We start from the raw sequence: 109,624 nt of genomic DNA, 5'->3' as shown, positions 1-109,624 counted from the left end.
CCATAAGAAAAGGTTGTAGATTTAGGGCAAGAGATCGCTGCTTGATTGTGTAGCCCCTACACCAATGCAAGAGGCTAATAAAAGAACACACATTAGCATCAACACGGATGGGATTTTTTATTTCAAGAGGGGCTGGGTGATAATTTTGCGTGCTGCTATTTCTGAGCGTAGGATCCATGTGACCAATTAAGTGAAAATTTCCTTCCTTAGATTTATTGTATTTAGGCACAAGGTTTTATGCACGGTGTAGCTTGGTGTCCGGTCACGCACACACCATTGGATGGGGATAAAATTCCCATCTAAATACCAAAACCACCTCCTCTTTTACGAATCATCGATGGGAACAAATCTCCCGTGCATGAATCTCTTCCCCTTATGTTTATTAATGTTTTGAATGCATACTTCGTCCCAAGAAGTTCTATTTTAATCATGGGCAAGTGATCGTTGCATGGGCATATAGCACTTGCACCAGGGCAAGGGCCAATGAGAGCGCACGTAGGGAGATCAGTTGGAATGGGATATTTGAGTTCACTAGGGCTAAACAGTAAATATACACGATCCTACGTCTGGGCATAGGAACTACGCGACCAATTAGCATTCTTTTTTCCCTTTAATCGTTTTGTTTCTTTGACATTTTCTAGACAACGATCTCTTGCCCATGATTAAAATAGAGCTAACTTTGGTTACAACAAGATTGTCTATATAAAATGACAAGATTATTCCTGCATTAAATAACTTTTGAGAATAAGACAAAAGACAAAAAAATAAAATTAAAATTCCTTAGTTAACTTATTTGGTGACAACAAGATGCACCCTATTTTTTGTTTTTTTGGTAAAAGATGCACACTATATACAATTACTTTTTACTTTTTCTTATTACAATCGTTTTCTTGCCTCAAAGAAAGTTTATGCACTTATGCTTTCATTTTTCTATGTTTTTTGTTCTTTCTCTGTGATGGTCTGAAGTTTAGTTTTAATTTGTATTTTTTAAAATATCAACACATATAATGTATATTAAAATTTAACAAATATCCCGGGTTGTTTTTGACTCAGTGAGTTAAGCCATGAGTCACATGGGCCCTAGTTTTATTACTAGTATTACTAGTATCAAGTTTTCCTTTACCCTGGATGAAGAGAATCTCTCCACCAATGGTAAAGTGATGCTATGATTGGATTTTAGATTTATTATTAATTCTCACCCCCACTATTCATGAGTCTGGCCACGCTACATGTACGAGCACTTCTCGACACCTGTCCCTTTCACTAGCAGTTAAACTGTATAAAGAAGCATTTCTAGGAAGAAAAAGGATAGGTGTTGAGTGTTCTCGACACCTGTCCCTTCCACTACCCTTTAAAATGTATAGAGAGGCATTTCTAGGAATAAAAAAGATAGGTGTTGAGTGTTTTCCGTACGTGAAACAAAGCTTGACTCATTGTTTATGATCCGAAACACCCTTATCCAATCCATGGATGGAGTGATTCTCTCTTCACCATGTGTGTGTGGAGAGAAACTGGATCCTTATTACAGGCAATCACTATCAACTGATGCACTTGTTGATCAAATGCTGCTTTCAGTGCTGACCAATCCTTTGACTTATTCCTACTTGCAATTATAATTTTGAGAAAATCAGAATGGACATATTATGACTAAGTTGGATTATCACAATTGAAAGAGGAAAGATACCTAGAGAACCTTCTTGAAATTTCCTCTTCATAGTCACCTTTTGAAGCTCCCAAGTGCAAGTATATGCTAAGTTACTATGAAACAATCCTTTCCCTTGACAAATTTAACATATCTAAGCAACTAATAGAAGATTCTTTACTATCTTGAATAAGAAGTTGCAGAGAAGGCTCTCATTGCTTTGTCTCATCTTGACAAGTCATGTCTCATTGCCTAGTAATCCAAAAGCTTTATATTCCCTATGGATGGCACTTCAAGTTCATGTGGGTTATTTTTCTCATCTTGTTTTATAGACTTGTCCCTTGCTTGAAAGGTCAGTCTCTGGTCACAAATAAGGAAAACAAAACTTCTTCAGGGCTAGACAAATTAAGGAGTCTTTTGGTTTTGAATTATATAAACTGAGTAGTTTGGGAGTCAATATTTGGATGGAGAAGAGAGATGCTGGATTTGTAACCTCTCAATTCCTTATATCCTTTGGTCATATGATGTGAAGGGTCTCTAACATGTAGCCAATGACTATTTCTTTCTCTACGCGCTTTGTGAGGAGCAAAGTTTCGAGACAAAGATAGTGAAAGGCCTCGACACTTGACATGTATCATGGATTAGTCCTTGTCCAAAATAAGTAAGAAAAATTGTTCAAACTCCAATTCAAAGTTTCAATAAAATTACAAAAATGCAATCAAATGGAGATAAATGTAAAATGTCATCTTTTGTAATTTTGGTTACTTCCTCGACTCATTTTAAGCTGAAATTATACCAATGAGATGTTTTTCCTAGTTCTCTATCACATGGACCAACCTACTTCACTATGGTTAGTAGCGGGGTTGAAAACATTTAAATGTAGTAATGAAATTATATTTTACATTCAATATGTTTATAGAGCTATAATCCCATATTAATTTGTTTTGATCATTGGTGTTTTTGTATACTTGAAGAACTCTTTCCACCCAAATTTCGTGATAAACTCTCCAATATAGTATCAGAGCCCATGGTTCATTGATTGTTTCCCTCCATAATGATCCTTGTTAGATAATGTCTCATTCCACCCACACGTGAGGATATGGGTGTTGATCAAAAGGTTGTGCGCGCGCATACATTGAGGTGGGTGCACTGCACCCTAAACCCACTTCCTCATCCAATGGTTTTGTGCATGATCATGGACAAAACGCTTCCCCTTAAATTTTTTTAAATCTTTGAAAGGACAAAAACTAAACACTTTCTTCGACTCTCTTCCAAGCAAGTCTTTCTAATATATATCTCATCCAATCTCTTTTCTTTGTTTTAACATTTTTGAGTTAAAAGTTTGGAAATCCTCAAGAGACTAGAAAACATTGAATGGGACCCATCTTAATTTGTATCTTTCATTTACAGCACAAGCCATTAAATGGGTAAGTCATCAATTAAGGGTTTAGTAGTTGGATTATGTGACCAGGAAGACATACGCATGCATGCCACATGCGATGCGAACCAATCCATTAATTAATTAATCAAGTTGAGCAAATGGGCCGGTGTTGCTAACTATCTTTGGTTGGTGTGGGGGCCCATCTCATCAATTGGGATCACAATCAAGTGGGCCCACATCTTTGAATTCTTACTTGTTAACGTTTTCTTTCTTTCTTCTTCCCTTGACCACACAGTATCCAGACAATGAGATGGTTAATTGCTTTGGTCACGGCAAGTCTTCCCCACCCACTCTACGGTCCAGACCTTTCCCTCCTTTAAGACTCAATTTAAGCTTGAGTTGGTGGCCTCTTGGCATCAGTGGTCCACTTGTGACTGTGAGAGAGAGAGAGAGAGAGGAGAGAGGTATTCTAGCTCTTTTTTGTAGAGACTAGATGATTCTAGAGAGAGCTGTGGTTTCACATGTTTCACGCAACGCAAGTTCTCTCAGAATTAGGGAACAAGGGCGGTGAAGATAAACATCAAGATTGCCTGTGCTTTGCTGTGTTGGTGGCTTTTGGGTAGGGTAGGGTTGTGACTTAAAATAAACATATCCTTGTCTTGCTGATGACTCTCAAGACGCCTTGGTTACGTGTACGCCTTTGGAACACTTCGTCTCGACTCTCGCCTAGTTAGTTTTGACACACTCGCATACCTCACACTCACACAACTCTCAACAATCTCATGTGGGCTGCTTGTAACTTATTTGTAAATGGAAGAAGCTTCTTTATCCGGCAGTGTGCCCTGCGTCAGTGCAGGTTAATCACAGCACACCCGTGTATTTTCGGAGTGGGATTTTTTACATTCATGGGGGTGAGATGGTCATTTCTCTTTTCTTTATTTGTAGACATAGTTGTCACACCGTCACGGCAAGACATGAAAGATCACCTTTGAATCACTGATATCAATAAGTATCGATCATATCAGGCCATATCGACTGGATTCTGATTTTATAGGTTCATCTTTCGATTAGGTGTTTAGGGCTGATTTTTTTTTTGTTTTTGGGATGAATAATATTTAGGGCTGATTTTAAATTGATTAGAAACTAATAAAATCAAACTGCCTTATGTTCAAGTCAAAGCTGATTTTGTGTTTTTAAGGGACTGTATTTTCTAAGATAACTTTTTATGATGTTATAATGTACAGTAAAAAAAATTCATAATATATATTAAGATATAGTAAGCTTTAGATATTTTAAACATACTCGTTTGTGCTCTCAAATTTGATGTAAAATGAATCAAATTAAAGGGTACAAAAGTGAAACTAAATGTAAACCAACATTACAAGCTGCATGACAAATCAGAATTTAAATGATTTTTTTTTTTTTTTTTTTGGTAAAAGAATTGCAAACCGTTTTTTAAAATCAACATTACAAATCGAATGTGAACTGCATAACTAAAAATCAAATAGAAATCAATAAAACCTGATATTTCTCTCTTCTATTTTTATCATGTAAGCCTCATATGAAGGATATATACCATGTTCGATTACTAGGAAAAAATATTGTCATTTAAAATGAAACAATTAATCTTTCCTGTAGCTCATACATCGTTTATCTTATAATAAAGGTATGGGACATATGAGGCTATGAGCTTCACTAGGGATATGTCAAATTTCAGCCCGAATCAGTTAGACTGATCGAAATCAATTGATTCATTTTGAAATGCTTATTGGTTCACCTTAAGTTTGGATTATTTGAAAACCGATAGAGGTTGAAACCGATCGAATTAAATGAACCGGATAAAATCGAAAACTGGATAAGAACCCAATAAAAATCCAAAAGAGAAAAAAATCAGATTTTTTAAATATTTTTTTAGCCATATACATGGAAATTGAAAACAAACCAGACCAAAAACCAATATGGGATTAATAATAAGTAGTTAAAGAAAAATCAATAAAAAATAAAAACCAAACTATAACAAAACCAAAGTTTACCTTATCGGTTCAGCTCGAAATCAATTCGGCCCAACCAAAACCTGGACCAAACTGATTTATTGAAAGGCTTTCCTCCACCTTCTCTCCCTCCTCTAGAGGTGTCAAAAATAAAACCAAATTGATTGAACCAATCGAAGTTGCTTGATTTAATTCCAAACTAATCGATCGAACTTCTTATCAGTTTGGAATGGTTTTGATTTTTAGAAACCAATAAGAAACTGAAATTGACGGGATCAACCAATAAGACTAATCGATTGGACTTATATCATAAAAAATAAAAAAACTGAAAAATTCAATAAAATTGATAAATTTCAATATTCATCCTTTTTTTTTTTTTTAAATACATGAAAAGCCAAGAACAATTCATAAAAAAATCAACAAGGACCCTACCCCAAAAAAATTTTCAATAAGGGACAAGAAACCGATAACAAGGTGAAATCGAACAAATTAATGACTATTGATTTTGGTTTGGCTTTTCTAGACCAAACGTACCTTATCAGATTCATACACAATAAATAAATAATCCTTTTTTTGGTAAACACAATAAATAAATAATCGATTGACACCCCTACCCTCCTATCATCGGGATCTCAAGTCCTTTCCCACCTTTTTCTTCCAAGTTCAACTCTTAAATTAGCAAAATCTCCTGGGAAACCGGTGGTTGCATATGGGGTGACGAATTGACTATATAAGCATACATAATTTTAATACTAATAACTCCATAAGTCAATTCCTAACTTGTGGAGCCAAATATAAAACTTGGGAAAAAGTTTTCCTTCATCATCCGGGAAAGGGTTTAGCCACCACCTCTAGGGTTTTAAAATATTTACCTACTTATGAATGGTTCAACATATCCTCCATTGTTGAACAAGAATACGATATCTTTTTCTATCAATCTTAAAGCCGTGGTCAAGGGATTCCTCTTCACCGTGACTTAAGGAAAATTCGGTCCATTTTTTATTTTTCTATAGCGATTAGAGAAAAGAAAAGACAGGATAATACAATGTTCTAGTGTTAAAATCAATTGAATGTCGAGAATGATCGGATTGATTACTAAACTTGTTGGACTCAAGCATTAACTGATTAATAATTGGATGTTTTCAATGTAAGGTAGTGGTTTGATAGTTGCCTGATTGTATATTGTGACCAATTGATAAGTGACTATTAGTAACCCAATTAATCTGTTTAAACCCCATTCAACTCGATTATAGCCTGTTTAAAGACTCTTTATAGTACAAATAGTTAATTAATCCATTTAAAACCAACTATAGCTTGACTATAGACTAATAACCCATTCACCAAATAGAAATGTGTCTATGAGACCCGATTACCTAAACTTGAAAAAAAGGTGTAGGGCTTAAATTAGTGAGGAATGATTAAGCTCAACCAAAACCGACCGGGTCTGAACGATTGACACCCTTGGTCCATAATTCCATATTAGGCTGTGGTACCGCACTACCACCATTGAAGGATCACATTGAACCAGACCCACAAACAGTTGCTTCTATTGGATCATGTATCAGACTTTAGTTTAGTAACACCGAATTCAACCCAGACCATATAAAAACCGATAAGACACTGAATTGAACTCAAAAAATCAGACCGAAAACAAGATAACCCGGTAAGTAACTGATACCAACCCAAAAAATCTTTAAAATATATTTTTTCTCTACATTTTTGAATATATTTACATGACAAACCGAAACCAAACCGATAAGAGAAACCTGACCTGAACTGATACCGCTACACCCTTATTGGATTATGTTTTGGACTCATTCCACACTAAAACTGTTGAGACCAAATCAAAACCGGTCTAAACCGACTGATTAACACCCATATTGGATGGACCGACGACAAATCCAATTCGCAGTTTTACTCCTAATTGTGGAAAAGGCGAGTGAAAATAGGGGAGATAGAGATTCCTGGAAAAAAAAGGAGTAAGCAGTCGTATCATCTAAGTCGGTTCGGTCGTGTTTGATGGGTTTGAAAGTTGAGAGAAATGGGTTTGAAAATTCTGAAAAGGGCAGTTGGCCCACTCTGTTTGTTTATTTGATTTTCTTGGACAGTAAAATCAATGGTGTTGAGAACGATATGATATCTATATATATATTATTATTCCAAGAAAGGAAAAGGGAAAAATAAAACATAAAAATGGTAAAATCAAAGGTGTTGAAAACGATGTATTATCTTACTCGAAGAAAGAGAAAGAAATGTTACCAAAAAAATAGAAAGGGAAAGAAAGAAAAGAAAATTTAAAGGAAGAAGAGAAGACTTATTCGAAGACCAAATCTCTCTTTCTTTCTCTCTCTAACTAATGTCCCTCCATTCAAGCGAGAAACATGTGAAAAGTATCTTTTTTCGTCCTCCCTAGCTGTTCGCAAACTGTCTCTCTGCCATTATTCCGTGATTGCGTTGTTGATTGATCGAAAAATTCATTTCCTTTATTGTAGAAATTTTGGATTTTTTATTTTAATTTAATACGATATTGGAAATGTATAACAAGTCATACAAAACATGATACACCCGTTCGATCATTCACACACCCTAGGATCAGGATCATCTCTAGGGAGGCATCGCCCAGGGTATTGTCAGGGGGCATCCAACGATTGAGTTGTGCTGCACACATCTTGATGCACGTTTAGAAATATATGCGATACAACTCAACGACTGACAGCACCTTGAGCGTACTGGACTCCTTAAAGATGAGCTAAATTCCTCACTCTCACCTTCATGTCATGGACATCTCCAAAGTCTTAAATCAATTTTTTTTTTTTTAAATTATATTTAATCTTGACCGTCCAAACGAACTCTTTGAAAATTAAATATTAAAGGGGCCCATGCATCAGGCTTTGGATCAATTTTTTCCACGTTGCAAGGTTGGCATACATGATACACCACGTGGACGTACTTCGTCGACATAAATTTATCAACTTCTTTTTTATATTGTAATCCTATTTTCATAGAATTTTTATACTTCAAATTATGAAAAAAAGAAAGTCTAAACCGCGTAGGCTATATGTCAATGCTTTCTATCTTTATTTCTCTTTTTTTGACATTCTCTCTCCTCTCCACCTTGTCGAATTAAAAAATCTTATTTTATTTTCAAGACAATATTTTTCTTCCTAAGACTTCTATGTTTATCTCTCTTTCCCCTGTGTAATGACCTCCCTACCTCTCTTTTGATTATATCAAAGAAAGGGTTGTGAGTGGGTGTTTTCTGTTGGCGTTCTCCAGACCGGAAACATTCTCCTTTTATTTATTTATGATTTTGAATAAATTTTATTTGAAAATTTTATATGTTACAAATAAAATTAAGTCGGTAGTAGCAGGTATTCTCAACCAATCTCTCAATATTTAATTAAGAATACAAAATTTTATGGGGAAAATTTGTCAATTACTTGATGATTCATCAAGGGCCGTAATTAAAGGTTATTGTTTAGATAATGAGAAAATAAAAATTGGAATTTTTTTTTTCCTTTAACTACAAGAGAAAAAGGGTAAGAGCTAATAAGAGTGCCTTCATGGCAAAAGGTGAAGATAGGAGAGCTTGCACTCTATTAGGACCCGGCTCTTGTCCAACCGTGGTGGGAGCTAGACGGTCCCACCTAGACCCACCTGTGAAATGACCACCCCACTCCTAATTTTACTATCGTTTAGTGGGGTTGGTAACTTCAGCTCCCGCGACGGTTGGATGAAATCCTTACAAACCAATTGCGCATTCTCATTGATATAGCTTTAACTAGTTAATAGTTGGAATTTAAGGCTATCTTTAGATGCCAAGAAAAAGAAAAGACAACATATTGAGACCTAGCATAGGCCCCCTTAAGTCTCGATTGCATTGTTGATTTTGTGGTTTTAGGTTATGTTTGGATATCAAGAAAAAAAATATATATATAAACTGTCCTCCTCTTACATTACTTTTGAGTATGTAATTCCTTTTCTTCCCCCTTGAAAAGGTAAGATTGACGGGGCATAAATTCTTCTAAGAAGTAAAGTACAAATTTGAAACTATTAATATAAGGATAATTGGAATATCCTGTATTTTTGGTTTTGCACTTGTTTTCATTTTCAAACCAATGACGACTGACCTTAATTTACTTTTCTTACCAGAAAAATTAAGCAAAACTCCCTTTCCGTGTGGTTATGGAGTGTTTATTCTGTGCTTAACCAAAGTCTAAAGAGTCCCCCGACAGAAGAGAAAGGTAAAACACACAAAACAGCCGCAGATTAAAAAAGTGGCAGAAAGGTCACTAAATGTGAGAAAGTCAATCCAATTGGTCGGCCATTTACGGTAACTGAGGTGGACCGGACATGAACCTCGAAGAATATGGTGCCCAACTCATTCTAATTCCGGATCGTCAATGCCAAATCCAATCAATCCAGATAAGCTTGTCAATTGGGTATTCAGTTTGACTTGGGTTCGATCCAATAAATTCTAGTGTGAACCGAATATAGATTCGATCGAACTTAGATACTAAAACTGAACCTGTTCAATTTGGTTTAGTTTTCGTCTATATTTGGTCTTACTGTTCGATTTTGTTTGAGCCGACGGTTCCAAGCTAGAACCGAATTTGGATCGAATTTATTCAATCATAACCGAATTTATTTGTTTTGGTCTGGCTTATGTAGTCTGCTTCGATTCAAATTCAACACCTTTAAATCCGGAGGAGTTTGATCTAGGTTTAGGGCAGAATTTTGTCGACTTTGGCTGATACCTGATTAGTTCTGGTTGATCTGAATTGTGGTCGGTCAGGATTGGTCCCGATCACGACCCCATTCATTAAAATCCTGTTCTAATTTAATCGGTTTCGACAAGGTTATAGATATCAGTATTGGTATCGATGAATGTATCGGTTCAATATAATACTAATACAGATCAAGGAGTATCAGTTAGTATTGGGTCCGAATCAAAAATTCAAAAACCAGTCACTTCTTGGTCGATTCTCCCGATTTATATTAATATTATTGATATGTTGATTTGAACTAGTGAGGAGTGCTAATCACAATTCAAGGTATTGGGATTAGTTGTATCGATTGTATCGGTATCACTGGTACTTGATATCGATACATGGGAGGATAAAATGATAAAAATAATCAAGGAATCAGTATTTTAGGAAGCACAATGTTCAGATTCAATCAAATACGATCAATCCATAACAGTATCAATATCAACCAAAATTGATACAAATATGAATATCGATATCAATGCCGATATCCTTAGAAAATTAAAATATTTTATAGTATCGACGGAGCCGCGATGCACATCCCATGACATAGCAGAGGCCAAGTGAACTCTGACCTTAGAGGCTTGGACAGTTGGACTGCAAATAGAAATCCTAATAAAGCAAAAGAAATTAGATTAATAATAGGCGTAGCAAAACAATTTAGCGAATGGAACACGTAGTCAATGTTTGTCCATGGAAAGTTTCTGATAGACCCGACCAAGGAAATAAAGAAAGTTGATTTTTAGTTGAGAATTGAGACACCCTATTGAAATTTGAACTCGGTGAACATGAAATGAACCACGTTTTAAACCTGTAAAAGTGCATGAGAACCCATCCGTACCCTGGCAACCCATGAAGAAAAAAGTGGACCTAATTAAATTTGCCCCTTTTTTGGACTACTTTTGAGTCTTATCTATTGGTATGGGGTCAGGAAAAGCCCAATTTTGAAATTTTGCTGATATCAAACCAGTATAGTATTCCACGTTGCACCATTACATTGGTAGACAATTCAAACGTGGGAGTTAGCCGACATGGAGAAAGAGATGACTTGGCAATGGCAATGGGAATAGTAATGATCTTAATTTAACCCTCCGACATAAGACCCAAAACTGTTCACTGGGGACAGTCAAAGACGGGCTAAGGGTGGCGGTAGCCCAAAACGTTGAATTAGAAATGTCCCAATTTGATAGAGAAAGAGACCAAGGTCACGTTTGGTAATAGTATTCAAATGGAAAAATTCAAGACCTGGCCCCAAGGCCTAATTAGTAACTGACAAGATTAAAATTGTGGGAAAAGACTGTATGAGACGTCTATTTAATAACACCGCGGCCTGCACGTGGGGGAGCATGAGAACGTAGAAAATAAGTGAGAGAAAAGAAGGAACGTGAGTGGAAGAAACTGGATATCAAATTTGGAATTGGACCAACACACATTTTGTCAAACAAGGGAGGTAGGGTAGGGAAGAGACACGCATCTTATACTTTCTCCTCTAGTTTGACTTAATTGTCTTTCCAATAATGCGGCCCACCACCAAACACATCCTTCGTCATGTCCCTCTCAGGGTTTTTAAAATGGTTTCAGATTCCCGTTGATTCGGATTGAAAATTTCCACCGATCAAGGTGATTGGATCAGTCTAGTACAAGATTTGGAGCTTGAGATCAAATTTTGAGAATTTTTGATCAAACGGAAATTTCTACGTTTCAATTCTGATACCACTTTATTAGGGACCTGAGTCTCGTTCTCAAAAGCTAGCCGTTAAGGAGAGGATGCCTAAATACCTATTTACTCACCCACATCCCCTTTCATATTCAATATAAGATTATTCTTTTTGCCTTATGCATGGATATCCTAACACTCCTCCTCAATACCCTCTTGTTTAAAAATCTTTAAATTTCTAGCACTCCATCACCCCACCACCACTCCTCCTCCTCCCCCTTCCGTAGACTATATAGCAAACATTGATTAATGGATTCGACGACTCTTGATAAAGACTCCTCATCCATAGAATTCCAATGTATCATATGCTTGTAGGGACTATTACACTATTAAACAAATTAAGAGATTTAATAACACATTGAATTATAACATATAAAAATCATAAATAAGGCTTTCTTCTTGATTTGGTGGATCCGTGTTTACTTTTGAAGTTAAAATAAATAGTTTGTTGGTTCATAAGTAAGGGCGTGTCCAGAGTCTCAAGCATAGATACTTCAATTTCAGCAGCTATCTTCCTCGATGATATCGATTTATGATTTTGAACAACGATTTTAAGTTACAACTGATCAATCAATTTTAGGTTAATTGTGTGGGTGTGCTAGCTAGGTTACCTATTTATGAGGCCTAGGCAGGTAGGATAAGGGTTTCTCACCGGTTTGGACCCATATAGAACTGAGTTCTTTCTCCGGCTGCATAGCATGTACTAGCACCTTTCTCTGTGTGTGTGTCTCTCTTCTACTATAGAGTGCAGATATGTCATATAATATAAGGGAGGAGAGAGATAGACACAAGGGAAAAAAAAACGATGTTTAATCACATAGCCCCTGCATACATAGAGCTCCCATTGAAATGATTGCCCCCCCCCCCCCCCTACAAAAAGAAAAATCCCCCTTGGTTGATGCCCATTCACGTCCCCTCATTGGTCCCCGCGATATTGCAATTGCCACACGATCGAACAACTTTCTTCTTCTCTAATACTAATTAATATTTTATGGGTAAGAGAATGCTAACCGGTCGGGTAGCCCCTACACCAATGCGGGGGCAAATGAGAGTGCGCACAAAGGAATTGGTTTGGATGTGATTTTCAATTTTATTGGAGATTAAACGGTCTTTTACACGCTCCTATGTCTAGGTGCATGAACCACATGACTGATTAGCGTTCTTTTCCTCATATTTTATAATTGAATTTGAGGAAGAAACTAAACATGTATTCAAGTTAGACAATTGCTTAGATATCCAAATGCCATGTTTTAATGTTATATTTTTGTTTGTAATAATGTAAGACGATGTTTCCAAAAGTCACAAGATAAATATGATCTATCAATTCTTACATTATTTTTTAATCTAAATTGTTAGTTCCCATTCAAAGTTCAGAGAATGCATAATATTGTTGAGAGTACTGGTGATGTGTGCCAATACAAAAGGGTGTACTTGGTTGAATTAGACTTTGAAATTTGACATATTGAATAATCTAAACCATATCCTCTATATCCAACGGTTGGAATGGACATACCTCACATACCATTACATACCATCTGTCCATGTGGCAAAATAGATGCCTCATGCGACATTTGAAAAAATAATAGAACTTTATGATAATAATAATTCATCTTTTAATAATACATGAATATTCATAATCCCAATTTCTTTCTTCGGAGCAATTTCTTTTCCCGTCCCCCCCACCCCGCCCCAACATAGCGCTTCGCTTCCGGTTATTCGGAAGAATCAACTGACTTCTCCCTTCTTCATTGATCTGGAGGAAAAGGAACCATCTACCAGTTGGGAAGCTAGACATCAAGTAAGTGGCTTGATGAGGATAACTAAGTTGACACGCTAGAGTTGGCTGCTGGCACAATAGGGTGGTGTCTTACCGCACCGTAGGCGGATGTGCGGTTTTCTATATCGATAATTATTCATATGGAAGTTTTTGGATAGTGAATTAGATTCCTTATTAGGTTGTAAGAAAAAAGGTTCTATGAGCCACTAAGTATAGGATGCTAGCATCTCTGTGTCTTTCACTTTTTTCCTCACATGAAATGACCTTGTTGCACTCCAATGGGTGATACCCTTTTGTTGGTGCACTACTCTATGTTGCTTTCTCACTTAAAGGGTTTATTAGGGTTTCTTCATTGTACCTTTTAGAGTAATAGTAAAAGAGCAAGAGATCAATGCTTGGTCGAGTAATCCAGACATCAATGCGGAGGGCAAATAAAGCACACATAGGGATATCAACATGTATGCGTTTTTTGTTTTTTTATAATTTGAAGAGGGATTAGGCGATAATTTCACACACTTATATGTCTTGAGTATTGGGACAAGGCAACTAAACAGCATTTTCTTTTCCCAAAAATAAATTAGTCTATACCACCTAATAAGGGTACAGATGAAGCCTAAACCCACCCGTAAGCTACCAGTGTATACCCTAATAGATGCTTTTCCAAGGCATTGAATTTGACAATAGCGGTCAATCTATGTTATCAACGGACTTCGCCATTCCTTCAGATAATCAGATTGATCAGTTTGTGCCTTCATCAATTTAATCTAGTAGTACGAGGACACACCAAATCAGGAAATGGAGAAACACAGAGAGAGAGAGAGAGAGAGAGAGAGAGAAAGAGAGTATCTCGTGTAACGTGTAACAGTTATAAGCTGAGAGAAGCAAGAGACTCGGTCCCACCGGTGAAGCGAGGGAGTCAACTATGTTGCCGGGGCAGATCTGATCTGAGATAGTAGAGGAGAGAAAGAAAAAAAATTGTGAAATGTTGCAATCCTACCTACGTGGCACCGGTCAAAGAGGATCAAGAGAAGTAGGACCCACCTAAGTCGTCACAGAGCCATGCCGTCAAATTCGTTGACTCGGCTCTCTACTCTCCTTACGTGGAAGACGCCGCACCAATCGGGGAACGGTGAATGTGTGGAACAAGTCGAACCCAGTTTTGACGAAAAGTAGACGGAAGAAGCTGAGATCGATCCAAGTATCCAACTGCCGACCAAGAGTAACTACATACTTTACACGTACTGTAGTGGCTTCCAACTCTAACCCCAACCGGTTCAACCCGAAACCGTATCCATCGACTTAGTAATTGTCCGGTTCATGGTGCCGTAATAATAGTATGGGACCTTAAATTGATGGAGACTGATTAGACCAATCGAAACTGACTTAGACCGACCCGGTTGACACCCTCAATATTATACATGAATTATATAAATAGCCCAAAAAAAAAAAAGTAATGGGTACCAGTGAACAGCTGTCTCTCTCTCACCTGACGCACCGTCTGAGGTCACTCCCTTCCCCTCGGGTCTCTTCTGTCTGTCTCTCTCTCTCTCTATTTCTCTCACAATCTCAAACCAAAAAGTCTCCAAGTCAGTTCATATGGGTCTTACTCCGAATCCCTTTATAATGCCGAGCCAATTGCACCGGTAAAAGACTTCAAACTTCATACCCTCTCGCTTCTCATCTCTGACCTTCTCTCTCTTTCCTCTCAGAACCTGACTACACATAGATCGTTTTAGATCTTTTCTCTGTCTCTCTCTGTCGTCTTCTTCGCTTCCCATTCTTTTGATTTATGGACATAAGAGGAGGACTCTCCAGTGATTCTGATCCGCCAATTGGTTTTTTCATCACCAAACCCACCGCCATCAACCCTTTCCTCAAGCCCAAGTGGAGCAACAAGTCCGACTACTCCATGGACACTCCCAATAACAACCGTTTCTCCGGTATTGAATTCCCCGTCAACCTTAATTCTAGGGATGATCAGGTGTCTCCGGCCAATAACCGTGTTGCCGTCGACGAGATGGACTTCTTTTCCGATAAGGCATCCACCGTCGATGTCAAGAAGGAAAATTCTCATTCTCATGGTGGCGCCGCCCCACGCTTCGATTTAGGTGTAAATGTAAGCATTCTAGCAAGCAAACAACACCTTCAAATATTATCTCTTGTTTTCATTTTTTTTATAATTTTTTTCATGTTATAATTATAGACTGGTCTACACCTTCTCACTGCAAACACCGGCAGTGATCAATCCACGGTCGATGACGGCGTTTCTCCTAATGCAGAAGATAAACGAGCAAAGAGCGAGGTAAGAAGATTGGATTATTAATTTGATTCAATCTGAAAATAAGAATAATTGTGATTTCACGTTCGATTGTGATGTTACCCAACTTAAAGATTATTACTTCGTTTCAGATGGCCGCCTTACAAGCTGAGCTTGATCGGATGAACGAAGAGAACCAACGTCTGCGAGGGATGCTCAATCAAGTCAGCAATAACTACAATTCCCTTCAGATGCATCTTGTCACACTTATGCAACAACAGCAGAATCGCAAACCAGAAACCACTCAAGAACACGAGGTGAGTAAAGATTTTCTTTAATTTTAGCTCTGATACCAGTTGTTGGGGACTTGGTTATAACTCATCTTCAGAACTTACATCAATATAATAATTAGTAATGAAATTGGTTGGTGGGTTTGTTGCTTTCAGATGTTAGATGGAAAACTGGAAGAGAAGAAACATGAGAGCGGCACTGGAGGAGGATTTATGGTGCCAAGACAATTCATGGATTTGGGGCCAGCGGCCGCGGCAGAGACCGATGAGCCTTCTCAGTCTTCGTCTGAAGGTCACAGCGGAGACCGTTCTGGGTCTCCTCACCACAGTTTTGATGTGAAGAATAGCAGTAACAGTGATATCGTTCCATTTGAACAACAAGACAAGAGTGAGGGAAGGAGGAGTATCGGTAGGGAAGAGAGCCCAGATGAGGCATCGCAGGGATGGGTACCCAACAAGGTACCCAAACTGAATCCGGCTTCCAAGAACGTCGATCAGTCTGCAGAAGCTGCCACCATGAGGAAAGTCCGAGTCTCAGTTCGTGCACGATCTGAAGCACCGATGGTAAGCATATTAAGTAGTTGTATTAATGTCCAAACCAATTTCCATTAATACTTTTTTGAATGAAAGTTATTTATTGATTGGACTTCGATCGTTTTTCCAGATCACCGATGGATGTCAATGGCGAAAGTATGGACAGAAGATGGCGAAAGGGAACCCATGCCCTCGTGCTTATTATCGCTGTACCATGGCTGCCGGTTGTCCTGTTCGCAAGCAGGTATTGCCTCACTACTTCCTCTTTAAGTTGTTGGACAGAACTCAGCCAATTAGAATTCGAGATATTAATTTGAATTACGATATTGTTAACAGGTTCAGAGATGTGCAGAAGATCGAACGATTCTCATAACAACTTATGAGGGAACCCACAACCACCCACTCCCTCCAGCAGCGATGGCAATGGCATCGACCACATCGGCAGCAGCTTCTATGCTGCTGTCAGGTTCGATGTCGAGCACCGATGGGCTAATGAACTCGAATTTCCTTTCGAGGACACTTCTGCCAAGCACTTCTAGCATGGCCACCATCTCAGCCTCAGCACCTTTCCCAACTGTGACATTGGACCTAACCCACTCTCCCAATCCATTACAGTTCCAAAGGCCACCGACACAGTTCCATGTTCCCTTCCCTGGTGGCCCTGCAGCAGCGGCTCAGAATTTTGGTGCTGCACCGCCACCTCAACTAGCTCAAGTCTTTGGCCAAAACCTCTACACCAACCAGTCAAAATTCTCTGGTCTTCAAATCTCTCAGAATGGAGACCATCCCCAATTCACCCAACAGCATCACACTCCACAACCACCCCAGCAAGCGGCGCCACCCTCATTGGCTGACACGGTGAGTGCTGCCACTGCCGCCATCACCGCCGATCCCAGTTTCACGGCAGCTCTAGCAGCAGCCATCAGTTCTATTATCGGCGGTGCACATCAGCACAATAACATCAACAACAATGACAACAGTAACAGTAATAACACCGCCAGCAACAACAATGGAAACACCGCTACCGCCAATGGCAACAGCAATAGCAATAAAATCACCAATTCGAATTTTGCAGCGAATTAGTGTTTTTTGTTTTTTTAATTTTATTTTTCTTAACCCGTTGGTTCATATGGGTTCCTTCATTTTTATTCATTTGAAAGAGGGGGGAGAAAAAAATTATACAGGTTCATTGGTTTTTTTCTTTTTTTGGGGGGGAAAAGGTTCAAACACGATTACATTCTTTCTTTGCTATTTCAAATTGAATAATTTTGATCCAAATTAATTCTGTGAATACAGAGAACTTGCACATTAGCTTGTTTCATGAGCTTCTTGTGACATAAATTTGACTTTGTTGCTTAGCTTCATTTCATCTGGCAATTTCCCAAATTTGAGTTTTAAAAAGAATAGAAGAATACGAAAGAGGCTTTGGAGTCATTCTTGAATTGATTTGAACAGATTCTTTTCCTTCTTCTTCTTCGTCATCTTTTTCCCTCGGTCAAGAAAACTGTGTCTCGGAGTCTTATTAAGAAATTGAGAGGAATAGTTTGACACGGAAATGATGGGTGGTTGGATGAGATCGATGAGTCTGCCACGTTTTTTAACAAGTAACAAAGGGCCACGTTTTTTGAACAATTTCTTGTTTTCTTCCCCCTTACGTCCACACCTTCTCTTGCTAGTTTCCAAGCAAGTGCAGATATTAGTAAGCCAAAAAAAAAAAAGAAAAAGTTTATATAGTTGAACTGTAGCTTGGGATAAGAGTGTTTCTTTCTTTAATTAATGATGATGAGAAGAATTGAATATATCAAAGGGTTCCGGCTTGGTCGTGCTGCCCTCTTATATATAATATAAGATTGCAATTTTAATATTAATTATAGGGCTCTAATTATTGATCTGTGCATGCATGGCATGGACACCAAAGTCATGGTTTCTCTTATTAATTTAATTGCAAAAGGAAGTTTCCCAATGTAGGTTAGACTTAGACCTAGACCTACCGTACCTCATCCTGATATTCGCCGTACAAATATTCTCTTCGTTTGTTTTATAGGGAGAAAGTTTTCCTTCATGTGATCTATTATTTATGAATAATCGATAATATCCTCATTATTGGACAATACCCTATAGATATCATCTGATCGAACCCTAAGAATTTCTTGATCGCAGGTGTAAAAAAAAACTCACTCAATACTTAAACAAGAAAGTATGGAGGCAGTTTTCCTTCACCCAATCTCCCTTTACTCCGAGGTTAGTGTGGTGTGCAAAGGGTATTAAGTAACAATAGAAGATGTTACCGAATTCATACTATAAAGGACAAAGCATTTATAGCCCTACATGGTTGTACTTTTCCCTCCCTCATCATGGTGTAGAAAACCTTTCTCCCATTATGAACATGGAAAAGCATTGGGCAATACCCTATAGCTTTGTGTCTATCTCCTATTTATGAATGGTCGCTAATACCTTCATTGTTGGGCAATACCCTATAGACATCATCTGAATCCTAAGAATCCATTGACCATGGGTGTTGAAAAACTCACTCGATACATAAACCAGAAAGATAAGCAGGTATTAGCCATTGGAATTGAATAATCTAAGAGATAGAGAGGCACTCGTGAAAAATATACCATGGAAGTTACATGGCTCGAGAGTTATCGGAGGATATTTAAGTTCACAAATCCTTGAACTTCTTATGATTAGGATTCAATGTAGTATGACCTTTTTAAATGTTGCTACTTATTATGGAGGCAGTTTTCCTTCACCCAATCTCCCTTTACTCAAAGGTTAGTATGGTGTGCAGAGGGTATTAAGTAACAGTAGAGAATATTATCAAATTTGTACTAAAAGGGACAGCATTTATAACCCTAGATGGTTGTACTTTCCCCTCATCATGGTGTATGGAAAACTTTCTCCCATTATGAACATGGAAAAGCGTTTTGCTAATCTCACAAAAACAATCTCATAGGTTTGCCTAAAACCTAGCCACGATGGGTTTCTTATCTTATTGCAAATTCCTAGCATTTATTTTTTGGCGTCGAAATTACTCCTCTTAGGCATTGAATTGTATTGATACTCATGGTGAAAAAATTCTTCCGTTGCCATGGATGAAAGGAAATTTGGTCCATTGTTGTATATTATTCTAGTTGAAAAAATTAGTGGGATCTTGGGCATTGGGCATTAAGAATCATGCATTTTTTTAGGGGTGGGGAGAGACCGGAGAGTACAATGTCATAAAAATATTTAAAATGTTAAATATAGTGGTTGAATAGTATCCTTCAAAATTTATGACAGGTTTGAGACTCTTGACTTTAGATTAGGTTGCAGCATTGAATTTGTCATGATTTAAAATGTCAATTGAATGGTTACTATGCAAATCAAACATTTACAAACATTAAAACAATATGGTTGAATCATACCCTTTCAATCAGAAGAGTATTGAAGTTATTGATGGTATGATTCTTATTATTTAAAATGTCAAAATATAGTGGGTTCAATTTTTACCAAAAATATATATATATAGTGGTTGAATAATATCCTTTAAAATTAATGAACAGTCTGACTTTAGATTAGGTCGTACCATTGTATTTGTCATGATTTCAAATGTCAATTGAATGGTTACAATGCAAATCAAACATTTAAAAATTTTAAAACAATATTATTGAATCATACCCTTTCAATTAGAAGAATTTTGAAATTAGGATGGTATGATCTTAAATCAAAGTGTAACATGATTTAAAATGAGATAAGATCACAATCTAGATAGTCTATTGAGTAATACGGATTGCACTCCTGCTGTCTGCCATAAAGGGAGCAGCTAGCAAAGGATAAGAATTGGGCCAAACAATCCTATCCGTAATGGATTGGACCCTCCTGGAAAAGGTATCTGCGACAACATTTGCCACCCTTGAAATAGGACCTGAAAATCATCTGAATAAGAGGCAAGACACAATATATCTACTACAATTGGTCTAATGGAAAGGTTTGAGTCCTTTGCTGGATTTTGAAGAAAAGAGATGGCGTCTTGATTGTCACTCTCCATCCTTAAACTATAAGCCCCTTCTTTCCAAACCACAGCTGACATGCAAAAGGACATGACAACAGAATGTGAGCATTTGTTTCAGCCTGCAATCCACACCTTTGGCAAGTCTCATCAAATGGAATCTGTCGTTGATGTAGAGTTGTTGTTGATGCCAATCCTTTGGCGCAAGCTCTCCACATGAACCTTTTAATCTTGGATAAAGTATCGCACTTCCAAATCAACTTCCACACCACATTCGGTATGTCCACCCACGCATGATTATGTGAAGTAGATGGTTTCGCCCTCTCAGATAACTACCACTGATTACATAAGAGGTGGTACGCACTCTTGACAGAGAAGAAGCCTTGGCTTGAAACACCCCAAACTTGTCGATCCTTAGGTTGGAAGAGGTTGAGTTGAATCTGGGTGATAGTTGCACAATCGGTTGGATGGAAATAATGGTCCAACAACTTGTTCCTCCAGCATCTATTCTCTTGGTCAATTAAGTCCCATACCATAGTGAAAGGAAAGTCTTTCTTTGGTGGGAATTGGGGCTTAAAATCAACCATTGCAGGAATCCAATTATCATCCCAAATACGAATACTTGCACCAATTCCAACCCACCAAATAAGCCCTGATTTAAGCACCTGACGACCAACTAGAATACTCCTCCATGCCCAAGAGGGGTTGGATCCCAACTTAGCCTCCATAAAATCACGACTTGGAAAGTATATACTCTTAAGTAATTTTGCCCAAGGTGTGTCTGGCTCCTTCCATAACCTCCAAGCCACTTTATCTAGTAATGCCTTATTATGTAAAGCTGAATCCCTAAACCCCAAGCCTCCTTTCTCCTTAGACAAGCATAATCGAAACTAGGATATCTAGTGGATCTTCTTGTCAGATCCATCACCCCAAGAAAAGTTAGTTGTTGCTCTCTTAAGATGTGAATGATTCGACACGAGTAACTTGAAATGTGACGAAGCATAATTAGAAAGAGAGAAAACAACTGAATTCAACATTAAAAGTTAGTTGTTGCTCTCTTAAGATGTGAATGATTCGACACAAGTAACTTGAAATGTGACGAAGCATAATTAGAAAGAGAGAAAGCAACTGAATTCAACATTATTTCCATCCTCGCATGTGATAGCAACCTATTCTTCTAGCCATCCAAACGTTTCCCAATTTTATCTGATAGCTCCTGAAAAAGCTATCTTTGAAGTATCAAAGCCCGTAGGCAACCCCAAGTATTTGTTATGTCCCTTACCATACTTAATCTTTAGTAAGCAAGAAAACCAACGACGGAACTTAGAGTGCACATTAGGGCTGAAAGAAAGAGAAGATTTCTGCAAATTTATTGCCTGACCACTTGATCTATAGTAAATATCCAGGCACTCCTGCACATGACACATCTCTTTAAGCTTCATTTGAGAGAACATCAAGTAGTTATCAGCGAAGAGGAGATGAGTGATGGGTTCCAATCAGTTTCGTACTCGGATCCCTTTAAGGAGGCCTTCAATTTCTGCTTTAACTATGAAACTACTTAATGCCTGTGAACATAGTATAAACAAAGCTGGGGAGAGAGGGTCACCTTGCTTTATTCCTCTAGAAAGGATCACAATCTAAATTAAAGGTTAAAAAAACATGGACAAGAGATTGTTGCGTAGTGTAGCCCCTGCACCAACGTGGTGGCAGCCAATGAAAGTGCACATAAAGGCATCAATATAGATGAATTTTTTTATTTCATGATGGATTGGACGATAATTTTGCACGATCTTATGTCTGAGCACAAGATCCACATGGCCAGGCAATATTCTTTTTCTTAAAATATATATATATATATATATATATATATATATATATAATGTTGAACTATATCATACCAATTGGAATATTTTTTAAAAATAACATCGTTCTTAAATGTCGTATACTTCAAGTGTAATTTACCCTAAAATAAATAAAGAAAAAAGAACTTTATTCGGGAGTGTGACCTGATCTGCACTCCCTTGAGTCTATCTCTCTCTTCCCCATATGAAAAGACACCTCTGCCCCCTTATTTTGAAGAGAGATAAACACATGAAAGTGTTAGCATAAACCTCACCTCTTGACTAGAAAACTACTTCCCAATAAAGAAATAAGGGAAATTTACACATACCACCCCTGAGGTTTGACGAAAGGATATTTTCACCCCCTCCAGTTTAGGAAAATTCTGCGTACCCCCTGAGGTTTGCAAACGGTAACAAATAAGCCCATTCCGTCAGTACATGACTAACACTGTTAAAAATTAGACTTGAACTGATGGAATTGCCCTTCAAAAAACAAAACAAAAAACCAAAAAAAAAAACAAAACCTGCAACTCATCTTCCCCACTCAATCAAAATCATCGGCAAGGAGAGGGCATTGGCGAAGGCTGTAGAGGCTCTTCTCCTTCTCGAACGTACGATTGCAGAGGCTCTTCTCCTTCTCGCCACCTCTGAATCGAAATCACCTTCTCTTTCTTCAAATTCTTCAATTCCAAGGAGATAATCTGTTTCAAATCCAACACATAAATTCAAATTCCAAATTCACGCTCTGTTCTTCTTTTAAAATGCTTGATCCGTTTAACTGTTTTATTTCCTCTCTCGTAGCTGCTTCCACTATAGAGCTTTAGTATCTCTCTAGCATTGTATGCCACAATCAAGCACTTGCAGAGGCCACTATGAGAGTTTCCAAAACTCTCTGCTCCACCCTCAAACCTAACCCTAAAACTTATAAGAGACGATTGGGTTTAGATAGCACCAGAGATTCAGAAGGGCTTTGTGGATACTTGTCATGATTTCCAAGCTTCTTCTACCTTGATCCGGGCCCACATAAGAAGGTACATTCACACCCATATGAGCTACCAAAGCACGAGAACAATCCTCCCCCAATTTCGCCATCGGTGTGCTGCGAGTATGCCGGCGAGGTGTCCGGTAAGTCCCGTACCCACGATCGTAAATTGGTGGAAGCTCCGTTCGCCACCTATCCAGTTTTGGTCTAAGCCCCTCAATGCTACCTTCTTCCACGCTCCAACCCTCCAGTATTGAACTCCCTATCTCGTTCGCCTGAAAGAAGTCCTCCACCGCCAATCCCGCCGCCGCCACTACGGACTACACTGGTCCGATCTCCGAATCCGCGTACGTGGAACCATTTGGGGTGGCCGTCGTGATAAATTTTAGCGGTGGTATTCCTCCCCCAACGCTACTACCTCGGCCTATTCCGATATCCGAACCGTTAACAATGGAGCCAATTTTCTGGGACACTGTGTCGTTGTAGGCCTCGGAGCATTCGCTCTTGGTGCGGCGAAGCTGGATCTTGGGTGGTGGATGGTGGGTGTGGTGAGGGGTATGGGCTTCTTCACCCATGAGATTTCGGTATCCGACGGCAAAGGCAAAGACATGGGTGTAGAGTGGCATACTACGCATGGAGCTATCAAAAACGACAACTCCGATGTTGAGGATTCCTTGTGGAGCAAAGAGTGATGGTGAAGATGGTGATGATTCAATTCAGGTAAAGAGGTTGAAGAGGAGTGATTGAGTGGCAAACGTTTTAACGAATCAATGGAGCGCTGGGATGGTTGCAACTCATCTTCCCCAATCGATTTTGGGGAAGATGAGTTGCAGGTTTTGTTTTTTTTTTTTTGGGTTCTTCTTAGAAGGGCAATTCCGTTAATCATAAACTGATGGAATGGGCTTATTTGTTACCGTTTGCAAACCTCAGGGTATATGCAAAATTTTTCAAAACTGGGAGGGAGTGAAAATATCCTTTCGTCAAACCTCAGGGGTGGTATGTGTAAATTTCCCAAGAAATAAAGACAAAAGGGTAAAACGATTCTCTAGGCGCACGGTTTTAAAAACCAGAATAGAATTGATGGAATTGGCCAACTTGGAATTGACTAGCGCTCATTCCAGTCAATTATGACCATATCTGACCGATTCCTGATCAATTTCAAATCTAGGATGATTCGAATAGAAAATCACTAGAGACCAATTATTACCCATACCTAGTACCAAGTTTTTAGACTTAGAACACTCCTTGGTGGGCAACTATGTATTTTGCACATTTTCCATTATTATCAATAACATTTGTCTTTAACGACTTGATCAGTCATTTGAGTGGGATAATTCTGCCTGATGTCTATATCTTTGGCTTCACCTGCCCCTTCCAAAGAGAACCATTGCTTACCAGGATTTAGATGAGATGGAAGGAATGGGAAGCAAAAAAATTGTGGATCACTTACACAAGCACGTAAAAAATGTGTGTTCACGTTATGAGATTGACCTCCATCAAAATATGCTGGCTTCTACAGAAGCGTTTTTGTTGGGCCACTTCTGACTTCATTTTGCCAAATCTTTATATCACCGGCAATGTCCTGGGATTGTATAATAGCAACCATAAGTAAAGGTTAAAGGTCCAACTTCACTGCAGTTCCTCAATCAGATGAGTCATAGCCTAAAAAGAAGCATATTCTAGGGTTTTACTCTTTTAGTTTACTAGTTTACTTCTACCATAAAAACAGTGGCTGTTTTTTGTTTCCCAGGAGATATGTGGTCAGGAAATTTTCAGCTAATACTCTGGTGAAAGGTCTCGGATAAAAAAATATTAACATCAAAGTTGAACAAAACCATATTAATAAGGCTTGGCTGAATTCAGAGGAAAAAAATAACTTACAAGAATAACAGAGACTACTGATCACATAGTTGCCAGCAACATGGCCCGAACTTTTGCTCTCAGCTCATCAGATACTTCGGTAGTGTCAGAAGACAGTTTGCCAGTAGCCAATGGGATTGATACCTCTTGAGGATCTTTTGATGAATCCAGCGTAGCTGCCCAACTCACACTGTCATTAACCCTCGGGGTGTTGGTTTGAGCCGGGACTTCTGAATCGATGTCATTTTCAGGTTCCACTTCTCTTTTTGAGTGACTTCTATGCTTCTCAGATCTGCGTCGATGCTTACGCTCATCCTCAGATGAGCTATGATGCTTGTGCCGACGACGAGATTCCTTGTAATCTGGAGATGAATGTCTTTTCCTGTGCTTGGAATCATCTTTGCGGTGGGAAGAAGAATGATGGGAACGGTGCTTCTTATGTTTGTGCTTATGATCCTTTCCATCACTCTCATTATCACTTTCTTCAAACCTTCTGGACCTCAAACGGTACTTCCTCCTTGATTTTTTTTCCTTGACATCATTATCAGAGTCATGTCTTTCAGACTTCGATCTGACAGAGGTATTGGCATCTACTGGTACAGAGCTACCTTCTCGTTCTCTGGCCAGATGATCCACTTCCTCACCTGAAAGATTTGAGGTATCAGGAGCCAGTGTTTCATTGTTCAGTTTTGAAGCATTACAACCAGAATCCTGCAAGCCAGAATACACAGAATCAGGGGGTTCAGTAGATAAACGGTGCAGCAGATCATTTGCACAAGGTGCCGTGCCACCCTTTATCATGGCTGCGAACATCTTTGCCCTCTTCAACCTCTCCACCTTCTGCTTCTGCTCCTTTGTCAAGCTTGCTTCGGAAGAGTCGGCTTCACTGGCAGCTGCAAGGGCCGCCGTCTTTGCAATCGCCTTAGCCACTGATACACCACTGGTTCTGCTACCCTCTTTTTCTGACTGGCCAGCGGTTCTAGACAACTCAATGGGCAGGGAAGCACTGGGATCCCCATTAGGAATAGGTTTCTGCGTAGAGCTTCTACCTCGAGAAGAGGAGAGACTGCCAAAGCTTGAGGTTGGCCCAACCTCACCACTGAGGCCAAGACTGGAGTCATCCACTGATGTCTTGGGGAGAATATCTAACTTGGGATTCTTCAGGCCTCTTGTTGCTGCCAGAAGAATAGCTGCAGCAGCATCCACACTCACTCCACACTGCTGTTTAGGTTTAGGTGGCAGATCTTGTGCATCCTTTTTTGACCCACCAATTACCATTTTGAACTTTTCTTTCCTCTGAGAATCAAAAGGTATGTCAGAAACTGAAGATCCTTTGGATAATGCATCATTTTTGTCTTTGGACAGACCACCTTTTTTACCCCCCACATTTCCCATTGTATCATTGTTTGGAGCCGAAAAACACTTCCCAGGAAATTTAGACTGTAATGGAAAGGAAAATGCATCAGCAACACATCCAACAAATTGCCCCAGGTTGGCATCCATTCTAATGTAATAACCCAAGGATCAATGATACCTCCGGATAACTACATCTGACAGATTGAACAAAGTTCCCAAGAAAAGGGTGTCCAAGAAAGGACCACTACTAATTTTATTAAAGTATCACCAAGAATCACAAAAAAGCAAATGAGACACTAACTCCTGGATAGTGGTCCAGAAAGCATCCAACTTATTGAACACTTGCTCATTTTATCAAAGGAACCGGATACAACTATGAGACTTACTGGAGAGGAGCATTAAGGTTGCATTTGCATTCCAAGACGATTTTGCATTCTTGGAGAAAAAAATAGTTGTTTCTATTGTCCAAGAATGCGAAATCGACCTAGAAGATTCAAAGAATTCATACCAAACACAACCTAAGATACGAAAAAGGGATTCTTCATGTATTTTTTCCACATCAAAGAGTGATTTAGGTCGACCACGTGTTAAATTGCATACCCTCCCGTGTATATCCATGCACTCCTCATGAATCCTGTGCACTCCTTTGGTAGTCCCTGGATTTTTAATTTCTGATTTTGCCACTTGGCATAGTCAGATTGGTCCAAAATTTGAAATGTGAGCAGGCGGCCTTGGGCTCCACCAGTCCACAAATTTTCAATCCCATCTGAACTGCCATGTGGCAGTTATAAAAAAGGCGTTCTGATTGGAAATCAGTACCAGTCATGGTGATTCTACACTCCCTATTAAGATAACTCTAAAACTTCTCCAATGGTTTCTTAATTTTTAAAATAATCAATAAATTCCCATGCTCACCAACTCAAAGGTGTGAAGCTAGCGTTTAACTTAGCCAAATATGAGGCTTACACATCACAAGCACATGATTTTTCAACAAACAATATGAATTTGAGTCTCCGTACGTGCATGCGTCCGTATGTATATGTGCACGTGTGCGTGAAGACATTAGAATCTAGAGAAAACATACAGCAACAAAATCAAATTCAGGAAAGTTCTAAAAAAATTCTTTTAACCCAGAATATTAACCAACAGAATTTATATCTTTAGGCAATCATATATTGATCACAAAAGCTCATCACCAACACAGATTCTCACTCCCCTGCATGAGGGGGCTCAACAAAGGACAACTACAACTAAATTAATCATACTGCACCCAAGGAATCACACAGAAGCAAATGAGACTCTAATGCCAGTATAGAAGTTCAGAAAGCCCCAACTTATTAAACAATTACTCATTTATCAAAGAAAGCTGATAGAACTTAAAGACTGATTGGAGAGGAATATTAAGATAACTCTAACTTCTCCCAAGGATTCTTAACTTTTGAAAAAAAAAAAAAAAATCGATAAATTACCTCACATGCTCACCCACTCATAGGTGTAAAGCAAGGGTTTTAACCTGCTGAAATCTGAGGCTTACATCTCAAAAGAAAGAAATATTAGAAATAAGTTGAATATACAGACAGACAGATGATTATGTCAAATCAAGTCTTTGAACTCAACTACCTTTTCTCTTTATTAATTCAATGCAGAAGAATCTCGCACAAGGGTGTTTGCACCACAAGGGTTATATCCAAAACTAGTTAAAAGAAAGTCGGCACCAAGTTAGGGGTGAAAATCGATAGTCAAAAATCTGAAAATCAATAGCCAAAAAACTGATCCCAATCCAAGTATATGTCTATTTATTAAGGTATTCCCATTCATACATCAGATACAAATCCCAAATTTGGATATATCTGCTTCAAATTACAAATTACAAATTTAAATTAGATAAATGATATGTGAAACAATATTTGTAATTATGGAAGACAAAAATAGATAGAACTTTGAGTTAATTTCATATAGGATACATTTCATATACTACAAAAAAACATTCATTAAATGTATTGGATATCAAACACTGGGTTCAAATTTAAATATCAGATACACCATTTGGATTCGGCTATTGGTGTAACTGATTACAATTTGATATGATCAACTTTAAGGGCCAGCCCCTTGATCTAAGGGAAGGGAAAAGGAACAAATTTGTAGGCCTTTTCACCATTTCATAATGGGCATAGATATTCACCAAAAAAGGAAAAATTTAAGGGGGTCAAAGAATCAATATTATTACTAATTTACTACAATATGGCTGTGGCAGCTTAGCAGATGACCTAATTAATTGTATAAATGCTTATATATATTTATTATAATCATAATAATAATGAAAGTTTGAGCAACGAAACAATAAGAAGAATAAGACAGTAAAGTTTAGAAATAAAATCAAATTTATGGAAACACATCTTCCCCCCAGTATGAAGGGTTTGAGAATTAAGCAACCAGTATTTGAATTCTAATGATCAACCCAACGAACCAAACCATTTATGATTTAACATATTTAAACACACAGAACTGTTGATATTGATCGACTACAAAGACTAAGATATTCACGATGAAGGTTACCGAGAAGCGCACCTCCTGAGCTTTTTGAAGAACTTTCAGATAATAAGGATGATATTGATCTGATGGTAGAAGGAATGGAAATCTCCCATTTTTTCTATCTTGCTCTACAAGCACTGCTTCAAATTCTTTCCCATTTTTCAGAATAAACTCCACTATTTTATCAACCATCCTCTTTAAATGCGACGGAGGCTCCATAATCAAATGTTCAACCTTAGATGTGTTTGGCAAAGTTGACGTCTGAAGCTTCTCCATGGACACAGCAGATGAACTCTGGACATCACCTTCTCTTTTCTTGCATGTAACATCAGAATTATTAGCAGTCACAGATCGATTTCTTTTTGACAAGAGAGACTTTTCTTTAGCAGCATGAAGCGGGGGCTTGAGAGCCTTCCCAATTATTCCAGATAAACCAACAGAAGATTCTGCACATTCTGATCCATGAGAAATTGTTGCATTATCAGCATCTAAGGATTCACCAGGCTCCTTCTCTTTAGAATCTGAGACACACTGGAGTGTACCATCCTCGTCTTCTCCAGACCCATATACAGAACCAAGCAAGGATAATGCCCCACCAGCAACATCACTTGTGGGATTCTTCACACTATCTTCTTTCTTCTCATCTACAGGTTTAGCATCTGCACCAGAATTCAGAAGTTCCACATGATCAACAAGGAACCTGTAGTATGCATGAAGATGATGGTCGGGCATTAGAAACCCAAATGTTGGATTGTCCCCCTGTTTGACCTTCAAGACAATTTCTGATTGACCCCCATGTTTGCTGACAAATATTGCAGTTCTTGCGATGATCTGATGAACTTTCTCTGAAGGGGGCTGCAGCAATAAAGGGGGGGAAAAAAGAAAAATTATCTTATTGAAGGAACCATATAAGAGTAAATAGAAGTTTTCTTACTAGATAATTCAAGCTATACTCAGACCAATGGAATCTCACACATATTCTGATAACCATAAAGATCAAACAGAACTTTATAATGAATTTCAGCCCACTGCCCAATGTGGTGATGATGATATTTCCCTCAGAAAATAACAGAATCTATCTTCCTAATCCCACCTGCACGGTCCCTTGGTCATGACACATCAAAAGGAAACAAGGTGCCTATGAGTGGCAACCTTAGATCAGAAGAACTCCTTCCCTGCTCCGAGTATCTGAAACTTAGACATGGTAAGCCTTAGAATGATATTTGCACTTCAGACAATTATCACTGGCCAGTTTGGATAAGAATCAATTATATACAAACAACAACATCCAGATTTCTATGAAAGGGTAAAAAGAAAGGAAGTTCAGAAAAGAGAAAATATGCAATTAAGTACTTACTAGGCTTTGAAGTAGGCTTTCAGGTACTGGGAAAGATGGAAGAAAACTGGAATCTCCCAACCCAGCAGCAGAGTTTTTTTTATCAGCAGAAATATCTGGGTTTCCATAAGAAAAGGCAACTGAATGATAACCACCACCAACTGCAGGTTCTGCTCCATTATCTGATTCTGGATATTGGAAGAGAAACAATTTTAAATCAAATTTACAAGCACAAGATTGAATAGTAGAGATATGTTGGGGCTATAACAACAAATCCAGTGCAGACACAAGGGAAAAGAAAAACGGTGGAGTCAGGTGAAATGATTCTTACTTGTCCGAGATCAGGTGAAAATGTTGGAAAACAGACATCCTTCCTGCAATCTTGGAAATATATTGCAAATAATGTAATACACCAATTAAATTTTATGGATAACAATTGATGCAGTGGTGTTGGAATGGCTGGTGCATGAGCTTTTCTTCTTCTCCTCACCATCTCCCTATTCTGTCTCAAATCTGTATTATTAGTTAAGTATTCTTTAATCCTGGGTTCTGTTATAAAACCAGTATATCAGATCTGTCTTCTCTGATAGTTATCTTCATAGCCACTATTCTGGTTGCTGGGTTTTGGTTCGATTGTCATATTCTGTTAAGCCTTCTATATAGCTATCACATAGATCCCTTGGGCCTGTTCTGCAATTTGGAATTCACATACGATCTAACTGAGAACTGTGGACACCAGACTGCATTACCTATGCTCTCTATAAAACCCCAAGTTAAACTGAGATAGCATGCAAAATTGTTTCTACGTGTTGGAACATTTAATAGTATTCTCATAAGAAATTTCCTATTGTACCCAAATGTAGTTACCCACACGATATCTAAGATGGAATTTATGCTTCTAAGCTTTGTTGTACACTTACCAAATTAAAAGGATAAAAGGTCCATTGCAAACCATCTCTTTTTTTTTTTAGTGGGATTTTTTGCGAACCAATTTCATACAGTGTACTCTCAATACTGGAGTTCGCTGCCTTTCAAATTATGTAACCTTTATTGGAAGGCTAAATGACAGACTTGGTCTGGTGGTAAGGTCTCCAACTGTTGATAGCAGAGACCCAGGAAAAAATCCCACCTCATGTGTTGGTGGGTATGGGGTGGGGGAATTATCATTGTACCGAAAAATTTATAATTGGAAGGCAAAGAACTTAAGGACATCTGATAGCAAATTACAACAACAACATAGCCTTATCCCAACTAAATGGGGTTCTCCAATCAGTTCTATTCGACATACATGGTGTGAGACCTACATCTGATACCAAATTAAAAATAAATAAAAAAAAAAAATTCCATCCATCGTTTCTTCTATTCTCCTTGATGGAAATTCTATTTGGTATCAATGAAGGTGTTGGATTATTAGAAAAGAATATCACTGTGTCTTATTTATTTAACCGAGGGTCTAAATTTTATGGTCAGAAAAACACTCACCACAAGTCAATTCCGAAAGTTGTGTTTTAAGAATAAACGTCCTTGTTTATTCATCAGATGGGTTTTAGTCTTTATACTTGCGAACAGCTTCTCTCCATCATATTTCTAGTAATACATTCTAACAACCATCAGAATTTACATAACAGGAGAAAGGAAGGATAAGGTGACAAAGAAGCAAGAGTTCAGAAATTAGACTGATGGCCTATGGGATTACCTCAACTAAGATGAGTTAAATAAATGAAGCATAATCACAATTCATCTTTCAGTTTCCCTTTATGGTTGATAATTCACAGTAACCAAGATAGAATTGAATGAAAAAAAAACAAGACGAAAGAATCCATGTAGTCCACCATAATTAGTTGAGGGAAAGGCTTAGACGAGTTGAGTTGAGTATTCATAATAACCATAACAAGTATCAGAGAGGATAAAATTTTATCCAACTAGTGGATATGAATGTCCAAAAATGGTCGAAAGGAGCTCTTCAGATCCCACACTCCTGTTATGGATCAAGTTCTTTGGTACTTCAATAAATTATCACCGATGAATGCGGTAAGCCACTTAAAATTAGAATCCTGAAATCCCGACAAGCGAATAAACTCTCTCTCCCCCCTCCCTCCGAACACGCAGCCACCAAGACGAGAAATAATTCAGTACCGCCAATACATAAAGTGAAAAATCGCTATATGCCAGCTACTTATGAGTTATGAATGCAGATAATGAGAAGGAAAGAGAAAACATTAGGAATAAACGATAAGATCATAAACAAGTGACGAACCTAAAAGAGATGATGAATCATGGTCATCAGAAGGTGGAGGTAGATCGAGGTATCTCTCCTGATCGAGCTCGGTTTGCGAAGTAGTAGGAGAAGAAGGATGGTGGCGACGCCTCTTGAGGGGAGGAGGAGGATGTTGAAGGAGGTGGCGGACATCGTATCGATCGATGAGAAGCGAGTTCCATTCAACGAGAGCGTCACCTGAGTTCACGAAAGCAGCGGTCGCGTCGTCGTCGAATAGAAGAGCATGGCGTCCCAAGACCTCCAGATCCATATCTCTCTCTCTCTCTCTCTCAAAACCCTAGAAATTTTTATTGGAACAGGGGTAGAGAATAAACAGATTTTGAGAACAGTAGCTTATAGCAAGTGGGAAGAGAAGCTAACGTATTTCTTATTCCCAATACCCTTTCTAGCTTTCTCTATCAAATATGAAAGATTAAATTCATTAACCTCATATCCAGAGGTGAGCAACTGAGCATGCGTGCAGAAGGCGGTAAACGTTGTGACTTGCACCTTCTGTTCCTGGGAAGGGTAGGGTGGTCATTTTAATGGAGGGTGGGAGAGACCCAGACAGAGGGTCGGCACCCCGGTATGCGTGTCCAGTCTTTTCCTAATTTTATAATATGTTTAGTAATTAAAATTTTCAAACATAATTTTTGTTTTATTTTTTGAAGGGTAATTATTTGTAGGGCAAAGGTTGGGCACGTCGATCGCGGGGCGGCCTTGACCAAATGGGCAGGGTAAGATGGAAGGGGTAGCGTTGTCCTTTCCATAAGGGGTGGGATTAGGGGTGTCAATAAAGCCCGGCTGACCCGAACCCGTCCTGAGCCCGGCCCGACCCCAACCCTGATTTTTCAACCCTGAGGGTGGGTTTGGGTTTAGTTATAGTCTGGCCCTGGCAGGGTCGGGTCGAGTCGGGGTTTAGATCCCAGGCTTAGCCTGGCCCGGCCCAACCCAACCCGACCTTGTATTAATTATAAGTATGTAATATTGCATATATATATATATATATATATTTTTATTTTTTTGGGTCTAATATTTATTTATATATATAGCCTAACAAAAAAATTAAAAAGCAAAAGACAAAAAAAGCCCTAAAGGCACATGGGATTATAGACAAAATAAGGGTCAGGGTCAAGATAGGGTCAATCAGGGCCGGGTCGGGTCAGGAAAAACCCTGGCAGGGTCGGGACTGGGTTGAGGGTTTCTTGGCCCTGGCAGGGTCGGGTTGGGTCGGATCGGATCGGGGTTTAGGTTAAGACCTCTAGGGTTGGGTTAGGGTTTAGGGCAGGCCCTGCCCAACCCGACCCATTGACACCCCTAGGTGGGATAGAGGTAGACATACAGTGGGCACCCCAATGGCATGCTCACCCTTTTCCCCTTAATTATAAAATACAAATGTAATTTAATAATTAAATTAAAACAGGGAACAAGAAAGTTGCTTGGTCGCATGACTCACCCAGACACGAGCATATGAAATTACCATCCTTTATGAAATAAAAGATCCCATCCATATATAATGCCTTGTGTGCCCTCTCATTGGTCCTCGTGCTAGTGCAGAGGGTACATCAACATGCAGCGATATCTTGCCCTTTAAAATAAGGGAGAAAAAATGTTACTTGATTGCGCCCCCTACGCCTTCTCACATGGGCACATGAAAAGACCATTCAACTCTTGTTGGTTGATACTCATGCACGCATTGCCATTGGCCCAACTGCTAGCACAATGGCTATGCCATCAAGCAACATATTTTTATCCTTGAAATAATCAAGAATTAAATACACAATCATTTCAGAAAATGATAACAAAATTTTCTTTTTACGTTTAATTAAAAAAAATACATGTTTTGTTTTTATGAAAAGAAAATTACATTAAAAACTTAAGAAAGACAAACATCATAACTGCTTTCAATCTGAGTGGCCGAATGCTTGGAATCCTACTGAAATAGCAAAGTAATGTGATAAAGCCATCTGTTGTTGTCTGCTCACCTTAGATATTACAATTGTTTTACAACTAGTAAATAAACATTCTCATAATAAAAAAAAAAAGGTAAATTACACATCATCTTCTGGTTTTCAAAGAAAACTCAGATCACCTCCTAGTTTTTGAAAAAACTCAAATCAACCACTGATTTAGACCCAATATAACAAATTAGTCCCTACCGTTAGGTTTATGCTGTTAAGCGATGATGTCAGCCAGTTAAATAAATTTAAATCCCTAACCTACCCTTGACCAATGTTGAAGATGAAGGAATGGTAGTATTATAAATTTAATTCTAATATTTTAGTATAAGGATAAAATAGTCTTTTCACATCAATACCTAATAGCAGATTAACACCGTTACTATAGAGGGGGTGATTTGAGTTTTTCAAATATCAAGGGGTGATCTAAGTTTCGTTTGAAAATCAGGGGAAAGTGTAATTTACCTAAAAAAAAAACTACTAAATAAACATCTAATAGCATAAAGCAAAACAAAAATAATCCAAGGCCAATCCTCTGTCTGATGAGAAGATAACAAGAAAGCCAATTCGGCCCTTTGAAATTACAACTTTGACACCTTGTTCAATGGCTTTCGCTTCGGCTTCAATGGCAAAACCTACGTTGCCAAATCATAAGAAACATAGCAAAAATCAGAGTTAACAAAACATAGTAAAAAATACATGTTGTCAGTGTGTACTTTCCTCTCATAGTCTTGCAACCAAACAGAAGCCTGGGGTGGAGCTAAGGGTGTCAAACAATCTGATTTCGAATTTTGGGTTTATTTTCAGATTTTATTTTGTTTCATTATTTAAGGGGAATTATGTTTTATTCAGTTCGGATTTGGTTTATTTGGTTTGAATTTGTGAATTCGGTTTACTCTCTCTACTTCACTTCGGTTCAAATTGTTGGCTTTAACTCAATAACTGAAACCAAACCAAACCAAATTCCATTTTCCAAAACCAAAACTGAAACTGACCCTTTTTTTAGATTCGATTTTAAGGTTTCAATTTCAGTTTTTTGTTCCAATTCTAATTGACACTCACAGGGCCGGAGGGGGGAAACCATGGCTCACCCATTGGGTTGGTTGAATAAAATTGGGGGCCTACATTAGATCTCGCAAACCACATGAACTAGAAAAAATTAGGGGCCCATTGGATCTATGGTCTATGAAACCTCATGCAAATGGTTCTAAAGTGCGAAAGAAAAATAGGTGAGTTTTGGCTCCCCTCTTGGAGAAAGTTTTCTTCCACTAGTGGAGTAAGGTTCATCCACCCATTTAAGATCATTATTACTCACCCAAATCCATATGCAAGGGATTCTCCATACACCGTTGGTGAAATAAAATTGTGTCCTCCACTCTTTATTGGATTTTATCCATCACCATTCGCACTTGAGCTTGTAATGGATCATAGTTGTGCGCTGAGCCCAACCCTGCCTTGGTATGATTCCACGGAACCCTGGATTTTAAAACCAAAACGAGCATGAATCAAAAGGAGAGCGATTCTAGATTAACCATTTTGGACCGATCAGGATTTTTACAAAATAATTCAAGGGAAAATATCATGTACCTCCCCTGAGGTATGACTTATGTACACTTTCACCCGTGAGGTTTGGGAAATTCCAGGTACCTCCCCTGCTTTCCAAACTAAGTAACAAAAACACCCACTCCGTTAATTGTAGAGGTTAAATGTTAGAATTTTTACTTAAGTGATCAAATTGTCCTCATCTTCTTCCCCAAATCGTTTAGGGTTTCAAACCCTTCAATCCTAAACATGAAACCAGGAGCTAATTCCAGCAATGAAGGAATCCGGCGAAGGATCTGAATGAGGCAGAGAACCGTGACAGTGGCTGTGCCTGGTTCTTCCATCCTCGGCCAAGCTAGAGCTCCCGACTTAGCTCGAGCTGACGTCCATTCAAACTCCTCCAACTACAGCGACAAACTCAACAAATCAGCAACGTTTCAGAAACCCTAATCTCGGAGAAGAAACTATGGAATGTGAAAGCCACTTGCCATTTGGCAATGCCAAGGACTATGTGTAGGTCCCTGCGAAGCTCATCGAAATCGCAGATGCTCAATGTGTCTTTGATTTCGTGTATCCAAGTTCTATACACTGATTCCATCCTTCAATAAATTGGTAAAATCATTTGGGAATGGGAGAACGTTTGAGTTAGAATATTAGAGAAAGACCCTTAAATGAAAAAGAGATATAATCAAAACCTTAGATAATTTAACAAAATCCCAATTGTGAAGTACTTGTCGGCAGAAGAAGCCCCAATATCTTATTTATGGAAAATAATGCAACTTTCTACAAAATTAAGCCAAGACATTGCGATCTATATTATAAGGATTGAAAATCCAGAGTTCTCCGTAATTAGCTTTCATCTCTCTTTTATGGTTCTTCAAAGCAGATCAGTCTGGGCATTTTCAACTAATCTGAATGAAACTGCAGAAAGCAAGCACGGTTGTGGCAACCTGGTCCCCATTAGCGGCCTTGAGAGAATAAAACTGTCCATTTGGGAAGCAAGGCGGAAAACGGCGAAAGATGTCCCTCTCCGACATCCTTACCCAGGTACGAATCTTCTTCTCTGATATTCAAAATTTGATGATGAACGACGCCACCATCACCGCCGTTCAGTCCCATCCCTTTGCAGTCGCCGGAGCACGGCAATCCTTCGCCAGTAACATCTAGGCTATCGGTCCTCTGGTTTGGCCGCCGCTAAAGGCGGCAATGGGGTTTTGAAACCCTAAAATGGGTTTAAGGTTTTATGTTTTGGGGAAACGAATTGGGGAAGAAGATGAGGACAATTTGACCATTTAAATCAAAATTCTGACGTTTAACGTCTACAATTAACGAAGTAGGTGTTTTTGTTACTTAGTTTGGAAAGCAGGGGAGGTACGTGGAATTTCCCGAACTTCATGGGTGATGGGTGAAAGTGTACATAAGTCATACCTCAGGGGAGGTACATGATATTTTCCCATAATTCAAATCTGAAATGATTGGGGGAGAAGGAGACCGGTCAAACAGACTTGGCTGTTTTTATCGAAAACCTACCAGTTTGTCTCGATTTTAACCTTAGGCAATTTCATGGGCTATCCAAACCAAAAGGGACCCAGTTCTGGTTGAAACATCACTCTTGAAGCTATAAACTTTTTTAGGTGTCACTATACCTAGTGAAGTATAATGATTCACTATATGCCAATTGACAGTATAATCCATGTGATAGAAGACCCCACATACATCTCATATGTAGCAAAAACTCTTTCGCTATAACAAAATCTGAGAGAGGTGTTAAAACGATTGGCAATAACCTTATTTTCCGTTAACAATGAAACAGATCTCATCTCACCATCGACGTTGGTACTCTTGCCAAACAAGTTCGTTTTCTACACCCAGTTCACTCCATGGTATTTTCAAATGGAAATGCAACTCCCAAATTTACAAATTTGGGTTTTATGTGTTAATATGGTAAACCTACTAAAGATAACTTAATTCCTCTCAAATAACATAACTACAAACTAATACCATCCATTAAGAAAACCTATTAATTAATTATTAGTGCAGGATTAACAGTAACTAGCAAGGTTCTCCAATCATGGAGACAAGAAGCGGCTCATCCAATTCTGGAAGCGAGACCATGCCAGCTCCACTGCAGCTTCGTCTTCATCAGGCAATCCCATTCCCTTCCTCCTCTCTATAGCATCAGGAGACCTGTTCATAAAAGCATGTCTATTGCCTGGATATATGTGCACCTCGTATGGAACCCCGGATGCCTTGAGTTTTTCCCCCAAAGATTTTGCAGCCTGAAATAATTTACAGACGTCATTAATTATATCACTGAACAGTTTTCCCTCGAGTTGTTTGAAGTCATTAAGTACATTTTCCATTGTTACAGTAACAAAAATTCACATTAATCTTCAATTCTAAAGCAAGCACAGGAAAACAGAAGAAAGACAGGAAGAGAATTGGGCTTTTAATGACAGAGGCGCTAATGATGATAGCTATGGTTTCAATGTGACTTCACTTCTGTTAACTAGCATTGAGTTAGCCTGAAGAATCAGGAAAATACTGATAGAATTTCAAGAAGACTGGGTATGGGCAGTTGGCACATCCTCCAAACCAGTCAAAACTCAGGAATAAATATAATGTGTTGCAGAGTTATAACCAAAACTCTGAACATATTTTGGTTTGGAAAACAAAGTTAATACGAAAAATTATTCAAGAATAAGTGAGCTTTGCAAGTTTTAAACAGATAGTAAAATGAGCATTGATGGGTTGAAGAGATTATCATACTGTAACATCTGAAAAGCCAACAAAGTTATCAAGCTCCCCAAAATGAGCCTGCACTGGTGCCTTGGCTTGGGCAGGGTCTGCCAGTTGTGGTGAAGGAACTCCATAGAAAGCAACAACAGCATCAACTTCAGGAACCAGAACAGCACTAGCAATGGAAAGAGCACCACCCATGCAAAATCCAGTTACACCGACCTGTTTCAATGGAGGCGTGATGGTTAAATGCAGGATCTTGCTTCAAATAAAAACATAAATAAATTAAACACAAACTTTGTCTATTCAACTGAACATGAGAAGTTTACATCGGAGATTTCAGATGGAAGCCAAAATATGGACTGGATGTTTCTTTGAGGGACATACGGAAGATAAGAATGCATTAGATCCAATAGTCATTGAAAACCTATATGGGCTGCTTTTCTTATACAGAGAAGCAGAGGCCAAAAAGAACCCACATATATTGCCATGTCAGGCCTGTGCAAGAAATTGCATGTCCAATCTCATGAAATCCACATATACACTACTGCTCTGATGTACTGATGGTAATGCACCATTCAAGTCTACATCAATGGTACATAAATGCTCTTCAAGCTTCAATATCAATATGATTATTTGAGTTTTATGGCTCACCCTGGTTAGCAAGCGAAAAAGGTTAATCAGTCAAAAAAGCCATGAATCACATATTTCAATATTAAAGAGGGCATATGCATTCATGTCGCATATTGTTAGAAATGTTAACAGTCACCATCTTGAAACTCAAACTTTGACTCAAGAGGAAGGTAGAAATGTATTAGATAGCATTGAAGGTACTCGGCTTTTTAGGAGGTTTCATGCAAAGTGGAGCAAGGACAAGTAGTCAAAGGAGGAAACAGAGATGATCCAAAGCTTCATAATGGAAGCTGGCTAAGTGGTTAGGCTTGCTAAATAAATGATTCCAAAGAGAATCTTTGCAGTCAGTAACAAGGACACTACTATGATTCTCAGCGTCTAACAAGGAAATGGGGTGTCCTACATTACCCTGAAAAGTGTAGAGACTTATAAAAAAATATATAAATTGTCAAGTCTATTTTGCATATGAAACCAATTTACAAGCTTATACAAAGACAACAAATGTCTGTATTGGTGTCCAAACCAAACACAAGATGTATGTCATAATATGATCTAGCTATATAGATTACTCAGCGGGTTTTTTTCTTTTCAACAATGACTAACAGTTTATCATATAACATCAGTTAGTTATGCTGCCAGACCAAGGAGTCTACTTCTATTTTTTTTTGGTGGGCAGGGGAGGGAGAGGAGGGGATTGGGGCTGCTAAGGATCTTGTCCACGAAGAAGTAGTGGACATTTGAGATCGCAGTTAGTATGGTTCACACTTCCAGCCAAGCCAGTTGTTGAGGGTTTCTATAGGGTCTGCAGTCTCTCTCTCTTTTTTTTTTAGGGGTGGGGGGGGGGGGGAGGGAGGGAGGAAACTGGGCTGCAGTCTTTTGCTAGACATTTTTTGTTGACATGGTTTTCTGGTGTCATGGGGAGGAGGGTGGTAATTTATCAGGTGTTCGGCTTTCTAAAAGATGTAGGAGATGCTAGATCCAGCTTCTAAACTTGCTCATGCTAGGAACTGTAAACCCCTTCTTTCTGCTAACTGCCCTCTAGATTGTTCTTTGTGTCTATGTTTTCAAACATGAACCATGTGTAAGATCGTTTGGATCCAGTTGTTGGCAATCCAAATGATCCAACTGTCTGACCTGACAGTTAGATTGGATTCTTTTGCCAAAATCTGTTGGCTGTTGAGTACTCCAGTAACAAAGTAACCTGGCCGTCCATTCAAATGATCTTTTAGAACATACTTTTTATGTTAGAATAGATTTTATTGTTTGTAACTGGCAAAAAGGAATATTTACAATTCCCCACAGAACACAAAAATTGATGGCACACCTTTTGTGAACCATTTGCTTTGAGCCAGCCAACAGAGGCACGAATATCCTTAACAGCACCTTGCCAATCAAGACCATCCATTAGGTGTTGTGCTTCTGCAACATCTAAACCGACCTTTCCACGATACAAGCTGACACAAGAAAGAGAGGATCAAAATTAGCCGTTATTAGGAGAACTATCGAAGGCTAGAAGTAAATAAAGTGCAATTTTAGAAGCTTTATCCATTGGAGAAAATAACAATAAGACAAATTATTTTATTAGCAAAGAGAAGTCCATGTTCTAAAGTTATCATAAACTTCTTGTTCTCTGTTTAGCTTCCAACTGGAATGAAACCATTTCTTCATGAGTTTCCATGGCTTCTTAGGGCATAGGATCCCCACCAAAATGGACTCATCTCAAGTCTTACACCAGAGTGAGAATAATAGTATAAATGAATTCATGATGATGACATTTTTTATCCTAACAGTCAAGATGAATCCATATTGAAGCATCAATTTATGCATTATTTATATGCAACAGTATTCCAGAGTAATGATTTTAGTCCAGCTGGCAACCAGACATCCTAAATTTTACGAATGAGGATGGTAAATATCTGCAGAATCACATAGATCTTACTCTGGGATGAGTGCTTTATAACCAGGAGACAGTTGGGAAATTTTCAATGCATGGTTCTTAATCTCAAAGTCAACTCCCCACCACTCTTGCAACACCACTATCCCAGGAGCATCTTCTTTGCCCACCACATATGCATCAAATGTCTGTGGGAAAATTTACAAAGAAAAAAAAAGGTTAGAAAGCAATTCACTACTATGAGGAAGTTGATAGCATCCTCTAGTGCCTGTAATACACATATTGCATGCTAACAAGCAAAGAAGACTAAACCCAGCCCCCTGTACAACTAGCTGAGTCGACTGGGTGTCTTGAATGGCATCCTATGTACCACATAAATTAAATTTCTCACTAATGGCCAAACCTGTGAGTTTCAAATTTAAAGGGAAACATGGTTTCATCAAGAACATATTGCATAAAGGCAACATTTTCCCACTTCCCGTCCCAGTACATGAGATTGGAAAGAAAAAAAAGGTCTATATTTTGGCCTCTTGAGTGTGATCAAGTGTTAGCAATATGAACAAAGGTAGCCAACCTTTCCATCTATCTATCATTTAAGCAATGATAAGAAGGATTCACTCCCCAACTACAACTTTACAAGCCTGCAGAGCTAACATCATACACACAAACAAATATGGTTTTAAGGGTTAAAAGAACTACATTTTGTACATTTCCCTTTTGTTTTTTGGGGTGGGGGGATGGGAATATCAGTGATTCTTCGCTCTAAAATGCTAGAAATCAGTCCAGCATGAAAGGATGCATCACCAAAATAACCAGAGTCAATCCACGAAATAAAATTGCCTCTTTTACGTAGAACTAGAAGCATCCGTCTCCCACCCCAAACACACCAACAATTAGGGATTCAGAAGGAAAATCACTGGTTCGAAACATCCCAGAATACAAAATCCATAGAAGTTGAAGAGAAAAGAGTCCAACAAACACAATATTTTGATAATATAAAATGCAAATATAAGGGGTAGGAACGAAGAGAAAAAGAGTCCAACAAACCTATGTTACTTACAGTGTCGTCCCTCTGAATCTGGATTTTCTTAAATTGGGAAGCCGCAGAGTCAGCCATTGAGCGGATTTGAAACGAAGAAGCAGAAGGAGGAGGAGCGATCGTCCGTGCGAGAGCGAGGATTCTGCAAGTGAGGGTTTTAGCAGCAACTGGTGATGCTGATGCCATCTTTATAATGTCTTATTTAACCTTATATTTGCCCATAAGTGTCTTATAAAACTTGCCATAGAAAGAGGGAAGGAGCAACGAAATGATCGTCCTCCTGTCAGTACACGTGGCAGATATAGAAGAGTTGCTAATTTGCTATCCTTCGTAAGGAAAATTATCTCTTCCTGCCCGTCAATATCCTCAATTCCGTCTAATAGGAGGAGGTGGATCCTGTCAGGGTAGTGTGTTCGTGCAGGGGGTAGGATGGTCATTTTTACCCCCTCATTAGATGGAATTGAGGAAATTGACAGGTAGGTAAATTGAGGGGACAAAGATTCCATTCGTAACATCCCAATATGTATTTTTATCTGCTCCATTTTCTGTCCGCTCCATTTTCCCAAGTTCCTGTAATAGAGGGGGACCCCACTCGGGCAATATGTTGAGGCAAAGGTAGGGTGGTCATTTCCACTCTCTCTATTAGAGGAACTTGGGGAAATGGACCTGTCCAAGAAATGGAGCAGATAAAGGTCCGTCCCAATACTAAATGGGAAAATGATGGTAATGGTGAGTGTAAGGGTGTCACAAGCTGGCTTGCACCGGTAGGTCCGATTAGAATCGATCAGTTAAAACTCAAAATTGAACCAACTGACTAGTAAATGGTCCAGTATTGGGACTAGATCGATTGTTATTCAAACTCTCATGGTGCTTGGTAATAGCCTGATGCCCTGATGGGTGTTCGACCGAGACCAACCATTTATAGCTTATTTATAACTTGATAAATTCATTTATGCAATCTGGTTGTAGCCCAATTAGTTCAATTAGTCCAATTAAAACGTTTAAAGATCGATTATAGCCAAATTAGCTTGATTAAATTGACCTTGATTACGGATTAGTAATCGACCTATTAATATAAATGTGTCCATGATTAATTAAACAATGTGTTAATGTTGTGGGGCCTTATATTGGTGGGGATCAACTAGGTCCGATTGAAACGAATTCGGATCAGCTATCCACATCACCACATGAGAATGGGTGGGGACAGATCTGATCCCTCCATGGGATGTGGATCCCACACCCTAGAGGCGGGTCCCACACCCCCATGGAAGGTTCAGATCTGTTCCCATCTAGGTAGCAGATCTGAACTCGATTGAAACTGATTAGAATCAACCGATTGACACCTCTGGCTACTGGTATCATGTCCCATTATATACAAATTGTGCAGTGCCACCTCTTGTGCTCCTGATGGGTTGGTGTGGGAGATTTCATCCCACATCCTACCCTAACTCTAATAAATAAATAAATAATTTGAAAGGAAATGCACTTTGATTCCTCCCTAGCACACAAGCAACACAACAGAGTTTTTGTTTTTCCAATGTAGTAGCAGCACAACTAGTTGCTCCTCATGTTAGGGGGGCGGGGTGTTGGAGAATCTAATTTTAATACAAAAAATGAACTCAAGTATATTAATTCTTTAAAGTACTAAAGGTCTATAATAAAATTGGGGCAAGAGATCGTTGCTTGGTTGTGTAGTCTCTGGCCAATGAAAGTGCATATATGGGCATCAATACGGTTGAGATTTTTTATTTTAGGAGGGGTTGGACGGTAATTTTGTATGTTCCTTTGTCAAGGTGCAAGAATCATGCAACCAATCAATTAAGGGAAAGGTTATTTGATTCGCTATTGTAGGGTACAATAGCACCTCTGTGTCTATCTCTATCCTTACATAAAATGACCTCGTTGCCCTACAATGTATGATACTATTTTGTCGCTCCTTTATGCCGCTTGCTCAAAGAACTCTCCCCCTTACATTAAATACTAGATTATTAATTCTATTGGATACATAATTATTTTTACGACCACGTTTTCCCACACCCATGATCAAGGCATTCATGGGGATTAAAATCCTCTCCAATTCCTTGATCATCGAGTGCAGTGCAATTTGGGTTTGAGAGGCTGACACCTGGAAGGCGTGACATCTAGCAGTCTGAGGTCAATTGACTCAATTTTTTTTTCTTCTCAAGCTTGGCATCCAACGATGTCACATCTGTCAGGTCAAGCTCTACGCCCCGAATTACACCCGCACTGCACTTTTAGGGAATTGGAGAAGGTTTTTTTTTTGAGAATCCCCTCACTCCCCCACCCCGCCTCCCCCAAAAAAGGAAATTTACTATATATTAGCTGTGTCTTTACATTTAAAAATAAAAATAAAAATCATAATGTTGTTTTTAATTAGTATTTACTATTTAGGTATCATAGCACCATTATACACTATATATTTAGAACCTATTTTAAACGTACGTTGACCTAATTCTAACAATTAATGAAATAAATTAAAATCAATAATAATGTGTTTTCCATGCACATCTTCTGCAAACACTCCCACCTTCAGTCAAACATTTGATTATAATTTCTTTATTCTTAGAACAATTTAGTCACTAGTTTTTCATTTTATTTTTTTGATAATTTTTTTTCCCACAATATAACTATCTCAAAGTAGATTAAAGCTCAAGAAAACCCAACAAGCAACACCTTCACTAGCGCACTTACCCAAACAAAACAAAAAAAACCTTCACTAGTGCAAAAGGAGATTCCAAGTTCTTTTAGAGGACTATAGGTAGGTTATATTTTTATTCTTTAAGTGACATGACATCTGCCCCCCTAGTAAGATTTAAATGATAAATTCTCCAAACTCTCAAAATGAGATTTTCCCTTTAGCACACCAAAGTAGATGCTACCTTACATGAGCAGTATTTTTTGATAGAATTGAATTCTATTTTCTCATTGCTCATGTGAGGACGGTCTACTTTCATATATTTTTTCATACAATTGAACCTTACTTTCTCATTGCATCACAATATAAGAAAAAAAAAAAAAAACCATATTTTGTGGGACATCTAGTTTATTTATGGTACTAAATTTAACATGTGACTTATTAATCAATTAATCAACCCCATTAAGTTGGGATAAAACTATATTGTTGTTGATATACTTATTCAATCAAATCTCCATCTATCCAATGGTTATAATGATCAAATTGAACATCCACATATTAAGAATGCATGACAAAATAAAATGATACGAGGTTCCCGCCACTGTAGGGGAGGATTATAATATACGCAGTCTTACCCCTGCTATCACAGAAAGGCTGTATCCAGACTCAAACCCATGACCACTGGGTCACATTGGAGCAACCTTACTGTTGCACCAAGGCCCACCCTCTTGTGATTATATAATTCTTACTGTTACATTCCACAAGTTCTTCAATAACCAAATCAAATTTGGAGCTCGAACCAGACACATTCTTCAGAATTCTGATGCGCTTGTAACTAGAAAAAGCTGGATCCCCTGTTTCTCTTCTACATGTTCTCCACCCCATATATCCGAGTGGGGTGAATGTTCTTCACGTACGTGAACACTCCCTGCACTCCATAAATCCTAAATCGTTAAAAACTGAAATCAGAACCGCTGGTGGAAGCTGCAGCAGAAAAGACTATTGAGTGCTATAAACAAAAGGTATAAAGGAAAAGAAAAAAAGAAAAAGAGAAAAGAGAAAAAGAAAAGAGACTTCATAGAGATTCTCATACACCACTCTTCAAGATTTCACTTTAATGATTCTGCATTCCTTCTTTGAACTTCCAAAAAATCTCAAACCTTGCATGAGAAACCATGAAAATTTTGATGACACTGAAGTCTCTAATGGCAATGGTTTCTCTCTTCACCACTAGACCCATATCAGAAACTAAATCCTATTCTTCTTCTTGGTTTCTCACATTTCCTCTGCTATTCCTTCCCTTCTTGAATTCCATTGTTGCACAATCAAGCCTTTGCAGAACCTCTTGTGGCGATATTCCTATCAATTACCCTTTCGGCATTGACGATGGCTGTGGAAGCCCATACTATCGACACCTCCTTGTCTGCTCTGCAACAGGAAAACTTGAACTAAGAACACCATCAGGGAGATACCCAGTTCAGAATCTAAGCTATTCTGATCCCCACATTGTGGTTTCTGATCCTTTCATGTGGAATTGCGAAGATGGAGATAATTTCCGCCCAACAAGGGCGTTTAGCCTCGACACAAGCACACCCTTCACCCTTTCCACTCAGAATAACTATCTCTTCTTCAATTGCAGCGAAGATGATGTAATCATAGAGCCCAAGACAAGCTTTTGCGAAAGATTCCCAGAACGGTGTGACTCTTCTTGCGACAGTTCGAGCTATCTCTGCCGAAACTTACCTGATTGTCCTTCGGCATTGAACGGAAGGGGTTCTTGCTGTTCTTACTATCCAAAGGCGACAGAGTCTCTGAGGCTTATGCTGCAGTACTGCGCATCTTATACCAGCGTGTATTGGAGAAGTGTGGGAGCAGTTCCTCCTTATGACCAGATCCCTGCGTATGGAGTTCGTGTCAATTTTGATATTCCTGTGACGACCCGTTGTCTTCTATGTCAAGATAAATCCAGGGGTGGAGGAACTTGTGGGTTTGATACTCAGTTGCAGAGTTTCTCGTGTCTCTGTGAAGGAGGAAATAGCACTACTTACTGTACAGGTATTAAATGTTTCAAATCTACAATGGTTTTAATGGATGATCAATTTTTAGTAAAAATGATTTGGGTCTTGTTCAGAACCAATGCAACATTTCCATTTACTGGATTTTGTGCTGTCAATGCAGATCGTGGTGTTTCAGGGCAGAACTCTAAGATAAGGGTAATTGCAGGTGAGATGTCACTGGGGATTTTCTGTATTCTAAAATGCTGAAAGCTCTGATTTTTAATGTTCTAATGGCTGTGTTATTGCAGGCACTACGACAGCAGTTTCCATTGTTGGGGTGGGGGTCGGAGCTGCTATATGGCTTTTTAAAAAAGTAAGAGCTAAAGCGCCTGTAACATGTGGTGTTCAGAGTAATGAAAATAGGCTCTTCTGAAGTTAAACTACACACCTTTCAGAGCTAAAGCGCCTGTAACATGTGTTCTGAGTATTGAAAATAGGCTCTTCTGAAGTTAAACTATACACTTTTTTGTAATTGCTTCATACTACAATTCCTATTTTGTTCAATGATCTCAAATGGAAAACCAAATTCTTTGAGCATTTATTGTCTCTCAAATTCTAAGCGTTGAATTCTGTTGTTGCTAAACATTAATCATATGTATCACATTCAACTATTTTCCAGTTCATCATAAACCTGATTGGTTTTAAGTCATTCTAACGGATCCCTGTGCAAATCCAATTTTTCCCCCTGTTCAGCAGCAAACAAGAAGAGGAGGTTAGTTGGTTAATGATCAAATCTGGTCCAAAATTTAGGGAGAGGCTGCGATGGGGAGGGCAGTGAGTCATTTCTTTAGGAGGTGGGAGAGAGAATTCAGGCTCCAACGCCGCCATTAGAGGGTCTAGAGAAGGGGTCATATTGTACACAGTTTTACCCCTGCTTTCGCAGAAACATTGTTGGCCATTTGGTCACAATAGAACAACCTTACCGTTGCACTAAGGCCCGCCCTCTATACAAACACACCTTTAAAAATAAAAACCCAAGCCTCAAGCTGTCCTGGCAAATCCCCGGAATTGGTCTGAAAAACCTTTGAATAGGCTATCCTACCAATTCAGTTGGGATTGATCTGATATGAATCAGCCGGAATTGGGATCGGCCGATATGGATCATTGAATGCACGGATCCGATCCGATTTTTAAATCCCTCTCTCAACGCGAAGTATCTCATGTAGTCACTCACATGACGAACTAGCTAACTGGCATGTCATACCCACCAGGGTGTTTGCTCCTACTTCTGCAACGCTTCATTGAATGTCAAAAACATGTCAAACAGATCCATGCCCTCATAATCACCCACGGCCACCTCCACTTCAATCCCTCTTGGCAAAATTCGGACTTAAAATGGATAAGCACTCTTCTCTACAACACCTTAATCAGAGCCCATCTCAACCTAGGAGACCCTCGCAAGGCCATTATCCTCTACACCCATATGCTTGCCCACCAAGCCCCACCAAACGATCATACCTTCCCTTCCCTCATCAAGGCTGTCTCTTCCTTGCCCTCCTTGGCTTCCGTCACAGGCAGGCCCATTCACACACAAGTCATCAGGCGCGGCTTATCGCTCGACCCGTTTATACAGACCTCCTTTGTCAGCTTCTACGCCCAACTTGGCGATCTTTCCAATGCCCGCCATGTATTTGAAGAAATTACCAGACCGTGCATTGTCGCCTTCAATTCTATGCTTGACGCCCTTGGCAAGAACGGCGATATGGGTTCTGCTCTTGAGCTGTTCCAAAGCATGCCTCAGAGAGATATAGTTTCATGGACCAGTATCATCAATGGGTTTGGGAAGAATGGGTACTACCGAAAGTCAATTTGGTATTTCGAGAAGATGATGGTGCATGAAGATGTAATGGAAGGCCTTGTGAAACCCAATGAGTCTACTTTCGTCAGTGTCCTCTCTTCATGTGCCAGTTCGGATCAAGGAGGAGCACTTAGTCAAGGGAAGCAGATCCATGGGTACATTATCAGGAGTGAGACTGAAGTGACAGTATTTCTGGGAACGGCACTGGTATCCATGTATGGTAAGACAGGGTGTTTGGCAAGTGCTCTTAGAGTCTTCAACGGAATGGTAATGAAAGGGGTGTGCACATGGAACGCAATGATCTCTTCGTTGGCTTCTAATGGTAGAGAGAAAGAGGCTCTGAACATGTTTGATAAGATGAGGCAGGAGGGTCTGCAACCAAATAAGGTAACATTCGTGACAGTGCTGACTGCTTGCGCTCGTGCCCAACTCGTCGATTTGGGTTTGGAATTCTTTCAGTCGATGCAACATGAATACCGGGTTCATCCGAGGATGGAGCACTACGGCTGCGTGGTCGATCTATTGGGCAGGGCAGGGCGTCTGGAAGCGGCGGCTGATTTCATTAGGGGTATGCCTTTTGAGGCTGATGCTACTGTTTTGGGGGCTCTTCTGGGTGCCTGCAAGGTTCACGGAGCCGTTGCTTTGGCGACTGAAGTAGGGAGAAGGTTAATCGAATTGCAGCCACGACACTGTGGTAGATACGTGGTCTTGTCCAATATTTATGCTGGCGCAGGAAGATGGGGCCATGCTTCTGCGCTGAGGAAAGCCATGATTGAGGGTGGAATTAGGAAGATTCCAGCGTATAGTTGGCTTGATTCCTAGTGAATAACCATTACGTTCTTTGCAATTGGATTTGAGTCTATTTTATTGACTGAAAATGTGATATCGACCTAGAATACATATCCAACGCTGCCTACATTTCGGGATTCTGGTTTTCGGTGCAATGTTCATGTTCTACAACGGTGAATATCAAGAGATGGTTTGGTACGAACCAAATCATGCAAGATTTTATTTTTGGCTGACCCTTTCAGTTCACACAAAACAAACATACGATGCTTCAAACAACAAAAGAATTTTCCAAAGCCATCCATCATAATCTTCTATTTGGAGTAGTTTAACTAATTAGAAGCTATTCGTGGCAATAAGCACATCTTCAGTATCTCCATTCCGAGACATGTTGCTAATACTCTTTGAGCCTCACCTTCTAACGTTCATTGGCACATTCCAGATCCAAGTCTTGAGCTCCAAATTGCTGTTAGTAGTGCACTCCACCCTTCCTTCTTTACCATATCAACGCTTCTAATCAAAACAATTAATGTAGAACAATGTTTACCCAGAAAAGAGACCCTCAAAGGCCTCCTATAGTAGCTTGGATAAACTAGTGTAAGAGGATTCAGTCCACCATTTATAACCAAATATTCTATTTGGGTTTAATGATCTTTAATGAAACATCCCCTGATTCTGCTGATGCCAAATTGCATAGATTTGCAATATCCCTTTTAACCAACACTAAATCTTATTTCTTTAGTATGAGTTCACCAGAGATAAGGATATGACCAATTATTCTAAATAAAAAAAAGGTTACAGTGGTGGGAATCTTACCCCATTTTGCAGAGAGACTGTTTCCCGACTCGAACATGCAACCAATTGATCGCAAAGAAACAACCTTACCGTTGCACCAAGGTCCATCCTTTACAAATAGAATATAGTGCCAATAATATGCATTATTTTGACAGTCTCATTCTAGTTTATCACATCTTGGATGCACTTCCAAAGAAACGACCGATATTTTGGCAAGGGGTAATTTCCAAAACTATTTCCACGGGAAAGCCCTGAGGAAGTAGCACAGCCGCACAGGTTGGTCTCCTGGCAAGCTTATTGAAACCTTGTTTGGTTGTAAGACCTCCAGTACGACTAAAAGTGCAAAGCTAGCTATCCAGATCAAAATGGGATGAAAAATTAATATGGAATCAAAGACAAAGGAGGGGAACAAAGAATTGAGAAGTGGAAGAATCCAGTCCTTGTTAGAGGTAAAGAGATCTGCCACTCTGTTAATATGAGGTCTCCTTATCACATTGGAATGCACTTTGTAGTCTTCAATGTAAGGTATCAGAGGATCCAATCAAACATGCATACCAGTCCCACAACCTACATGCAGGCAATCCCATTTTCTTTTGACACCTTTATTGCTCTACTTAGATCCTTCCAACAAAACCAGGTTATGGTCGTGCAAACTTCCCAGACCTAAACCTTCCATTGACTTGGGCATGCACATAGATTGCCAAGCTATAGGGCAAATTGCCTTTTATGACAAGTTATTGCTTCATGTTCATTTCCTTGTGAGCATCTCTTATGGTTGCTAGTGATACTGTAAAGAGAAACATTATCCCTCAAGAGGGTTCCCACAGCTAATTTTTGAGATTAGATCGATCACTTGTTGGAACAAAGACTTTCTATAACTTACCAAATTACAGGAATAAAGTATTCAAAGCAAAATCACAATTTCAACATAGCACAAGCTTTTACAGTCTCTTTCTCAGGTGGTAACTGCTGGCACCCCTCTCGTAGAAGTTGAAAAGTGTTTGTCAAGGTAATTGACTGTAGAATGCAAATATTTGTTATTGGCATTCAGACATGACTTTGCAATCTCTATCAATTTGGAGCATATTGGTACTATTTCTTGATTTGCCTGCCAAAAAATGCAATGCCATTGGGGGAAAAAATGAGAACAATGAATTATCTGCAGGAATTCCTACCAGAGAAGGAAAGAATATCTATGGGTACATAATTATTGTCTAGACATGATCACAAAGTTCTGCATCTCACATAGAGCAGAAGGATTTACCCAAAAAAGAAAAAATTAGAGAGAAGGAAACCAACTTCTCCACTTGTCCATTAAATACAAAGTAGTTGGGACCCAACATTCACTATGAACCATCAGTTAAATGTACAAACTCACACCAGCCATAATATCAATAGGACCCAGTTTCCCTTCATCATGAATCTCTTCAACCATAGGATCTGACCCTTTGGTTGGACTGGGGAAGGGTTTTTTCGGCCTCATACAATAGGTAGCGAGAGTTAATTATGAACCTAGAATCCGATCATACCGTCACATCACCAATTGGTGAAGAGGCATGGAAGAAGGAAAACTTAATCCTTATCAATAATTTCTTATTTTGGATGGACTTGCATATAATTTTCAACCACCCAAGAGAATGGAGTTTAACTGGACAGCTATGATTACTGGCATGTTGGGTTCCAACCAAGATGCATGTGTCATATGTGCCTTTTCAGAAAGCGTATAGGGCTCCATTTCTTCCCATTTTGACAGAGTAGAATGCAAAACCTACATCATAAGTTCAAATAATACTACTAGCAACAAGAAACCTACTATGAAGGACGATATGATGCAGTTGCAAGCTTCAAGTGCCAAACTTCCTCGAGCAGCCTTGGTGCAAGCATTGGGTGTTAGCTCAGAATAGAGAAAGTTCATAGTAAGGAGTCTTAGAATAATTGTAATAGGTCCACATATTGATACTTACCTGGTTTGGCTCCTGTTTTACTTCATCAACCAGGTTCTGAACAACAGAACCGGAGAAAGAGAGAAGTTCTTGGTAATAGGATGGCTCAGAGAAAAATAATAGGTCATTCCCCACAACCTGGATAAGGTGATAGACAGAGATATCATGAGCCATGAGAAGTATAAGCAAGCAGTGAGTAACAGAAAATTCTTTACATTGGGAGCTTGTAGTACATGCTCAAAATTCCAAACAATCAATGGAAAGAGAATCATTCAGTTTGTATATACCAGTGTGTTCAATGGATGAATTATTCTCACAGCAGGTTGGTTGACAATTCTAGGTTCTAGGCATACCTACTTTGCATGCTTTAATTAAAATAAACTATTAGACATAGACAAGGTTAGATAACAATAGTACCTCCCTACTGTTAGCATGGTACGGGAGCTTATGTTGGGATAGTGTTGTAGATAGACAAACGACTGCACAGAATGTCCTGATCCTCAATCTTGGAGTTATCCTACAAATTTTGAGAAACATTAAGTCAATACTGAAATATAGGAGGTACAAGTATCAACACCAAAAGATGCAATGCTAGTCTCACCATGATTGAGAACTAATTTTGGATAATACATTCCTTGGGATGTAAGTGGCTCCACATTCAGGATTAGCTTCATAATACAAGAAAACATCAGAGAAAAACAAGGAAACATGACAAACAGTGATCTAGCATGCAGAAACAATTAGGATAATTAAAACTGTTTATATGATAAGAAATGAAAATCTACAAAAAATGCTGCATTCATCCCTTGAGTCCTTAAATTCCATTTTTCAGCGCTTGCAAAATCTGACACCAAATGTCCCTCTTGGCTTCTAAATCCCCAAAACCCTCTCCTCTATGTAACATAGTAGGAAATTAATGGATTATAATTATGCTGTATCAGAGGAAAACTTTAAGCTGACTCATTACTTCATATGGTATTGAAAGACCATGACACAGAGCTGTACTTAGAATTCTTCATTATATTCAGTCGTCATGTTTATGCAATTTAATTGTGATTGCTGGATGTAAGAGAATCATTGGAAAGTGAAGAATCATAACTTTCCATCAGCGGAACACCCATCTCAGACATTTTTCTTTCAGGTTTAATTTGCTGTCACTATGTTGGTGACATATGATTTTTGTAACCATGTATTACTTCTGCCACATGGCAATGATTATGGGGCTGAAATTTTGTACAGGTAGATCCTAGGTCTCTCAGTCATATGTCAAGTTTCAGCCCCATCAAAATTGGCCATGTGCCAAAACAAACATTAAAAAATGGGAGAGGGATACACACACTGCCCGCGAGAGGTAAGCTAGCGGGCAGCACCAATGGGGGTGTGGGACAGGGCATCAAACAGGAGGGGCAGGGGGTCATTTCAAAGGGGGGAGAGAGAGAGACACAGCGGGTGGTAGCTTGTGGTATGCGGGCGGTGTGCCCAGCCTTTTCCCTTAAAAAATAAAGCACTACAAAGAGGGTGCATGGACTACAAGGAAGGTATGTCATTATTATTGAATCTGCAGCTGAATTTGACATATGTCCAATCCAGACTATTCCCTAGGTATCCAACGGTCAGATTTGCCACATCACTTTTCCACATGGCAGAATCATGGTGACAATGCTCAAGATCAAGTTTTAACCCTTTTTTTTTGGAATACCCAAGTGTATAGCCTCTTTCTATTCCTTTAAAAAAATGTGAAAATGTCATTTCTTTTCCTATACGGGATTTGGGTTCTTCGTGCTTCTTTTGTATCTAGTAGTTTTCCTTCCTCCAATAAAAATTCTGTTGTTCAATTAAAAAATTTCATTCTTCCCAATATTTCCTTTTTATTTTAATGCTTTTTAGTGATACAACCCCTTTTTCCAAGGCAATGTTTCCATCAACACCAAGAGGGTGAGGTAATAGACAACTGAGAATCTTTTGGACTATTGCCTGAGCTACCAATGGAAACGTCCATAGCAGATAATGCCAGTCAACATGGCGACGTAAAAGATATGGATGGGATAGGAACTTTACATGTGCCAGCTTAGATAGAACTCACAAGACACAGTGTCCACCTCTCTCTCTCTCTCACTCTCTTGCTCACATGCAATGAAGGCATGTGTGTTGTTAAAATCCCACACACATACCCAAAAAAAAAAAAAAGAGAAGAAGAAGAAACCCCTGATCCAACATTATTTCACACTAGTACAAGTGCTATCTTTTTCAAAGTAGTGCCACAAAAATAAATAATATTCTTGGTATGAAGGAAACTAAGCATCCAATATGTTAGCACAACATGAATAAACATCTAGTAGATCATAATATCTCAGCTTAGATTGAATGAATTTTTGAAATAGTTGAATAACCTGGAATCAGAATCAAGAGACTGCATAATTTCCTTACTGAGGAGAGAATTCCATCTAGGTCAACTGGTGTTCGGCCTAAACAAGGAAATAAGCCAATTTAGCTATCAATGCCTCTAAGAATGAATATGTTGATCATAAACAAACAGATAATGAGCTCTGTGAAACAAATAAAGTTGCAAAATATGACTGAGCATAAACAAATTGCAAATTTAATGGTATAAAGTTCAAAATGGTAATAAGAAACTCTGAACATTATAATGCAGAGCCCTAACTAAACCTTGCTTGTTACCCTGGTTTATAGATTCCTATGGAGCCAAGAATTCTAGGGGAGATTTTGGTATACTATCTTTAAAGGAAATGAGCAGTTTTTCTATAGGCAACATTCGAAATTTCTAGAGAAATTTGTCAAGATTAGCAAAATATTTCACTTTACCTGGGGTCAAAATGTGACAAAATTGGGAAAATTACTGAGATTGCCAAAATTTTGAGCGAAACCCATTGACATCGGCAAAATATTTCTGTTTCGCCAGTATTCAAAATCACCCTTAAGTCAAAATTTCAAACATTACCTACAGGTCATATAAGGATGTTTCTTATGTATTGCATCCTTTCCTAGAGACATGGAGGGAAAACAGGGACACTTTAACAATCCAACGAACAGGTGGCCAACTGGGTTTGCCAAACGTGCAGTGTCATTGGATTGGCCACATTATCGTGCCATTAGCCATGGCAGATATATATCCTAGTATCCTACACCATTCATGGGAAGTTACCTTCGAATACTAATAATGAAATTTCAGAAATATACTAATGAAAAGGAAAGAAAAAACTATCCCTTTTTTAAGTGCATTTATTGATATTATGAAGATGCACATACATGTGAATAACATAGAAACAAAACACAGCCTTATGTCACGGCCCTAGATCTTACTAAGCAACCGCATGACACTTAGCACTCACTCTAGCACTAAGTCAGCCTTTCACCAACTCTAGCAAGGGACTTGGGAAGAGAACTTAGAGAACACTAGAGAGACTTTGAAAGAATGCACTTGAATTGCTTGAAAGCTTTTAGTACAAGACTTGATAGCTTGCTTGCTTGATTGGGTGGTTGGTTGGTTGATTGGTTGTGCCTTAGCCAAATGAGGCCACCTCTATTTATAGGCACCCCAACTTACAATGTATGGTTAGGATTTGTACAAGTGTTCTCCATCCAATGGTGGAGAACTTTCTAGCCTAAGGAACTAGAATTTTCCCACCTCCTTTGTGGAGGATTCTAGCTCTTTGGAGAACTCTAGAATTGTCCTCCTTCCTTAGATATTTACAAAGCTTTTCTAGAAGCTTCTCTAGAAACTTCCTTGACCATCTTTGTTTCTAGAGGTTCTAGAACATATCTAGATTCTCTTCTAGTGTAGAGAGTTCTAGGCCATGGACTAGGTCTTAGCCCAATGTCTAAGTCCATGGGCTTGCAAGTTAGGCCCGTGGGCCTTTGTTGGGCGGGCCGTGACACTTAGCCCTCTTAAATCAACCGACTTCAACAGATTCCGAAAGCAGTTTATTCCCCTTTCGTGGCAGAGAAGTATTGGGATCAAAATCGTGCAATAGGAAATGTGAGAAAAATACAAAGAATAGCCTAATTTGCCGGATGAGGCCTGCAGGTAACAAGTCACCTTGTTAAAGAGAAGTTTGACCCAATGTTCATTATTGGGTGAAAAACTCCTCTCATAGTCATTGGCATCTTGCTAATATCATTGATCAATATAGAAACTTAATTATAGGGATAGGAAGATTTGCATGCTGAGGCAGGTATCTGTGCAATTGTAACCATTAAGCTCTCAAAGCCAATTAATCAAGGTTACCTACATGTTTACTATTCAATAATTTGTATGATGTCCAATAATGAACAATTGAGAACATTTCAAGAAGACTTGAATTTCAGTTATTTATCAATAAAATATCTAGTACAAATCAGTTATTTATCAATAGAAATATCGAGTACACATCAGTGATGGATCTAACCGTTAGTTACTTCCAAACTTTGTAAACAACTGATTGTTGAATCAATTAGCCCATCTGTATGAGAAACTAATCCACCTAATAAAGCAACCTGAAATTTCGGAAACAAGGTATTGTTAGTGAGGATAGATGCTCTGATTAGGTGGACTATAACAGAAAATATGGAAGAAAATAGGGGAAATATTACCTCTGCAGTTTCAAGATAAAGATTCATCTGCCTGATGATAATTGAAATTGATGGTATTGTAACTTCACTAAACGCTATGCAAGATTTTAAAAAACTGATATGTTTTTTAGCGTCTTTCATAGCTTTAACTGCTAGGTAATTGCTGGAGTGCACAAGGGTTTCCTGCCAGTGGAGGGAAGTCTTAGATGAGGAATTCCTAAGGAGGAGAAAAAGAAGGGGGGGGGGGGGGTTGGTATGCAATAACAAAGACATCAAAGCATATCACTACCTCTAGACATTCTTAATCCTATGATACAGAAAGCATGACATGCTGTTGGAATGAAAAAGATGAAAAAACCTGGATGTTCACAAATTTAGAGAAACACAACATAAAAAGATACAAATATTCGAACGATAGTTGACCACTAGATCTTTTTCCTTCGTCCTTTAAAATTTACCTTCCAAGTGCGAAAAACATAATCATAAGTTTGGGACTTTGGGTCTTCTGCTTGAAATGCATAACCTGATCATAAAAGTGTGTATGAGGTGTCAACATCCCCTAGAAACCTTTTATCCCAAATGGAATCGGAGATGAGGATGTTGAGATGGATGAGTGGTAAAATTAGGAAGGACAAAGTAAGGAATGAACATATTAGAGCTGAATTGGGAGTAGCTCTGAGCCTCTGATACATGATAAGCTATGAGAAAGTTGTTTGAGGTGGCATGGCCATGTTCAATGGAAACCTTTGGATGCTCCAGTACGGAGGAGTGATTTGATTCAGATTGAAGGAATTAAAAGAGTCAAGGGCAGACCTAAAATGACCCTAGGAGAAGTGGTGAGGAAAGACATGCATAGCTTAGGGCCATAGGCCTTGTATCAAGTATGACTTCGAGGGCAAGGATCCATGTAGCTGACCCCATTTAGTTGGGATAAGGCCGAGTTGTTGTTGTTGTTGCAGCTAGAAGCATTAAGCAGTCAGCCCAGTTATTAGCTGTCTGCCTTATAAACTGTCCATTAGAAAATTGTAAGTCCATCTTTATAGAAGTAAAGCTTTGTAAGTTTTAAATCCACAAGTACTTTGGGAATGATAAGAGCAAATGATGCTTTTTATTGATTACGAAAGCTTTTACGGAGAAATTGAATGGTTGAAAAACCATTCTGATACATAAAATACTTAAACCTCAATATTATCAGAAACTATTAAGATTGTTATGAGAAATGGCGATCAGAAAATATTAAGATTGTTATGAGAAACGGAAAGTTTCTTCTACTAAATGATCATGAGATAATATTTCTTTCTGTTACATGACTTCCAAGTAATTACAGTGAGGGAACTAGTCATTTTGTACATATGAGACAGAAGTAATGCATTCATAATACAAACCTTGAGCTCATTAGTGCTACCAAAAGCTCCACGACATTCAACCAAAAATATTAAATGGTTTTCCATCTCTGCTCCAAAGTCTACCTAAACAGTTAACAATTGTAAATTCATTCCCATTATATTCATTATGTAACATAGTAAGAAGAACATGCCATTTTGCTGAACATTATCGTTAAGAGCTTACCATCCGCACAAAACGAGAAATGAGATGTACAGGATGTTGATTATCATCATCTTTGATGCTTGAAAAGTCTATATCATCGTGAAGAGCCTGAGAAATTTCAAAAAGCAACTGCACGGTTGTTGGATCACGAATATAACCATTCCTGTCGAATAAAATAGGTACCAATATTGAGTACTTTTTTTTGAGGGGTTGGGGGTAATGTAACCAATATGGAGTACTTGTGAATCAAGAACTGATATTTATACACTCACACACAATGACACAAGTCAGAAACTGAAACCACTTTTCTAACTAGCCAAAGCCAGGGGCTAGGTAACAAAAAATTTTAATTCTTAACCAGATGACACTTGATGAACGTGAAACTCACTAAAGATCACACAAAAATCAAGATGACATAATGGTTCACGATATGCTATGGAGGGGAATCTAGACCATCTTCCATGGGTCATAATCCATCACTTTACTCGTGGAGAGTAGACTTTTCATGTCAAAATTTGTCCAAATTCATTGATTTTGTGTCATCAGAAAGGTCATTCAATTACCTTTCCCAAGAACCCAATTCCATGCGATTTGAGTAAAGTCATTGTAAATTTACAAAGGTTACGGGTTCATCACTGGAATTACTACTTTTTGGGTCTTTTTACAAGTTTGCTGCTTTAGTTACTTTAGTCCATGTAATGTGTAAAAGGGTCAATATACTTCTTACGCATGGTTTTAGGTCTATTCTATAAAATATAGCTAATCATTCGTATTATTCTAAAATGAGGGTGCTCTCTTCATGGACTTCTCATAAACAGACATGCAGCCTGGTGTTCATCGAGTTCTCACATATTCACTCAGCTATTTCTTTTTTCAAATCTTCTTTCAAGGGGCTATTGCAGTTTGCTGATCCTTTGTACTGCTTCAGTACTTCAAGTTTCCTTATAATTTTATTGTAATATGAGTACAAGGGTAGTTTAGTCTTTTTGGTCATTCTATTGTAACCCTACTGTAACTCTACTTCATACTATTATAAATAAAGGGGCTAGTGTCATGATTGACATAAGTCATAATTTCCCAAATTCCAACATGGTATAAGAGCTGAGATCCACCTTGGGATCTTCAATGACCTAGTCCCTTTCTCTCTCTCTCCTCCCGCCATACCCTAAGCACCAACGCCTCTTCTTCTCCTTCCTCTCTCTCTTTCCACCTCCACACAGCGCCGCCACCACTTACTGCCTCCACCTCTTGCCGCCGAAAAGCACCAGCACCACCACCTTCCACCTTCTCCTAGCACCGCCAGCAGCACCGCCACCTTCCACTTTCCGCCTCTCGTGGTTCCTCTCTTGGAACCATGAGCCCTGTTTTCACCCTTGGTGGTGATTTTTTCTTTCCCACCAAGGGCCCCTTTTTTGTTTGATCCCTATGGTTTAAACTAGATCTGATGGTTTATTCTCAGATCTGATTTTTTATTGTTCATGCTACATCTTTTTCCTTGTGACATGTTTTGGTGATTTCTTCCGGCGCCTTTGTTTGTGCAGTTGCTTTTTGATATTATGTGTTGAAATTATTTATCCACCCGTGTTCCCCTTTGGATAGTCCGCTGTGTTACAGCTCCTGTATGATATACATATTGTTTCCTCCCTTTCCTACAAGGTCGGCCTTTTAGAGTAAGCAGTTCCATCATGGTATCAGAACAGGTAGGGGTCACGGTATCGAGTCCCTCTGGGAGCGGGCAGGTGTTGAAATTATTTATCCACCCGTGTCCCCCTTTGGATAGTCCACTGTGTTAAAGCTCCTGTATGATGTACATATTGTTTCCTCCCTTTCCTACAAGGTTAGCCTTTTAGAGAAAGCGGTTCCAACAATATGTTTCAGATGGAGGGAACAGATACGTCAACGACTTCAACCATATCTCCTGTTTTGGGCGCAGGAAACAACCGTCATGATTTTCCTACCATCCCTGTGTGCTCCGTTAAACTTGATGGGAGTAATTATTTGATGTGATCGAAGTCTTGCTCCCTATCTATCAGTTCCCGTGGGTTTTCTAAGTATCTCACGGGCGATTTAGAGAAGCCTACAACTGCCGATGCTGCTCAGGAGAAGTGGTGTTCTGACAACTCACTTGTTATGGCCTTCCTATTGAATATGATGCAACCCCATATTGCTTGGGATATCTTTTACTTGATACTGCGGCTCAGATCTGGCAGGCTGCAAAGGAAACCTATTCCTAGGTTGGGAATGCTGCCCAGGTGTATGAGTTGAAATAGAAAATCAGCGGCACCAAGCAGAGGGAGATGACCCTTTCTTAGTACAATTCAAAGGTACGAGGTATGTGGCAGGAACTCGATTTTTATGGGAATTATCATCCCCTTTGTCCTGGTGATGCTTCTGCTTTTAAGAAACGGGAAGACAAGCTTCATGTCTATGAGTTCCTCACTGGCCTGAACATCAAATTTGATTCGATTGGGGCTCATGTCCTGAATCGTGAACCCTTTCCAACCTTGGCCCCAGCCTATTCTTTGGTTCAGTTTGAGGATAGTCGGCGTGTTGCCATGTTACAGCTGAATTCTCAAGAAAGGTCCGCCTTATTTTCTGGTTCTCAATCTCGTGGAGGGAGTTCTTCCAACCTATCAGGTGATCGCAGCCAGACTATGAGTCCCATTCTGCCCATACCAAAGATCGTTGTTGGAAGCTTCATGGGCGTCTCGAGACTGGCACTGGCCATGGGCGTGGTGGTTCTACCAGTGGACGTGGCCGTGGTAATCCACCTCTTGCCCACCACATTGAGACTACTACTGAGGGTTCTACGGGCCCTACCGAATCACCCTTTTCCCAGGAGCAGCTCTCTATGCTGCACCACATGATGACCCAGCTTTTTATTCCGTCTGCTGCACTAGCTGCCTCTCTGCCAGTTCACTCTGAGTCCCATTTTGCCCATTCAGGTATTTATTTTGATAATCCTAGTGCCTCAATGGTATCCGTTCCTTGGATAATCGATTTAGATGTTATGGACCATATGACTGGCTCTCCAAGCCATTTTCTCAGTACTCTCCTACTTCAGGTAAGGAAAAAGTTCGCATTGCAGATGGTTTCTTTTCTCCTATTTCTGAGTAGGGAGTTATTCAAGTCTCTAATTTATCCTTATCTTCTGTTTTACATGTTCCATATTTTCCTACTAATCTACTTTCCATTAGTAGTATTACCCAAGCTTTAAATTGCAAAGTAACCTTTTTTCCTTCTCACAACATTTTTCAGGACATGGTGACGGTAGCAACGATTGGTAGTGGTAAGGTGCGTGGTGGTCTCTAAATTCTGGACAGTGGTTCTTCTCTTGTTCTTTCTACTCAAGTTCAACACATGGACTCCTCTACTGCTGCTTTGACCAAGTTACATTTATGGCACCAACACTTCGGACATCCTCCGTTGGGCACTTTGTCTACTGCTTTTCCCACTTTAGTTTCTAGATGTAACCCAAACCCTTTTTTTTGTGATGCTTGCGTTTTTGCAAAGCAAACTAGAATCAGTTACCCAAGTTTGGGCAGTAAAAGTTTAGTTCCTTTGTCTTTAATTCATTCTGATGTATGGGGAACTGCCCGTTGTGTCTCTGTCTCTGGTTACTGCTGCTTTGTTTCTTTTATTGACTATCATTCTCGCCTCACCATGATATACTTGATGTGTCAGAAGAATGAGGTCTTTGACTGTTTAAGCGTTTCCATGAATTGGTGAAAACACAGTATGATTAGGGCAAATCTTATGAGCTTTCAGCATCAATGTCCAGCCATCCTACCAAAACTCCATGTATCCTGTTTCCCCTTTAAATCCAAACCTAGAAGAGAACCCCTGATCACTCCTCATAATGTCTTTACCTATCTTATATCCCATAGGTAGGATCAATATAACCAGTCCCTCCACTGCGATAATGGAAACTGGAAAGCAAAGGGGAGGGGATTCCTTAGCCTTACCACCTTTGAGTTTGTGAAATATCCCTTTGGAGATCCATTAACAAGACTAAGAAGGTAGCCAAATAAAGTGTACATTGTATCTTTTTGTGTGGTGTAAAAGCCCATTTCTTCCAACATCCTCGTCAACAAAGCTCACTCACCTAGCCATAGCCTGATATTCCCCAAATCCTCTCCAATAAACCAAAGTTTCATCCGTCATTAGCATCTCATCAAGAATGGCTTCATGAGTACAAGCTCTTTGATGATCACCTATTATTAACTTAATTACCTCTTTTAACAAGAAGGATAAATATATCAGCCATTACCTTGTAGAAACTAGTAAAACTAGGTTAGCCATCTTTTTAACTCCACTTCATTAACATCTACATAATATGTGTTACTAGGTACCGTTACACTTATCAGCCCCATCCTACCCTTCCCATTAAGTGTATCAATAAAACCTTATATCAAGCCACTCTTTAACATTAATTCTAATGCAAGGTAAATTTATCTGTACATGGTTTTAGAATATATATTCTCGATAACATTCTAGCTTCTTATATTGTATCCTGATTCTTGAATTCTGTGATTTCGTTTCCCAGTTATTTCTTTTGTTCTTGAATGTAACTAGAATATTACCTTACTAATCATAGTCGCTGATATTTCTCATCCTAATTCTAGATTTATCTTAATTCAAACCTTAATTTGTAAATCCCTAAACCTATTCCATGTCCTTCTTTATCAACCAGCCCAATTGGACCCTAATCATAAAATCAGCTTACCCTAGCAACCCTAGTCTATTTCTTCTGAAACCAAAAATCTTCATTTGTACTGAATTTAATTTTCTTTACCGATTAATATTTAAGATTTCTCACATCCCTTTAATTGATTATTAATGTAGTTATCTGAACACTTCTGAATAGGAAGCACCTCCTGAGCTGAAATTGATTTCTAACCCATGGTCAACTATATGACACAAACCCGAAAGGCGTTACAATGTGGAGATCGACCTCCTATACAATGACTTGGGGAATCTGAAATGCAAGAAATAGAGGACCCGTTTTATGCCAAGACAATAGGCATTACCAGAAATCCTGCAGAAATAAACTCATTCCTGTTGGACTGGGCAAGCAGATCCAAAAAATTTCTGCTCATTGATATAGATTCCCAGGGCAGTACCTGATGATCTATTTTGGAAACCATTAGCTACATTGCAAATGACCATTGCTTTTTGCATTTTGGATAAGTTAGATATATGATGCGATACCTGGGTCATGCTGGTGAGTTTTTTATGGTTGAAATAAAAACCTGTGATGTTAATGAAAATATAATATTATGCAAATTCAAGGATATCAGTCAGTAACTACTGCCGGAATCTTATGGCAGACCCTTTCACATGTCTGTATAGTGGACAAATGCACTTATAAATTTGTCAGGAAAAATGTAAATAGGATTAAATCAAGATGATACCTGGTTGCCTTATTAAGGATATGCGTATTGACAATGTTCCGGGTGCTTCCGTACATCACATCTAAGATCTCAACAAAATGGTTCTACACAACAATTCATACTAGTTAGCATCTATTAATCAATCAACTTCTATATTTTTAGCAGAGCACAAATTAACACAATCATGATGTCACAGCAGAGAAAAAAAATATTGTTGATGAGTTATAAGATGACTTATAAGTAAAGATTATTATTCATCGTATGAAAAACACAGTTAAAAATATTCACCAATACCATAGGTTGCTAACTTTGGAGCTAAATCCAAAGTTGACTCAGTAGGAGTGGAGTGAACTCAAGAGTGATGTAAACTTCTCTACTTCTCTTGACTTATAATTACACTTGGAATGACATTCAATTCATCATTTTGATAGATTTCAGTATTCAACTTAAAAACCTAAAAACCCCAGTCATATATCATTGTTACTTAATATTATTCTACTGAGAAACTGATGCAGATAAGTCACATAATGGGCTTATTTTATTGGAAATAAGCCTTGGGTGGGGTTATGTATGCATTAGACCTTTGATTCCATGTGTTTTCTTTGTAATGGGCCTAAAATGTGGGTACAAAGAAGGCATACGGGATTAGGCTTAATAGTGTTTATTTTCATATTTCCTAGGTTTATTTAAGAGTTTTTTTCATATATCTAGGTAGTTAAGTACTTGAAGTGTCTTTTTATATTCCTACGCAGATTTATTGTTTTCATGTTTCTAGTTCCTAGGTTCTTGTTTATTGTTCCTAGATGCATGGGGGGATGTTTTCTATGCAGTGGGTTGGGAATACCAGCAGTCCATTAATTGCTTACATGTATCTAAGGGGTTTTTGGAACTTCTTTCTCCCCTATAAATTCAAATCGTGGAAGGCTGCTTTGGCATTCAAGAATTCATAAAAAAAAGACTTAAGTCTTCTTCTCTTTGAGAAATGCTTGTGAGTTTATCAAGTATGCTTAGGTGAGACTCCTACAGCGGGCCAAGGTGGGACTCCTATGGCTAGGCAACTAGTGGGACTCTAGTTTGCTAAATTTATCTTTTGTTTTTTTTTTGTTTCATTATCTTCAACCTCAAGCTTCCATCAGCAAAGTTACAGCAGCACCTTCTGTTGCAGGTTAGCTTCAATCCAACCCCTTACAACTTCACCTTTTTGTAACTATTCACATACCCAGTCCCTGCAGCATTCCCTAATCTAGTCATTACAGAACCAGGATTCATTTTAAGAACTTGTCACTAATATTCCATTAGAACCAGCAGCCAATCAACCCTAGCCTAATCAAACCAAGTTCAGATCAAAACCCTATTCTCTACCAGTTTTCGATCTTGGCTTGTAGTCCTTTTAGGTCTGCACCCTTTGGTATCAGAGCTCAGACTCGTAAAGAGAATGAATCCAGATGTTTTTTACTTTGCCGGACAAAGAAATTCATATCTATTCCTTGATTGGATAGATTCTTTAGAATAATATTTTTATCGGTATGGTTTGGCAGAAGCACGGAAGATCAGATTTGCTTATTTGCGATTGGCTGATCATGCTAAAACTTGGTGGAGATCCCATGAAGAGAAGCTCAGAGTTAGACGACGTGAGCCTAACACTTGGAAAGAGATGAAGTACGAGTTGACGAACAAGTATCTTCCGGAACGTGTCAACAACAAGCTCTCCCGTCAACAAGATTACCACCAGCCGAGATTTCAAGTTGAAAAGGAAACTTCTTCTACCACCATGGATAATTTTCGTTTGGAATTGCAAGAGACCAGAGCTATATGTAACAACATAGTACAACAACTTAAGCAGATAATCCAGCATACAGCATCTCTTAAAAATTCCGATGACATGGTGGAGAAAGTACTTGAAGAATCCACTGCAGATGTTGCCGTGGAAAGCGATGAAGAGATTGTGTCTGTTGATGAACTACCAACCAACAATTGCATTGAAAAGTTCATGCCTCAAGATTTTATTATAGAAAATTGCATTGCAGCGGTTGATGTACTTGCCAGTGAGATCGTGGTAGATGACTTCGTCACTACAATCGAAGCAGTGGATGTGACAATTTCTGAAGATCCCATGGTTATTCCCTTTGAAGCCAACATTGATTCAGAGATTGAGCATGTGGATTTTATCTTTTCACCTAAGTTTTTCGAGGAGAAAGGACCATGTCTCATAGACTTCATTCTCTACGTTTGTGAGCTGCCACAATTTTATTACGGACTGAAGCTGGACATTCATCACATGGAGATTATTCTGTCTCTACAAAACTCTCAAGTTTTTTCTAACAAGGGAGAATTGATGCAGATAAGTCACATAATGGGCTTATTTTATTGGAAATAAGCCTTGGGTGGGGTTATGTATGTATTGGGCCTTTGATTCCATGTGTTTTCTTTTTAATGGGCCACTTTAATGGACCTAAAATGTGTGTACAAAGAAGGCATACGGGATTAGGCTTAGTAGTGCTTATTTTCATATTTCCTAGGTTTATTTAAGAGTCTGTTCATATATCTAGGTAATTAAGTACTTAAGTGTCTTTTTATATTCCTAGGCAGATTTATTGTTTTCATGTTTGTAGTTCCTAAGTTCTTGTTTATTGTTCCTAGATGCATGGGAGGATGTTTTCTATGTAATGGGTTGGGAATACCAACAGTCCATTAATTGCTTACATATACCTAAGGGGTTTTTGGAACTTCTTTCTCCCCTATAAATTCAAATCGTGGAAGGCTGCTTTGGCATTCCAGAATTCATCAAAAAAAGACTTAGTCTTCTTCTCTTTGAGAAATGCTTGTGAGTTTATCAAGTATGCTTAGGTGAGACTCCTACATCGGGCCAAGGTGGGACTCCTATGGCTAGGCAACTAGTGGGACTCTAGTTTGCTAAATTTATCCTTTTTTTTTTTTTTTGTTTTTCATTATCTTCAACCTCAAGCTTCCATCAGCAAAGTTATAGCAGCATCTTTTGTTGCAGGTTAGCTTCAATCCAACCCCTTACAGCTTCACCGTTTTGTAACTATTCACATACCCAGTCCCTGCAGCATTCCCTAATCTGGTCATTACAGAACCAGGATTAATTTTATGAACTTGTCACTAATATTCCATTAGAACCAGTCAATCAACCCTAGCCTAATCAAACCAAGTTCAGATCAAAATCCTATTCTCTACCAGTTTTCGATCTTGGCTTGTAGTCCTTTTAGGTCTGCACAAAAACGTCTATGGCTTAATGGATTAGGAATTTGGCTTCTAATAAGGTTCTAGTGGGGCATGGTTCAAAATTTTGACCAAAATGCCATAATTTCTGCATCATAAATCAGTTTCGACATAAGTCAAAACTAAATCCTGTGCGAAATACAAGGAAATCCAGATTTTATCGAGATTTCGACCATGGGCCATATGTAAAAACAAGGCATCGCCTAGGCGCCTGCTTGGGTCCAAAGCGACAACACGCCTTGTTTGATGCAAGAAAGACGACAACCTAGGAAGCCTAGGTGTTGCCTTGTGGCCTTGTAATTGCATGTCTTATATTATATTAGTTTTTGACACGTCATGAGTTTACATTGATTTGTGTTTATTGCTTTGTTTTTTAATAATATGCTTATATTATATCCTATGCACAGTTGTCAAGGCCTAGGTGCCTTTGATTTTTTTCCCCTCCAACAACGCCTAGGGTTGGCTAGATGCCATGACAACTATGACCCTATGCTTTTTTCATTATGTTGGTTTTCTCAGATTAGGTTGTTGCTAGCATAATTATATCATCTTGCATTGATATATCAATTGTGTTGCAAATGAAATAACTATTGCTATATTACATATACTGCATGCCTAGGGCGCGTTGTAACGCTTCCAACGCCTTGGGTCGCCTAGTGGCCTTGACAACTATGTAGACAACCTCAACTTTTTTGGCAAAGTCCTTCATTTTGCTACTTAATCAAGGTTGGTGCTCCATAGTTGTCAAGGTGTCGCTTAGGCATCCAGGCTCTTTCTTGGGACCAAGGGGACAAGTGGACAACACGCCTTGTTTGACACTTCACGAATTTACATTGATTTATGTTTATTGCTTTGTTTTTTGATGACTATGCTTATATTATATCCTATGATTTGTTTATTATATGTTGATTTTCTCATATTAGGTCATTACTAGCTGATGCAGAACCAAGGGTGTACTCAAGGAAGAAGAAGAAGAAGAAGAAGGCGGCTGCTGCCTACCTTGGCAGCCAGCCACAATTTTGATGCTGCTGCTCCATTGAGCCAGACTTGAAACAGCCCAAGTATTGGGCCAGTTTTGGACCAGGAAAAACTGTTCACGTGAACAGTGTCACAACCCTTAGTGGAGCCAGCTGGCCTTTGACCATTCAAAATGTCTTTTATATTTTAGAAACTTAGTTGCTTAAGTTAGTTTCTATTTTCATAATTAGAAGTTAGTACTTTCTATTTTGTAATTAGTAGTTACTTTCTATTTTTGAAATTAGAAAGTCTTCACATAAACTTAGTAGTTAATAGTGCTATGTAACCTCATTCAAGGATTATAAATACAACCCATGAGGAGGAGGGGCTAAGAGCTCCACGATTTGATTCAAAAAATATATCTGCTGTTATGCAAGTTATGCTTCTATGAAGCTGTTCCTTGGTGTTTGATCCTTGGAGAGAGGGGCGGGTGTTGGATCCTGCTGACTCCTTGTGGTGGGAAGCCCAGGAGGTTCTTTCTTGTTGCTGATTTTCATTCCCTGCAAGCCTTCAAGCCTTCAGAAGTCTCTCCCCTTCAACCAAGCTCCATCGCTGCTGCTCAGACCTTCACTCTCAGTTTACCTTCTATTTTTGACCAACCTTCTAATTCCATTCCCTCTCTCTCCTGCCCTATCCAGCCATTAGTATTCTTCAAGCTTTTCAGCAAACCTTCCCCCCTCTAAGACCTCCACTCAATCCCCTATTGAGCCCCATCTGACCTGCAGATCACCTCCACAAGAAATCTCCCTAAACCCATCAAAACCCCACTTTCCCAGCCTGCAGAACCAATCGGCAGAGACAACTTCCCTGCTGCAGATTTGTTTCATTAGCCTTTTTTTCCCTTATAAATCAGACTTATTCCCTCACCTTACCTTTACCTTAAGCCTACCCATTAGTCCACCAATCCAACCCAACCTTAAACCTATCGAACTGAGCCTTTTTTCCCTGATTTCAGATCCTGTTTTGGGACTGGTTGAGTCTTCAATCCTTTCCTACATCACTAGCATAATTTTATATTAATATGGCTTTTATGTTGCACAAAAGCATAATTATATCAAATTATCATTGCTATATTACATATACTGCACGCCTAGGGCGCAGGATGCCTTGGTGTGCCTCTAATGCCTTGGTTTGCCTGGTTGGCTTCACAACTATGTGGTGGTCAACTGTGGAGCGTCCACTTCAACATTTAGGTGCATCTGAAGTATCATTTGACATTTTTTCCCCAAATTTTAAATTTCCCACCTATAGAGCTGCTATGACAGGCTTTGAGAGATTATTCAGTTAGAGGATGACATAGCTGTCATATAACATAGATCCAAAGCCAAACTACCACTTTGAGTTTTTTCCCCCTCAATCTAGTGATTCAAACATGTGTATACATGCTTATATAGGCAATCTCTGAAGTTTCAGGGCAAAATTACAGGTTTTGGCTGCCACAATGGATCAAATTTCAGAGGGATTTCAACCATTTCGCCAAAACATTTCAGTTTCAATCGGGGTTGAAATCCCACCAAAATGGGAAATTAAGAACATTGCTTGCGGGATTGAAACCCATTGGATGCTCTTTTAATGGTTTATAGCTTGAGAGGCTACTAATCTGTCGATTCTGTCTAATGGGTCTATTTGAATATTTGCAACCTTTTTTCTTTTGGTAAAAATCAGAAGAAACAAGAGCCCTCCGGGCCTAACGATCTGAAGAATGAAGTAGAATGGGGAATAGGATAGGAGTAGCCACCCAAGTAGTTCAAATATTATGACTGCCAATTTAACCATAGGAGAACTGTGTGCTGTGGTGATAAAAGTGCTCAGAAAGTACTATGAAGTATTGTCTTCAGTAAAGCCATTGCACTTGTGTATAAATCATTTTCAAGTTAATAGTATTCGCATAAGGATCCAAAATAATCCTATAATGTATATGTGTATGACCCAGCACATCATGAGGGCAAAACAGGTCAAGTTGTTGACTCAGCTGTTTTATGCTAAAGGTTTTCGGAGTACTGACTCCACTCTTCAGGCTTCGGAGTGGAGTCAACTCCACTGAGTCACCAAGTAGAGTCCTGAGTCAGCGAGCCATGGAAACTGCTTCATGTGAGAACAAAGAAATCAATATCAGACCACTTCCAATAAAACACAAGAAGAAGCTTACCAATGCCAACACATCATTCAAGTCGTCAAAGTGAGAAAGAAGCTTTATAAAAATGGACTGCAAGGTGCCTAGTTCACTCTCAGCAACTCCTTTATTGCACGCTCGGTCTGAAATGCCATCTAAAATGATGGTCAAATAATTACCCTGGCATAGTTATGAAAATTTAAGGTAGAAAGTGTCAGATAAAAACCATAAAATTATCTGACAAAAGTATAGTTTCTCATTAAATATTTTCTGCATGCAAACTTTTAAGAAATTTTCGACATTGGCATCCAAATTTATATCTAAGAACAATGGAAAAATTGGTGAAGAAAGAGGAAGACATTTATGCAACTTAAACCATAGTTTCCAAACTAGGCAGCAAAAGGAGAAGCAACACTAAAAAGGATTCCTTGCCCCAGTCTGGATCAATTTGGGTGATATTTGGCAATTGGGCTGTTAAGCTTCAATTTCTTCCATTCATATTTGTGCCTCCTATAAAGGATAAAACAAGCGACGAAGTGGTTTCTAATCCAATTAGTGGGATGCTACGGGACGGAGAGAGGTTGGCAAGATAGAAGAAATAATTTCTAAGAGGGAAAATCACACTCAACAAAAGCAAAATTGCGATCCTTCTTTTGTATTACTAATCCTTTTTGAAGATTCATATCTCAATGGCAAGGAGGAGGACTTCATCTAGAAACAACTAAATATGAAGAAAAAAAATTGACCTAGTGAAATGAAAATGTGTATAAATCAGAAACATCAGGAGGGTTGGGTTTTAGGAAGTTGCATGTCATGAACAAGGCCTTAGTTGTAAAGCGGTTAATGAGAAATGTGAAGAGTCAGCTTCATGGAGAAAGCTAGGAGGATGGGGTGCATTGATATAAACTCTCAAGAACAATTTTTTGAGATTGCGGTTCTCCAAATTTGGGAAAAATTTGATTCTTTATTTTTCTTTCTAATTTTTTTATGCTCATCTGGAGCAAGGTGTCAAGTATCAGTATCGGACAGCGTAACAGAATGCTGGTTTTAAGAGATGTCTCAGAGATGTATCGAAGAGATGTTAAGAGACACTAGATACACTTAAGATATGCTTTGTTATGCATGGATATGTTTATGATACATGCAAAACAAGTGTATTAAGCATTGTATACCATAAATAAGCAATAAATAATCATATCTAATCAATGCCAGGTTATCTCTATTTTCACAGCATCTATGTGATTCAAATCTTATCAAACCTACTAATAAGTAATAAGAAGCAATTAAGAAGATTTGAAAAAGGAAATTCTATTTGTGTATTAAGGTACTAGCTTAAAATAACCCCTAAAGGTCTAAAGCAAGCAAGCAATATATAAGCATAAATATAGTGACATGCTACTAAGTATTAAGTAACTTACGAAAAGTATATACACATTAACCATACCACAACTCTACTAGTAACATAATAAACAGACCTGAAGTAATATGTAACTATTAAGGAGTACCTAGTAACAAACATCATTATACATGATAGATTCCAAATCATTCAAGATGATCCAAATCTATGTCAGTTTTTCAGCTTAGATGTGATACTGGGTAAAAACAAGCAAGACAAACCAAAATATTCAAGCAAAAAAATCAATTTTTTTTAACATATTCAACCTGCGATTTTGATGTTCGATCTCCACTTTAATGAGCCTTAATCCAAATTTTTGCTTGTTTAATCACCTCCCCTATGTTGTTCTGGAGTGTAGAATTGTAGATGGGATCCACATAAGTTTTGGCAAAAAAATCAGAGTAGGAAGAAGTTTTCTTTCAAAAACCGAGTTTTTAGGTTTTGAAGGCCTTGTTTTCCTTTTTCTATTCATTAAAAATATTCTCTTCCCTCCCCTCATTTTAAATCAAAGCTCTTGTTTTTAACTCTCTATTTCCCCAATTCTTCTCTTAATTTGTTTCTTGCTCATTGTCCTTTGTAGTTTTCATATTCTCTTTGTGGTTTTCCAATTCTAATTATCTGATTCTGCTTCCCCTCTCCACTTCATGTTACAGACCTTTATCCGCTGCTGTAACTGGAGCGCTGCTATGCGCATCGTGCGGTGCAGCAGCGGCCATGTACGCACAGTGGGGCCCGCTGTGTACACATGGCCGCTGCTGCGCCACACGATGCGCACAGCAACGCTCCAGTTACAGCAGCGGATAAAAACTCTCATGTTACACCCCCCCAACAAAAAAAAAGAAGGGAAAATTACTATCACTCTCCAATTCGAAGTTCCTTTTCTGATTCCCCCCAAGAATAAACTTCTACGTCTACTTCTCCCTTGATATTTTGAAATGGCCAAATTACCCCTCTCCTTCACCTGTTAACCGGTTCTCATCATCTTTTATCTTTCTATTTTTTTTATTGTTTTTCAACTTTCTTCTTCGAAGTTCAAACATGAAGAAGCAACCCCGCCCCACCAACCTTTTTCCTCCCTCCTCAACCCCATCCTCACCTGAGTTGAGATCCTCACCGTGCCTGTATCCCTATCCCTTGCAATCTTACATTCACACTTTCAAAGAGAATGAATTGAAACAAGTCAAACCTGCAAACGATTGTTTTTGCAGAAGGGAGAAGAAGCTTCTCTGCGACATACACCAGCGGAGTGTCTCATCGGCGGCAACCGCATCACCTGTGATAATAGCAGCAACAGGACCAACGGTTCTGCTGGGGTCTCCTACAAACTCCGGCGACAAACAGGTCCTCTCAAATTCAACACTGACAACGTTTACTGTTGTTCACCGTGTTTCAAGCTGCAACACCAACGCCTTGGGCGGTTCAGTCATAATGATCTTGGAGTTCTTCTTTCTCAACATAATCTAGGGTAAGTCAGTGGTAAGAGTAAGGTTCTAAAACTCGGGTTTTGACCAGCCAGAAACTGCGATATGGTCGAAAGTGGGTCGAAACCTGTGATTTTTTCCAGCCAACTCGAGTTGGTGTTTTCGAGGCCCAGAAATGCTTTTTTTTATCTGATTTTGTAATGAGCCTATTTTTGACATTCTACACACAACACATGAACTATTTTCACAAAATGGTACTTGTGGTTTTTGACCCAAGTTTGATAGTGTATATTGCTCTTTGCACAATGCATGAACTATTTTCAAAAAATGGTACTTGTGGTTTTTGACCCAAGTGTGATAGTATATATTGTTCTTGGACATTGGCTGGAAACCAAGATAGACACTTATTTATGCCAAATATCATTTAAGTAAATGAACCATTTACTTAAGATATTATTCATAAATAAGCAAATACCCCCTATTTGAATCCAATAAAAATAATTTACAAAATCAAATTCTAAAAGAATAAAAAGTCAAACCCCCAGTTCAAGAATAGAAACTGGATTTTCGGCTTTAGGTGCAATTTTCAACTTTCTAATGTTGGGGTTTTTCTCAAATCTAAAAATTTCATAAGTCTTAACATGGTAAAATATTGCTAAAACCCAAAAGTGCGGTAAAATATTTATTTGTTTTGATGTCTAAAAAAAAATTTCATTCAGAATGATTTTGAACAGCATTCACGTACACCAAATTAAGTTTGACTGAAACATAACTCTTTCAATATAAATCAGATTTAAGCAATCTTGGATTTGTTGGAAAGCTAACATATTAAGATTTATGAAATTTTTAGGTTTAGCAAAGTTTTTTTTTTTTTTTTTTTTTTTTTTTGTGAATAAAAAATTCATTACCAAAAGGAAGAACAAGAAAGAGGGGGGGGGGGAATACACAAGGAAGGAGGGGGGGGGGAGCTATACAAAACCAAACCCTAGGAGAGGCCCGAAGGAAGAAGAAAAATAGATAAGCCCCAGGTAAGAACAATATGCCTGTTCCTTGGGGAATCAAAGATAGAACAATGGGGTAACAAGTGTAACTTAGAGCTAACATAAAAAAAGATGGCATTCTAAATCATGACAAGAGAGTAAGAGTTGGATTTCCATCTACGAAGATTGTGCTCCATCCAAATGTGAGAAATAGTAGCACCGAACACAAGCTTGCCGACTACATCACAGATAGTACTACCCGAGAACGTCATATCCATCCAGAGCCACTCCCTATTGAAGGGAGGGGTCTCCTACGGCAGGGCCAGAAGGAGGATAAAGCTTTTTTCCAAACTAAAAGAGCAAAAGGGCAAGAGAAAAAGAGATGGTTGATGTCCTCAAAGCCATTCCAACATTGGGTGCATGAAGGGGAAATAGAGAGGTGGCAGTGGAGGAGGAAGTCTAGGATGGGAAGACTATGAGTGAAGACTCTCCAGATAGTGAAACTGTGGCGGGGGATATGACCTTTAAACCAAACCAAGTTGTGCCAAGGGGCAAGGGGGCCACGGTGTCTAACAAAGTTCCAAGCCGATCTAGAGCTGAAAAGGCCATTTTGGGATGGAAGCCAAAGGATTAGGTCAGAGGAGGGACGAGGGGGGAAGGGAGGCCCAGACCGGGGAAAGGCTTGGGAGGGGGGGGGGGGAGAGGTGGACCAAGAGACACGAATTGAACAGACTTTATCAGATTTAGGTATACCCGAAGAGTATACCAAACGTGCACCAACAACAGGAAGGAGAAATCCTAGAGGATGCCAGTGGTCGAGCAAAAGGGAGGTAGAATTCCCATAAGCAATCTTGGAAATGGTAGCTCGAAGGGCAAGGGGGCTGAGATGGAGGATTTTGCGCCAGACCCAGGAAGAATCCGCAGGATTCAGAACAGTCTAGATGGAATCAGATTTAAGAAGATAGGAATAGGCACAATTGACCTTGATAGAGTTGTGTTTGGAAGAGATTTTTCAAAGTAACTTGAGAATACCACTGATGTTAGAATCACAGATTCTACAGATGCCAAGGCCGCCCTATTTTTTGGGGAGATAGATGGATTTCCAACTGAGGGGCTGAAGAAATTTGGAGCATTCTTTGCCTTTCCAGAGGAAGGAGAAGAGAACAGATTCCATGGCCTTGATGGTTGGCTTTGGAAGCCCATAAATTCCGCACCAATAAAGGTAGGAAGATTGGAAGACTGATTTGATTAGCTCTACCCTTCCAGCATAGGAGAGAAGTTTTCCTTTCCAAAGATGAAGTCTTATGCGGGTAAGGTCAAGCATGGGGGTATAGTGGTGACCGGTCAGCCTAGCAGGAATAAGAGCAAAAGCAAGGTGAGAAAGCACGATAATCTAAGACCCTTAGTGAAGACATCTGCCAATTGATTTGCAGATTTAACAAAGGGTACACAAATAAGTCCGTGGTCAATCTTCTCTTTGATAAAGTGACGGTCGATCTCCACATGTTTGGTCCTGTCATGTTGAACCGGGTTGTGGGCAATGTTGATGGCAGACTTACTATCACTATATAGCATCATAGGCATCATACGAACTCAGCTTCCGCACTCGATCTAGCAACCATATTCTGCTTCTTACTTCGCCATGTCACACGATTACCCCCAATAAACATGTAATAGCCTGTCGTTGACCTGCGATCATCTAATAAATCAGCCCAATCGGCATTCGTGAAGGCCTCTACTTTCCCTAGAGCTGACTTCAAATATCGAAGGATGCGATATGCTGCCTCTAGATGAGTGTCAAGCGGATCATGCATATACTGACTTACAAGGCTCACTACATGTGCTATATCAGGCCACTGCATGTGCTATATCAGGCCGAGTATACAAAAGATAAATTAGACGACCAACTACCCGCTGGTACTGTCCCCCTATCAACCGGTTCTCCATCCTTGCTTTTCAAATGGGTGTTGGCCTCTATAGGAGTATCACTTGGGCGACTTCCAAGCACCCCAATTTCAGACAAGAGATCTAAGGTGTATTTTCACTGGGAGAGGTAGATACCTTGTCTAGAACAAGCAACTTCTATCCCCAAAAAATACCATAGCTGACCTACGTATTTTTTAAGTTTAGATATTTCAGCCGGACCACTTCCTGCCACAACTATATCATCTACATAGACGATCAGAACGGAAATGTGTGGGCCAGATCGCTTGATAAATAGGGTATGATCAGCGTTACTCTGTATATATCCCACAGACACCATGGCCTTGTGAAAGTGACCAAACCACGCTCTGGGAGACTATTTTAACCCATAGAGTGTACGCTTCAGCTTACAGAGCTTCTCGTGAGTTTCCTTGCTATGAAACCATGAGGAATCTCCATATTTACTTCCTCTTCAAGCTCTCTGTTGGAATATGTAATCCAAAATACCATGGGGGTATTCTGGTCCTTTTGGGCTTACTTAGTTGTTAAGTTATTAGGATTAGATTCCTGCTCTTATAGAGTCAGCTAGTTAGGGGTATTTTTGTCTATTTATATCCCTTTGTAATATTTCCCTCTATTATAGGGGCTTACTTATTAATGAATTAAGCCATTCCATTCTCTAATTCTCTCTTTCTAACCCACGGTTCTGCTAACATGGTATCAGAGCAGGTCTGATCTAGGTTAGAGAACAAGGAAAAACCACCCTCCTCCTCTTCAATCGACTTCTCCCTCCTTTCTCTCTTTCTCGGCTTCTCCTTCTTCTATTTTTTTTTTCTTCTTCTCATCCTTGTAAGGGGGCAGCACTAATGAGGTAATCAAAGCATCCAATGATTTAGTTGTTGCCTTCCTCCCATACTACCTTTTTTTATTAAAAAATTTTGTTCGAAATCTGCTGGAACCATACCTGTGATATTGGAGCTTTCCAGAATTTTTTGGAGATCTGATTTCTATCACTAATGGGGGCTGATCCTCCATTGTTGGAGACTCCTATGCACCCTTTTCCAACACCTTTCTACCCTATTCCATTGTCCTCCTCCCTTTTTTCTTCATCTTGAATCAAACTTTCCAGCAATGATACCCTAATCAATCTCAACTTGTCAGGGTTTTTCAAAACCCTGACTCCAATCGATTTTAGGGTTTCTCTTTTCAGATGCAACTGATTTTTTAGGAGTGATTCCCTACTACTATATGCCCTACTCGACCTGAATTTGGATCCTTTCTGATGGCAGGATTAGTTTCTACAGCAAAGCCTCCTTAACCTTCAAATTTGGTTACCTGCTAAAACCCTGACAATACCCTGGCTCTAATCAAATTTAGGGTTACAGGTTTCAGCTTTTGCTGATATTCAGAGGGCTGATTACTTCCATTACAAGGACCAATCGACCTTAATATTGCACCTATCCAAGCTTTTTTATGACCCCTACCCCAATCAATCTCTTCTTTTCAGGGTTTTCCAATACCCTAAAAAAAATCGATTTGGGATAGGGATGTTTGCTGCTATTGTAGTGCTTTGGAGGTGGTTCTAACATTACAAGAGAACTCTACTTCAACAGTTCATGGCTTGAAGGTCTTTTTTGCAGCTGTAGTGCTGTAATACTGCCCTATTTTTTTGCAATTTTTGGAGTCTCTCCCTCTTGAAGAACAAGTCTCACACTAACTGGAGATTGGTTGTTCACATTGGAGGTCCCATTCAAACAGTACTAATCAGCATCTATTGCAAGTCTACATCAGCAATTACAGCCCCCTTTCCCTATATCAATCTCAATTTCAGGGTTTTCCAAAACCCTGACCACAATCGATTCTAGGGATTGGGCTGTCCTATCAAGCTAATTTTTTGAGGAGAGTCTTATACAAATCAGAGGAGTATTCAACCCAAGTTTCAGCATCATTCATGGAGTTTTTTGAAAAAAATTCAGGTTTCACTCTAATGGCTCGATTTCTTCAACTATCAACCTATTCTTTTATTGGTCCTATGTGGCTAGCTGTTTCAACTACTATTGGATCTGTTGAGTTATTTATCTTATACTAGCTGGTTCTATTGAGCTTTACTACATACCTTGCTGGTTTTATTGAGTGGCTACTGTAACCATGACTAGTTGACATGTTACTGCTGCCTTTATGAGGACTACTGCTGCCCTGTCTTTGAGACTGAGTATCCTACTATTAGAGATCGAATTTCTTTCATTGTTGAAGACTCGATTTTACTACCCTGGAGATCAATTTATTTGGGATTACAACAGTGTGTTCCATAGTTATTGGTTGCAACTACGAACCTATTCAGTTGTGTGAAGTTTTCTCTACTGAATCAAATCCAACTTACTTTGGGAGCTAGATCCTAGCATTGTTCACTAATTCAGATCTGATCCAAGTTTTTCGTTGAAGCTTATTACATCAATTCTGCCTGGATATCTTCATCAGTTCTAATCAGCATATGGGAGTTTATAAATTGGAGTTTGCACACTTGTTCTTCCTTGTTTGAAGATTGATCAAGCCTTGAAGATTGGAGTCTTTCCTTACTTCAAATCAGATCTGTTTACTTATCAGTTTTGACTATTGGAGTTTGGTGTCGCTCCCCTGCAGGAGTTTTTTTTTATCGTTTGAAGCTAGTTGACAATTTATATGTTGCAATGTTTTTCTCTATATCCCACTACTTTTTTTCACTTCACCACGTCCCATACCATAACTTTGGTATATACCCATAACCACTCTGGAAGTTTATAGTATTCTCTAACTGCCATTTCTTCCTTTTCCATTACCCTTAGCACCTTTTGGAATATTCTGGAATATTATATTTTTGCACTATTTCTTACATCATCTCCGTTATCTGTCCAAGTGTAATACTACATGTGAGGGGGGGATTAGAACATGCAGGAACATTGGTGCAAAATATAGAAGACCAGTCTTCTCCACCATTGCTATTAGGTATCCTTCATTATTGGGTTGAGTTTGCCGTAAGGGGGAGATGAATAGTATTGAAGATGTTTGGTTATTGCATGCCTATTTGAGGGATTTACAATGCCTTTACAGTGCCTATATGAGGATCTACAGTTGGGTTGATCATTATCGCTGTTTGATTCATTTGTTTCCGCTGCTTGCTGCCCTAGTTACTTCTCTTCAAGATTATCAGTCAAAGATTCATCACTGGACAGCTATAGAAGATTGGTGAAAGCTGCCTCTTTTGCTGATCAAGTCTGTCCAGGTTTTGAAGATCTGTTTTTTTCAAGTTCTTAAAGGTTTATTTGGGAGCTTCATTCATCTGTCAAGCTAGACTCTGCTGCAACTTAGTTTCTTTCCATTTTGTTCAAGTTGGGCATTAGTGCTTTATATGCGCCAACTTGAGGAGGAGTGTTAGAATATTGGAGTTTTTTTTCTTATTAGTTCAAGCAGGATCTTCTTTCTTTACTTATTTGTATAATCCAGCTTGGGGGGGAGTATTGGAATATGTAATCCAGATTACTGTGGGGGTATTCTGGTCCTTTTGAGCTTACTTAGTTGTTAAGTTATTAGGATTAGATTGCTGCTCTTATAGAGTCAGCTAGTTAGGGGTATATTTGTGTATTTATGTCCCTTTGTAATATTTCCCTCTATTATAAATAGAGGGGCTTACTTATCAATGAATTAAGCCATTCCATTCTCTAATTCTCTCTTTCTAACCCACGGCTCTGCCAACACTCTCCATGTAAGAAAGCATTAAAATCCAAGTGATAGCTGGGATCTTCAGATGGCCCTCACAAAGAAAGAAATCAACCAGCATTTAAATCAAAATTGTGTCAAAAGAGTTGACACTTTTACCACCACGATCTGGGTTTGAGAGACCCAGCAACTCCCAGCCCAGTTGGGCTGGCCCAACTTAAAGTTGGTTGGCTCTATGGCCCAAGGGACTGGTCTACCGATTGGTGAAGTGAACCAGTCCTTCTCCCCTGACTGTTCCTAGAGTATTTCTTGCCAAACAACTTGGCTTCTGCATCAGAGGTGGAGGCAATAGAGGTGGTGATCGGCAGTGACTGGTTTAGGGTTTCATGGGCTAGGGTTTGGTTCCCAAGAAATATCCTGCTCAGATACCATGACGAGGTTTTTGGGAGAATAATGACTTGTGTCATATGGGACACAGGTCAGCTTTATTTAGAATAGAGAATAGAAAGATATAGAACAGGTACAATTACAAATATATCCCCAGGACAATTCTACCCTTTTACCCGAATTACAACAGCAACCTAGGTTGACTCTCATACCCATTGGCCTGGCACTTTGGTACCAAGTTGAGGTTATTATTGATTGAGTTAAACCAGAACAAAAGGGGGGGGGGGGGGAGAGGAATAAGGAGAAGAAAGAAGACAAGAAAAAAAGAAGAGTACAGGAGAATGAGTTAGGGAGTCATTGACCTCTCCCAACTCTATTATATGGAATATCCCAACTCTACTATATGGTATCTAAGTTCCAAAATTAAAAGTATGCCCTTACATACAAACATGTGTTCCCATATTACCCATATTATATCATATTCCCCTTATACCCTCACAGCAGTATTCCAACATTGTAACACTTAAAAAGTGCTTCTCACTCAGAAAATTTTTCACTGAAATATGTCAACCAATGAATATGTGAACTTGCCATTTACATACTTCGAAACTATTTAAAAAAAATGCCATTCTAATGTGCTACAAGGATTGACTTTTCTAACACATTTAGGAAAGAACAATAAAATTTCAAATCGAAGAGATGAAAAAACTAAGAAGCAAAAGGAGATCATCACCAAGTCCACCGAACTTACGATTTGATAGTGAAGAATAATATCCAAGTAAGCATCAACAACCTTCAAGTACTCATCAAGGCCATCATATTGAGCAACCACCTGTAAATGTGGATATGATAAAATTGAAAACATGTTAAACTTACATCAAAAGAAATCTTTTTAAGCTCTCACATTCAAAGCAAGTAACTCAATATATAAATCCTACTGGAAAACAAAAAATGTCCATATGTTTTACTGAGGATGGAGTGAGGTTCACATGTGACAAATGACAATAAAAGTAAATTCCATTCTTAAAAATGCCAAGGTTATCTGACTAGAATTCGATGATCCAGAAGGAAATGCTAGAAGTTTTTAAACATTTTATGGAATGCAAAAAATTTTATGGTGATTAGATACATACGATGGTAGAAAGTAGGGGGAAGTGGAGGGTTTCCGACCTAGTTGTCAAGGCGTCTAGGCGACACCTTGACAACTAGGGTCGCCTTGGTTGCTTGGCTGGCTCCATGGTTGCCTTGCGTCCAGGCCCCTCCAACACCGCCTAGACACTGTGACAACTATGGTTTCCGAAAACCACCAACATGGAATGCTACATAGGAGAGCTGTGGTGAAATCTATTATCTATATCGAGAGCATGGATTCCAATACTAACTATACTTCACGAAACTAAATTAGATACCATTGATAACAAGATGCTGAGTGACTTGTGAGGCTGCAGGTCTGCTAGTTGAGATCTAGGAGTTTTTGCTGGAGATTAGCATTTGAAAGGAGTTGCATCATACAGAATAGCAGGTTCTTATAAGGTGTGATGTTTCTCTCGGGAAATTCTCAGTCTGTTAATTTTTGAGGTGTTTAGGATCAAAATATATGTATTCTTCTGAAATCTAGTGTCCAAATGAGAAAGCTGTAAGTGCGGAAATGAGAGAAGGAAAAAAATAGTGTAATCAATTTGTAGGCTGTAATCAGGTTGGATTCAGATCTCATCCAGACATGTGCAGATTTGATGAGGTTACATAGCTATAAAACCCATATTTGATCCAAGATCCAAGGTTACGGAATCAAACTCAAATCTGGATGGGATCGAATAGGATTGGATATATCCATCCATAAATAAGAAGTAGAGCAATGGTAGCGGGTTTTGACTTACAAACTTACAGATACACCTAAAGCACAGGCTTATGGGTACTACTTAAGTTATTATGCATACAGATGTATGCAATGCCTCTGGGAAAGGTAAACCAACAGATTGAACTTTTACTGCACAGAGTCAAGGTACATCCAATTCCAATGCAGCCGTAAACAGATCTATCATGGATCATTTTTCAATTGCCTACAATCACTTGGAATAGCAAAATCCACCTTAATGGGATTGAATTCAGATTGTACCCTGATCAATGATAAGACCCATTGACAAGCCTACTGATTCTTAGGTGGTGATCTCAACAAGATGAGGTCCATGCTTAAGAAGGAAAGGAGATAGGAAAATTACAAAAAAGTATATTGGGTTTGCTGATTTGTTATTAAAGTATATTAGAGGATCTTCCTTCATTTAGAGCAGTTGCCAAAGGAAACCAAGAAGATCTGGGGTGAGTTTCAGGGAGTTGGAACACCTATAAAATGTAGTACAAGAAGTTTTTCCATGCTAATGTCTTATCTCGCCTGCTTCTTTTGGACCACAGAGATCTTAGTAATGGCCAACCCCATGGAGGTTTGACCATAACTCAAAATCTCGCTGAGATCTCGGAAAACTCGAGATTCTCGAGACGAGTTATTATACAAAACAGAAAAAATATAAAAACTTGAAAAACTCGACCAAGATTTCAAATATTTTGAGAATCTTGACCTCCTCAGTACTCATAGAGTCATAGTGTATTGTTGGGACTTGGGAGTTAAGATGTGAAAGACTAGGGTAGTAAGGTGTTGACTTATGTATTATTTATTGTACTTAGGTTGGGTGTCTACATAATATGCATTGTGAACACTTCATTGTATCTTGTGGTTTGTAGTAGAAACTTTAAGTCTTTAACTATTTCTTAAATAATTATTCAATATTATGTGCATAATTTACTTGTTTTACTGGCCAATTATGTCCCATATCATTCAAACAATGTGTAGAATAGGCAATATTACATTAAGGGTTTGGCCTTTACTGCCAACCAAGGGTGCAAATCCAAAACACCAAATAGGGTGTTTTTTTTCTTCAATTTGAACCTTTAAATATGTTTATTAAGCCTAAAACAAGCTTACCTTAAAGTTTCGGAGCCAACTATGGCCATATGCCCACCGAAACCTAATTCCGAAACATAAAAAAAAATAGTCTCGCCGAGATCTTGAGATCTCCGGTCAAGACCGAGTTTTAGAACCTTGGGTTTGACAAGTGTGTGGTATTACTATGCAAACTTTAAAATGTGAGTGGAAGTTCCCTTAACTAATATAATTAATAAAAGCACTTGGAAATGTGATTGAATCATTGAATCTTCTGTATAATCAAAAAATATCTGCATAAAGAGGATGAATGACTTCGAAGGATTTACAATCATCATCAAGTAGAAAAGGTCACCAGAAGAATTAAAACAAGTAGATGATCTCTCTCTCTCTCTCTTATTAAAAATATCTTTAAATAAATTTGGATGTATGGAATGAAAACAGGTAAGAGATTATTAATGAAAGTTATTTGGAGAGAACTGTTGCTCTTTTCTGTTCTACCTGTGATTGTAGCCAAGGAAAACCCTAGCAAGGTTGTAGCCTGCTGAGACTGTCCTTTTATCTCTTCTTTCTTCCCTGATTTCTTCTATCCTTCTAACCTAATCAAATGTAGACCTTTGCCCATCACATTTTCCTAGCAGTTGAGCCCTAGAAAGAGGAAAGCCCGAGCTATCCTGCATCAGAAATACAGAACTGTAAGGAGGAAAAGTGGATGCCAGGTGTTGATGGATTAGCTTTCTGATGCAGATTCATCACCAAATAGGGCTTGTTTGTTAGGAATAAGTCTAGGGTTGGGTTATATACATGTTAGGCCTTTGATCCCATGGGTTTTCTATGTAATAGACCACTTTTATGGGCCTAAAATATGGGTAATTAGGTTGCATACGGGATTAGCTGTTTTAAATCCTTAGTTTTATTTTTATGTAATTAATGGCCATGAGATCACTTAAGTCACCATGTGACTTGGTTAAGTGGTCATGCGACAACTTCAGTGGTCATGTGACTGCTTAATTGTTATGTAAGTTGAGCTGGATTAGGACTCAATAAATCCAGTTATGTTTTGAGTCTATTTCCTTTGTTATTTAACTTTCCTAGTCAGTTTAAGTTACCTAATAGGTGAAGGATTGGGTTAGGCCTTTCCTTTTTAGTGTAGGAGTCTATTTTTGAGTCATTTACATAACGTTGTAACGGGGGAAAGTATTGAACATGAATTTTGATAATAATGAAAAGTTTTTTGCTGCTCATCCACTCCCTAAAAGAATCAACTTTCAATGAACTCCACAACAAGCTACAACTATCTGGATTCTCTTCGAAACTATCACCCTATTACTTTGAAAACCTTAACTGTATCAGAAGTCCAGAAACCCATTGGGAGAGACACAGCAACAGACCAATCTTTTGCCAAAAATACAACCAACTTCACTGCAAATGAACCCTCAACAAGACGATGCTTGAACAAGAACAACCAAACTTCCTATCTTACAGCAGAACAATCAGCTCAAGTGATGGGGGGTAGGTAGGAACAACTCTAAACCCTCCCGGATAGGATCCCAATTTAAAACCTAATGCAAAAGTAGACCTCAAACCAACGAAACCAGCCGGAGATCGATTGCCGCAGGATCAATACAATAAAAAGAACAAAAATTAAATAACTAAAACTCTTTTATTGCTATTTTCTGTTTACATATGAAGGAGAATATAAGGATCAGAAAAAGAAGAAGAAAGAGTTATAAAAGGGGGAATAGGATCAGCTATCTCAGCCCATCATCCTCTCACCCAGGGCTTCTCACCCACGGTATCTCACCGTTGCTGCATCTCACAGCTTCATCAATGGCTCTTTTTCTTCAATCTATGTCTCTTTTCTGTTCAGCCACATACATGTATTTATAATAAAACAACCTAATCCTAATCTAAGTAAGAACCTATTTAATAAAACCTATAAAATAGAAACTAGAGTCTTAACTAGGATTCCCAATTAAGATTACAACTCAAATAGGAACTAAATAAGTGTCTAATAATAAAAATAACACCAAACATCAACTCCTCTAAGCCAGCAGTTCATATCAGCCCCCAAATCACTGTTCATGTGAACAGTATCACGAGGTGTTGTTCATGTGAACAGTAAATTTTAATTTTCCTTTGGTCTTCTTCCTGCTTCAATCTACATAAAAAATCCCCATCTTGCAAAAAAAACTTGTCCTCGAGTTTTGATCATTCTCAGACAAACTTCTTCTTGTGCACGTCCATCTTCATGGCTGACCATAGTAGGCTCTAATACCAAGTAATGTAAAAGTTGACCTCGAATCAGAGAAACCAGCAAGAGATCGATTGCAGCAGGATCAATACAATAAAAAGAACAATAATTAAATAACTTGGTATGATTTCTATTTCAATTTCGTATTGATTTAATGAAATAGTCAACAAATAAATTTTTGGTCAAAAAATTGAATTGTTTTGGTTGTATCAATAAGAAATATTTCAAAAATAAAAAAAAATCCATTTGGTAGTTCAATTTCTGAGATAAATTCTCTATATTTCTTTGGGAAGGGTGGTGGTGGTGGCAATGGTGATGGAGTTGAAGTGGTGGCGATGACAATGGTGGTGGCGGCGGGGTAGTGGTGGTGGTGGTAGCGGTGGCTGGGTGGTGGTGGTGGTAAGACCATTCGGAGAAGGAGGAGGATGGTGTTTTATTTTTAACTCATGAAATTACCCATCAAATTAACCATGTGCTCATTAAAGAACAAGAGTGAAATCAAATGAAATAGAAATTCTGAAACAGCTCCCCCAGCTATTTTAGAATTTCTTTTCCACTTGATCACTATTTCACTGAAATAAAGTGCAAAAATCAAAACAAACAATTTCCGAAATAGAAATCATACCAAATCTGGCCTAAAACTCTTTTATTGCTATTTTCTGTTTACATATGAAGCAGAACATAAAAAGATAAGAAAAAGAAGAAGAAAGGGATATAGAAGGGGGAATAGAATCAGCTATCTCAGCCCATCATCCTTTCACCCATGGTATCTCACTGTTGCCGCATCTCACAGCTTCATCAGTAGCTCTTTTCTCTTCAATCTGTCTCTTTTTCTGTTCAGCCGCATATTTATTTATAATAAACCCAATTGCAAAAGCAACCCAACCCTAATCTAAGTAAGAAACTAAAACCTAAAAAATAGAAACAACCCATTCCATAAAAGCAATCCAATAAAATAGGAGCTTCCCAGTAGCTCTTTCTCTTCAATCTCTGTCTCTTTTCTGTTCAGCCGCATATTTATTTATTATAACCCAATTACAAAAACAACCCAATCCTAATCTAATTAAGAAACTAAAACCTATAAAATGGAAACTACCTATTACATAAAAGCAATCCTATAAATGGGAGCTTCCTAGTCTAATAAAACTAATTATAATAGCTGTAGGAGTCCTCCACGACTTGACAATTGAGTCTTCGAGTTGCACTCAATCTCCACCAGCTTATCCATACCAGGCCCAAAATCACTGTTCACGTGAACAGTATCATTTTTTTTGGGGGGGGGGGGGTGTCTTCTTCATGTTTCGATCTACATCAAAAGCCCACTTAGAAAGAAACCCAAAAATTGACTGAAAACTCAAACCTCTCAGAAATAACACCAAACTCTAGGAAACAATAGTGAGATAAGAACCCTTCAAAAGATGGGAATGATCTGATGAGCGGGGTTTGGGAGTAATTTAGGAAATAGTGATCTCACGGGCGGAGATCCCAGAAATAGTGAAGCTGAAATTAAATCCAATCCGACCAACGGAATTGAATGAAACTTGGGTTGATTCTCCATTTCAACAATCTAATCCAAACCCCCAAAAAATTAGATCGATCAAGTGGCTAGGATAAAACTAATTTTCAAAACCAAAATTCTGGAATCCAAAATTTGCAGGTTTTGGGTGATTTCAGACAGCAGCCGAGATACTGATCAGATGCCCACAAAACTATGGTCACCTAGGGAATGCTCTTTGATGTCCCAAAAGTTGGTGCTAATCAGGTTAATAAATCAGATTTAATTTAAAGATCAAACCAGACTGAAATAGACAGAAAAACAGAGCATGCACAGGAATATAAATCTGGAATTAAACTGTGAGTTAGACTGACCTGATGTTAGGGATTGAATGTATAATAGGAGAACAATTAACCTTCTTGAAATCTGGAAGCAGACAATTTCAGAAACTAGTGATATCGATCAGAGAAGCAAACACAGCAGTAGTTGGCGGTAAACAGAGAAAGAAGAAGAAGAAAACCTATCTCAGGTCTAGGGTATCCCACCCACTCCCTCTCACAGATTCTTAAGGCTAAACAGCACTCAATAACTTCAATTCATTCAATCATATCTGGTTGAGCAGCCTTATATTGTTTATATAGACTGAAAAATAAACTCTTAATCAAACTACGAAAACTGAAATATACTCCTACTATGAATAGGAGTGTTTACAACTTAGCTGAAAATAAAAATCAACTAATAACTAATTATTCCTACTTGAACTAGGAATGAAAATAAGCTACTACTAAGCCTAATCCGGTATGCCTACCTTGTACCCACATTTTAGGTCCATTACAAAAACAAAACACATGGAATCAAAGACCCAATGCATACATAACCCAACCCAAAGCATATTTCCACTAAAAAAAGCCCTCTAGATGACTTAGCTGCTCATCAAGCCACTTACAAAATCCTCAAAAACGTCCCCGAACAGAGCATCAGCCAATACCACAAAGCGCTAAAATAAAATTTGTTGGATTGTATGGGCCAGAATACCGTGAGGGTATTCTGGACATTTTCTTCTTTCTATTATGTGTACAGCCATGTCGGCTATGTTAGGGGCAATTATGTCCTTGTATTTTTGACTCTTTACTATAAATACATAGCTTGGGGTCTGCCTTAGACTATCCAAGTATTATTATTCTCTAGTTCTAATCTGTATTATTATTCAAGGCTATGCATCATTTAATAATCACTACAGGATTCATAACTTCAAAGTAAGACACTGGTAATGGCTTCTGTAAATCAATTAAGAGCTTAGACAGCTGAATACCTGAAAAACTTTGACCAATATAGCATCAACGGCATCCATAAGTGGTATCCTTTCACAAAGCTTAAATCCAAGCAACATATAGTTCAAATACTGCACAGTTAGAAGTTTAAAACTGCTTAGGTGAAACGGGTGCTAGTTTAATGAAAGATACAATGGATAGTGTAGAAAGAAGCATGGAAAAAGTCAGGAATGAATACCTTATCAAAGGAATAATCCTCGCTGCGCTCTATAAGCTGCATGATCTCCAAAGCATTAGAGCTGATGACTTCAGCTGGAAGTTCCTCGAGGAGATGATGAAGAACAACTGATATACATGGAAAGTCAACAGACGGGTTTGCTACATTTGGTCGCAATCCCAGTTCCACAAGTACATCACCTAACCGCATCTTTACATAATATTAAGAAATTAAAATCAGTAATTAACATGAATTACTGATTCATACTTACAATTTTTAGGAACTGCATATTTAACTAGAGAAGACTGAAAGCATTTATGCTGATTTTCTCTACTTTTAAAATATCATAAAATTGAATAAAAAATGGTACAAAAATACATATGTGAATGGACTAACTAATTGAGAAATGTCCCTCCAAGATTACAAGAATGTGAAGCTCATCTATAAGATACAAGGCATAATTTTGCTTTTCTAGGGTATTTTTTTCCACTGGATCTTTTGTTGTTGTTCTATTAAATGTTGCTTTAGCTGTATCCTTTTCCTCTCAAAAAAATCTGCTGCTTGTCTTAATAAGAAAAAGGTAAATGAGGTTCTAAAAGGACACCACTTGACCAAATGATCAGTTGAAGTGGAGAGAGACTGATGTCTCAATCTTCTCAGGCATTTAATATTATGTCCGATTGGTATCATTTTGAATTGCAAAGTCTTGTATAAGATTAGTGGATTTTTTATTTTTTATTTTTGAGGATTTTCGGTCTTTCCATATATGGTATTAGGCCAAATGTTCCCATATATGACCCCATAAATATTGGTGTAGACAAAATTGAGGTCAACTGAAGAAAAAATAATATAGGAAAATACTAAAAAAATAACTCACAGAAGGTACCTTGTCCCAAAATCATTATTTGGTTTCTATATCCTTTTTTCTGATTTCTATACACTTCAAACCTGAAGAATACAAAATTCCATTTCTTAAACCCTTTCATCCAAAGCTTTAGTCACTGGAGCACGAAAAATGCTTAAGTACCCCAGAAGCATATTTGATGTGTGACATGTGTCAATAGTACCCCTCAAACTATTTTTCTCACAACTCTCCCATCAATGGAGCATGGAAAAGACAATAATACATATCTAAAAATATGTTTTAGGAATATTTGAGTGGTATTTATCATTTCAAATGTTGTGTCAATGGGATAGCTATTACAGAAGGTGTAAAAGTTAAGTCTTATCTTCTATGGGTACAACAGATGCATAAACAAGGCAATGGGTTCTTTAGATAGGAAAATAGGACCCTGTCTTGAGTGGTCTTTAAAAAATTTTCTTTTATTAAATGACGAATAATGGTAATTCATTGAGAAGAACAAATGGGGAAAGACAGCTCGTAGATCACAGAAAAACCAAATATGACCAGAAGAAGAAAGAAACAGCCAAAGTCATGCTTTAACAGAATCATTTACTCCTACAACAACAACAAATTCAGCCTTATCCCAACTTAAGGGGGTCGGCTATATGGATCCAATCAAACAAAGTAGGTAAAAACCGAGGAGTGAAAGAGAAGAATGGGAAATGAGATGAAAAGTGAAAAATGAAAAATGAACGAAGGAAAATAAAAGAAAAGTGGCACAGCCCAGTAAGTCAGGAGAATCTCAGCTAAATAGGGTCTGCTACATGGATCCTAGCCCTCCAATAGGCTCTATCCGAGGTCATACATGGCACAAGACCTAGACCACTCATGTCCTTTCTCACAACTTCTCCTATGGTCATTTTAGACCTTCCCCTCGCTCTTTTAGATCTTCAATTGGAATTATATCACTCCTCCTTACTGGGGCATCCCTAGGCCTCCGTTGAACATGACCAAACCACCTCAGACGACTCTCTCGGAGCTTGTCATTGATAAGAGCAACTCCCAAGTCAGCTCTGATACAATCATTCCTTACTTTATCCTTCCTTGTTTTTCCACACATCCATCTTAACATCCTCATCTTTGTCACATAAAGCTTCTCAATATGACACTTCTTAACTGCCCAACATTCTGCCCCATACATCATAGCTGGTCAAACAACAGTCATATAGAACTTTCCTTTAAGGTTTAAAGGAATACGTCAATCATACAGCATTCCGGACGCACCTTTCCACTTCAGCCCAAGTATCTAAATAGTCACTTTGCGGTATTTCTCTTTCCTAAATTCGCACCATGTCAGTATCCTTCATAATGTGACTAAAATTACACATCAAATACTCTGTCTTCTTTCTACTAATCTTAAAACCTCCTGTTTCCAGGATTGGTCTCCATAGCTCTAACTTAGCGTTAATCCCTGCTTTTGTCTCATCCACCAAAACGATATCATCGACGAAGAGCATACACCACGGGACCTCGTCTTGATTGCTTTTGGTTAGGTCATCCATAATAAGCGCAAAAATATAAGAGCTTAAGGCTGATCCGTGATGTAGCCCAATCGTAATTGGGAATTCCTTGCCCTGACCTCCCACAGATCTCACACTAGTCACCACGTCCTCATACATATCTTTTATTATATCCACATATTTACTCGATACCCCGCTCGTCACTAGAACCTGTCGGATTAAATCTCTAGCGACTCGGTCATAGGATTTTTCTAGGATTAAGTCAATTACTCCTACAACGACTGAGAATAACTATAGGTTATCACCTGGCTAACCCTAAGCATGCCTCTTGATGGAATATTTGGGGGGTTGTATTATGGGTACAAGGGTATAATGGTCCAACAGGGTTTAGTTTGTGTTGCCCTAAGGGTATTATTGTAATCTTGTATCTCATCATAATATTATAAATTCAGGGAGCCTATGTCTCATTGGCACAAGTTCAATTCCCCAAATATTCCAACATGGTATCAAAGCAGGCAGGGGTCACAGTATCGAGTCCCTCTGGACGCGGGCAGGCGTTGTGAATTATTTATCCGCCCCTCGTGTTCCCCTTTGGATAATCCGCTGTGTTAGAGTTCACCATAGGAGTCCCACCTAGGCTACTTGATAAACTCAAAAGCAAACTTCTCATAAGAGAGGAGACAAAGTCTTTTTTTGAATAATTCTGGAATGTCTCTACAGCCTCCACGATTTTGGTATTTCTAGGGGAAGAGAAGGCTGAGCATTCTCTTGAGATACATGCATAAGAATTACAGAGGCTTTTGGAATTCCAAGACAAGTGGAATTCCAACACCTAGAAACCAAACCCCATTACATAGAAACTAACCCCAATAAAATAGAAAATTGTTCCAAGACCTTGGAATTACAAACAAGACCAAAATAAAAGAAAGCAATAAACCTGCCTAGGAAGATGAAAAGGCATAAACTAAAAGCCAGCTTTTGTGGGGCCAACTTGACAGCTCCAAGGAGTCCACCTTTTGGGCTGGTTGGGTCCAATGTGAGATTTAATTCTTGCTGACCCCAATGGGGAACTTGGGCTGGAATTTCTTCCTGGTCTGGGCCTTAGGCTGCTGCTGGGCTGTGGGCTTGGACTGGGCCTTTAGCCGAGTATATTTCTTAGCAAATAATGTTCTGGCCTCCTTGGTGCTGGTGGATCAGTAGGATGCCCTGCATCAGTCGGCTTTTTAGAGTAAGCGGTTCCAACACCTCTAATGCCAGAAAGAACAGCTTTCCAAGAATCCTATCAAAATTGAGCAGACAATGAATTACTACCTCTAGCATCAAGGACTATTTCCCTGAAAATTATTTCCGCCACTTTATGCCCTGATTTAAAGAATGGCCTGATTCCATTGCTAGTACAGATTGCACTCAATGTGTAGTGTTGATTCTAGACAAATCATGTAGCCAATATACAAACCCAAGTGATTTTGATTATGTTCAAAAACTTACCCTTAAATTCTCATCTTGTTTCTCTTTGTTTGAGCTTATATAATCCAGGCCAGTTTCACAAAGGTCCAGCACTATGACATTTAAATGCATAGATTTTTAGGAAAACAGATATCAGGTAAAAAAAATAATAGCACATTACATCATTTATAAAGGGTCATACAGAGTTTTGAAAGTCCAGAACAATCTAAAAGTGCCAATATCCATAATACAAGGTTTCACAAGCCATTGAAACGAAACTGGGTGCAATATAGAAGGTATACCAAGTTTCGGTCGAAATTTCAGCATTTCGCTGAAATTTTGTTAGTTTTTTGTTTAGCCGAAATGGTACAACCCATGTTTTATAAATACATGGTTTTGACAAGATGGGTCAAAATTTTGACCTATCTCGTTCGTATTATCCTGTTTCAACCTGAAATGTCCAAAAGTCACATTTTCTTGATATTTTGGCCAAATCTTTCCCATACATGTTTGGCACTAGTGCTTGGACAGTAGAAGAACGCACTGGAAGTGAAGATTTGCTGCCGAACAACAAGATTTATGCAAAATCCAAAATTGGAGGTGAGCAACTTTTCCCAAAAATTAATTTTTGTTAAAAAAGAAAAAGGATCACAAAGATAACTAGTCAGATGGGTACCGATGTGGACGAGTATATGGCATCTCACAAGGATCGTGTGCATTCACAAACAACCCAAACTTTCGAGCCTCATGCTGGCGGGGATGATGAGGACCCCGAGTGGTCGCATTCCAGTGATGGTGGTGATGGGGGGTAATGATGATGATGATGATGGTGATGATGGGGGATGCGCGAGAGGTACCAATACCAACTAGAGCCAGAGCCAATGCGCTTCACATGCGAGACTCTGTTTACGTATGCCACACAGGATGAGGAACACAATGCACGTGCAGAGCCCGCAGACTCGAGAGGCCCGTGTCGCTGATTCATACCACCACCTGAGGAGGAGGATAGCATGGAGTCCATGGATATCAGTGTCAGGAGCTTGACTAACACTATCGGAGGCATGACTAAGGCCATGGAAAGTGTGTTAGAGTTATTAGATGTTTTGGTCTAAGGATATTTTAGGAACTGGTTAAGTTCTAGCAATCCTATTATGTATTTTCTTTCTCTTTTCCTTTTTTACTTTTTACCTCCCTAGGGAGGTGGATGTAATATGTTTATTATTATCACGAGGGTCGTGTGCATTCACAAACAACCCAAACTTTCGAGCCTCGTGCTGGCGGGGATGATGAGGACCCCGAGTGGTCGCATTCCAGTGATGGTTGTGATGGTGGTGATGGGGGGTAATGAGGATGATGATGATGATGATGACGAGTATATGGCATCTCACGAGGGTCGTGTGCATTCACAAACAACCCAAACTTTCGAGCCTCATGCTGGTGGGGATGATGAGGACCCCGAGTAGTCGCATTCCAGTGATGGTTGTGATGGTGGTGATGGGGGGTAATGAGAATGATGATGATGATGATGATGATGTCGATGATTGTGATGGTGATGATGAGGGATGCGTGAGAGGTACCAATACCAACTGGAGCCAGAGCCAGTGCGCTTCACATGCGAGACTCTGTTTACTTATGCCACACAGGATGAGGACCACAATGCACGTGCAGAGCCTGCAGACTCGAGAGGCCCGCGTCGCTGATTCATACCACCACGGTCACCACCTGAGGAGGAGGATAGCATGGAGTCCATGGATATCAGTGTTAGGAGCTTGACTAACACTCTCGGAGGCATGACTATGGCCATGGAGAGTGTGTTAGAGTTATTAGATGTTTTGGTCTAAGGGTATTTTAGGAACTGGTTAAGTTCTAGTAGTCCTATTATGTATTTTCTTTCTATTTTCCTTTTTTACCTTTTACCTCCCTAGGGAGGTGGATGTAATATGTTTATTATCATCAATGAATCAATATAGCTGCGTGGAGAAGACTCTCACACACAACACTTACAACCGTAACACCTTCTTCCCTTCTCCCTTGTTTCCTTCTTCCTCTCTTCTCTTCCTCTTTCTTCTTCAACATTCTCTTCTTTTCCTTGTAGCTCTAACCTAAAAACTAACTGAGTGGAATGCATGGGGAGCCGTGGCGTGCACCATCATATGGATATGGTAGGAAGAGCACTGATTCTAACTATAGTCACTATACTGGGTATGGTCAATTGGGCAGGTTAGCTCTTCATCATCAATACCCTCTATCTCTGAGTATGAGGGTCAGTTATGCACTGGGCCAGGTTTGTGGCATCCCCCCCAACCATACATGCCAGTTCTAGTTCCACATGCACCATCCAGTAGCAGCGGCTCTCATTGGAGTTCTACACGGTTCAGAGATTCATAACCTAGGTTAGGGTACCTATAGTTTGTTGATGATTCCATTTATATGGCTTATGTGGAAGACTTCGAACGATTCTTCCACCATACTATGACATGACCAGCTTATGTGATACAGTCGGAGGCTAACTTGGTTCGGCAACGGCAACTTGCTAGTGGATTTGATCCATCTTGTCACTCGTTTCAATACAAGGAGTCTAGGACTCTAGTATGGGGTGACTTGTTGCTTGTATTGTTGACTCCGATAAATTTGACTCTTTGTAACAAATCCTGACCCGGCTCACCTGCCTCTGAAGCTAGAATGACTGCCTACCCGAGGCGACCAGAGAGAGGAAGTGGGATGTAGAACGTTTGATGTATGATTTATGAAATGGTTCATAAATTGTTGTGTTTTCATTCCTAATGCTTATTTAAGTTGTTTTACTTGAATTATGTGTTCTAATACTAAAGATTGTGTGGAACTCGGTGTATATATACAACGTAGACTACCAACCTAGGGTCCAAAGTCAAACTATACCATTTTGGGTGTGAATTTAAAAAATCTAAGGGTTCCACTACATTTAGAGGATCTAAAATAGGCTGTCCTACAAGTTTCACGACCTAATTTGGCCATATGGGCCCCGAAACCCAACATCGAAACTGACAAAAAAAAATACCAAGTTTCGGTCAACCAAAACATTTTGGTTTTGGGCCTGACTGAAACCGAAACCTCGAACCTAGCCCATATCTATGCTGAAATTATTTCAAAAGATTTTCATCATACATACACAATCAGGAACAAAGTAACTCTTTCAAACAGGTGTTTAAAGTTCGAGACAAAACATATATCAATAAGTGACAAGGAGTATAATTTACACATGTACTAAATTACTGACCTGATCTGTATCCTTAAGTAAGCATTTGATAATCCAACCGATGGCAGGTTCAAACAGGCTGACAGACATTTTTCTATCTTCTGAAGAATTCCCATTCATGGATTCTCTTCCCAAAATAATCCGCACTTTGATGTCATTAATACAAGTAACAAGATATCCTGTCCCAAAATTGTGAAGAAGTTAACATGAGACTAAGAAATAGATGCCTAAAGACAATTAATTGCATATTAAGTAGGGTTTCCCAATCAGCAGCATCTAGGCAAAAGCATGGCCAATGCTGAAATTGATGCATACCCTAGAAAATTTTCAGCATGTGAATATATAATGCATATATAAACAGGAGTACATATGCATGCATTATGCATAAAATTTTACCTATATTATGTGGTGGCAATTTCTGAGCACATCGGGCAAGATATAGATGACAATATGCAGATGCCAATGGATCTGCTAACCCTCTCATCATCATAACTAGGCGTTTGAGATTTTCCCAAGGTCGGTCATGCAAGAAACGCCAGCAACAAAATATCGCCAGCTCCAAGTAACTTCAGTGTAGAACACATTGAACAAATGGCATCAGAAACATTAGCCCTATTGCAAGAAGAGAATTTTGAAAAACTAACAAGTTGAAAAAAATGAAGTTTACTGAAGCCACTCTTTCCAAATGGATGTCAGCATGCGTTCTATCATATCTGTGATTACCTTACAGATGTGCATGCAGAGTCAAAGAAACCATCTTATCTACAATTCTAGCAGTGCCTACAGTTCTTCCTCAATTGAAGTTATAAGAGTTTTCTACCTCTTTGAACCACATTACAAGGAGCCAACTTAACTACTATCTCATAAACGCCACTTCAATTACCACCCAAGGCATAAGAAAAGTTTCACTTTAAAACCACTGCACAAGTGTATTTCAGATGAACCAATGATCACTCTATTAGTAACTGATAATGTAATGGACTAAAAGGAACAAAACAGCACAGAAATAGGGAAGCCATACTCAATATTAGTGATGTTGTGACTGGAATGCCAAAATAATTTTTTTCCTATATTTTATGATAATACTATCACATCTTTCACAAATCAACAATGAAGCTCCAGAAAGCATGTTCAAACGACTGCAGCATATGGAAAGGAAAAAGTTTGTACAATGTCTCTAGCAAGGATGGTTTACAAAAAAGTATAGGAGCACAAAAATAAACACTAAATAAGACAGCATTGAATAAAAATAAAAAATTGAAAATGTACATCTAGGTTCCTATGTAGCCATGCTCAACAAATGTGGCACCAAATGGAGACAATAGTAGACAGTACATAATGAATCTGGATGAGGCTCCTGGGCTCAATTAAGGCTAACCCTGAGTGCATAGACAATATGTGACAAGAAAGCTCCAGTGTGATTCCTATATAGATTGAAAGAAGAAATTTCACCACCTTTCCTAAAAGTTGGAGCAGGAGCAGACAAATATCAGAATATCTACAAGTAAACAAAGAATGAAAATTTCTCAGAAAACTTCACATGAAAAGAAGCATTGGCATAGCAGAACTTTACATGCGTGGAAGAAGTTCGCGAATGGAACCAATTTTGCAGAACCAATTATTACAAGTTTCTTTGGCGTCAGAGCAAACATCACTGGCTTCAAAGTCATCTGTGACAAATTGCCATTTGTTAGTATCATACACAACACTGACAATATTTTTATTACAAGATCTTTAAGTGATAAAAAAGAACATCGGCAAACAAATTGAGATTGAATTTCTGCAGACAAATTTCTTGGTTTTCAAAGCCTATGATGTCACTTTTTCTTTCTAAACCAAGACATATTCTTAAAGATTTGAATTTGGACCAAAGAAAATTTGCATGTATTAGGAACAGGCACATTTTGACTTTTTGGGGCCTTGATATTGCCCTCTTGCGGCCTCCCTCCTCTGCGTAGGCTGGTTGGTCGCGCTTTCCCCCTCCCCCCTCCTTTTCTTCCCCTTTTCTTTTTTCTCTTCTTGTATATTGGTTCTCTCTTCCCTGCCCCCCCCTTGGGGTTCGGTAATATATTCATTTACCAAAAAATAAATTTTGCATGTACATTTGCAGACATACATAATGAATCCAAACCCTCAAATTTCACAACCAATCATCTCTCAACGAGGACAATGTCATAAAAAACAAACCTGGCAAGGAGCAAATCATGGTTCCATCATCAGCATACTCTGCCTTCCTTTTAATGCGTTCCCACACCATATCTCCAAGTATATCCAGTACATCCGTAACTAAAACAAAGACTGTAGGATAAAATTGTAAAACAGATGTATCCATCAGAAGTCTAGCAACCTGCCAAAAAAAAGTTCATTATGAATTAGGCAAATCTGCATTCTAATGTCATGTCCATCATTCCCAAAAAAGTGGACATTGATTGGTACAAAATACTGTGTACTATTCCTATTAAGAAGCCATTGTGTTAGCTAATACATTCAAGGTTAGAAATGAATAAATTATCAAGTTAATAATCTAGTTACAATGAAATATCTAATAAATGGACATATGCAGTTTAATAGTTAAATCATAATTGTCTACATTCTCAGTGAAGGACTATAGCTTAAAGAAAAATCTCCCAAAATGAAAACTTAAGATGTGATGTCCATAGTAATATAGGTCATGAGGAATTAAGATAGAAATAAAAGGATTCAATAAAATTAGCGTAATCAGTTTATGAAAATAATGCTGACAATTATTGGTAAAGAATTAGTTAATATCATTCAATTAAACTGGGTGGGTACTCTAAAATGTCAAAGAAGAGCAGTATCTGATACTTCTTTAAGTTATATTGATTCATGAGCAGTGCACTACCAGTTGCAGCCTGTATGACCATGTAGCCTAGTAAAGTACAGTAAAAGTACATGACCACAGCCTTTGAGCCTCAAGGCACTGTTATACTCAAAATGATTAGACAGTCAATTGATTATGAGCTTATTCAGATTTCAAAACAAGTGTAAGCATAAGACATATGTGTTTTCTACATACTGAAAAGAGAGTAAGAAGTTTCTTAGAGAGATGTTTCATTAGACATTTAGAATTGCATTTGCAGACTTCGCTTTAACAGAAAAGGTACAGGATCTACTGTCTAAAAGAAGAATACCAATAGCTAAGAGTGTCTAAGTCCATTGCAATGGAAATTCACATTGTATTAATGCAGTTATGGGCCACGGGTTCTGGAAGGAGTTCAACATATGAAGTAGTGTTTTCACTTTCTTCTGCTTGATTTGTTAAGTAAACTCTAACAAGAAATATTCTTGAATATATTTTGTGTCTTCCTTAACTAGAGGGAATGCTTCCCCCTTTATACAATTTCTCGTTAAAAGGGAAAAAAAGACTACCTCAATAAATTTTATTCCTAACCAATCCCAAAAAAATTAAAATAAACATCTCAAAAATTTTCTTTGACAGGCAAAGCAGAAAATTTTATTAAAAAGAAGGGAATGCACAATGGTATGACAACATATGTGGATAATTATCTCAAATATCCACCATAGAAATAAATAGAATGAGTCCAAAACTCTTGCCTTGATTGATAATTTCAAAGCTGTTACACGGTCCTCAGCTCGCCAAGCATGAGATATTTCATCTTTAAGTTCATGTAATCGTGAAACATACTCTTGCCGTGTAATGATCTTGACATCTGCCTCAGCTTCTTTTTGTGGATCATCCAGTTCTTCTAGATGCATTCTTGTTGGAGGTTTCTCATATTCTGTAAGACTCCACATCAAATAAAAATATGAAATCACATACCTGTTCCAATCAACATATATTCAGGCAGCGATAAACGTAAAACTAAGTAATGTTTTCTAGTATTCAAAATGATTCCCATTGTTATCTATGAAAAAGAAAGGATTTCCCATTTTTAGAAAATGGAGAGAGAGAGAGAGCTATCATACCCTTGCCACTTTTTACTATTACGTCGGACATCTGTAAAAGCAATAAGGTATCACCATTACGAGCAGAAAACAGATAAAACCCCATCTCTCTTTGAAATCAAAATACAAATTTAAAATGACCAATAAAATAAGAACTAGCCATTGCAGATTCTGTAATATCTTTTTTTTTTATAGGTAATATCAAATTTATTCACAAGAAAAGAGAAGGAAGAAGAAGAATGTACAAGCCCATAGGGGCCAAATAAAAACCAGCAATCACATGTAACTGCCCTACATAGGAGAACAATCTCCAAAGGCAAACCACAAAATCACCACAACAAATGAGGGAGAAAAAAAAAACCACTTGACAGGCCGAGGGAAGCTCTATAGATGAGCCCACATAACCTGCATACCCCACTGATGGACCAAAAACCTGTTCCTTCCCAACTCACAAAGCTGAATATCCATAATTATGCGAGGTTTGGTTCTGGTCTTATTGGTGAAGATCTTTGAATTTCTCTCTTCCCAAATGTGAGCAATGGTAGCACTAAAAGCCATCTTAGCTATTGCCCCAATAGAGTCACCTCCAAAATTTTTTGCAATCCATTCTGCTTCATCCAAGGCAGATGTGATCTGCCGTTTGCTATCGGAATAGAGTACCCTAATTTCCTTCCAAATGGAAGCCATACAAGGACACAAAAAAATAAATGATCTCGAGTTTCCAAACAAGCCCAACAAAAGCAACAAAAGAGGGGTTTGATAATATTCCTCTTCTTCAATTGGTCCACTGTGGGCAAAGCGGCAATCAAACAACGCCAAGTAGTAAATGAGTGTCTTGGGATATTACCATTGGAACCAAACTACCTTCGCCCATGCCACTCTAGGGCTCTGATATCTAATGGTGTCCCAAACTGAATTGGTAGAAAATTGCCCCGACGAAGTAGGTTTCCAGTATACCTTGTCTGGATCACTAGCACCAACTCTCTGAAAATTGGAAACCCGAGACCAACTATCAAGCAACACCATGGAGGTTACGTGGCCTGGATCCCAGTTTCCATGCCTGAGGATCAAGTGCACCAGAGCATACCTGTCGGAGCTTGAATCATAACAGATACGATCTCCATATCGGTTCGAGAGGATCCCATCTGAGTGCCAAGGGTCAAGCCAAAGGTTGGTTGCCTGTCCATCACCAATGATATGTTCCACCCAGACCTCTGCTTTGGACCTAATTTCAAGAATTTTCCTCAAACCCAAGAACAATTTTTCAAAACCTTAACTGTCCATATAGATTCAGATTTCAAGTATCTGTGTTGCACCCATTTGACCCAAAGGTTGTCCTTCTTAGAGGCGATTCACCAAACCTGTTTTAAGATACCTACTAAATTCATATCCTTAATTCTCTTCACTCCTAAACCACACCTGTTGACCCAAAGATTGTCCAAAATCTGTAATCTCATTCGTCTTTATAACAGCCAGTATAACCCTATATCATTTTTCCCTTTTTCCTTTCTTAAAATTCCTCTAAAACATACTTTAGCCAGCAATGTCTTCAGCATTTTAGTAATTTTGTTGTTAGAGTTAATGTACAACATAGTTTATGTTAGGAACTATAACAAACAGGAGAATCCAATGATTGGTTATAACGACTATTATACCTTTATTTTGTACCATTATAATGGAGTATAGTAACATACTGGCAGTACACTAATGAAATAATTTTCATATATTCATATATACTGTACGGGCTGAAAGGAAAATGTTACTTTTCCATTATAATAGCTGACAAGATGACCAAGCTTTCAATTCAGAATGACAAAACTGTCAACAACATCTACTGTTTTTTTTCCCAAGCAACAACTATAAATTCACCAGAACTAGCCAAAACCAAAGGTTTCTGCTGTCCATCCAAAAATCTACTTCGTACTCTTTCAAAAAACTTGAAGAGGGAAACTAACTGTTTAAAAAAAAAAAGGAAATGCGCCATGACTTCTGCTCCAGCCATTGACAGTTGGGATCCAATTGTCATTCACATATATTTACCATTTCACACAAATGCCCCATGAGTTTCAACCCAATCATGAAAGTTCAATAGCACCCATTAGGGATGGCAATGCAGCGGGTTCAACTAATACAGATACTGTCCTTCTAAAATATTGCCAAACCCTGACTAACCCACCCCCAAGAAACAATCATGAGGCCATTGCTAGGAGCAATGGTAAAAGGTTCGGGCTGCCAGGGCAAATGCCCAGGTTCGAGTCTTGAGGGCAGCTACTTACCGAAAAAAAAATGACGAAGGTTAGGACTGTCCAAACTCACCCCTCCCAAGATCCTGCATGGCTGGGACCAGCATTGGGTAATGGCCCTTTCTTAATTGGGGCAGATACCCATGGAGTGAAGCAGGGTGGGTGAAGTACAACTTCCAAACCCTCTTCCCCCCCACCCCCCAACCCAAAGAGAAAATACCATACCCAACCTAACACCTGTTTAACCAACCCCATTGCGATCCCTAGCACCCACAGTAATGCTGTTGTTCTCAAACTTGGTAACATAAGTTCAACAAATGTATCATATTGAACAAAGTAAAGACCCCACCCCTTTCTTGTTAAGCCATGTGCTACAAAACTACTTTATAACCTTGTGTCTAAGCAGAGTATCAAGTACTTGGGTGATATTTGAAGCAGAATTGTTTTCTTTTTCTTATTTGTTTCTTTGTTTCTTTTTTTATTTATTATTATTTGGGAAGAGGAGTGGGGAGAGAAGACATTTTTCATTATGATTGAGAAACTTACTGAGGAAATAGATATTGTCTTGGCAACTGCAAATCTTTGCATTAATGATCGCTTGAAAGACGCCCATTCTTTAGCTGACCGTTGAATAGCAGCTTCATTGGAGCTCCCTCTTGTAGATCCATACTCAACATCATTTCCTTCTGCAGCTGAAACTCCAAAATCTGCATCTAATGCTCTCAAAGGATCATAGAGGTCAATCTTTTCATGAAATGCAACGGCAACCTGTTACAAAAATAAATGTTAAATTCCAGTCAAGTGTGAGAGTATTTCAAAATGTAACTAGGTGAAAATTGACATATATTTCACTTGGACCATTTTCATTTTTACACTTCTGTAAGGAGTAATGAAATTCACTTCAGAAGATAATATTAGAACTATCTTCTAATTCCTCTAGGTGCTGAATTTGGGTCTCAGTGCATTTGAATGGTCGTCAGTGAGTGTTCTGATTTTCAAATTAAAAGGAAGGCCTCAGAAGGGTAAATAACATCTATGGAGTCAACGACGGAAAAGGAAGGATCCAACACCATTTTGAATTCTGTATTAGCTTATGCCTTACTTCATTGTGGTTGCTCATAGAAGAATTTTCAATTTTGCTTTCAATAAATAATAAGTTTATATCTCACTAATCCAAAATTTTGAAGTTTTGCTTCGCTTTCCATAAAGAAAGGGTGACAGAATTCGTAAGACCGTGAGATCATGGTGTATGAGAATAATTATTTCCCAATATATGGTTTGCACATATTTGTGACTGCAGAAAACTCTTGAAGAGAAGCAATCAAAATTAGACTCAAGCGACATTCTCTCTTCAGGCATGCCAACAGTTCCAAAGGAATATAAAAACACAGATAGGTTTAGATTCCTTCAGCTACATAGTAGAAAAGGTAGGGAGGAAGGGAGGAGAAGCCGTATAGGGGTTTGAAGATGAAGAAACAGTATGAAGTTAAGGGCGAGTTGTACCAGCTCTAAGGAAGATTGAACAGCCAGAGGATGAGAATCCGTCCGCATGCGAGGGAGCGAATGAGATGCTTCTTCAGCACCATAATCTCGAGTTTTGAATTCCATCGACCCTGCGATCACTTCGATACAGTTCGGCAGTCGATCTGTACCGGTCTTGTTTTATGTCTGTAACCTGTGTTCTGCTTCTTCTGGTCTGACTCTTCCGGCACGATCGGTGCTAGAATGGCTACGGGCTACGGCATGACATCTATGTCATTGTTTATATATAAATTACATCTAAGCTCCCTGATATTTATAAAAATATCTTGACGACACTCATGGTTTTTTGACATATTGCAAGTATACCCTTATTACCCTATGGGTGCTGAACCAAATCGCATGAAAAGTTGAAAACTGTTTCCCTTGAATATTGATTTGACTTAAATAACCCCCACTATTTGTAGATTTGGAACCTCCATGGCTCCATACATGTGAATTAGTAGGCATTACAAAAAACTTTGTACAAATTTAAAGAAACATTTGTTTTTTTGGAAAATGTTCTTTGTGGGGGTAGGATGTGCCCGAATACATGGGGGTGGGTATAATGACCTTTCTGCTTTCCAATGATCGAAATAATCGCCTAATCTCACCCCATGTGTTTGGGCAGAATCTGCACCCCCGTGTGTTCCTGGGTAGAGAACATAGCTCCTTCCCCCCCCCCCCCTCCCGCTCCCGCCATCCCCACCTTTTTCTTTTTTTTTGATAAATTTTAAAGAATCATTTTACCACCATAAATGTCGGTTATAGAAAATGTGAAATAAAAATTATGATACTTAACCCAAGGCTCTTATTTGCATATATCTAAAGCAGGCTTGGGGGCTTGGGCTTGCCTAGCCAAATCTGACAATTGGATAGATTTAAATTTCTTTTATAATGAAAATATGTCGAATTTGGTGACTAATCTCAACTAAATGGCACACCACATGCATGGCTCTTCCATTGCGTTTATTGAATAATAATGCTTCAAACATAATTGATTTTTTTTTAAAAATCAAGACATTACAATAAAATGTAGGTGATTGGACTTAATTGACAATTAATCCTTCTAGCTGATTATGCGGACAATACACATCTACTTGATTTTTTATATTTAGTGCTAAACAAATAACCACATGGCAAATAATAGTTGTTGAAATAGCTTTCAGCCTTGCTAACCCCCAATTGTAAATCTATAATTATATATTAAAAAGGAAATGGTGATTTTCATAAGGCTTATCACTCCTATATGCTCAATCTATGTTTTTTTTTTTTTTGTCTTTTTCTCTTTTTTTGAGGAAAAGAAATCCGAATAAGGTCTTGGCTAGTTTAATTGTTAGGGGGTGTATGGCCTTGACCCTCAGTCGCATATTTTTTAGGGAAAATCACATGATTAGCTACTTTTGAGTTTTCATATACAAAACTGTCCATCCTATGTTTGAGTTAACAAAAATAGACAAAAACAAGTTTAGTTTTACAAAACTAGACAAAACAGTGACTCTCCTTCCTTTCTCGGCAGTTCCCCTCTGAAAAAATCTCTTTTTTTTTTTTTGTTACTTGGGGTAGCAGAGAATAACGATGGCTGGGACAAGGGTAGGGTTACAAGGAACGGAGGATGCCTGGGCAAGAAGGCAATGACTGGGATAAAAATGTCTTAAAAAATAAGTGTGGGAGGGAGATATACTATTTTGTCGAGTTTTATAAACCTTAACTTATTTTTGTCTATTTTTGTTAACTCAAACATAAGGTGGACAATTTTGTAAATGAAAACCCAAAAGTAGTTAATCATATAATTTCCAAAATTTTTTTATGTGTTAATAGTACTTTGTTTTGAAAAAGGGTTAGATGAGCCACCATTTGTCTCAACTGAATTGATGGATCTTTCTTTCTTTCTTAAGGGTACTCGTTGATGGATCTTTCAAACCCCATATGTTGTCAACGAAATTCTATTTGTAATCAAAACACAACATCAATATGTTAGGGGTATTTCAATAATTTTATAAAAATAAAGGCAGATCCAAGGTTGTATCCGACATATCAATATGCCCTTTTTAGTTTTTTGCTAACGAGGGTATCCAAACCTTTGGCCTGACTATTCCCCCGTCCATATGAGGTCCATAGCCATCTTAGGACTGGGCCATTTAAGGATTTAAGTAGAAAGTCAATTAAATCCAAGGTATCCAAGGTAAGTGGTCCCAAGTAGGTAAGAGGAGTCGAACACAAGTCATCTATCAATTCCCATGCTAACTTTGCTACCCTTTGGGATTACATGCCCTTTTTATGTTCGTTTTTATGTCTATATAATTTTTATGTTCACATTAGACATCCATCTCATCATCAATGAACAAAGAGCATTTTATTAATTTTGAAAATGCAAGTCGACCATATTAATGCACTAATACCAACAAACAATTGTTTAGTATACAATAGGGGGAAAGAACGCCACCCCGGTTGCACAGCGCACATCGCTCCTACACCTAGACACAAGGGCGCGCGTAATGATCGTCGCATCCCCTGGAAAGATGGAAATAATTAGGGATGCGGTGATCATTTCACGTACCTCTGTGTCTGGGCGTAGAGGTGACATGCGTTGCGCAACCGGGGTGGCATTCTCTTTGCCTATACAATATTATATTCATGCAAAATTTCTCTCTCCTTTAATAAAAAAAAAAAAAAAAAGAGAACTCTCCCATGACTAAAAACTGTTCTTGGAGGAGATTTTCCATTTTGATGCAAAAGATAAAGTGACCCATTTGTATCAAGCTTCAAGTAGGAAATACTTGCGTGAAACAAATTAATACTAGAAGAAAATCACAACTAGTTCCATGATAATTGATAGGTTTAATACATGGTTTGAGGAATTGGTACAGGATCGGATAGATCGGCCGATTCGTATTGGTAATAGTGGAGACCAAAATCAATTCTTGACTGATCCCGTTTTGGTGAATCGGTACAAACAAGGATAAAAATGTAAATTTATTTTTTATTTTATTTTAAAGAAAACAGGGATAAACATGACCAATCAAGACCGGTATCAATCTCTACCGAGAGTACTACCAATTACTAAAACCCTGGTTTAATATGATGAAATAAAATAAATTAAAACTTTTTGCATGACTGTGTAACTTGGAAATTCTATAATTAGGTAATCGAAATTTTCTAAACTTTTCCAATAGATTCCTTAATCCTTTGCCATACTTTTCTATTCAAACTAAGGCACGATTAGGTTAGAAATTAAGTGAAGTAAAATTTAGATTTAATTAAAATATTTCTAATCATTATTAAGTATAATTCATGGACCTGGATCCTCTACTGCAGAGCTGCCCGGCAGGACTGTGCTGCCCAGACACGGTGATGCACGCAAAGACTGCCTTACCCCCACTCGAGCAAGGCTTTTGGGTAGGGATAAGGAGGACATTGCATGCAGCACTGTGTCTAGGCAGCACGGTCCTGCCGGGTAGCTAGGCAGTAGAGGATCCAAATTCAACCCTGTAATTAACTCCCAAAATTTTACATGGTAAATGAAATTTACTTTGGGGGAGTTCTCAAACTCTAAAGAAAGAGAAAATCACACAAAGTTAGGAAGGAAGGGGATAATTTTCCCAAAACTCAATTTCCAATTCACCAAAGCCTGATACAAATGGACCATGCAAATCTTTTGCACGAAAAATGGGAAATCTCCTCCAGGATCGAACTGTTTTTATACATGGATGAGTTCTCAAGGTTTATAAAAAAAAAATGGTGAGGAAGACGAGAGAAAAAAGAGAAACTTTGCATGAAAATGGAAAATCTCTTCCATGAAGTGTTGTTGCTTGTCAATTCATTTTATATGTGTGAGTTCCGAAAGTCTAAAAGAAAGAGAAAAGATCACACAAAACTAGGAAAAAAGGGGAAAGTATTTCCAAAACTCTAAAGCCTTTTAGTTTAGCATGGTTGTCCTGGAACACAGAGGATGAGGGGACCAGCATCAGCTGTTAAGGCAGGAACCATGAATGCCGGTGCAGCTGTGAACGACTGGTAATCGACATATTGTGGGGAACATGTCCCATACCCAGATTGAACAAAATAAGCTCCATTCAGAAATACATCATTTGAAGATCTCCATTTCCAATTCACCCACCCACATTCACAGTCTCTTTTAGTCACCTGTGACACAATTCAACAAGAAGCAACAGCTAGACTTTATGAGGTGTGATTATTAATTATAAGTATATTATATATGAGATTTTTTTATTGATATCCCTTAAGGTCTCAAATAATTTACAATTTAATTCCCTTTTTAATCCTTTCAATATAACACAATTTTTTTCTTAGTGAGGGTAAATCTTGTCGTCATTTCACATGTACACTAAAAAAATGTGTAAAAATATGACAATTACTTCTAGGATCGGTGCGTTCTCGGACTCGGCTCCTGTCAATCCGAGCAGCAGTGCTACATGTGCAGCACCTGAGATGAGGCGGTGCGCATTGACCGCCTTACCCCTGCTCGGGCAAGGCGTTGGGCAGGAGTAAGGCGGTCAATGCGCACCGCCTCATCTCAGGTGCTGCACATGGCTGCACGCTGCCCGGATTGACAAGATCTTTTTCGGAGCGTTCTCTGTGGGGGGAGCTTGGCCATTACGAGGCAAATGCCCATGAGAGAGCACATAGTATGGGGTGGGGGTGGTCATTTCGTCCACCACTCTGTCTGCATGGGCGGGTATACCCTCCCACAGAAAACTTCTCTTTACTTTCGATAATGACATAATGAAAAATTACTTTCAAATTATTTTGAAAAACGTGCCTTTATTATCCTAGACGTAAAATACTTTTGAGAATAACACAAACGTCAATAAAAAAAAGTGTTAAATTTTAAATACTCCTATAGAAGTGTCATTTAGACTCTCCGGCCCATTGTATATACCTGTTTAAAATCGGTACTGTTGGACGCGACAAAGTAGTTTCCTTGGCTAAAGATTGTTGGATCGGCGCTCCCACCGACAGCATACAGTAGCCATTGATCGTATCTATTGTTCACTACATGGGCATACCCTAACCTGACCCTGCAATGCAAATTAATCACCAAACCAACATTATTACACAAAAATAGATACTATTTTCTAAGGGAAAAAGGAGCCTGTCCGAGAGCATAGTTCCTATGCTCGACACAGCCCCTTGTGAAATAATCACCCCGCCCCATGGAAGACGGAAATGTCACCCTTGTTGACGCTTCTGTGCACACTTTCATTGGTCCCATGCTGGGTTAAGGGTTTGCTGCCATGGCCAATGAGGGGGCACGGAGGGGCATCCAACCATTTCTCACCTTGGCATCCTCTGCACACAACCCCGGCCAAAATAGTTAAAGGCCACAGTAACTTTCAAATCCTTGTCCGCGGTAAAAGCATCATTGTGTCCCAACAGCATCACCTGTAAATAAAACCAAACTCATCATTTAGAAACATTTTATCTTAACAAGGAATGGTTAGACTAAATGGAATGGACTTGGGCCGTACTTTGTTGTGTTGGGTGAAGTAGTTATTGGAGATGGTGACTGCTGTTGAACCATGAGTTACATCAGTGAGGCCATCAGCACATCGTGCGAGATAGCAGTGGTCAATCCATACGTTCGAAGAAGCAAAAACAGTAATGGCGTCACCATCGGACCCAAGTCGTTGGCCGACATGTGTTGGGGAGCTACGCACCATCCCTGGCTTCCCAGGTATACAATCATGTACACTAATTCCATGTATTATAACATGACTCACACCTTGGACTGTGATGCAAGGTCCATAAGCTATCTCCACCTTAGCTCCTCTCCCATCTATTGTCTTGTAACTGTTCACCATAAGCTCATTCTGTAGCTTAATGACCATATCCCTATCAAATATTATCCATAGAGGCTCTGTTTGGATTGCACCATACCGAAGTGTGCCCGGCTTAGGATTGATTGGATCATCTGCTTCAGTGGTAACTACGTAAGTGTTTCCGTATTTTCCTCCAATCGCTCCCTCACCAAAGCCTGTGGCGCAATCTGCCAAGGCACGCCGATTGGATGCCCAGTTAGAATTCAAGCGCCAGCAACTGTCAATTTTGTTCATGATTTTCTTTTCTGAATATCCAGATAAATTGTCGTTGCCATTGCCGTGGCCGGAGCCGGAGCGGGAGCCTCCCCAGTTTGCCTGTGAGGTTGAAACTAGACATGCAACTAGGAGGTATGAGAAGAGGAAGGAATGGGTTGCAGAAGCCATGTTTTGGGTTGCCAATGTCCATGCATGAATATAGGACCTTATAAATATCAGACAAGAAGTGGGAGCCCATGATTTTTAAGAGTCCAAATATTGTATATGGTTTTAATTTATTTTTTTTATTTGTGTAGTGGACTTCATAAGAAGCGATGTGGTTGCACGAAATGGGATCTGTTAACGTGGACTGTTGCTGAATTGATACTCATATAGGTTATTTAATTGAGGCGATCTCTACTTGTGTTGAATGAAGCCTACATAATACTACAAAATGGGAAAAAAATCAGTCTCCAAATCTAAAGCTATTATTAATTCTTAGTATTAATAATAGTATAATCGAGTCTGCGTGTCTTACGTGCAAAGATAATCTAAAAGAGACACAAAAAACAAACAAAAAAGAAAAGAAAAGAAAAGAAAAGAGAGAAAATAGAATAGGGTTTTGCTCTAATGAGGTCCGGGTGTAAT

General features: G+C 38.8%; 7 protein-coding genes and 1 long non-coding RNA gene across 15 annotated transcripts; 4 read left to right on the top strand and 4 right to left on the bottom strand.

Moving 5' to 3' along the window:
• The first annotated feature begins 12,741 nt into the window (after positions 1–12,741).
• LOC122639666 lies at positions 12,742–32,050 on the top strand. The gene is made up of 3 exons (XR_006329555.1): positions 12,742–12,752; positions 14,303–14,304; positions 31,885–32,050. It is a non-coding gene; the product is annotated as an uncharacterized LOC122639666 (long non-coding RNA).
• Positions 14,969–17,515, top strand: LOC122639662 (probable WRKY transcription factor 31). The gene is made up of 6 exons (XM_043832553.1): positions 14,969–15,390; positions 15,478–15,576; positions 15,684–15,848; positions 15,978–16,385; positions 16,486–16,599; positions 16,692–17,515. Exons 1-6 carry the CDS (start codon positions 15,064–15,066, stop codon positions 17,436–17,438), a joined length of 1,860 nt encoding a protein of 619 aa, XP_043688488.1. The 5' UTR covers positions 14,969–15,063; the 3' UTR covers positions 17,439–17,515.
• LOC122639660 (splicing factor, suppressor of white-apricot homolog) lies at positions 24,928–54,465 on the bottom strand. 7 transcript variants are annotated; one of them, XM_043832546.1, is made up of 5 exons: positions 54,450–54,465; positions 32,511–32,799; positions 30,275–30,441; positions 28,954–29,772; positions 24,928–26,469 (listed from the first exon to the last, which is right to left on the bottom strand). In XM_043832546.1, exons 2-5 carry the CDS (start codon positions 32,779–32,781, stop codon positions 25,072–25,074), a joined length of 2,655 nt encoding a protein of 884 aa, XP_043688481.1. In that variant the 5' UTR covers positions 32,782–32,799; positions 54,450–54,465; the 3' UTR covers positions 24,928–25,071. The 7 variants fall into 7 exon arrangements, with proteins under 7 accessions (XP_043688481.1, XP_043688486.1, XP_043688480.1 ...); XM_043832551.1 differs by lacking the exons at positions 32,511–32,799; positions 54,450–54,465 and adding exons at positions 29,891–30,105; positions 30,585–30,765 and having other exon boundaries at positions 30,275–30,435; XM_043832545.1 differs by lacking the exon at positions 54,450–54,465 and having other exon boundaries at positions 32,511–32,860.
• Positions 38,073–42,524, bottom strand: LOC122639665 (protein usf-like). The gene is made up of 5 exons (XM_043832556.1): positions 42,337–42,524; positions 41,322–41,464; positions 40,707–40,836; positions 38,780–38,971; positions 38,073–38,289 (listed from the first exon to the last, which is right to left on the bottom strand). The coding sequence occupies exons 1-5, from the start codon at positions 42,499–42,501 to the stop codon at positions 38,080–38,082; spliced, it is 840 nt and encodes a 279-aa protein (XP_043688491.1). The 5' UTR covers positions 42,502–42,524; the 3' UTR covers positions 38,073–38,079.
• On the top strand, positions 46,071–47,404 carry LOC122639664. Its single transcript, XM_043832555.1, has 3 exons — positions 46,071–47,026; positions 47,150–47,194; positions 47,277–47,404. The coding sequence occupies exons 1-3, from the start codon at positions 46,147–46,149 to the stop codon at positions 47,399–47,401; spliced, it is 1,050 nt and encodes a 349-aa protein (XP_043688490.1). The 5' UTR covers positions 46,071–46,146; the 3' UTR covers positions 47,402–47,404.
• Positions 48,182–49,690, top strand: LOC122639663 (putative pentatricopeptide repeat-containing protein At1g10330). The gene has a single exon (XM_043832554.1). The coding sequence runs from the start codon at positions 48,224–48,226 to the stop codon at positions 49,646–49,648; it is 1,425 nt and encodes a 474-aa protein (XP_043688489.1). The 5' UTR covers positions 48,182–48,223; the 3' UTR covers positions 49,649–49,690.
• On the bottom strand, positions 51,264–103,099 carry LOC122639659 (VPS35 endosomal protein-sorting factor-like). Of its 2 annotated transcripts, XM_043832543.1 has the most exons (24): positions 102,924–103,099; positions 101,967–102,188; positions 99,199–99,229; positions 98,827–99,011; positions 97,438–97,597; positions 96,824–96,920; positions 95,647–95,816; positions 95,272–95,429; positions 88,227–88,415; positions 88,030–88,119; positions 80,785–80,865; positions 70,270–70,413; positions 63,882–63,964; positions 58,489–58,630; positions 58,305–58,388; positions 56,941–57,102; positions 56,757–56,844; positions 55,644–55,646; positions 54,741–54,815; positions 52,952–53,018; positions 52,768–52,867; positions 52,372–52,488; positions 52,221–52,277; positions 51,264–51,515 (listed from the first exon to the last, which is right to left on the bottom strand). In XM_043832543.1, exons 1-24 carry the CDS (start codon positions 103,026–103,028, stop codon positions 51,363–51,365), a joined length of 2,763 nt encoding a protein of 920 aa, XP_043688478.1. In that variant the 5' UTR covers positions 103,029–103,099; the 3' UTR covers positions 51,264–51,362. The 2 variants fall into 2 exon arrangements, with proteins under 2 accessions (XP_043688478.1, XP_043688479.1); XM_043832544.1 differs by lacking the exon at positions 55,644–55,646.
• Positions 103,100–106,862: 3,763 nt separating this feature from the next.
• LOC122640283 (putative pectate lyase 2) lies at positions 106,863–109,165 on the bottom strand. Its single transcript, XM_043833433.1, has 4 exons — positions 108,431–109,165; positions 108,241–108,344; positions 107,842–107,980; positions 106,863–107,084 (listed from the first exon to the last, which is right to left on the bottom strand). Exons 1-4 carry the CDS (start codon positions 109,163–109,165, stop codon positions 106,863–106,865), a joined length of 1,200 nt encoding a protein of 399 aa, XP_043689368.1.
• Positions 109,166–109,624: the final 459 nt, after the last annotated feature.

Source organism: Telopea speciosissima, chromosome 9 (assembly GCF_018873765.1).
Source record: "Telopea speciosissima isolate NSW1024214 ecotype Mountain lineage chromosome 9, Tspe_v1, whole genome shotgun sequence".
In the NCBI taxonomy this organism is placed as follows: domain Eukaryota; kingdom Viridiplantae; phylum Streptophyta; class Magnoliopsida; order Proteales; family Proteaceae; genus Telopea; species Telopea speciosissima.
This window is presented reverse-complemented; position numbering and strand designations above follow the sequence as displayed.

What these genes read in the sequence shown, in the direction of transcription:
- LOC122639660 (XM_043832546.1), bottom strand. Translation starts at nt 32,781, where the DNA reads ATGGATCTGGAGGTCTTGGGACGCCATGCTCTTCTATTCGACGACGAC. An exon ending in TGATTCATCATCTCTTTTAG is followed by an intron (nt 30,442 to 32,510) that starts GTTCGTCACTTG and finishes TCCAATATCCAG; the next exon opens with AATCAGATAATGGAGCAGAA. An exon ending in AAAGCCTACTTCAAAGCCTA is followed by an intron (nt 29,773 to 30,274) that starts GTAAGTACTTAA and finishes TTATTGCTGCAG; the next exon opens with CCCCCTTCAGAGAAAGTTCA.
- LOC122639662 (XM_043832553.1), top strand. Translation starts at nt 15,064, where the DNA reads ATGGACATAAGAGGAGGACTCTCCAGTGATTCTGATCCGCCAATTGGT. An exon ending in AAACCACTCAAGAACACGAG is followed by an intron (nt 15,849 to 15,977) that starts GTGAGTAAAGAT and finishes TGTTGCTTTCAG; the next exon opens with ATGTTAGATGGAAAACTGGA. An exon ending in CACGATCTGAAGCACCGATG is followed by an intron (nt 16,386 to 16,485) that starts GTAAGCATATTA and finishes TCGTTTTTCCAG; the next exon opens with ATCACCGATGGATGTCAATG.
- LOC122639663 (XM_043832554.1), top strand. Translation starts at nt 48,224, where the DNA reads ATGTCATACCCACCAGGGTGTTTGCTCCTACTTCTGCAACGCTTCATT.
- LOC122640283 (XM_043833433.1), bottom strand. Translation starts at nt 109,165, where the DNA reads ATGGCTTCTGCAACCCATTCCTTCCTCTTCTCATACCTCCTAGTTGCA. An exon ending in TGTGTGCAGAGGATGCCAAG is followed by an intron (nt 107,981 to 108,240) that starts GTGAGAAATGGT and finishes TTTGCATTGCAG; the next exon opens with GGTCAGGTTAGGGTATGCCC. An exon ending in ACAGTACCGATTTTAAACAG is followed by an intron (nt 107,085 to 107,841) that starts GTATATACAATG and finishes ATTGTGTCACAG; the next exon opens with GTGACTAAAAGAGACTGTGA.
- LOC122639665 (XM_043832556.1), bottom strand. Translation starts at nt 42,501, where the DNA reads ATGGCATCAGCATCACCAGTTGCTGCTAAAACCCTCACTTGCAGAATC. An exon ending in AGATTCAGAGGGACGACACT is followed by an intron (nt 41,465 to 42,336) that starts GTAAGTAACATA and finishes ATTTTCCCACAG; the next exon opens with ACATTTGATGCATATGTGGT. An exon ending in TTGGCTTTTCAGATGTTACA is followed by an intron (nt 38,290 to 38,779) that starts GTATGATAATCT and finishes AAATTATTTCAG; the next exon opens with GCTGCAAAATCTTTGGGGGA.
- LOC122639664 (XM_043832555.1), top strand. Translation starts at nt 46,147, where the DNA reads ATGAAAATTTTGATGACACTGAAGTCTCTAATGGCAATGGTTTCTCTC. An exon ending in TAGCACTACTTACTGTACAG is followed by an intron (nt 47,027 to 47,149) that starts GTATTAAATGTT and finishes CTGTCAATGCAG; the next exon opens with ATCGTGGTGTTTCAGGGCAG. An exon ending in TAAGATAAGGGTAATTGCAG is followed by an intron (nt 47,195 to 47,276) that starts GTGAGATGTCAC and finishes GTGTTATTGCAG; the next exon opens with GCACTACGACAGCAGTTTCC.
- LOC122639659 (XM_043832543.1), bottom strand. Translation starts at nt 103,028, where the DNA reads ATGGAATTCAAAACTCGAGATTATGGTGCTGAAGAAGCATCTCATTCG. An exon ending in CTTTGAAATTATCAATCAAG is followed by an intron (nt 97,598 to 98,826) that starts GCAAGAGTTTTG and finishes TTTTTTTGGCAG; the next exon opens with GTTGCTAGACTTCTGATGGA. An exon ending in CGCGAACTTCTTCCACGCAT is followed by an intron (nt 95,817 to 96,823) that starts GTAAAGTTCTGC and finishes TCTACACTGAAG; the next exon opens with TTACTTGGAGCTGGCGATAT.